The 135,689-nt window shown below is 42.0% G+C and overlaps 2 protein-coding genes and 1 pseudogene across 2 annotated transcripts in view; 1 reads left to right on the plus strand and 2 right to left on the minus strand.

Annotated features, from left to right (window-relative positions):
- RPIA (ribose 5-phosphate isomerase A) overlaps positions 1–11,904 on the minus strand; it is a 42,097-nt gene extending 30,193 nt beyond the window's left edge. The window contains exons 1-3 of the mRNA XM_059405641.1: positions 11,571–11,904; positions 4,419–4,479; positions 2,764–2,819 (exon numbers count right to left, since the gene is read on the minus strand). Of these exons, the coding sequence (XP_059261624.1) occupies positions 2,764–2,819; positions 4,419–4,479; positions 11,571–11,855 (402 nt within the window). The 5' untranslated portion in view covers positions 11,856–11,904. The remainder of the gene's footprint in view (positions 1–2,763; positions 2,820–4,418; positions 4,480–11,570) is intronic.
- Positions 11,905–43,059: 31,155 nt separating this feature from the next.
- On the minus strand, positions 43,060–44,854 carry LOC132022332 (eukaryotic translation initiation factor 4B-like; annotated as a pseudogene).
- Positions 44,855–53,960: 9,106 nt separating this feature from the next.
- Positions 53,961–119,954, plus strand: EIF2AK3 (eukaryotic translation initiation factor 2 alpha kinase 3). The gene is made up of 17 exons (XM_059405642.1): positions 53,961–54,489; positions 65,741–65,870; positions 87,246–87,440; positions 88,870–89,000; positions 90,797–91,031; positions 92,403–92,565; positions 93,554–93,694; positions 94,906–95,028; positions 96,390–96,610; positions 96,951–97,063; positions 100,293–100,415; positions 102,506–102,655; positions 103,776–104,553; positions 108,103–108,270; positions 114,459–114,560; positions 117,171–117,233; positions 118,732–119,954. Exons 1-17 carry the CDS (start codon positions 54,176–54,178, stop codon positions 118,909–118,911), a joined length of 3,330 nt encoding a protein of 1,109 aa, XP_059261625.1. The 5' UTR covers positions 53,961–54,175; the 3' UTR covers positions 118,912–119,954.
- Positions 119,955–135,689: the final 15,735 nt, after the last annotated feature.

Genomic DNA, 135,689 nt, shown 5'->3' on the forward strand with positions numbered 1-135,689 from the left:
GCACTGGGAACTTCAGGAAGCAGACGTGACAGTACAAGTAAAGGAGGGCACACTGGTTGAAAGGGTACTGAGGAACCTGCTCTCCATCTTTCTCCACTACTCCTAAAGCAGCACACTGATTCTCTGGAGAAGGTAGGGGATTAACATGCACTTATAGTTATGAGCAATAAATAATACAGAGAATTGATCAATCACTATAATGTACACCTGAAAGTAATATAAAACTGTTATATTAACTGGAATTAAATTTTATAAAAAATAATTTTTAATTATTTAAAAAAAGAGAGAGCAACTATGTATTAATTGTCATGATTCTATGGACTGACTGGGAAATCTCTGGAGTGGGCTGGCAGGTGGAGAATGACTTGCCTCACATGCCTGGAGCTGCTTGACCTCTCATCCTCCAGGACAGCAGCCTGGGTGTGTTCACATGGTGGAGTAATGGTTTCAGCAGCAAGATGGGCCAACCCCACCACAAAAGCACTTTTCAATTCTCTGTTGGCATTCCATCTGGTCACATCCCATTGATAAAACAAGTCAAAATCAAGACCAGAGCCAAAGAGATTTTACAAAATGTCAGATACTTCTTCCCCAACACTCACAGGTATTTCACTGAAAACTCAGATCCAGCATAACAACAGATACCTTCTAGCCCTTTTTGCCTACTTGGATCCCAGGACACAGGCAGTCATATACACCCCTCCCAAAGGGACACTGCCACACTTCTCTGAGAAATCCGAGCAGCCAGAAGACAGACAAATAATCTGACATCAGAAGTTCCCCAACAAGAGGGCTTGGCAGACAAGCCTGGAGCAAAGACCATCTTCATCCTATGAGCTAGTCTCCAATCAGCTTCTCAGCCTACCAATTTTCAAAATGAGCAGAGAGTAAAGGAAGGCCAGAATAAGAGATGACTGAAGCAATCTAACAATACTGGACAGTGTTGGTTGGCTGATCAAAACTATGAATTATGTGCAAAAAAGAGCAAAATTTACTGTACATAAATTATAATTCCAACAAACTGTAAAGAAAAAAAACTTTGAGGAAACATATTTAAGGAGAAAAAAATCTTAAAACAAAAACAAGTTTATCATTAACAACTTCACAGAGACAAGGGAAGAAATCAAAAAGTTGAACCCATTAAACAAAAGAAGTCTCAGAAAACAAAAGGACCTTATTTGAAATTAAACATGAGAGTAAAATAAGCTCAATAGAAGGGTTAGAAAAGACAAAGCTAAGAAGATAATGGGACAAAACAGGCCACAAGCACCAAGTATGCAACAAGCATCCTAAAATGAAAGGCCAGAGAAAACAAGGGCAAGAAAATTAAAGGAATAATGGAAAAACACTCCCCACATCAGAGTGTGAGTTTCCAGGATGAAATGTCCCAGAAAGTGCCCAGAAGAATGGACGAAAACAAACGCACATTAGACACAGCATGATGACATTTCAGAACACTGGATATGAAGAAAAGATAACATAAACATATAAAGGTTCAAAGAGGGAAAAAACAGGTTTTAGGGGCGCCTGGATGGCTCAGTCAGTTAGGTGTCCCTCCCACTCAATCTCAGCTCAGGTCTTGACCTCAGCGTTGCTGAGTTGAAGCCCCATATTAGGGCTTTAAAAACAAATAAAATTTTAAAAATAGGTTTCATACAAAAGATCAAGAATCAGAATGGCATCAAGCTCCTCAACAGCAAAGTGAAAATTAGAAGACAACAGTGACAATAGAGAAATGCCTTCAGAATTCCACAGAAATGATTTTACATATAATTCTCTAAGTCAAAGAGCCAACTTAAAGAAAGGCTAGAATAAAGACATTTTCAGATATCCAAAGTGTCCACAAATTTGCATTCCAGGCACTTGAATAGCATATGTTTCACCAAAACTGAAGGAAACAAAACAAAAGGGGTTGGGGGTGAGGAAAAACAGACCAAAAAAACAGGACGATCCAAAAGAGAAAAGAAGGAAAGTTCTTAACCACAAAAGGAGACCCCAAGACAACAGCCAAGTGCACCTGCCACAGCATTCTAAACCCCAACAACCCAGACAGACTTGGCCAAGATGAAAAGGGTGGCGCGGAATAGCCAGAAAGAAGCGTCAAAAGGAAGTGAGATTTCCCATCTGGGTAGAGTCTGGGGTTGAATTAGTAAGGAGTACACAGACAACCAAGCAAATGAAAAAAAACAAAGGCAACATTTACTGAACTTTCAGGAAACAGAAGTAACAGGCAGGTAAGGAAGTGTAATCACAGCACACGATATAGCTGGGCCCGAGTTTGGCTGATCACAATTCAGTAGGCACTGAGTAACGCCCCCGCAAAATTTAACTGTATAGAAAGTGGGAGAGAAGGCTGTATGTGAACTGGGAGAGTAAGGAGGTAAAAACTAAGCAAACACCCATCTTCCATTCATCCATTCAGTGGAGAATTATATATACCAAGTTGAAAAGAATATTTAAGTAGCAAGAAAAGTATGTATTTCCAGATACTAGAGCAATGAATGTCTAACCAGTTAAGTTAAAACTCCCCATACACTACACTGCACCTAGCACAGAACACAATTAATAGTCACCGAGGGAATAAATGAATGCATCTAAAGCCACACTTCTGAGGGGCAATCCTCCGTAAATAAACTGCTCTGCTGCTCCTGGCTCTCTCACCTAGAGCAACACTGGTGCACAACCCAAAGCCACGCCTCGTCCTCAGGGACCTAGGAGATTCTGCAGCAAGTGCCAAGATGCAGAATGGAAAGCAGGACATACCTGGAAGGACGTGGGGATGCAGACAAGGTTCAGATTCTCTTGTTTCACTCTTTCAGCTGTGGAGACAAAAGCCGTGTTGGTGGTTTTTCCGCTCTCCTCACTTTATTTCTTGTCGCATGCACATGTGCTAAAATCCAACAGGAAAGGAAAGGCTATCCCCCGCTGACAGCTGCCTTCCATTCTGTGTCCTCAACCTCTGTGAAAACACTCATGAACGGGGGCGCATGGGTGGCTCAGTGGGTTAAACCTCTGCCTTCAGCTCAGGTCATGATCTCAGGGTCCTGGGATCAAGTCCCTCATTGGGCTCTCTGCTCAGCAGGGAGCCTGCTTCCTTTCCTCTCTCTCTTCCTGCCTCTCTGCCTGCTTGTGATCTCTGTCAAATAAATAAATAAAATCTTAAAAAAAAAAAAAAAGCTCATGAACATACATCGCAGACAGGGATACTAGAAAGCTCAAGGAATAAACACTAACTACAAAAAAGAGCAATGTCACGTCTTTGCTACTATTACGTGCCTGGCAGTGTTCAAAGACCTCTGTACATGCCAACTGTTTTAACTGTAACAATTAGAATTAAAAGGTGAGTTGCAATTATTATTCCCATTTTACAGATGAGGAAACTGAGGCACAGGCAGGTTAAAATCACCATGTAGTTGTATCGCTAACAGGAGGCAGAGTGAGCTATGATCCCACCCTGTCTAGCTCCAGTCTTAAAACTACTTCCTTATACTGCCTTTCACAGAAAAAATAGAACTTTACTTTTGCATTTAGTAAAAAAATATCATTTGTAGGCCCCAGAGGGTGGTTAAAGAAGGTTTACTTACTCATCTTGGATTTGTACCTTTCTTGAGGGAAAAAAGTCTTAAGGAAACAACTATCGTATTAAAATTTCAAGTCTTTTTAATCATTGGGTCTGCACATGGGAGGTTCAAAAGGCACTATTCTGAACCCCACAGTAATCCCTGTACCCTAAAATCCTCCACACACTCAATGCTAAGGGAGAAAAGTATGTAATACTAAAGCCTGGGTTAAGCCAATGAGAAGGATTCCAGAAATGCTCAGGCCAGCACCACAACCACTCTTGTAAAGAGATAGTGTTCCTGGACTTTGACTCCTGAGCACTGCCCCCTGGCACCTAGAAGCAATAAGCAGTCAGGCAAGCCTCTCCTCTGAGCTTTGTTTTAACAAACAAAAGTAGGGCAGTAAAACCTGTTGAACAGCCACAGGGGCTGATAATTCCTGTGCCTTTCCTAAACTCGGAGACACCCTAATCAGAACAAAGTCCGCACCTGCAGGAACCAGCCACCAACTTCAGGGGCCTCAAATCCACTCCAGGGTCATGGACAGGGCAAGCCTGCTCTGAGCTCAGCATATCTGTCTGAGATTGCCTGAGGAACCCAGGGCCCCTGGAGCCACACACAGGACCACTGATGATAACTACAATTCTGCTGAGACCTCATCTTAAACCAGCTCCTCCCCTCAAGACGAGCAGAGTAAACAAAGCCAGGCATCCCCCAGAGTTGTTTGAAGAGGCCCAAAAATACCTCTCAGAGAAGAGCAGAGTGACAGGTGACAAACCTGTGCCCCACCCCCTCCCCATCCCCCCCAACCACCACCCCACACAGAGCATCCAGGAGCCAGCCCAAGAACATACATACCTATTCGCTGCACAGCATGAACAATCGTAGAGCCACTTCCAATTCCTAGCACTTGATTATTCTGAAAAAAAAAAAAAAAAAGAAAGAAAAAGAAAAGGGGGGGACAAAACTCATTAATATATTTTACTCCCTCTTTAGCCCGCTCTCTAGATCAATTCACCAACATGAGTGCAAGGCAGGTCCTGTGCCCATTTTATAGACACGTCAGCCTGGGCAGAACCCATCAGAGCTGTACATTATCCTCGTGCCCATAGCCATTTATCAGCAGCACCCTCCTCCCTTCATGTCCGACCCTAACGTCACCACTTCCTCCTGTTACAAAGATAAACTGAGGCACATTAATAATTTTAAGAGTTTATTTGAGCAAGTCAGGCAGCAGCTAATCTCACAGACAGAAAGGAGCTCTAAGGAGCTATATTGAAAGGAAAGACTTTTAGAGCCAGAGGAAGTGTGAACAAGAAGTCCTAGCAGGCAAAACGGCAGGCTGGTTATTGCCAGGTTCCTTTTCTTTAGGGGATGGCAGGGGTCTCTGAGGCAGATTACCTAACTACTGCCCATCAGACCATTCCTGACTGACTAATTTAACATTCCATTTCTGGGAGAGTTGAAACAGTAATTAAGTCTCCTTTTTGGTGACATGAGCTTAACACAAGTTACTCAATTTGGGTGGGGCCTGTTGTCTTGTTCATAACAAAAGAAAATCTCACTATGGGCTTTCCCTTGCCAAATGATTGGTTAACCAGTTGCTGGAACTCTAAGAAATTTGACATGAACTATTTCAGCATGCTGAACTTCCTAATGTTGCTTATTCAAAGGGAGGTTCTGTAGGGGGGCAAATGATACTGTTAAATGAGGATTTTTAAAAAAAAAGAAAGAAAAAGTAAAATCACAAAACTGCTACAACCTGTCCACAGGAAAAAACCCAAGAACCATAAATTCATATGCAGTCAAGAAATGTTCAGATCTTAAGGGCAATAATCAGTTAAATCTCATAAAACAATTAATGTGCATTTCTATGGACAGACGCTATTTGCATTGCTAAGAGTGTTCTACAAGGGGCGCCTGGGTGGCTCAGTCTTTCAGGCTGCCTTCACCTCAGGTCAGGATCTCAGGGTCCTGCTCAGCAGGGAGTCCACTTCTCCTCCTCCTTCTTCCCCTTTCCCTTCCCTCCCCTCCCCACTCTCTTACCCCCAGCTTGGGCACAGACACGTGTGCGTGCTCTCTCTGTCTCTAATAAATAAAATCTTTAAAGTGGGGATAATTGGTCTTGAGGTCACAATGGGCTGTCGTGAGATCTGACTGAAATTATCATTTATAAATCTTCTTGGTAGGTGCTGAATAAATGGTAGCTGCTGCTTTGGTTTCTACATCTTTTGCCTTAGACTGGCAGGAAGTTGCTTAGGAACTGAGTGAGCTCCACATTAGTTCCTAATGCAGCGCCCTCACCCTGTTCTGCTGTTTGTGGTCTAACTGACCTCGGCTGGGTCCTTAGTGGGCCCTTAGGGACTTTTCCCCCTTTCTTAAAATGGCAGGCTCAGTAGGGTGAGGCCTGGTTCCTGTGCTTTATACTCACAAGTACTCTATCTCTTACACCTTGTCCCTACTGCAGATAAAGACTCTCTCTCAGAATTCTAACTAAGCCTCACCCTCTTCCCATATTGTGAGGCAGGCTTGTGCAAAACAGGGACCTCCTGTCATTAAATGGTCAGTTGTTGATGTGATTTGGTATTTCAAAACCTCTGCCATCCCCTTTGAGACAGGGAAACTGAAGAGACCCCATGAAAAGAAAACTGCTTTTTTTGCCCCTCTTCCTGCATCTATGCTAAAGGACCTGCACCCCCACCCTAAACACACCCTATGGAACAATTAAGTATGACCTTCTTGTAAAGGTTAAGGAGTTAATGATATCTTTACAATCTTGCAGCACAACAGATAACATCTAAGGAGTGACTAGGTGGGGTCATTCCCAAAGTGTTTTCCAAGACCACTAACTGGACTCCTTGATGCCAGTGCCCCTGGCTCTAGGGCCTAAGTGACTTACCGACAAGCCCTGAGCATTCGACGTAGTTTTGACCAGTTCCTGGATACTGAACATACATACAGGCACATATACCAGGCCACCGTCCTCAATTTAAAACCCCAGCCCACAAGCAAAGACAAGACTCTCCTTTCCTTCCTGAGTCTCCAGACACTCCGTCTGCTAAACTCTATCACTCCCGCTATTCAAAAAACTCTGCTCTCACTTCCTACCAGCTCGAGTGATTTCGATCCTGTGTGAAGCCAAGGGCCCGCAGAGGCCTGGTACTATGGGACCCCCTCTGGTTCCTTGGACCTGGCCGGCCTACATCACCCTAAAGAAAAGGTAACTTTCAAGGCTACTTCAGGCTCTCCCCCTTATGCGGACTTCAGGGAGGCTGTAGATGGTGGGGCTTGATGTCTCCCCAGAGGTTTCCCTGTGATGCCACCAGCCTGAAGGTGCCTGTGGCCAGTCCCCTGCATTCTAGATATTAAGCTTAGATAAAAAGTCACTGAAGCTAGAAAACTCTGCTTTCACTCTTAGGCTATACCCAGGCTCTGTATTTATCGTGGGGTTTTTCCTTTCTGACTGTCCCTGGGGTTGGCGAGGAATCTTTTAGTACTCACCTACAGATCATTTTTGTAACGCCAACTTAAACTACACATTGTAGGTAAACCAAATCTTTTGCCTGATATGAAGCAGGAAGTGCTTAAAAAACAAAACAAAAAGCCCCAGATGGAGTTACTTATGTTCAGTCTCAGGTCACCAAACCAAGACTTGACTTAATTACAGTTTTGGCTCCCCCAAAAAATGGAATCTTAAGCCAGTCAATCAGGAATTGTCTGATCAACACTAGCCAGGTGAAGTGCCTGAGAGACCCCTGACATCCCCTATAAGGGAAGTGACCTTGTAACAGCCAACCTGCTCTTATGCCTAGTACAACTTCTTAGTTCCTGTCCCCTCTGGCTATAAAAGTCTTTCATTTTGTATGGCTCTTTGAAGCTCCTTTCTCTGTGTTAGGCTGGATGCTGCCTGATTCATGTATCATTGCCAACAGAACTTTAAAATTTACTCAGTTGAATTTTGTTTTTTAATGTTTTGTAGGAGGAAGAAAAATCCGGGGACAACTCAGAACTATAGCCAACACCCCTCACTACACACAGGACAGAGGCACAAGAATACCTAATACCACCCCCTAGGCCCCTATCTGGTATCAACCTTCTTTTAAGATGACATCTCAAACTATAAAGATTAGAAAGAATGACCAACAAGCAGAGGGAGCTACAAAAAAGAAATCAAATGCTAATACTCCAGCAACTAACACACTTCTAGCTGGGCCTCCCCCACCTCCAGAGGGCTTTCACCCATCAGCCTGTGTGTGAAAGCTTTGGAAATCACTTTGACTAGCTCATAGTTCCCAAGTCACCAAACAGTCCTAAGGGCCCTAGAGCAGCCTGTGTTCTAGGTCAGAATACCACCTTGCAGTCAATCGATGCCCTCAAGCAGCCAATGCATCCAATAGTCATTTAGCTACGTAGGCAAACCTTAACAGCAAGATCTTCCACATAAGTGAATGGCATATCAAAACGTTCAAAATAGCTGAATATCTGAATATGTAAAAATCTTCATGTAATGAGAAAAGTACTTCATTTACTAATGGTTAGGTAGTCTCAACCTCACTCTCACACCTGACCTGAAGCCCACAGCTCTAGCTATATGATAAGCTAACTGCCAGAATCCTCATTACCACACCCCCATGTCACTCTCATGCTTCCAGCAGGCAAGAGACACACAGATGAACTTTGGTGAGTCAGACAAGCTCTATGCAAGACTCTTCCCTTGACTTCTGGGGGAGGCCAGGAAATTGCAGGGACCTGCCAGGCCCACAGCTCTTCAACCACATAGTCCTCCTACCTTGGGATCAAATGACTGGCCCAGGAATCAGGTGTCCTAGCCAAAGCAAATCAGAGCTAGCCAAAGGCTGCCTGTGAGGTGTCCCAATAGCAGACCCTGCCAAGCAAGCTCTGCTGGGGAAGCAGGCCCCTTCTGGTGGGCAACCCTAAATCACATGTCACACATGGAACGTCAGAACTTCCCTCACTCTGTTGAGTAGGTTAACTTGGAAATACTTCTGCTGACCAACTGGAGTCACTACACACCAACTTCTTCAAGCTAAGCCAATCAAAAAACAAAAGTAGGCTCCAAAGAGAAAAAAGGGAGCTACAGACCTTCAGGAGAACACAGCCCTGCATGGTAGCCCATCCTGGGTGGCTCTACTCCCAGAAACAGATCTGAGTTCAGAGTGGCTCCCCAAGGGACTCCACTGCAAACTCACCAAGTTTTCCATCCATCCAGATGTGGAAGTGATCATTACAATGGAACAGTAACAGGCTAGGCAACTGGAAACCCTACAGTACAGGGAGCCTAAGCAAAGGGCTACCAATAACTTTACAACCTCCATATTTGTGTCCACACAAAATACAACTCAAACATTTACCAGGCAGGCTCCACTGTGACTGAGTGAAGATAAAGTTAACTATCCACTAGGACTTTACTCTTTAGGGGGATAGGAGAGATAAACATAAAAATGATAAGAACAAAAGACACCATAAAGTACCTAAGAAGTGTGAAGTGCTACAAAATCAAGAAATCTCCCCCAACTTAGGAGGCTAAGGAAAAACTGAAAGGAGAAAAGAGTCTTTGAACTAAACCCTAAAAGACACATATGATTTTAACTGGCAGGGTCAGAGGACAAGAAAGAACATTTAAAGTAGAGTATAGTGATCTTAAAATGCAAACTATATATGCCAGTATATATCTTCCAATGTTCTGGTACATGAAGGACAGAATAATGTGGGCTTCAGGAGGAGAACCACAGCCTCTCATCTATGTATCCTCTCCATCTGGCCCAGTACCTGGCTTTCAACAGATACTTCAGATATTCTATGTGGACATTAGCATGAGGGCACCTGAAGGCCACTGTGGCAAGAACAGATGAGAGTTTCAAAAGATAAGGGCAACTGTAGCCCTCTGCCCACACAGAGAGCCTCAATAGGAAAGGTGACAGGTCAAAGGGAAGGTCAGGTCTAACAACATTCCAAAGGTGGAACCAAGAAAACCTTGCTCATGACCATCTCAATAAACTTACACAAGTGAGTAAACAATTTCAAGACACAAAGTGCTAGATGAAAACATGGTTTAGATGGGGAAAGGACACCGCCCTGGAGAGGGAAGCTAGCTAGCAAAGCCTTAACAATTAGGTACATGACTTTGTTCAATAAATGTATAGATTTGAAATAATTATCCCATTTGCAGAGTTATCCAGGACCTGATTTTTCCCTCTCCCTGCGGCCACATTTCTCACCACCACACTAACTCCCTAACACATATTAGGCCCTCAAATATTGGTAAACAAATGAAATGAATAAACCAATGTTTAAGAGTAGCGAACACAAAATTCAGGTAATGTTAACATCTTAGGAAGAAGTCCAGTAAGGAAAGCAAGTGCAACTGCGAGTGGGGAGAGGTGCCCCCAAAAGGCCGATGAAGATCTCCCCATGACTGCCTGGTAATTTCATAGAATGATGTAGCTGGAATCCAGTGTTTTGTAACTCTAGCCTGAGGTGGGGGCTTTTTTTTTTTTTTAATTTGACAGACAGGGAGCAAAAGCAAGGGGAGTGGCAGGCAGAGGGAGAAGCGGACTCCATGCATAGCAGGGAGTCTGATGCAGGGCGCCATCCCATGTGATCTGAGCCTAAGGCAGATGCTTAACCGACTGAGCCACCCAGGTGCCCCAGGGTTGAAGACTTTTCTGTAAGCAAATACTTACGACAAAGGTCAGAAAGACTTATGCCACCAAATATGAATAGGTTAATAGGAATACTAAGATATGGGGCTTCTCTAATTGTACAGATTTTATTCACTCAGCTACTTTATATAGGCATTTTAAAATTTCAGCTTACTGTCCCAATTTTGTAGCTCAGGCACTGAATCCTAAAAGTAGAATCAGCACTGTCTCTGCGAATTCCCATAGAAAACCACTGCTAACCAGACCTAAACCCAAACTACACTGGAACAGAACGGCTATGGAACTGGTGAAAGGGCACTGGAACAGGAGTCACTCAGTCTGGGTTCTGGAGGATCCTCGGCATTCCTGCTACAGATCATGCTGATCCACAGGTTACCACACTGGTCCCTCCCGCTTAGTCAAGCTATTTGAGGATCAAACACCATGGCAGCAAAGTACTCTATACATCCAAGCATTAACAAATGTAAAGAACTATTCAAGAGAGAAGAAAGGGAATCTGAAACCACTTTCGAAGAAACAGACAAAAGGCCAACAAAGTCAAGGAAACGCCACCAAAGTTCAGAAATACTCCACTGGACTCGGAGGAAGCACCGTAATTAACTCTATAATTAACTTGACTGATGTTAATTAATTCGACTGACGACATCAAATCCACTCAGGTTAAGAGACTCCACTGAACAGCACCACACCCGCCTCTTAACTGGGGCCACGACCTCACCCGTAACAGCTAAACCTTATCTCTGCGCCCCAACCTTAAAGAAGAGCTTCCTTCAGAATCCAAGTATCCACCCAGCCCTGTCAAAGGCAAGAGTTACTAAAAACCCTCCCTGGACTGTCTCTCTTTCACTAGCGAGGATACTCGGGACCAGACGCGCGCCCAGCGGAGAACCTCCTTGGAGTGACATTTCACAGCGATTTTCAGACCAGCTCTCCACCCGCGCGTCCCAGCATAGTAAAGAGAAGTGAAGATTTCTTGGCAGCCCCAGAACTCACCATTTTCCACTTGTTAATAAGACGCACGCCAAGTCCCTTGCAGCGCCACTCAAAACACCTCAGACACCATCACCACCGCACACTACTTTTACTCTACTGTTACTCGGCCGAACAAGGAGCGTTTAGAAAGCTCAACTTTTAGGAAACTCGCCCCCAACCGATCCCACATCTAAAAGACCTTTAAGAAGCAAGGAAAGGGGGAGATCTAAACCCGGATACAGTGTACACGCTCTTCCCGCTCACGCGGCCCCCGCCCCGGCTCCGGCAGTACCCGGAACACGCAACAGGAGCCCATCACGCGGACGACCGGAGCCCCACGCCCGGAGCTGCTCACCCTCACGTGGTTCTCCACGGCCGCGCGGCCCGCTAGTTTCTTGGCCTCCTCGGCCTTGGACATCGTGGAGGGGGCCGGGCAGGCGCTGCTGGCCTCCCCGCCGTAGGTACCTGTGCTGCCGACGCCGGCGCGGGTCCCGGACTGCGTGCGGCCCGGAGGCTGCACGTGGGAACCCAGGACTCCCCAGCTGTTCCCGCCTCCGCCAGAGGCCGCGCCCCCGGCCCGCCCGGGCAGCGGGGCCAGGACCCGCCCGTAGAGGGTGCTGAAGGGCCCGGGGCGCTGCATCCCGACGCCAAGCTCCAGCCTCCGCCACGGTCCCGCCCCCGGCTTGTCCGGAAGTCTGGTGGCTGACGCAAACTGCCCTCGCCGGCGGCTGCGGAGGTCTTTGCTGGGAAGTGTAGTTCTACGGCTTTGGCAGCCTGAACCCATGGACGAGCCGGGACTACCAGTCCCACAATCCTGAGCGACTGTCTCGCAAATAGCCCGCGACGGCCTTGGGCGCGCCTTCCCGGGAGGACTGAGCCAAGAACCGAACCTGATAGTGACGCCCAGCAGGGGTGTTTACGGTGCCCTTGGCTGGGTTCCGTGGTTACTTCTGTCTGCCCTCGCAAGCGGGAAGGGGATGGTAGAGCTGAACCTGTCGTTTTTCCCAGAAGTAAGAACATGGCCGTGGACGAGTCCTTAGGCCAGTCGCTCTTCTGGAGACGTCGCCCCCTTTTGAGAATGACTTCTGTAGACACTGCCCAGCGAAATGCACATGCAGTTTGGCGGGCTTGTTATTGGACAGAAGACGGGTTCTGAACTTAAGTTCAGCTGCTCCCCGCTGGAAAAGCAACATTCAGAAGACGAGTCATGGTGGGAAAAGAAAGCTTACTTTATTGAGGATGCTGGCAACCTGGGAAGATGGTAGACTAATGTCTCAAAGACCATCTTCCGCGATCAGGCGAAGCCAGAGTTTTAAAGGGGAAGGCATTGAAAAAGCAAAGGGGGCTGCTGCGTGCAGAGAAGCCGGTGCCCAGGCAGCTAGTCGTATGTGGATACCACCATAAACAGACTCGCTGGCGTCAGTGGCAGCTGTTTTCGAATGCAGTCAGGCCTTGTCTTCTGGGCCTTCATTCCTCAAGGCCAGTGGTCTGCAAAGGAAAGCAGGCTGGTTCTGCTATAGATCTAACGACTTAGATTAGCAAGCAAATAGTGCATAAGCATGAAGCAAATTAAACCTAGACAGCTGGAGTGCTGTTATACGCTGAAATCTTATCATTAGAGCTGAAGGCCCAGGACTAAAGTTTTAAACTCCCAGACTTAGACGTTCTTCTGCACCAGTTTTGGATGGCTTACCATCCCTCGATGGAGCCTGGCCCCACCTAAAAAGTAAGTCTGTGGAGACCTGGCAATCCTTGCTGACTAATGAAGGAATTCAGAATAGGTGTCTCCAAAATGTGCCACTTTGTCAGGTGGACGTTTTGACCCGAAAGCAATCCAGACCCTGAAGACTCAAAAGAAACTGCTCCCCGCTTAACTGCCTATAAGTATCTAAATTGGGTGTCTTTCCTAGAATAAGAGTTACTCAATGATAAATTTTATCTGACACACCTGTATAGCAGAGCAAACATCTAAGTACCCATCATCTGATCCCTTATTGCCTATAAATTGCCTATCCCATTCCTGAGCTCAGAATGGCATATATATATACATATATATATGCCAAGAATTTGTCTCTCTGAAGCCTTGAGCAGAGCAAGTCTGGTCTACCAAGTACCCAGCCCCAAAGAAGGGATGGACTTGTGTCTCACTTTAAGGAAGAAAGGAAGAAAACAATCTGTTCTGCCACTTTAATATATAAATGAGTTCTACAGAAAGGGCAGAGGGGCCCTTTGTAAGGCTGGACTGCACCTTTTAGCCAGGGACCCTCACAGCTGGCTTCCTCACCTCATCTAGGTCCCTGCCTGCTCAGTCATCTTCCCTGCTCACTTAATAAAGTACCCCTGCCCAATCCTCAGCCCCCCAGTCCCCACCTCAGGCCCATCACATCATCCTATTCTGCTCAAACATCATCCTGTTAAGTAATCTGGTTTTTTGTTTGTTTATTGCCTGTATTTCCCCCTTCTAGAATAGAAGCAGAAAACGTAACTTTTTTCACTAATGGATGCCCAAATTTACCGAATGAATGAATACGGGGAACCAGCTCCTCCTTTCCCTCATCCTCCAACTGCCCACAGTCAACTCTATGCCACCTCAGGCATTGTACAGAAAAATTCCCCTCATTATTAGCTTATAAGCAGTTTGGAGAGTTTAAGAAATAATTTTGCTAAGAAACAGTGATAAAACAACAGACCAAACGAATTCCATTAAGTGTTTTTCCTGTAACTCTGAGGCTGTTGGCTAAGTCTGAAGCACGTCGCAGGCATCAAATCTTGACTTTACACTGTTTCCTTGCTGAGTTCCTAGATTCAAGGTTCAACCAGCGCTTAGAGAGGAAAGACTTCTGGCAGAGGCTGCTGGGTGTGGTGTCACCACCTGGGCAGCGTGGAAGCAGGAGAGGAAAAGACCTGAGGTCAGCTACATTTGCTCCCCGCCACCACTAGGGAAGCAGGATATATCTTGGCTACCATTTAAGTGACCTGACATAAAGTTCTACTAATGGAAAAAGCTGCAGGAAATAAACATTGCTTTTATTATTACAGAGAGGATAAAAGCAAAACAAGTTGCTAACGTTCTCAGCATGTTTTTCTTTTTCTTTTTTTTTTTTTTTAAGATTTTATCCATTTATTTGACAGAGAGAGATCACAGGTAGGTAGAGAGACAGGCAGAGAGAAAGAGAGGGAAGCAGGCTCCCCGCCGAGCAGAGAGCCCCATGTGGGACTCGATCCCAGGACCCGGAGATCATGACCTGAGCCGAAGGCAGCGGCTTAACCCACTGAGCCACCCAGGCGCCCGAAAACACTGATTTTTTACTGTCTCCATAGTTTTGCCTTTTTCAGAATATCAGATGGTTGCAATTTTATACATGTAGACTTTTCAGATTGGCTTCTTTCATTTACCAGTATGCATTTAAATTTCCTCCATGTCTTTTCATGGTTTGACAGCTCATTTCTTTTGAACACTGAATAATATTCCAGTATCTAGATGTACCACAGTTTATTTATCCATTCACCTACCGAAGGACATCTTATTTGCTTCCAGGTTTTGACAATTATGAATAAAACTGCCATAAGCACTGTGCAGGGTTCTTCTGTGGACACATTTTCAGCTCCTTTTTGTATACCAAGGAGTATAATTGCTGGATCATATGATAAGAGGAGGTTTAATTTTGTAAGAAACTGCCAAACTGTCTTCCAAAGTAGCTGTACCATTTTGCATTCCTGTCAACAATGAGTGATAATTTCTTGTTGCTCCACATCCTCACCAGCATTTGGTGTTATTAGTGTTCTGGATTTCGACCATTCTCATCAGTATGTAGTGTTAAGTAAAGGTTGTTTTTTTATTTTGTTTTCTAAAAGATTTTATTTATTTATTTGATAGACAGAGACCACAAGTAGGCAGAGAGGCAGGCAGAGAGAGAGAAGGAGGAAGCAGGATCCCTGCTGAGCAGAGAGCCCGATGCGGGGCTCGATCCCAGGACCCTGGGATCATGACCTGAGCTGAATGCAGAGGCTTTTACCCACTGAGCCCCCCATGTGCCCCTCTCATGGTTGTTTTAATTTGCATTTCCCTATTGACATATGACGTGGAATATCTTTTCATATGCTTATTTGCCATGTGTAGCTTTTCTTTGGTGAGGTGTCTCTTACGGTATTTGGCCCATTTTTTTAATTGGATTGTTTGTGTTCTTATTGTTGAGTTTTAAGAGTTCTTTGTATGTTTAATCAATGATCCTGTATGTGACATGTCTTTTGCAAATATGTTTTCCCAGTCTGTGGCTTGTCTCCTAAGTCTCTTGACAGTGTCTTTCATAGAGCAGAACATTTTAATTTTAATGAAATCCAGCTTATCAATTCTTTCTTTCATGGATCTTGCTCTTGGTATTGCATTTAAAGAATCACTACCAGGGGGCCTGGGTGGCTCAGTGGGTTAAGCCTCTGCGTTCGGCTCAGGCCATGATCCCAGGGTCCTGGGATCGAGCCCCGCATCGGGCTCTCTGCTCAGCGGGGAGCCTGCTTCTCCCTCTCTCTCTGCCTACTTGTGATCTGTCTGTCAAGTAAATAAATAAAATCTTAAAAAAAAAAAAAAGAATCACTACCAAAGCCACAGCCCTCCAGATTTTCTCCTATATTATCTCCTAGTTTTATAGTTTTGCATTTTACATTTAGGTCTATGGTCCATTTTGATTTAATTTTTGTGAAGGGTATAAGTTCTTTGTCTAGGTTAATTTTTGCATGTTCCAGAACCATTTGTAACAACTTCCCTTAGAACTCAGTTCCCAAGAAATCTTTGTGTACGTCTCCTGGTTAACAGGAGAACTTCCTGCTACTAGACGGTAAGAGCTATGATCAGATTACTCAGAAGCTCAGACCTTTCACTTTTCAGTAGTGGAACACAGCTAGTAAATTTAAATAAGGGTTTCCTACTTTATGTATGTTTCCTATTGTCACTAGTATGTTTGAGGTTACCTTGTACTGTTCCCTTATATATTCACCTGGGATCAAAAATATAGGAAGTGCTGCACCTTACGTATCTTATGAATGCCTATAATTTTTACCACAAGAAGCTTTTGAAATAAATATACTTATCCCCAAAGCCACACTATCCAGTAAGGAGAGAAGTCACCGCCTGTTCTTGGAAATTATGCTCAACTACCTAGATTGGATCATGAATTATGCACCAAACAAAACAGCCACCAGCAATGTAAAGGGTCCCAAATTTGTTAGCACCCTAAGAAATTTAACACAAACATCTTCCCGTTATTAGTTTTCCCCTCTCCTTAAAGAAATCTCCCCTTCTTTGTTCCCACAGAGAACATGTCTTCTCTCTCCCTTTTTCTTCTCACTCTACTCAGCCTAAGCAGAAGGTGTCCCTTCAGTTTTGGACAAGCCATTTATGGAGCATTACCAAATGCTGGGGGCTGCTCTAGGCACCAGGAATACAGCAATGGGCCACACAGACAAGCACCTGTTGTTCTGAAGCTCCCATGGGAATCCAGGTTCCTGCCTCCATTGCTGAGACCAGAGCATCTTCCAATGGAAGTGCTTTCATTCCCTTAATTCCTCAAAGGCCTATGATGCCATTAAGAGAATTCTTTAAAAAAAAAAAAAAAAAGGTAAAGTAGGGGTGCCTGGGTGGCTCAGTGGTTTAAGCCTCTGCCTTTGGCTCAGGTCATGATCTCAGGGTCCGGGATCAAGCCCCGCATCGGGCTCTCTGCTCCACAAGGAGCCTACTTCCCTCTCTCTCTCTTCCTGCCTCTCTACCTACTTGTGATCTCTCTCTGTGAAATAAATAAATAACACCTTTAAAAAAAGGTAATGGGGACGCCTGGGTGGCTCAGTTGGTTGGGCAGCTGCCTTCGGCTCAGGTCATGATCCCAGAACCCTGGGATCGAGTCCCACATCGGGCTCCTTGCTCAGCAGGGAGCCTGCTTCTCCCTCTGCCTCTGCCTGCCTCTCTGTCTGCCTGTGCTCACTCACTCTCTCTCCCTCTATCTCTGACAAGTAAATAAATAAAATCTTTAAAAAAAAAAATAAAAAAAAATAAAAATAAAAATAAAAAAAGGTAATGTATGACTCTTATACAGGTTAAAAATTAATGCATTGTTCTACTGTCATGAAGGAGGAAACTGGTGAGGTGTTACAACCAGTTTAAAAGAAAAGTAAACCGTCCAAATTACAAATTTACATGGATTTGGGATGTTGAACTGAATATGCCAATGGGGACAAAATAAACTTGTTCCACTGTGGGACAGGGACATCAGTTGAACTCCTGCTGGGCAGAGCAGACTTTGCATGTCTATAGAGAAGAATGACTGTAGACAAGAATGACTTTGAATTGCTGTTGGTTTACCTATAGTTTACAGACCTGGATCAGATAACCTGGAGGATTGTCCTCTACAGTCTAGACAATGCAGTTTTCCACCGAAGCACAGAATTTTCCCTGCAATGCCAACTTCAAAGCTCCCACAGATGCTATCTCTCTCAAGCTCCAGGGAATTGGCACAGGATTTCTCAGACTCAGCACTAGGACATTTTGAAGCACACAATTCTTTGTTGTAAGGAACAGTAGCATCCTCGGCCTTTGTTCACGAGATGCCAGTAGCATTCCCACACCCTGAAGTTGTGACCAACAGTGTCTCCAGACTCTCCTACCCTCTAAGCAAAAGCCCTCAGCTTTACTTTAATTAGACTGATTTAGGGAATATGCCCACTCAGAACCAACAGGGGCAGATGTGGGAAGTGGGGAGGGTTTGTTTAGCTTGAGTCCCAAATTCTTTAGAAGAGCTAGAGTCACCTTGGCCCAGGGACTAGGGGAAGGAGGGGTGGAAAAAAATTAGGGTACTGGGGGCGCCTGGGTGGCTCAGTGGGTTAAGCCGCTGCCTTCGGCTCAGGTCATGATCTCGGGGTCCTGGGATCGAGCCCCGCATCGGGCTCTCTGCTCCACAGGGAACCTGCTTCCCTCTCTCTCTCTCTCTGCCTGCCTCTCTGCCTACTTGTGATCTCTGTCTGTCAAATAAATAAATAATATCTTTAAAAAAAAATTAGGGTACTGTTCCTGGGTAGGAAAAAAAAAAATGGACACTAGGAAGTTAAAAAGGGACATGGCCACTTGTGCATGGGAGTACCAAGACTATCAATCTTTTGCTTTGTATCTATTGTGTTCACCCTTATTGTGTTTGTGATTCAAATTAGACTGTTCCAAATTCTTTCTGGAAACACACAGAGTTATAAATACATTAATCAATACAGTATTAAGATGAGTTGTCATCTACCCTATGCAACCACTCTCTGCTAATGTCAGGGACACAGTCTATGAATGAGCAATGTGGTAAAGGAAAAAAAGAGCTGGAATTAAAATATTTTTGTCAGCAATTTCCACTCTAGATATTTTACACACAACAAGGGAAGGTTGATTTACAATGCTATTCTACTGAATTACTGTCATAACCAACACCAGATCATTGGAAATGTCTCTTTCCCTGCAGATGATATATTTAGGCCACCAACAAACAATAACCATTGTAATGAATGAATAAGCAAATTCCATGCCAGGATTTTCTACCTATATGTCCTACCTCCCTTGTAACCGTTGACCCCAACCCTGTCTTTATGTCCAACAGTCGTGCCCCCGTTCAGGCACTTGTCAAGTCTAGAGTACCACAGCAACCTCATAACCTCTCTCCCTTTACCCGTTTTCAACTCTCTTCCACAAACATCAGAGCAATTTTTTTAAAAAACCAAATCTGATTGCACTACCTCTGCCTAAATCTCACAACGGCCCCTCATTGTGTTCAGAATAAGTCCCAAATCTCCTCACAAGATATGCAGGGGCTTTCCGTGAGCGGACCCCTGCCTTTTCCTTCAGGGTTCGTCTCCCTCTCTAAAACCTTCAGAGATCAAGCACCAATGATAGCCAGCGGGCAAGGCTTCCCCAGCGCACCATGTTCTGCCTTCACACCTCTACAGGAGCCTGTGCTGCTGCCTACGGTGTCCCCTCCACAACCCTGCCATCCCCCACAGCCTTCACTGTCATCTGACTCACTCCTACCTCATCCTCTAAGACCCAGCTCAGGCCTCGCTCACTCACTGAACAAACCGCCCATTTTCGCACTGATACACACTGTATGCCTATGCCTACTTTTGCCCACTAGAGGGCAAGCTCTCTGATTCAGAGCCTGGAGCCTACCTTTCTTGTGTTCATATCCTCAGGGCTTTCTTTACCCAGGCCCCAGAGACACACTCAGTATGTGGTTTTTGGATGGGTGAATGGATGAATGGGTGGATGACGAATGGACAAAATCAGCATGTTAAAATTTCAGTACAACCAAGAAACTGTGTAATTGCTTATAGTTTATCAAAATATGATTTAACATATATAATGTATACGATTAACATATAAAATCACACCCAACTATATGCTGTAATGGAAAGAAAAAAAGAAATGAGTTAGAAGAACTAATATTTTGTCCTGCCTTTGTTCTCACTGGCAAAGACTGCCTGCATATCCTGGCTTATGATTCCTTCCTACACCACTCCAACATCTTGGTCCACTGTCACGTCTCCTACTGCTCACTCTGATCTTCTGCTTCCCTTTTGTTAGAAGCCTTGTGTATACACCTGGCCTACATGGATAATCCAGGATAATCACCCCCTCTCAAGAACCTTAACTTAATCACGTCTACAAAATCCCTCTTGCCATAGAAGGTAACATCACAGGTTCCAGTTATTAGGATTTGGACTGCCTTCAGGAGCCACTATTCAGCCTACCACAAATAACACTAAGCAAACAAACAATCAGCAACAACAAAAAAGACAAAAACAAAAACAAAAAACTATCCACCTAACCCTCATACTTTGTTGTTGTGGGTTTTTTTTAATTTAATTTTTATTTATTTGAGAGAGAGAGAGTACAAGCACCAGTGGTGCAGAGGGACAGAGGGAGAGGGAGAAACAGACTCTCCACTGAGCAGGGAGCCTGATGTTGGACTCAGTCCCAGGAACCTGAGATCATGGCCTGAGCCAAAGGCAGATACTTAACCAACTGAGCCACCCAGATGCCACTAACCCTCATACTTTGTACGAAAAATTAATTCACAATAGTTCATAAATTTAAATGTAAAATATACAACTAAAATTTTTCAGAAGATCACTACAAGGAAAATTCCTTCCTCCTCTCTGCTCTACTGCTGCTCTCAATACTTTTGACACCAGATGTATGGGTGTTTCTCCACTCTGACCAGTTCTCTGACTTATGTAGACACCAACTGGGTGTCCTATAATACAGCTCAGCTCCAACTCAATCTACCTGGAGTAAGCACATATTCCAAAAATGAAGGGCACAGTCCCACAAGACAGCCCTCACTTCAAGGCCAATCACAAGACCCAGTCTCTCACCTGGGCTTCTTACTCACTGGCTATATGTTAGAGGTTCCCACAACCCCCCTCTTTAGGTTCAGAAATATGCTAGAACAGCTCACAGAACTCATGGCAACAGTTTACTAAGTAGATTATCAGTTTTTATAAAAGGATACAATTTCAGAAGAGCAGAAGGAAGAGATGTATAGGGCAAGGTATGTGGGAAAAGGCTCAGAGCTTCCATGCCCTCTCTAGGGGCACCCCTCTCCCAGCACCTGCACCTGTTCACCAACCTGGAAGTTCTCCAAATCCCTTATTTTAGGGATTTTTTTATGGCACCTTCATCACGTAGGCATGATTCATTGAATCATTGGCCACTGGTAATCAAACTCAAGTCTCCAGCCCCTCTCCTCTCCCTTGAGGTGAGTCGGGCTGAAAGTTCCAATGCTCTAATCACATGATTGGTTCTCTTAGCAACCAGCTTCTTCCCTCCCTCCTTAGCAACTCCCCTCCCCCACATTTTTAGGGACTTTCTAAAAGTCACCTTATTAACTTGACCTCATGTATGGATGAAAGGGGATTGTAATGAATAACAAAATATTCCTCTCACCTTTACATTCTCCAGCTATCTCAGGAGCTGGGAACAAAAACTAAATACTGTAACAAAAGATGCTCTAATTGTTCTTTATTGCTGAGGAAACTTCAAGGGTTTTAGGAGTTTATCCCAATGCATAAGGTATAGTTCCTATCATATCACAATGCCACCATTACATAGGGGAACGTTTTCAGGACCCAAGACTTGGTAAAGAGTTCTTAAACATGACATCACAAATATGATCCACAAACAGTGGGTGCCTCCTAAATGGCTTCTCCATTTCCCCTCCCTCAACCCCAATAAAGGGTTGTACCCTAGCATACTTGTGGTGAGCATAGGGTAACATAGAAGTTGAATTATACTGTAACATTGTGTCAACTGAAACAAAAAAAATGTTTAAATCTTTGTCAGGTTTCTCTATTTTACTTGTTAGAAATATAGTCATAAATAGGGACTCTCCCGGCTCTTACCGTCCATGATTCTGTGCCCAAGTCATTAAGTCAACACGGAAATTCATGGTTTACCAGGGCGCACTGCTAAGAATCACCGCAAGGTGGCAGACCATCCTCTCTATTGAAGGACCCATTGGGTGACGGGAGGCGATGGTAACCAGCTATATTTAGATTATGAAGTCTTTCTCTGTTTCCTGCTGTGAAGAATTTCTGAAACAGCCCAATTTCCCCAGATTTTCGGGCCCTGGGGCTTTGAATGTGATACAATAACGTACTCAGTTAAACTTGGCCCAATGGTTTATCAAATATTTATCCAGGCTCATATGACAGATATGAGCAAAGGGCTGGTGACCAGAGCCATATTAAGTGTTCAGGCTATATGGCTAGATTGTGTGTGTATACTTACTGCAGGATGTTTTCCGATTAAATCCTTCTATAAAGTCGTACAACGTGGCCTGCTGACCAGGGCACCACGTCTAGCTATTTGGTAGACCTAAAGCTACACTTTGAATCCTTGGGACAGAGTCCACAAGAAAATCTGAGACAGCAAAGCCTAGGTAAATGCAGTAAGGCCAGAAGAAGGCCAATCTGAGGAAGGAGCATTTGGGCTGAGCCCTGAATGAAGAGAAGGAGACGCTACCTGAAGTCATTCGGAGGGACACCTGGTTGGATCTGTTGTTGAAGCTTCTGCCTTTGGCTCAAGTCATGATTCCAGAGGTCTGGGATCCTTGTAGAGCAGGGAACCTGCTTCTCCCTCTGCCTGCTGCCGCCTGCTTGTGCACTTGTTCCCTCTCTCTCTCTCTCTCTCTCAAATAAATAAATAAAATCATTAAAGTCCTGGAGAAAAGCATTACAGACACTGGGTGTCAAGTGTCTGGGGTCAAGACTCTGAGTGCCAAAGGCCCTGAGAAAGGGAGAAATTTAAAGTATTGGTGCAGCCAAAATCCTCTCAGTGTGGCTGGAGCAGAGTGAAAGGGGAGGGGAATAAGAAGCGAGGTTGTCACGGTAGGCAGGGGCTAGTTCGGGCATGGTCTTGTGGACCTTGGGAAGGAGTTTGTATTTTGTTCTTGGTAAAGTGAAATCATTGGAGAGTCTTGACAGGAGGAAGGACATGACGCAATTTGTGTTGTAAAAGACCATCCTGGCTACTGTGGGAAGGCTGGACAGTGAGGGTAGCTGGAGGGGAAATGGAGAAACCATTCAGGAGGCACACACTGTTTAAATCAAACTCACATTGTCAGACTGGGAAGAACCCCCTTGTCACCATCTGAGGCACAGAGTATGATGCAAGGACAGAGGACCACCACCAAGAACAGCTCCTGACCCAGAATCTTACCTGGAGTCCCACAGCCTACTTTTTGGCTTAAAAGCAGCTGAGTCACCCAGCCTGAGATCTCACAAAGAGTCTGTAGACCCAGGATGACTTCCCCCAAAATAGATGCCTAGCACATAGAACATTACTTTCCACACTATCTCACCTGAAAGCAGGAAGAAAAGAGGTGAGTGAGGAGATTTGGTAGAAAAATGAAAGAAACAGGAAAGCAACGAGCGCTTTTAGTGTTCTTAATCCTGAATGCACATTTGCTGCCCAACCGCAGCAGCTTGTCTCCTTCCATCCAGCCTGATGCAGAACCTGAGCAGAAAACCATTGGAAGATTCTAGCAGAATCTCAGGATGCAACTGTTATAGCCTTTAAATGAATGGGGGTGGGCAGTCAAGAACAGACAGCCTTCCCCAGCATGGTGGATGCACATCCCCAAAGTCCCAAGTCATTGGGAGTGGTCCGGGTCTAGAGAGGAATGGAGCCAATGGTGCATCCCCAGCTCCAGGATAGTGGTAAGAATTTTGATAGCTAAGGCAAGAGCTCTGAGAGAGAGTCAACTTTAGTAGTCCCCCACCCACCCAAAATGACCATGCTGTCTGCTTTTCCAAAAACCCCATTTCACATTTGGACTGGGTGTAGGCATACAGACAGCAATTCAGAAATGAATCAGAGGCAATGAACCAGTCAGCCTGTGCTAATGAAAACACCCAACTATACATCATCAGTCTTCAGCAATACCCCCAGCTCCCACCCCTCTGAGGCCAAGGAGCATGTGAATTACACACCTCTGCATTTTTTTTAATGTTTACTGTATTAAACTGGATATACTATTTATTATATCTACTTATTTCTTAGAGAGAGAGCAAGTAAGAGGGGCAGAAGGAGAGGAGAGAGAGAAAAATATCCCAAGCAGGCTCCACACCCAGCCCAGAGCCCAATCCAGGGCTTCATCCCATAACCCTGAGACCAAGACCTCATTCAGATGCTTAATGACTAAGCTGCCTATGCACCCCCAGCTCTATATTCTGCTATGAAGAACATTTGGTTTAGTATGGCTAAGGAGGGCTAAGAGCAGCCATCAAATAAATGTTTAAAATAAGTTAGGAGGATTGTACAAGGGTATCACCTGGGCTAAGAAAGCTGTCACCTGGATAAGCACTGCTGGGAACAAAGAGGGACAGTGGGGCCGAGGAGTAGGGACCCAGCACGGAGCCCAGCCAGTTGGTACATAGCCTATAAATCAATAATGGATATGCTGTACTGACTGTGCCAAGTTTTCAAGGTCAGCAAGGCTCAGGGCCCCATGGCTAATTGCCTCCGTGGCCAGTATGTTTGATCTGGCAAGACCAAGGTAGGAGCAGAGACAAACATCCCGTGATAATGACTCATAGCTATGCTAGTGACAGTGCCTGAGAATGAGGCCACCTGGGAATGGCAGCAGTCGGGAGGGCAGGTGAGCTTGGGGGACACGTCAACCTAGTCTGGGCTAATCACAAGGCATTGTTGGCTAGTATGGTTTTCTTCCAACCTCAGTGGGGGTAGAGTTAGGCTCTGAGAGAACAGATAGATGTCTATAAAGATAAGCTTTCACTTGTTTACTCTTGGGCTAGTCTGAGATGAAGTTTGCATAAAATGAAGGATAAAGGAGTGAATCTTTCTCTGTGTTTCTAGGCCACTATCACTTTCAGCATGGTCCTGACTGAAAACACCCCATTCTGCTGCTTCTACCATTATATTTGGTTGCCCATATATTTGCATGCCTCCCTCACTCAGCTGTGAGCTTCCTAAGGGTAGGGCTAGAATCAAACATCCCCAGAGCCTAGTGCTTTACTTGGCATATAGCAGATAATCAAGATTATTGAATGAGTGAATAACTGGATTCTGGTCCAGAATTTTCTGGGTTCTTTCACCTTTATGCTGCTACCACGGACTGCTTCCAAGTGGGATTTCTCTCTCACCTTGACCCTGAATCAAAGACTGGGCTCTTCTTAAGAAGAACAAAACTGAGAGCCTCCAGAAGACCAAGAATCTCTACATAAGGTGCAGGAAGCTGGGCTATGACATTGTACCTTTGTTCAGACCCTTCGATCTTTCTCCTTTGCTTGCTCAGCTGTGAACAAACTCTTCATATTATATCTGTATCACAGCTGCAACATCCAATCTCCGCTTCATTAAGGACTGGCAATGAAACCCACCTTTTGAGTATGAGTACTCTCTATTTCACTTATGTAAGAAAACATCCTGTAGACCTTTACCAGTTAGTAGTTGTTATTCTAGTATTTGTTGACCTAACAAAACTCATAATTAAAAATCTACTGTAAATTCCCCAACTATTTTTAAATATATCTCTATTTTATTAATCATGTCATTTCTATATTTCTTAGATTGTCATATACCTGTGTGTGACATTGTTTATTCAGCCTATGGCCAAAGACTTAGTGATTGTGTGGGTTTTCAGAAGCCTTGCAATCATTCCTTGGTCCCTAAGGTTAGGACTCAACACACTACAAAAGAGAAGGTAGCTTGGCCACGAGGTACAGCTTGACCCCAAACTCAGGAGACTCCCATTCTATAGGCTCCTAGGAAAACAAGGGAGCTTCTCTTTCTTAACCTCTCAACTCTTCCTTCAATGTCAGCTCTGAGTCCCCCAAACCTTCTAGAAAGACATTCTTTCAAAATCCCCCAAATAAACATTTAATAATTCTAGTAGTACTTAGGGGTTGGATGCCAGTTCAAAGGTCTTTGGCTTTGACTACCAAAAAACAAAACAAAACATGGGGGACTTTCACATAAAGGAAATTTCGTGTCCTTAAAAGAATCCTGGTTGCCATCAGACATGTCCATGAGAATTTTTTGCCTCTCTCCCCCTTCTCCCCTTGTAAGCTGCATCTGTTTTGACCCCAGCTTTTTAAAATTATTATTATAGACGTTACTGTTAGTCCATTCAATGTTACTCATTTGCTATCTCTTAATCTAAATACTTGGTATGTTGGCCAAGTTTTAGTTCCAAAGAATTCATCCTAGCTAACTTACGCAGAAGGGATCTAATTCAGAATATTTAAAAATTTACAGCCTTGTGGGATGGCTTGAAGACACAGAATCTGGAAGATTGATCATTGAGGAACAATTCCCAGGTCCACGTGGAGGAAATGGGCCACCAGGGGCTCTGCTGCCCTGGGAGGCTGCCACCCCACCCCAGCTCTAGAATGTTTGCTACAATCCACAGAGCAAGATGGGGACCTCTTATCCTGCCACCTTCCCCACTGAGTTCTGAATTCACGTATCACCTGAGTGTTTCCGATTGGTGGAATGGGACTCAGATTCATAGCCCTAGATCAATGGGAAATGAGGTGTTTAGATTTCTTGCCTCTACAGTGCAGGAAGGCACATTAGAAGAGGCTGGAACAGATAGGGAGGGACACAGTCCTCAGCACCCATTGCATCTGCTCTCACTTCCTCTTGACTCTACCCCTAGTGGAAATCTTAGCATCCTACCCAGATTTTCTGGTACCTTGATAATCCAATGAGCTGTGGACCAAGAGCAACAGCACCACTTGGGAGCTTTTAGAAATGCAGAATCTCACATCTTATTCCTATTTAATGAGAACCTGACTTTTAACAAAATCCCTAGGTAATTTTTATGAATATTAAAGCTTGAGAAGTACTGGCGAGACCCTGGCTCTCAAACTTGGCTGCACAGTGGAATCACTGGGTGGGATTTAAAAATCATTGATGCCAGCTTCCCACTCCCCATGGTTCTGATTTTGTTGGTCTGGGATATAGCCTGAGCATCAGAACTTTAAAAATCTAATATGTGGTGAAGTCAGAAAACTACTAACCTGGGAAAAGAGAAACACTTTGTGTTTTGGCCACAGTGCTGAGCATTTGCACTGGTCTCACAGATTAGATGCTAACACCCCCTCTCTAAGCCCTGCTAAGGGTCTCAAGCAATCCACAGAGCTATGTTACTATTCCAAGGACTCACTATTAATTTAGAGAGGCCATGAAAATCACAATGGTACTGAATACTAAAGTACCCACGTTATCAGGAGAAGTACAATCCAAGACAAGGTGCAGATTGGACTACACCTTCTCCTTAGAGTCTCCTGCTTAGATACTTAGCACAATTGCCACCACATTACACATGTCCCTAAAGTAGCCTCGGCAGTGAATTGGATATTGATGACATGCTGTTTCCTCATGACTACAGATGATTTCAGACTGGTCATGTTCCTAAGAATATGCATTGTACATGTAATTGTACACTTGGATTAGAACAATTTTCATTATGATGATGACTCTTGGGCTCCATGTCTTGGGGCCCAGTGTGGTCCACTATATTCCACAGCATTCAACCCCTTGGTTTAGCTCCAAGATAGACCCATGCTTTAACAAAAAGTGTTAAACATTATGGCACTCAAAAACATGTGGTGTTATGTTTTACAGGATATAAATATCAATACATTTGCTCAAAGATATTTTCTGGCTTCGGGTGCATTTGCTTTTTTCATTCAAAGATAGTTACATCCCACCTACAAAGACTGGAAGTAGAGCTACAGAGGTGAACAGTGCTGTTCACTTCCCAAAGTCTGTATGCAATCTCCCTTCATCTTTCTGGCATTCACATTGCCATGGCCTCTATAGTCCATAATGAGGCCAGTTTGGATTAGATAAACCTTTTGATTTTTTTTTTAAAGATTTTATTTATTTATTTCACAAACAGAGATCACAAGTAGGCAGAGAGGCAGGCAGAGAGAGAGAGAGAGAGAGAGGGAAGCAGGCTTCCTGCGGAGCAGGGAGCCTGATGCGGGGCTCGATCCCAGGACCCTGAGATCATGACCCGAGCCAAAGGCAGCAACCCAAACCACTGAGCCACCCAGGCGCCCCCTTTTGATTTTTTTTTAAAGATTTTATTTATTTATTTGACAGACAGGGATCACAAGTAAGCAGAGAGGCAGGCAGAGAGAGGAGGAAGCAGGCTCCCCGCTGAGCAGAGAGCCCGATGCGGGGCTGGATCCCAGGACCCTGGGCAGAGGCTTTAACCCACTGAGCCACCCAGGCACCCCGAAGCTTTTGATTTTTGACAAGACATAAGTACCCCCAACCCCCTCTTATACATTGTTAATAGCCAGAATTAGAAAAGTTAACATTTCACCATGGACTGTGATGCTGGGGCTAGTTTATTGTGTCAAATGAACAAATAGTATCAAAATGCATTTGGATGACTAGACATCGGGTACTATTTAGTAACAGAGGCCTGGTTTCCAAAAGTTCTAGCACTGGCATCTCTAAAGAGGAAAGATGGAAAAAAAAAAAAAAAAAAAAGGCAAGGGTGAGATTTCAGAATGGGAAGAGAGAAGTGAAATTTAGAGGATCTTTAGTAGGTAAAACCATAAAATAGCAGAAGAAGGAGGAGGAGGAGGGAAGGAAAAGGAGAAGCTGAAGAGGAGGAGGGAGGAGGAGAAGGAGAAGAAAGAAAGGAAAAGAAGAAAAGAAAGGAAAGGGAAAAAGGGAAAGAAAATTCTTAATGAATCTGAGGCTGAGAGTCCAGGCAGGCCTAACCAAATCACTACGGCTACAGATATTTCCTGCCCTTCTCTGGACCCAAAGAGCATGACACAGATTCCCTGACTGTGTACAACCCATCCTGCCCCATGGCACACCGACATCTGCAAATCTCCTCCTGTGCTCTGAATTCAGTCTTCTGAACATCAGAGTATTGGATGGTGTGGTTGCCTTTGCTGTTGTCTGGTAGCTAGCTGCTCACTTTCCAGTTCCACATTGTCATTCTATTTAGTGTTTAGATAACTGAACTTAGAGCTTTTAGTGTTTGAAGAATGAAGAAGGCTCTTTGGAAGAGGGACTTTAATGACCAAACTACAGAATGCCATGCAAACTAAAGCTGGTTTGATGCACTTAAGAGAAGGGCTCTGTCCACTTGACACATCACCATGCCTGTAGTGTGGACCCAGATTACAGAGAGGACAAGAAATCTAAAAGGAAAGTCACTGCAAGTGACCCAGGAGCCTGGCAGAGTGGGCCTAAATTTATAGCACACCTGGGTGTGATGGTTAATTTCATGTGTCAACATGACTATACCATTGTACACACTTTTTTGTCAAACACCAGTCTATATATCATGGGGAGATAAATTTTAGATGAGATTAATATCTGAAGCAATAGACTTTGAGTAAAGTAGATTATCCTTCATGGTGTGGGTGGGCTTTCGTCCAATCAGTTGAAGGCCACCTGAGAAAAGACTGAGTGAGGTGGTCTCTCCAGGAAGAAGGAATTCTGCCTCTAAACTGTCTTGTGACCGCAACATCAACTCTTCCCTGAGTCTCCCACCTGCCAGCCTACCCTAAAAATTTCAGACTGGCCAGGCCCTACAACACATGAGCCAGTTTCTTAAAATAGGTTTCTCTCTCTCTGTGTGTCTCTATACACACACACTCACATCCTATTGGTTCTCTGGAAAACACTGGCTAATACAGAAAGTGACTTTTCCACCAGGTCAGACTTTGCCCATCACACACATCCAGCATGCTAGTGGGTTTTATATTGTGAGAAAAGGAGAAGTGTGGCATTAAGGGGAAAAGTGTGATCCAGAGGCCCTGCAACTCTCCTAGGAGCAATCCCACTGAAATGAGTTTTCTTGCTGGCCAGAGAGGAGGCAAACATGATGAAGAGTCTTGTGGAAGGTCTCCACGAATGTGAGCAGGCAATGAGTGGGCCATGGGGAGAAGCAGGAGCTGGTGGAGAAGACCATGAGAACAGGGGGAGGGTCTGAACGAGGCAGGGAATGTCCCTCTAGCCCTTTAGTTCTTCATACCAGAGAGGAAAAGAAACTTAACTAGAACTATGAACTGGCCAAGCCCAGGGGGCATTGGGACTACACTTATGAGATACCAGGAATATTTGAATAAGACTTTGTATTAGAAGCACTGAGCATTGAGTCTTGTAACATTACCATCACTGGAACTCTGAGGTCATTTGCTAGTGGGGTTTCAACATGCAAGTTATATTTGCCTGGTACTAAGTTGATTGACAGTATCCTGGTACAAAGAAGCTGCTTACAAATTCTTTGTTGTGAGATTGGCTAGAAAAATGGAACCAGGTTCTCTGCAATACACTCTTCCCCTGAGTCAAGTCAGTCTCTTGTGACTTCTCAGAGACTTTAAGACAATGTGCTTTATGGGCCTTCAGGAGATTCCAGGCCTAGAGTGGATCGACTTTCCTAAACCCCTTTGTTCCCATTTTCAGAAGCATTGTTTGGGATTAGTGTTTCATAGATCCCATGAAATAATTGTCAAGATATCTCCTTTTGAAGATGCTTTTCCTGTTACTCCCCAGCTTTCTGCTTCTTTTGCTTACAGAACAAATCCCTCAGTCTGATGTGAAAAGCTCTATTCTTTGTGATCTAGCCCCTTCCTCTCTAGACACGTTTCCCATACTTGCTGTGCAGTGATGGGCTTCTGTAGCCAAACTCACCATTGCTGGAACGCATCAAGGTGCAGCCCGTCTTTCAGTCACTAAAGAAGACTTCATTTGGTTGTTGGGACAATAAAGACCAATGCTAGGTCCTGTCCTAGCAGGTGTGTGCAAAGGGCCTTCTGGATTTAAATAAGAAATATGGAGAACTACTAGGTTCTTTGAAGCCCTTACATCTCTGAGAAACTTAATCTGAACTAAGAACTAGTTGTAAGAGCTGGAATTTATATGGAAAGGATTTTTCTGAACGTTTCCCTCTTTGTTATTTTTGGTTATTTCTATGCTTTGGTTATACAGAGGACCAATTATAGTTTCCTCCTTCAGCCACATAGCAAAGCAAAGCAAAGCAAAACAAAACGATAAAGGAGAGTCTGGTATCTTCCTAGACTGAGAAATACACCCAAAGGCCTGTGCAGAACAGTACCATGTTGGTACGACAGTACTACGGTTCAAAAGTTTCCTTTCAGAGAGAGCATTCTCTCTGCCATCCTCTAGGAACCCTTAGTTGGGGGTTGTCTCTGCTCCTCCCTGCTGAGTTAAGCTGAGCTGCTTAAGGCTACCAGTTACATTTTCAAGTTCATGGTGTGCTTGGCCTTTAAGATTTCTTTTTCACTTACTTATTTGACAGAGAGAGACAGTGAGAGCAGGAACACAAGCAGGGGGAGTGGGAGAGGGAGAAGCAGGCTTCCCACAGAATAGGAAGCCCCATGCAGGGCTCTATCCCAGGACCCTGGGATCATGACCTGAGTCGAAGGCAGACACTTAACTGCTGAACCACCCAGGCACCCTGTGCTTGGCCTTTAAACTTAAAAAAAAAGTTCAGAGGAATGTGGGAGGCCAGAGTCATGTATCAAAACTGCCCTTCCTTGTACCTTCTTTCAGAACGAGGATCAAGGTTTTTTTCTATTTTTTTTTTTAAAGATTTTATTTATTTATTTGACAGAGAGAGGTCACAAGTAGGCAGAGAGGCAGGCAGAGAGAGAGGACGGGAAGCAGGCCCCCTGCTGAGCAGAGAGCCCGATGCGGGACTCAATCCCAGGACCCTGAGATCATGACCTGAGCCGAAGGCAGCAGCCTAACCCACTGAGCCACCCAAGCGCCCAAGGTTTTTTCTATTAACCAACACCTCCGCTCTAATTTAGCCAAGAGGGAGATGGGCATCAGGGAGGTGGCCAAAGGCACACTGCTTCACCACACAGTCTGGCTTTGCCAGGCCCTGCCAGTTCGCCCAGAATAAACTGGGAAAGAAAGGCCCAGTTCCTCCAGGCCCCACCCCCCAGCGGCCAGGCCACAGCCACGTCTGCCTTCAGCAAAGCAGATACAGATCAGAGTCACTCTTGGCCTCTCCGAGTACAGCCCGGGCTGGACTCTGGGGTCAGGTGATTGTCACCCTACTGAAAACACAATCACCAAGCCAACAGGAAGAGTTTATTAAAGCACACACTACCTGCTTCTGGAATTCAGGCCCTGCAAGAAGCTGCTTTCAAAGCAAAAGGAGGAAGCTACAGAGTGTTGGCAAAGGGCGAGTATGGAAACACCTTTTTACCTTAAAGTGCAGCCAAAGAAGAGGAAGCCTATGTTCCTATAATAGAACAGAGGGCCGACTTGGCAGGCTGATAGCAATCCACGTCAGAATCCATGTGGTTGTCGGAGAAAGGGTGAGGTGTGGGATGGCGCTGGCCTTTTTTCTGTGTCTCTTTTCCCTCGAAGTCCTCCAAACTCCACGCTCAGAGGAGGGCAGAGGTCCCCATGGTCTCAGCTGGAGAACAAGTCCAGGCAAACGCTGCTCCTTCAAGTCACCACTTGTCCCTTATCCAGAGCCTACCATGCGCCTGGCGAGGCACAGGTGCTGAGGAGACGGCAGTTGGCCAGAGGGCCCACACCCCGGCTGGGACAGCGTCACCCACTGAGCTATAGGAGACCGGACAGGATGTTGCCAAGAGTCAACATGCAAGAAGAGTTAGCCACCCAAAGAGATGAAAATGGAGAGCCAAATGACCTTTGGGTGGGAAGGGACTGTCAAGATTATCTCTGGACTTGTTCATTTTCTGACTACCTGTGCTCTTTCTATTATACCCAGGGAAATGGCACTGACTGGCTCATGATGGAGAGTGTGAACACTGAATTGTTTTTCTAGTTCTGGCTCAGTACTGATTCAGATCCTTTTTATCAGCCAAATCTATGGCTGACTGCATTCATTTTAAAGAAAATTAATGCAAATTATTCTATAACCATAAAAAAGAGGCAGGGAGGATAAGAGTCTCTTCTTCCTGCTGTGCACCTTCAAAGATAACCAAAAATTGAATAATGTCCCTGATACCACTAGTGCCTTGGCTGGAACAAAGGAATTGTACAAGTGATAGGAAGAGAAAGGGTAATGAAGAAGAAGAAAAAGAAATGGAGCTTCCTAAGAAAGAAGTCAGGAGCTAGCCGGAGTGATTCAGTGAGACTGTGGATAAAGCCGGATTAGAATTTATTAATGCTGTCTCTTGAGCCTCTCATAACCACTGTGCCAAAGGTTATATATCTTTCTGAAAACTGATGAGTAAAGATAACAGTCACTTGTTCTCCAAATCTAAGCAACCAAGCTTCAGAATGTGGAAGCTAGGAATTATATAACATGCCCAAAGAGGCATCAAACTTACAATGGAAAGACACATTATATTTTCTATTTTTATATTTTGGCTCTTAAGGAAATAAAAAGCCTTAGAATTGTTGATGCCCAGAACAGCCATCTTGAAATTGACATTTAGCTAGAAATTTATTTTATTGTGTATTTCAAGATATCCTAGGAAGGAAATTCCACAGATTCCTGCATAAATCACTTCACTGTTCAATAACCTCCTTAACTTTCCCTAAGTCCGCTCTCCTGACTTTATTTATATGCTCTGGTTTTGTGACCAGGAGCACTACATTCTCTATGATCACAATTCAGCATCATGGTGCGACATCCCTCAGCGTCAGCCCAGGCCTCTCAAGCAGTAGGATTTGCCAGAGTAGGTGCTGTGGGGGAACTGGGAAGGGACTGAACACTATGATGGTTAACTGGGCCAATGAATAGAACCGTCTTTGTCAACAGCACGTAGCAGATCTCTTGCCTTGAGCTACAACAAGCCCTCTTGTTCAAGAATCTTTTGCGTTCTTTCTCCTCTCTCATTCGCTGGCACTATATATATATTTTTAATATTTTATTTATTTATTTGAGAGAGAGAGAGCATGAGCAAGGGGAGAGGGAAAAGGGAGAGGGCGAAGCTGACTCCCCACTGAGCAGGGATCTGACACAGGGCTCCATCCCAGGACCCTGAGATCATGACCTGAGCTGAAGGCAATTACTTAATCCACTGAGCCACCCAGGCGCCCCTGCAGCATATTTTTTTTTAATGTTCAGAATGTTTTAAAATCTCTGTTGAACAGGAAAGGGCAGGACAGTCATAGGTCATCTGTTTCTCTAGTGCAGCCCTTTGGCCTCAGGCTACACCAGCAAAAAGAAAATCAATGGCCCAGGTTATAGCCAAAGAAATGGACCTGCTAAAGCCCACCCAATCTTCCTGGAGCTCCAGCCCCACAACTGGCCATGCTAACGCCCTGCCCCAGAGTTCCTCCTCTCCTCAGTATTACACATTTCTTGTTTTGTTTGCCCAGGATCCATCCCCCATCAGCTATAGAGGAACTCTGATTTCCCATAGGAATGCACTCCTCCCCGACCCACTGAATGCTGTCTTGAGAGGTCTCTTGACCAGGGGGGCCTTGCCCTTCTCTAGCTGAGAATGGACTGATAATGCAAGCTAGGTCAAAGATCCCTCTCTCCAGAGAAAATAAAATTTGATGGTGTGACACCAGGAAAAAACAATGATAGAGGTGGTTCTGTCCTGATGACTTATCTCTAAGAGATTATCCATGGGGACAGCTTTCTAGATTCCCCCAAAGCTGCTGCAGTTCCTGTACTTTCAGAGACTGGCTGCTCAGCCTTTTCCTTTAATTCTGTGAGCTATCCAATATCCAACATCCTTCCAACAACAATATACCTTTTAGGAATCTCTCCTAAAGTGGTTAGAGTTGGTTTCTGTGGCTTGCCACAGAAGAATCCTGATTAATATATTCTCCCAAAGCCTTGGATCAGTTACCCTAAGACAGCACACACCATGGAATCTGGAGACCGTGGAGAGACAGACCTGTTGTCCTCTGGCCATACGATTCCCCTCTAGTTTCTCAAAGACCTGGAGACCCTGCCAGGATAGTGTTACAGACTCACATTTGCCCCACTCCAGATTCTTGATAGTTCTGGATGTTTCTAAGCCCTGAGTCACCTGTGGGAACAACAACCATTCTCTACCACACTGCTTGTCTTTGTTCACGTTGCCTCCCATAGGATGTCCTCTAAGAATCCTGCATTTTTTCACCTGGTATGGAATGTCCGACACTACAGTTCTTTCAGGTTAATGGTTATGTCTTTTGGGGGATTTGGGACAAGCCTCTATGAGCTCAGCTGAGAAGCAGTTGTAAGAGACCTTGCATGTGACATGAGGGTCATGTCCTAAAGCCAGTGGCAAGGCAAATCACATAGAACTGGGACCACTCTATATAGTGGGATATTCTGCATCAGTGGGGGGGGGGGGGGGTAAAAAAAAAAAAAAAAAAAAAAAAAAAAAAGAAATTTTAAAAAAAAAAGTAAAAAAAAAAAAAAAAGGGGGGGGAGAAAAAAAAAAAAAAAAAAAAACCACACACAAAGAAGTTATCTTCAAGCTGAAATTTTAAAAACTCTAAAATATATTTTTAAATAACTTTTTATGCACAAAATTTCAAACATATACAAAGGCAGACAAAATAGCACAATGAAGTCCCAGAGACACACATTCCAGCTTCAACAGCCTTTAATTCATGGCCAATCTTTTTACATCTGTACCTCTACCCTTTTCCAAGCCTTCCTTCCAGATTATTTTGAAGCAAAACTCATACTTCATATTATTCCATCCACAAATATTTCAATATATGTGCATATCTCTTAAACAGAGCTATGACACTATTATTGCATCTAAAAACTAATTCCTCAGGATCATTATATTGGGTCCAAATTTCCCTGATTTCTCATCCCCCTCCCTTTTGTTTGTATGTTTTATCAAGATCCAAAGAAGGTATGGTGTCTAGCGTCCCCAAGACAACTCCTGGGTTCAGTGATTCATTAGGAGGACTCACAGGACTCAGCATATGGTCATACTCATAGCTATGATTTATTACAAAGAAAGGACAGAAAGCAAAATCAGCAAGGGGAAAAGGCTCATGGAGGGAAGTCTAGAGGAAATAAGAAGGGAGCTTCCAAAAATCCTTTCCCAAAGGAGTCACACACAACACACTTCATTTAGCATCAAATTATGACAATACATGTGAAATGCTGTCTGCCAGGGAAACTCACTAGAGACTCCATGTCCATGGTTTTTACTCAGGACTGATCATATAGGCACCTAGTGCCTAGCATATACCAAAATTCCAGACTCCCAGTAAGAAAGCAGGTATTGGCATAGATTACATTGTTTTTATAGTTTATGCACAGTGAGCCATTCTTATTAGTTAGGGAATGGTGAGAACCCTCCCCAATCTTACCCTCCCCAGATGCCAGTCAAGGGCCATCCTTCTAGGCAGGCCTTTGTAAGGGTAGCACGCTTGGGCCTGCTGAGTTAACTTTTTCCTCCACAGTTGCATACATTGTGACTGGTTGATATCTCTGAAATCTCTTTTAATCTATAGGATCCCCTCCACCTCTTTTTACCCCCTTGTAATTTATTTGTTTTTCCCATCATCTGGATTTTGCTACTTGCAACCCTGTGGAGTTATTCAAAATAGTCCTCTGTCCCTTGTCTTTCCCACAAACTGGTAGTTATAGCTATAGGTTTGATCCAATTTAGTTTGATTTTTAACATTTCTTTGGTAGCAGGGTGACTTGATAAGTAGTCCTGTGTACTTTTATCAGGTGGTATATTATATCTGGATGTTTATCTATTGTGATGTCATTGCCTTGGCTCTAGGCTCTATACCCATTAATTGATCACAGGTACAAAATGTTGCAGAGTTTGAATTCTACCATTACTTCCTCATTAGCAGACTACTTCTATAAAGAGAAGCCTCCCTCATCATGTTTGTACTGAAATGGTATAGTTTACTGAAATGCTTGACTCACTCTCTCACTTTTTGCAGTTTTAAAGTAAGGTTCTCTAAAATCCTCCAACAGTGACACATTTTTGGAATATCTTTCGCAATTATGGGTTTAAATACGTTTGATTATTTTATTTTATTTTATTTTAAAGATTTTATTTATTTATTTGACAGGGAGAGATCACAAGTAGGCAGAGAGGCAGGCAGAGAGAGAGGAGGAAGCAGGCTTCCTGCTGAGCAGAGAGCCCGATGTGGGACTCGATCCCAGGACCCTGAGATGACCTGAGCGGAAGGCAGTGGCTTAACCCACTGAGCCACCCAGGCTCCCACGTTTGATGACTTTAATCCTGTTGATGTTCTTCTTGTACCATCTTTTCCCAGAGGTAACCTCTGTAGCCTCGACCGGTCTTTGAGAGCTATCTTATTTTCTTATAAAACAAATTATTTTAAAATCATCTTGCACATATCTTACCCAAATCTGGAATGAGTTGTTTCTTCAAGAATGCCTGATTCCTTTAAGTGAAAATTGATATTTAAAGATGTAGGTGCCAGGAAACCAAAATATTATTTTTCTTTGAAAAAAGTTTTTAATTTATTTGACATAGTGAGACAAGGCAAGAGACAGATCACAAGCAGAGGAGTGGGAGAGGGAGAAGGGCTCCCACTGAGCAGGGAGCCTGATGCAGGGCTCGATCCCAGGGCTCTGGGATCTTGACCTGAGCAGAAGGAAGACTCTTAATGACTGAGCCACCCAGGCATCCTATCAAAATATTCTTAAATTTAAAATAAAGATGCAGGGGCACCTGGGTGACTTAATCCATTAAGCGTCTGATTCTTGGGTCATGATCTCGGAGGGTCCTGGATAAAGCCCCACATCCAGCTCCATGCTTTGTGGGGAGTCTGCTTGAAGATTCTCTCCCTGCCCCTTTACCTCCCCCCCCAACTTGCTCTCTCTCCCTTTCTCTAGAAAATGAATAAATAAATCTTTTTTTAAAAATTGCAGGGGTGCCTGAATGGCTCAGTTGGTTAAGTGTCTGCCTTCAGCTCAGGTCATGATCCCAAGGTCCTAAGATCAAGCCCTGCAGCAGGCTCCCTAAACAGCAAGAAGTCGGCTTCTCCCTCTCCCTCCACTCCCGCCCATGCTCACTCTCTCTAAAATAAATAAAATCTTTTTTTTTAAGGTGCAAAATAAAGAGACCATGGTATTTTTTAAAAGCAGGGAAAATAATAAACACTTGCATTAGCTGACTTTTCATAACCAAGTTCAGAAGAATTCATAAGGAACTAATAAAAGTGGTACCTTTGAGGCATTAAAGGAGGGGGTAATGGGCAATTTTTTAAAAATCACACTTGAAACCCTTTAAATACCCCAAAGAAGAGAATACAGATGTATAAACTCTAATAAGTCAGACATAGTCAACACTAGAATAGGTTAATTTTTCCTCTGGAAAACACCAGCTGAAATTATAGGCTTGAATTGGGGGAGGCCATTTTGAGTGACAAATACATGTCTTTAAATACTAAATCACACTCAACACACCATGAAGTCCCAGCTAAGAGCAGTAATTAGAAATCAAGACCAACCCCAGAGATTCTCAATGCTGGCTGCACAGTAAAATCACTTGAGGAAGTAGTAAAATGATCTCTGTTTGCAGATGATATGATCTTATAAGGAGAAAACCTTTAAGATTATACACACACATACACACACAAATCTGTTAGAACTACATAAATTAAAGTAGCAAAATATAAGGTCAACACACAAAAATCTGTCACATTTCTATAGACTCACAATAAACAATCTGAAAAGAAAATTCAAAAAAAAGTTCCATTTATGGGGCACCTGGGTGGCTCAGTTGGTTGAGCACCTAACTTTGGCTCAGGTCATGATTCCTGGGTCCTGAGACATACAGCCCAATGTCCGGCTTCCTACTCAGCAGGGAGTCTGCCTATCCCTCTCCTTCTGCCTGCCACTCCCCTGCTTGTGCTCTCTCCCTTTCTCCCAAATAAGTTAAAAAAAAAAAAAAGTTCCACTTACAATAGCATAAAAAGAATACAATATTTAGGAATTGAGTAAAAACTTGTATAAAAAACTATAAAACATTACAGAAAGAAAGAAGACAGAAACACACCTGTGTTCATGGGTTGAAAGACTTAAAATGTTAAGACATCAATACTACCGAAAGTGACCCACAAATTCAATGTAATCTCTAACAAAATTCCAGTGACATTTTGTGCAGGAAAAAAAACCATCCTCAAATTCATATGGAATCTCAAGCAACAATGAAGAGTCAGAAGGGTCTTGAGAAAGAAGTCCAAAGCTGGATTACTCACTCTTCTTGATTTCAAAATTTACTACAAAGCTACAGTAATCAAAAACAATGTGGTACTAGAATAAAGACAGACATATAGACCAATGGAATAGAAAAGGCAACCCAGAAATAAACTCTCACATATATGGTTAAATGGTTTCTGGCAAGGGTGCCAGGACCATTCAGCAGGGAAAGGACAATCTTTTCAGCAAATGGTGCTGGGAAAACTGGATATCTGCATGCAAAAGAATGAAGTTGGACCCTTACCTAACACCACCTACAACATTTAACTCACAATGGATCAAAGACCTAGACATAAGACCTAAAACAATAGAACTCTTAAGAGAAAGCATAAGGCAGACGCTTCATGATGTTCAACTTAGCAATGATTTCTTAAATAGGACCTCAAAGGTGCAGGCAACAAAAGAAAAGATAGACAAATTGGACTTCATGAAAAAAATTTTAAATTTATGCATCAAAACATACCAACAACAGAATAAAAAGATAACCAACAGGGTGGGAGAAACTATGGGTAAATCCCGTATCTGATAAAGGGTTAATATCCAGAACATATTGAGATGTTCTAAGACTCAAGGGCCAAAAAATAAACAACCTGATTCAAAATGAATAAAGGACTTGAATAGATATTTTTCCTAAAACAATACATTAATGCCCAATAAGCACATCAAAAGATGCTTGACATGACTATCATTAGAAATGCAAACCAAAACTGTAACAGGATATTACCTCATGCCCATTAGTATGGCTACTACCAAAAACCCAGAAAATGACATGTGTCAATAAGGATGGAGAGAAATTAGAACCCTTATGCACTGTTAGTGGAAAAATACATTGGTGCAGTCATTATGGAAAGCAGTTTGGAATTCCTCCAAAAATTAAAATAGAATTACCATATGATCCAGCAATTCCACTTCTGGCTATCTTCATGGAAGAACTGAAATCAGGATCTCAAAGAGATATTTGTGTACCCATGTTCATAGAAGTGTTATTCACAATGGCTAAAATATGAAAGCAACCCAAGTGTCCAATGACAGATGAATGGATAAGCAAAATATGTTATATATATACAATGGAGCATTATTCAGACTTAAGAAGAAAGAGGATTCTGACACATGCTAATGACATGGATGAACCATGAGGATATTATGGTAATTGAAATAATCCAGACCAAAAAGTCAAGTACTGCATGATTCTACTTATATGATGTAGTTGGAAAAAAAAATAATAGAGACAGAAAGTAAGATAATGGCTTCCTGGGGCTGGGGTGAGAGGTGGGAGTTGTTATTTCATGGGTATAGAGTTTGGGTTTTATAGATGAAAAGAGTTCTGGAGATGGATGGTTGTCATGGTTGTACAGCATTATGAATATATTTACTATCACTGAACTTAAAATGGTTAAGATGATAAATTTTATGTCATATGTATTTTACCGCAATTTTTTAAGTTGGGAAAAAAATCACTGTGGAGCTCTTAAGCCTGAAGCTGTGAAGCTCTGAAGCCCAGGCTGTGCCTCTGACTAATTAATTACATCAGGCATCTATATATGTTTTTTTAAGCTCCCCTGGTAATCCAAGGGGTCGAGCTAAATCCCTGCTCACTAAACGTAAAATAGATGTCACTTCTCCCTTCTCAAGCTCCTCAGGAACAACACTATGTGAAAAGTTCTGTAGGACCACCTATACATTAAAAAAATTAAAAACCTGTATTATTGGGACACTTGGGTGGTTCAGTGGGTTAAGTGTCCAACTCTTGATTTTTGGCTCAGGTCATGATCTCTAGGGTCCTGGGATCAGGCCTCATGTTGGGCTCTGTGCTTAGTGGGGAATCAGCTTTAGTATTTCTCTCCCTCTCCCTCTACTCCCCCCACTCCCCTGCACTCACTCTCTCTCAAATAAATAAATAAATCTTTTTTAAAAACCTGTATTATTTAAATGATTATTTCTCTTGTATCTTTTTCTTCCCACCCTCCCCCATTTTGTACTTTCCCTCTTCCTCCCTTCCTTTCTGCCAAGTATACCTGATTGAATCTATGCAAGTTCAGTATTTGTTTGATGCTCCGCTTGTCCTCCATAAGTTTGTCTTCCAAAGCAGAGATTCACGCCTTCCTGGCCTTTCCAGCTCCAAATCTGTATCCTGTCTCAAGATCTAGTTCCAGGGGCATCTGGCTGGCTCAGTCCTCAAGCCAGGTTTGCCTTTGGCTCAGGTCATGATCCTGGAATCCCAGGATTGAGCCCCACATAGAGCCTGCTTTTCCTTCTTCCTCTCCCATTGCTTGTGTTCCCTCTCTTGCTGTGTCTCTGTCAAATACATAAAATCTTTAAAAAAAAAAATCAAGATCTAGTCCTAGTCCATAACTCACCATCCCCTTTCCTTTCTTTACCTTTCATTCCATTAGGTATGAACATAAGAATGGATATAGCGCTCACCTAAATCACATGCCTGAGTTGCTGCCTTTAACTTCTAGCATTCCTGAGATAGTGTGCCCATCAAGTCTGTCTGGAATCCTCATTTTCTCCTATTCATTGCACATTGTTGGGTACTCAGGGCTTAGTAAGACATGTTAGCCAATTGAAGAGGAGAAGTCTTTGGGCTCTTTGAGATTAGGTGTGGGGTTGTTGATTGAGTTGGGTGTGAAAAGCAGGACACTTAGGGGAGGTAGAAATATGAAAGCTTTTGTGCACCGGTCTCCATGCAAAACCCCAGAGATCCAGTTATGAAAGGCACAGCATCTGCCCTGAGGAAATCACTGTCTAAAGGGGACCTAGGTGATTAAACAGGTGATTAAAATACCTTATAGTAAATGCTGCACTAGAGGTGAGTATAGGCTCCATGGAAACTAAAGGAACCAAAACTACCATGGGAAGGTGAAGGAGGAGTCAAGGAAGGATTCTTGTAGGAGACCTTAAGTTCTAACTTATCTTTAACTTAAAAAATACACAGGTAGGGGCCTCTGGGTGGCCCAGTTGGTTAAGTGTCCGATTCTTGATTTCGACTCAGGTCATGATCTCAGGGTTATGAGATCAAGCCCCAAGTTGGGCCCTGTGCTGGGAGTGGAGTCTATGTGAGATTCTCCCTCTCTCTCCCTTTCCCTCTGCCCCCCACCCAACCTCTCTCTCTCTAGAAAAACAAAAAACAAAAACAAACATACAACAACAGCAACAAAAACCCATAGGTAACATAGATTCACTATAGCAAATTAGAGTGAAGTAAGAAAGAACATTGAAGATGAACATAAACACCTTTTTGAAAACTCTCTGACTTGTGCCAAGTTGGAGGGAGTTAAGAGACCAAATGTATGACCACTCGTTGCACATGGTGCTATCCATGCTTGGTGACAAGTACCTGAAAATGCTGACAGAGTGCTATCTGAAATCAATGCTCTGTGAGAGGTAGGTCCCTGGAGATGCAAGAGAGGGTAAACATGGAACCCAGAGAGCTTCCGTCCATTCTCTGATTGCTGGAACAAAAGTTATCCAACCACTCTTTTCATTAAAACATTGAAGGGTCCTTCCATTTGGGGTATTCCTTGCGCTCTATTTTATTTTTTCATTGCATGGATCCCATAAGCACCAAATGTGTGTCCCCAACTACTGAGGGCTGCAAAATGCAAAAGGGGATACATATAGTTGGAGTTCCTCCAACTCCATAGGGATACCAATTTTCCTAGGAACATATAAAATGAACACTGTATGCTTCTGAGGACAAGATTATTTTCTGAGTATGCAGTCTCAGTGCTTATGGGGCTGGTGACAGCCTAAGAATTTAAATTACGTGGGGTGCCTGGGTGGCTCAGTGGGTTAAAGCCTCTGCCTTCGGCTCAGGTCGTGATCCCAGGGTCCTGGGATCGAGCTCTGCTTAGTTTGACACCCAGACTCCCTGGTCTTTTATGACTGTAAATGGTGGCAAACATATCCCAGTGTGCACAGGACTTCCTGTTTTAAAACAAAAGTTCCAGAAAATCTCCCAGTCTCAGAACTATTAAATCATCCTAATAGATTGATAGCCTTTATTTCTTTTTTTCTCCCCAGGAAATGGTAAGTTTTATTTTATCTTTTCTAGACAGAAGTTTGATTTGCTCTTGAATGTTCCAGGGTGGTGAGAGACTAGGAGGAAGCACAGGATGTAGAGACCTATTCCATGTAACCTTCTCACTCATTTCTATCTCCACTATCAACTGAGAGAGCGGCATGCCTGCTTGCAGACCTGGACTTGGAACTGACCTTGGAGGCCATATTTTCTTCAGATTCTTCGTCTCAGGTTCAGATTGGAGGACTTGACCTCTTTTGCCATATTTCCTATGTGACTCTTTCCAGTGGTCCTTCTTCCCTCATATCCTGAACCACAGCTGGAGTTCCCACTTTGACCTTTTGTATATTCATCCCACATACTTAATTTTCATTTTTCCATGCTGGTCCTTTCTCAGATGGTTGAGCAGGAACTACCTCACCCTTGCAGGGGGTTGCTGCTCTGTGTCTGAGCTCTGAGATCCAACGGATGACTATAACTTCACTGTACCCAAGTATTCTACTTTGGTGGAGGGGCTGGCATTACCTTTAGAGGCTGTTTGGGTTTGGGAGATTTAAAAGTTGGAGAGTGACAGTCTTCTTCTTAATTGAGTGTTTGCTTTTTAGAGACATCTCACACTGTCTCCTTGGTGCACTTCTGCCAGCTGGGGCTGAGGTCCCAGCCTCTGATGATTCACTTCCTGTCCTCAACCATTCCCTTACTTGAGTTTCTTTACCTTGCCAGCTTGGAATCTCTCCCGAGGCTGACATTCTAGCTTTGCTTCATCCAGCTGACACCCCCCTGTCCCTTCTGTAGCTACTCTTCTACTTCTCCTTCTCTAGCACCTGTGTCAAATAGCTTTGCCTCTCCATAGACAGGCTACTTGAATGGGTTGTGAGGTGCTAGCAGAAGAACCATCCTCCTTGGAAGTACTCCAAGGCTTTAGACTCAGTTTGTTGGGGGCACCTTTATCATCATGCCTATAATCATCTTGAGAATATCATCTCTAGAGTTCCATGACCTATCATTTCTTCTGTCATATCTGTTTTCATCTGTTTTACTCTATAGACATTATCCTTACGGTACCTGCTACCAAATGCTCTCTGTCACTGCATATCCTGGAATCATAGCCTCTGTGGTAGTCTCCACTGCTTCAGTCATCACAGTGATCCCAGCTCCCATACCAATCCATATTCTGGTGTGGGCCATCATGGTACCACATCTCAGTGCCCATCAGGATATTGGCCAGAATCACAATCTTGAACATGTCTCCAAAGCTATCATTGCCTCTTCTAGGAAGGCAGTCATCAAAGCTGTCTGTAGCAGGATGGGCCCTCCAGTGTGTATCTGTTTTGTCAGAATCCTGATTTCTATCTCCACCAGAAGAATGATCATTCCTGCTTTCAGCCTCTGTCTGAGGAGCAAGATCCACTCAGATTCTCCTGTTACCTAGAAACTCTTCATTTGAGGCTCAGGGCACTTAGCAAGGAAATCCAACTCAGGTCCTCAAACTTAGCATAACCCAAATCTTTCAGCCTCTCTGGGTTGCTGGGTTCACATGGCAAATGTATTGCACTGATATATAACCTTCCAAAGAATTCCTTAACAGAGTCTTCTGTCACAGCACAAGGCACATTTCCTAGAAAAGCAGTGAGGGTGGATATTTGGGAAGATAGGTGTGCTTGACAATGGGTTCCTGAGCAGCCCATGGAACAGTGGGCAGGATAGAATGGTCAATTGGAAGAATCCTACACCCATGGTCATTGGTACTATGCCAAGTGGCTGAAATATCTCCGTCCAGGTTATATGTTTCATCAACCCAGTCTACTGGTTTAGAGACCTAGGTTCTTCCTCCACCAGTTCCGCATTCTCAACCAGAAAGTCTGTTAGGTAGACAGTCTTCCCATTCTTATTCTTGTTTTTCACTGGGGCTGCCATGTTGGGAGAGAGAGAGTGCACTTTGATCTATGTATGATTATAAAATGTCCCCCTGTATTTCTAGAAATCTTTCTTACCTTAAAGTTGACTTTACCACAGACTGGGAGAAAATAGTTGCAAAAGACATATCTGATAAAGGACTGTTATCCAAAATATACAAAGAAGTTTTAAAACTCAACAATTAAAATAAAGAACAACTTAATAAAAAAATAAAAAACAGGCAAAAGACCTGAACAAACACCCATTTGCTATATATAGAAAGCAAACAAGCAAAGAAAAACATGCTCAAATTATGTGTCCTTAGGCAAATTATGTCCTAATGCAAATTAAAATGAGATACCATTACACATCTATTACAGCAGCTAAAGTCCAAAGCATTGACAATACCAAAGTCTGGTAAGGATGTGGAACAGCAGAAACTCTGGGTCATTGCTGGTGGGAATGCAAAATGATACAGCCTCTTAGGAAGACAGTTTGCTGGTTTCTTGCAAAACTAAATAAACTCTTACCTTTTCCCCAATGGAGTTCAAAACCTGTGTCTACTCAAGAACTTGCACATGGGTATTAATAGCAGCTGTATTCATGATTGCCAAAACCAGGAAGCAACCAAGATGTCCTGCAGTGGTTGAATGGCTAAACAAACTGGGGTCCATCCAGACATTTGGAATATTAGCCAGTGCTAAAAAAGAAATGAACTATTTACAACCACAAAATTACATGGAAGAAGCCATGCACTTAGGATATTAATTATTTTATAGCCTGTGTCTGATATCATCAATATCTCAGTTTCCTGTGGATCTGATCTATTTCTGTGTTTTTCTTCTGAATATCTGTCACTTGGTTCTATTTACTGACATAACTTGTAGATTTTTGTTCAAATGCTAAACACTGTGTATGACTAATTGTAGCAGCTCTATATAATGTTTTCTTTCTCCAGAGATAATTACACTTTCTTCTGGCAGAAGAGTAGGGGCAGATCACCCTCATCCAATTAGGGAATACAGTATTTGAAGGCTGGTTTTTTTAAGGCAAATTTATTTCTACTTTGTCCTCATTTCCCTTCATAGTGTGTCTAGAGACTCACCTGGAAATGTTTTTCAGAGCTCCAACTCCCTGCTGGGTCTTGACTTCTACTTTTTGACTCTCCAGCCCAATGAGATTGTTTCATTTATCAGCCTGTTATCTGCTTTTTTCTGCTTGGACTCCTGATCTCTTCCCTGCATGGTGCACGGCTAAGGAATCAGCAAATTCCTTGGTGGGGAAAGGAGTTGGAACATCAGCTCACTTTTCAATATTTCTCTTTTCTCCGGGATGGGAACATTTCCAATCCTGGCTCTCTTGCTAGCCTTGAACTCCACATTTTGTTCTGGTAGCCCAGAGACTCCTCAAAGCTCCCTGAGAAGCACCTCTCTGCTTGGGTTTTAGGCCCTGCACTTTTTGCTTATAATTCAGCAAATGTCTCAGGCAGGGAATGATAGAGAATGTTATCCCGATCTCATTACATTTTCTTTCTTTCCTATTCTTAGCCCTTTGGATCCTAAATGCCTTGGTTGCTTTCCGATACCTTCAAAGTTGTTTTTTTTTTTTTTAATCGAATTTACCATCATTCTCAGTGAGATATTTGGTCTAAAAGCAGCTCTTACATCAGAGCTGGAAGCAGTTACTCAAATATTGTCAGCTAAGATACAGTTTTCAGTCTGGTTGCCTCATAAAATTATGTGTAGTGTGAGGATCTGACTCTCCCACCACTTTTCTTTATTTGAGCCATGTAGAACACTTGTTCTCAGAGGAACCATGGCTTTTGTTTTTTGATATGAATGAATCTTTCATATATAAAATGCAGCTTATTTTTTTTTCTGTTGCTTATGAGAATTAAAATTCATGCTAATTCAATAAACACAGATGCAAACTTGGGCCTGAAATGTCAAAGAGGTTTAGCCAGATGAGGCAATAATTATATTTAATTTTTATTTAAAAAATTATCATCCAGGGGCACGTGGGTGACACGGTCGGTTAAACATCCAGCTCTTGGTTTCAGCTCAGGTTATGATCTCCCGGTCTTGAGATTGCCTGTCTCCATCTGTCCTTCCCCACACCCCAAAATAAATAAAATAAATCTTTAAAAAAAATTATCACTCAAATAGAAACACAAAATTTAAAATATTTTATTCTGTACTTGCTGACCATTAAGAATATATTGATGGGCCCATGAGAGAAATAATTTTAGCTATGACTAGGGATATAAAGAGATACTTGCATTTGTCTTTACTTATTGTTACCCGGTTGTTTAGATATTTTTAAAGATTTCTTTATTTGAGAGAGAGAGAGAGAGAATAAGCAGGGGGAGCAGGAGAGGAAGAAGACACCCCACTTAGCAAGGAGCCCAATGTGGGGCTAGGTCCCAGGATCCCGGGATCATGACCTGAGCCGAAGGCAGATATTTAACGACTGAGCCACTCGGGCGTCCCTATATATATATATTTTCCATGTAATGTTATATAAATATTCTCTATAGAAAAAAGAGGCATAACATCATAGGAAAATGAAACCAAGTGACCAAAGAGAGTCCCTGGTATAAGGGACCAAAGAAAGCCCCTGGGGCAATTAACAGAAGAGCGTCTGGGACAAATGACCGCAGAAGACACTGAGATTCGGGAAGAAGCAGATTGTCCCAGAGAACACAGCAAGTTACTTGGCATTCCAAAATTAGTGCTGATTAATGTCTCTATTTTGTCTTAAATTGAAAGAATTACATACAACTGGGAGACTAAAACTACCTTCTTCCTTTCCTTCAGATAGAAAATAAAGGCAATGAAGCCCTTGAGTAAGAATGTTCCAGTGCAGCGGTCTTCATGCATTTAAGGAAATGCTGGCTGCTTTCCTGTTCTTGCAGACCCACCGGGATTTGATCATGAAAAGGTAAGACTGAAGAAAAGGCACTGATATTACTCAGCATAATGTAAAATCTTAATATCATCATGAAATAGGATTCTTTGCAATTTATGGAACAGTTAGGAAAAAATCCATTTTCTACTTAAGAGTTTAGCCTCTGAAAATCTCTGAGATTCAGCTTCTTTTGAAGGAAAGCCACATATAACTGGACATGTACACACACACACGTAGCACATGTGTGGGTATATATGTAGGGATTTGTTCCTACATTTATGCATACACGCCTGTAGATCCCACTTTTAGAGAGATCTCCAGGGGCACCAGAAAGGATTATCTATATCCATCCAAGACTAGACCCAACTGTGTAAATTCACCATCCTGGTGAAGCCTTAAGGCACTTCTGTAGACTCAGTCACCCAGAAAAGGGAACAAGTAACGCATCATAGGTGTGGTCGACTGAAGTCTGGTCTTCTCTCTCCTGTGGTAGTAATACCCATGCCCACTATAGCCGTGGTCTCTTACTGTGATGGCTCTGCTTCCTGCCCTTCCACTTTGGACGTGGTTGTGTGGCATACTTTGGCTACAGGGATATTATCAGACATATGAAAGCAGGGGTTTGAAATATGCATGTGTGATGCTCTTCTTTATTGCTAAGTAGTGTTCCATCACAAGGCTGTCCATCCATTTGCTTCTCCATTCACTAGTTGACATCAGTGTTTCCAGTCTGGGCAATTACGGGGAAAGCTGTTATACACATTCTCATATAGGTCTTTGTGGGAACATATGCTTTCCTTTCTCTTGGGTAAAAACCTAGGAATGGGGCTGTGAGGTCATATGGTAAGTGTATGTCTAATTGTGTAAAAAGCAGCCAAAGTGTTTCCAAAACAATTTTATCATTTTACATCCAGGCCAGCAATGTATGAGAGTTCCAACTGCTCTATGTCCTCACCAGCCCTTGCTCCTTTCTTCTCCAAGAGCTGTTCTAAAAGCCATGGAGTGATCCCATTGTATATACTGCTTTGAAGTGAATTATTCATGCTAGGCTCAGGCACAGATATAATTGATTACTCTCATAGCACTTGGGCTAGATTGAAATTTTGCTCTCTGAAATCCTATACCCATGACCTTTGTCATGTGATTTTGCACTTTCTCTCACTAGTGGCAAGACATATTTTCCTGCTTCGTTGATATTGGGCCTGGTCATATGCTCACCTTGGAATCTGAGCCCATGGAATCTGAGCAGAAGTGGCAATACTGCAGTTCGGACTCCAGTTTTCAGAGGCCCTATAAACTTCCAATCATCTTTCTTGTGTTTCTGCCATTGCCATATGAAAGATGTGTTCTGTGGGTCTGGGTAGCTCAGGTGGTTAAGTGTCCAATTCTTGGTTTTGGCTCAGGTCATCTCAGGGTCATGGGATTGAGCCCCCAGTCAGGCTCTGCTCTGAGTGTAGAGCCTGCTTGAGACTCTCTCTCCCTCTTTTCCTGGCCCCTCCTCTGCTTGCTCTCTAAATAATAATGAAATAAAATCTTAAAAAAAAATTCTTTCTCTCTCCCTTTGCCCGCCGCCCATGCTCTCTCTCTCTCTCTCTTAAAAAAAAAGACGTGTTCTGGCTAGACCGACCCCCACCCCCCAGGTGAAGGGTATGAGTTCCATATAAGTATAAATGTTACACAAGCACATCAAAGGAAGGTCAAAATCATTAGTCATCACGGAAATACAAACCAAAACCACAGTGAAATACCTCCACATACTTACTAGAAAAGCAAAAATTAAAAGACTAACAATATTAAATTTGCGTTGAGGATATGAAACAACTTGAACTTTCAGACACCACTGGCAGGGGTATGAAATGAAATCACTTTAGAACACAGTTTGCCTTATTGGAGAGTTACATCTCTTTTTTAGGTATGATTGCAATTCAAAGCTTTTACAAAGGAAAGAATTTATATGGGTAGGCACCCAACAGTTTGGCACACAGTGAAACATACCACTGTATGACAATTGACTATTGTCTTAATAATGCTGTGTAAGAAAGCATCCCCAGGGCGCTTGGGTGGCTCAGTGGGTTAAGCCTCTGCCTTCGGCTCAGGTCATGTCTCATGGTCCTGGGATCGAGCCCTGGGCTCTCTGCTTAGCAGGGAGCCTGCTCCTCGCCCCACCCCCAGGCCCACCTGCCTCTCTGCCTACTTGTGAACTCTCTCTCTCTGTCAAATAAGTAAATAAAATCTTTTTAAAAAAAGAAAGAAAGAAAGAAAGAAAGAAAGAAAGAAAGAAAGAAACCATCCCCAAATGCAAGGCTTAAAACAACAGAAATTTATACTCTCACACTCTTCATGTGGGGATTGATTGATCTAGGCAGAGCACAAATACTGCTTGACGGATTCAGATAAAGTTAACATACATCAACCAAATGAGCCAATAATTCCACTTTACTCAAAAGAAATAAAAACCTATACCTACATAGAGACTTGAATATGCAGGTTCATAGAAGCTTTACCCTCGACAGTCCCAAATTGGAAATATCCCAATGTATACCAACCGGCAATGGAATACAATTCAGCAATAAAAATGAAGAAAGTGTTGATACATATAAGAACATGAACGATTTTTAAAACATTATATGAAGTGAAAGAAACCAGACACAGTGTCTAACTGTACAATTACATTAAAAATTCTAGAAAATCTATTATGACAAAAGACAGATCAGTGACTACCCAGGGCCTGGAGTGGAAGAAGGACCTGTGAGGAGATACAAGGAAGCTCTCAAGCATGGTGGGAATGTTCCGTTACCTTGTCTGATATGTACCTCTGCTGAAACTTATTCAGGCAGGCACTTTCTACAAGTACATGTATTAAACTGCAATAGTGTGGATTACAAATTCTTTCCCTCATCCTCACCAGCAGAGCCCTAGTTTTGTTCAGAGTGGCAGTATGCCTCCTTTTTAGCTCCAGATGACTATTTGACATGGTCTTGGCCTGTGAAAGTTAAGCAGAAGTCCCTTACTGGGGCTTTGAGGAAAACTCTTGACAGAGAGCAAATTCAGACAGCACCAGGTATAGACTTTCTCTGCTAATAGACTGTCTTGTGATTTGAAATCACTGACCTCTTTTGCTTACTTCCGGACCATGCTCAGTTTTAGAATCTCAATTCTAACCATGGCAACACTGGCTCAGATACCTAAGCACCAATTTCTTTTCCCGGCTCAGGCTCATTGATCAGCTATCTTACCTGGTTCCAACTACTCCTAAATTTCCCTGAGGAACTCACACTCATAGTCCATGGCTCCCATGCAGCCACCATGACTCTCCATGTTGTCCCCAAACTGGCAGGTTCTCTCTTCCCCCCTTCAAGTTATTTTTCCTAGTCAGCTGACCATGACTCATGATTATGACTCTTCTTTTTCCAAAATGGAAATATTCGCATGTTTTTTTCAGAGTATAAACCTTGATTGTCCTTACTGGCATTTTCCACCACCGAACTCTTCTGCCTGTGCCTTTTCCTCATGGCATTTATTTTGTTTTCAAAATATAAATATATATGTAATTATTAAAACAGTGTCAGTCTCCTTAACTAGAGAAAATGTTAAGCTCCAGAAAGGCAGGGACCATGCCTCTTTTGTTAACATCCTTATTCATATGGTACTTGCTAAGTGGTAATGAATAAATAAATGAACACAACTTTGACATCGATTGCAGGTGACAAGCAGACTCCTAACTCATTAGCTCAGATTACTGTTCATGCCATGATCATTTTTTTAAAAAAGTTAAAAAAACATGAAGACTACGTTCACTAACATATATACACTAGCTAATTTCAAATGGATCATTACAAATAGTCAATAATCGTTTTTCAGCTCCTGTTAATTTTTTTGACACCTTTCTTATATTATCCATTAAATATCACTTTGGCAGGAAATCTTGTTTTCTGTTTTATTGAGTAAATCATGATCAGCTAGTTTGAACTCTCTCACCTATATTTTCTTTCAAAGTAAGTTGTTCTTGGGACGCCTGGGTGGCTCAGTTGGCTGGGCATTTGCCTTCGGGTCCTGGAGTCCCCCATCTGGCTCGTCGCTCAGCGGGGAGCCTGCTTCTCCCTCTGCTTGCCTCTCCCTCTGCCTGTTGCTCCCCTCTACTTGTGCTCTTTCTCTCCCTGACAAATAAGTAAATAAAATCTTTAAAAAAAAAAAAAAGGTAAGCTATTCTGTAGGGGTACTTCTTCAACTTTCAACATGAAAGACATGCCTCTGTTTCCCCTGATACTCTGGAATCTTGCTTCCTTAGTCATCTCCTTCGATCTACAGCAACTGCAATCTTCCCTTCCATTTGTCTCTTTCCCCTCTGTCCTGTTGAATGAACTAAGAAGTGACATGTAGGACATGTTTCAGTTTTAAAAAGGGTAGTCAGGGGGCACCTGGGTGGCTCAGTGGGTTAAAGCCTTTGTCTTCGGCTCAGGTCATGATCTCAGGGTCCTGGGATCAAGCCCCACATCCCGCTCTCTGCTCAGCAGAGAGCTTCCCCTTCTCTCTCTGCCTGCCTCTCTACCTACTTGTGATCTCTGTCAAATAAGTAAAATCTTAAAAAAAAAAAAAAAAAAAAAAAAAAAAGGTAGTCAGGAGAGGCTTCACTGGGAATGTAACAGAACCTTGACAGAAGTGAAGATATCTGGTTGTTAGAGGCGGAACTGAGTACCCTCCCCCATTTCCAAATTCCTATGAAGTCCTTAACCCCCCCCCCCCCCCAGTACCTCTGGATGTAACTGTATTTGTAGATAACCTTTAAGGTAATTCAGTTAAAATGATGCCTAAGGAAGGTTATGACCTGGCCCATGGGGCAGGAAAACCAGGGAAATATATTTTCGCAGGGAAGACTGAGTTACTGGGGTAAATATAGCTGAAAAGATGACAACAGAATTGTCTTTTCAGCAATGGTGGCCTCAGTGAGAGCAGTTTTGGTGGAATTGTGAACTTGAAAGCCCGACTGTAGTGTGCTCGGGAGGGAGAGACGAGGGATCGACGACAGTGACACTAGAACACCGGAGAGTTTTGCTGTTCTGACGAGAAGGGAGATGTGGTAGGATGTGCAGGAGGAAGTGGGGCTTTTGTTTGTTTTGCTTTCGGAGGAGGAGATCAGAGCCTGTTTGTACGTCAGTGACTTCTAAAAAAAAATCTCCAGTTTTGATGAGGCAATGCTCTCCCAGCTAGCTTCCTCATCTTTGGTGTTATTCTTCTGAACGCATTGCCGAAGGACGCATTTTGCTGTTTCATTCATCTCAAAAATTTTCAGGGTCTCTAACTGCTGTATGAAGAGTCCCAATGCCTTAGTTGAACATTCAAATTTTCTGCAGTTTGGCCTTTTGCAGTTTGATCTCGCCTTCGTCAGAGCCCTATGGTGAGGCGCAAAGCCAGACCAGGGTCGGAAGGCTTGGATCAAGTCGGGGAGCCAGGAGCACGAGGCGTGTGACTTCGGACAAGGGAGGGCAAGGCACTGGGCCCGGGCTCCTTCCCCTTGGTAACGAGGAAGGGGGCGTGTCAGGTACAGGCATCCTCCGTGGGTCCCCGACATCTCCAGCAGGCTGCAATTTCAGCCCCAGCGTGGCCACACGCACGATACTCTCCTGGGCCCGCCCTGTCTCTTCCACTTCTGGGGACCACACCTCCCGGACCGTCACTTATGTTTCCTGCTTCGCTTTTGCCTTTCCAAACAGAGCTGGCTTTAGAAGAACCACAGTGGCAGCTCCTTTAAGGTCGGCCGCCTCCCGGCCACCAGGGACTCGCCTCCTACTCCCGCTTTCATCTGGGATCATCCACTTCCACAGTCAGATTCGGCCACGTATTAAGTGCCGCTTCCAACCAATCAAGAAGAAGTTACCTCAGACCTTTGGAGGGGCATCCACTTCTACCAATGATCTTCGAGTCTTCTCTAGCGCCTCATTTTTTAGGGGCGAGGCCAACCGCAGCGATGACCAGTCTGCTCCAGGGAAATGTAATTCGGGCAGCGGAGCCTACCAATCAGGAGAGGGGATTGAGGGGAGGGGCGATTCTCATTGGTAAGCGCGTCCGGAAGAGGGCCGAGCCTCGGGAGACGGCAATACGATTTGATTGGCAGGCGTGATGTTGACATCCGGGGAAAGCCCACCTTCTCCAAGAGGACTAGCCTAGGAATCCAGAGTGACGGTGGCCGCGGCCAATCACGGGGGAGACGCGCGGAAAGTTTGTTCAATGGGAGATGACTGAGGGAGGCTGTCACTCAGGTGGCGGTGGCGGAGGCCGGGCTAAGACGTGGCCGGTGGAGCTCCGCTAAGCTGTCCAGGCCGTCGGGGCGGCGGCAGGGTGCCCAGCGCGTCCTCGTCCTGGTCAGGCGCTTCCAGCAGCGAGAGGGGCAGGCGCGGGCGGCTGCACCTCCATGCTCACACGCGGGGCGGGACGCTGATGGAGCGCGCCACCCGCCCGGGGACGCTCGCGCGGGCGCTGTTGCTGCTGCTGCTGCTGCTGCTGCTGGGACTGGCTGCGGGCGCCGTGGCCGCGGGGCGCGCCTCCGACCTACCCGCGACGAAGGCAGAGACGGCGTTCGGCCTGGGGGCAGCGGCCGCTCCCACTTCTGCAGCGCGGGTGCCGGCGGCCGGGGCCGTGACTACGGCCGAAGTGACGGTGGAGGACGCGGAAGCTGTGCCGGCGGCCGCGGTGGAGCAGGAGCCGCGGGACCCCGAACCCGACGACGAGGCCGAGCTACGACCGCGCGGCAGGTGAGCCACTTGTTTACGGCACGTGTGCCGCGGAGGACCTGGGGTTCGGGGTCCTCCCCCTCTGCTGTGGTCTCTCTCAGAGGATGGACAGCTGGTGACCCGGGAGCAAGCGCGGGGCCGCGTTCCCATCCCCCGGGCCAGCGATGGGCCTTTTCTCCGGTCCTTGCTCGCAGGCAAAAGCAGCATATTCAAATGTGTCCGGAGGGTGGATGCTCAGAGAATGGAGCGCAAAGGCGGGAAAGAAACGTCACTTTCCCTCTTTTTTTGGTTTTCGAACTTTATTCGTGTTGCAAGGACTCCCTCCCATTTTCCTTCTTCCATGAGTCATTCGTATCTCTGCTGGGTTGACATCAGTTTGGGAAAGGGACTTTACTGTGACATTTCTACATTTCCATTTCAACCTTTCAACCCTGTAGTGGCCCCTGGACCGGGGGTGAGGTCAGTATTTCTCGAACGGAGATCTGCAGAACATCTCCATCAGAATCGCCTTGGGGTGCTGGTTAACTGTACAGTGTTTTAGGCCCCACCCCAGTGGTACTGAATTAGACTTTCTTGGGGCAAGAACCTGAAATCTGCAAGTTTAACAAGCACCCCAGGCAGTTCTTGAACGCACTGAAGTTTAAGAGCTGCTAGTAGGTCTTGAATTTTGGCAGTTCTTTGATATTTAGAGGGCTTAAGGTACCTAGACATTTAAAATAGGGTTGTCTTGGTTAGTTTGCTTAGCCTCCTTAAAATGTTACTGCAAGGTACGTGTTTTTAAACACTTTTCAAAATCTGGACACAAATGCAAGGTATTTTTAATGCTAAAGTATTTTGCAGGCAGTTAATCTCAGCACAACTGGAGAGAAAGTGATGTCCCATCTAACAAATGGGGGGATAGAAGGAGCATTCGGTAAATTAAACCAGAGTGGGCTAGAATCTGGATTAGAACGTATTGTAAGTTTATAATGTAGCAATTGCTAGATCCCAACAAGTTAGATTTGATTTTCAGTTAAATATCAGAACCTTGATCTATATACCTGGTGACTACTAAAATTGGACAAGTACCAAAATTTTCTAGGCACTGTATGAATGCTTATGTGTAGATTTTTTTTTCCTTTAAGTAGCACATATTTGACAATATTTTCATAGATTTTGCTAAGGGATTAACATTCCTGGAAGAGTGTTTTTGTTTATCTTAAGTGTCTGAAGCCCCTGCTGGAAGTATGTTACATGAAGTAAAGTGAGATGTTTCATTTTTCTTGGAGTACAGACCCACCCGCCACAGGAGCTTACTGGCACAGACAACCCACAAGATGCCCCAGGGTTAACAAAGGTTAGGCAGACGTCCCTGCCTTCCAGGAGGAGGGTGTTCCCTAGCAGTGAGGATTGACTGAAGAGACCCATAAGGACAGGACAGAGCAGAAGTAATGCAAATGAAGTGCCCTGACTGTCCCAAGTTTTTTGTGGTGTTCCATGGGTGGGGTCTGCGGTAAAGTAGGTAAAAAAGGGAAGAGAAGGCTGTGGCAGAGCGAGTTGGTTTGTGAAATGTGAGTAGGATCATAATGAGCAGACACTGGATTTGAAGAAACAGCAAGAGAGGCACAGAAGCTAGAAAGTATGTTTAGGGAACATTTTTGTTTGTATTCCTCTGTGTGAGTGTGCATGTGTGTGCATGTGTGTGCTCTGTGTATGTGAGGGAGATACAGACATGCACATGTGTGTTGGGCAGGGAGTTGTGGAAGATGAAACTAGAACAATAGGTTAGGACCAGATCGAATGTGTCGAGTCTTCACACCAGTAGCATCGTCATCACCTGGGACGTGTTAGAAATCAGAAGCCAGCGAGCCCCAGACCCACTGAAGGAGTATATGCATTTTGACAGGATTACCAGATGATTCCCAGGCACGTGACAGTTTGAGAGTTATTGTTTGAGAAGTGTTGTGTAGGGTATTTTGAATGCAAGGTGCAAGGTCTGATTACAGTTTGTTGTTAAGTGGGTCTAGAACAGACAGGAGAGATTTGAAAGATTTGAGGCAGAATCTTGGTTCTTAGCAAATGAACTGATTCCTCCTCAGTGACGCCCCCATCCACAGATTGAGCTGGGATGGTCAGAAGATGGGAGCACACATGGGAAAGCAGGGAGATTGAGGAGAGCAGGAAAGAAAAGGTCATGGGCTCCTTGTTGGACACGTGACTTGAAGGTACAGGCAGGCCATCCAGAGGGAGAAATTTGGGAGGCAGGTAGAAGAGACCGACTGTAGTTGGAGGGGGGTCAGGGTAAGGAGGTGAACGTGTGAGAAAGAGAAGGCTCATGATGAGACCTTAATGAATGCCTTAAATTTTAGAGAAGATGAGCCAGCAGAGGAGACAGAAATCCAGCTGGCGGGATTGGAGGTGTTGGGTGAGGGCTGAGAAGAACGAGGAGGGATTTGGAGGTGAGCATACGTAAGAATTCAAGTCAAGCAGCAGAGAGCCCTCAGATTGTAAGATGGTAAGGATTCTTCCTTCTAAAGCCCCACTTCCTCCTTCGGCCCTATTCAGCCTGACAGCAGACAGGTGTATACATTCAGAGGAAGGAGCCTGCATAGACACGTTGAAAAAGAAAGGAATGGAGGAGGGAGTGGAGGTAGTTGAAGAGGATCTCCTTGGCAAGCAGGAGGACTACTTCCTCTTCAGAAATGAGAGTGAAAATAGAAGAGTTGGGCCTGGCAGAGCGTAAATGATCTTCTGCTAACAGAATTCTCTAAGAAGAGATAGGCCCGTGTTTAGGGGTGTGCCTGGTAGCTTGAGATAGTGTGGAAAGTTTGAGAAGCCTTGGATAAGTAAATTGATAGTATCAACAAAAGATCAATATGCAAAGTTTATAAAACTTCTTCCTAAGTGCTCTTTAAAAAAGTGAAAAACCAGAAACTGTCAGTGTTCCATAATAACAGACCAGTATCCTGTTTGTTTAAAGGAAGAGGATTAGGGGAACAGACATGAATTAACCAAGCATTTCTCACAAACAGCTGTGAAGAACTATGGTACTTGCAAAACTGTTTTAAAAAGAGGGAGGTGGGGAATTAAGGTCGCTCTTTTTGCATGTTGTCTTTTGATGCCCAGGAAGCAATATAGACTTTCTGATTCATTTTTCTTCCCTTGATGGAGTTTTCATTGGTTTTATCCTAACTTCTTTTCTCTACATATCAAGAGCATGGGAATGAGTGAATAAACATTTTTTTCTTTAAAAAGTAGCTAAAATAAACTTGTTTTTTCTGATAGCGGCCTTGTCAGTGCTTCTGTTGAACTTTACATTTAGTTGAAATTTAAATGGGATGCTCCCTAAGGAAAGCTGGGAAGAAAGTTGCAATCTCGCCTCACTGCTAGATTTGTGCACATTGGCATAGTTAAGAATTCCCTGTTTCCTGACTCCAACGCAGACTGGCAAATTGCTAAGTGTTACTTGGGGTTATGGGGTGGGCATCTTCATAGTGACTGCCTCTGATGACCTCAGGAGTAGTAAAGAACTAATTTTATCTTAACTGTCACACTAATTTGTAACCTATTTCTACCTCCCCCTGCCCTCCTTCTAATTTCCCTCTAACAACAGTGTTACTAAATTTAATGTTAATCTGTGCTGTTTCTTTAATTTGTCATCTGTGAACTGAATTCTTTGTATTTAATGAGATAACATGAAAATGTTTTGCAAATGTAAGATGATTTCATTTATTTCTCTCTCCTGTCTATCCTTTCACAAACTGATTGGCTGTGAGTCGTGGTATGGAATCTGGTCACCCTCAGATTCTCAGATTCGTAATTAGGCTTTTTTTGTTTGTTTGTTTAAGCTAATATACCCATTGAATAATAGAATTTCAGCATACAGTGTTGAAAGAGAACTCAGTCATCTGGTCCCAGTACTGCTCACTTTTCTGACCCCGACTTTTAAAGTTAACTAGAAATCACATTTAAAGAAGAATCAGGGGGCTCCTGGGTGACTCGGTGGGTTAAGCTTCTGCCTTTGGCTCAGGTCATGATCAGGGTCCTGGGATCAAGCCCCACATCAGCATCATTGGGCTCTCTGCTCAGCAGGGAGCTTGCTTCCCCCACCCACCCCCACCCCACCTGCCTCTCTGCCTACTTGTGATCTCTGTCAAATAAATAAGTAAAATCTTTCAAAAAATTAATTTAAAAAAAAGAAGAACTTATGGATAACTTTCAAGGCAATTTGTAAGCCAAAATAAACCTTGAGGCAAGTAATGAATTATCCTTCCTGTCTACAGTTGTCTTTTTAGCTTTATTGACACCTGGGCTCTAGATATGATATGTGAGAGGACTGAGGAGACTCCTTTCTTTATTCCAACTCTGAAGCCTTTACACACCTAGGCATTTTGCAGAAAGGGACTTGGTCTTCATCAGCTGCTGTGAGCTGTAGCTCCAACACACCTCTTCACTTCTTAAATACTGCCTGAGAACTTTCATCTGATTTTTTCCTCTTTTTGTGAGAGAAAAGCTACTGAACATTTTTGCAACAAATTATTTTAAAATACAGGGAGGAGAACTTGTAAGTTACAGAACTAAATGTGTGTGTGGGGGGTTAACTTTGTTTTTTATTTTTTCACACTGTTCTGTTTGCAAATGACCATTTTGATTAAAAATCTTTCCTAGAACAAAGTTGAAAATGTGTGTCCAAAATTGTTTTAATCTGATAGAGAAAGAATATATGTTGCTCAGGTTGTCTATAACATTGAAAACTTAAATGGTATTTCTTTAAGGTATAGCTGATATGTCAAAGTTACACAGTCTATTTGGTAGTATTTGACATGTTTGTTTTGATTTGGGGCAGGGCTAGTCTTGTGATATGTTTAAATAAAGGAAGTTTGATTTGAAGATTTACTTAGTAGGTGAGGACTGAGAAGTACAGTCCAATTAGTACTAGTTGGTTTTTGAACAAGAACATATGCTTTCTTGACTAACAGCATGTGTTTAGATGGAGGATTCTTGGCTACATCAATCAAAAAGCGGGTTTAACTAAATCACATTTTTAATTTTCTAGAGCTTTTTTCCCTCTCCACCTCTCTCCAAAGAACGAAAATGAGAAATTTAAAAATAAGCAGTTATTAATGTAGAAACTATTCACTCACTGTAATGTTCTCCTGTCACCTGCTTCTCTTTCACATGGGAAATTTTTACAAGTAGTAAGCCTCCTTTAGAATTATTGTATCAAAGAATTCAGCATCTACTTCTCAGACTCTTGATAAACTTAATTGTAAATAAGCAGGTATTCTGGGTGACTTAAGTCAGAGTGAACAATTTTTTAAAAATAGGATCTTCATTGGCATAAGGTCATTTCTGTTCGGTTGAGGGTAAATCAGAGCAGTAACAGGATAAATGGCTTCTTGATGAGAATGAACAAAAGCTGCACATTATAGTAATATAGTAGTCACTACTTAACTTACTGTTAACAGAATGATAGAGGTTTAAAAACCTAAATTCATGCTTCTGTCTAAAACCTCTTATTTGGTGCATGACTTGAGCAAGTCACATCTTTTCACATCTTTCTCAGCTTCTGTTTTGTTTTTGTTTTATATGTATCATAGTGTCTGCCCTACTAAGATGTTTCATTTTCATTCAACAAACATTTATTGCACTTCGTTTAGGGACTAGGCACTGTTTGGTGCCTTAAGTAGATAAATGGGCCGCTGAGCTAGCCCTTGAGCCCTAAGTCTGACAGGGAGATCATTGTGTTAAAGAATTAACTACACGAGAATGGATAGTGAGTGACATAGGAGTAGTTTGAGAGTAAAGACAATGGAAGTATCAAGTGAGTGAGTCCTTAAATGTCAAGTGTCAAGGCCAGTCTAGGCAGCAGAGCCCAGAGCAGTGATTTCTAAGCCAGGGCTCCTGGACATCTGTGGATCTGCAAAGGTACAATTGGGGATCCATGAGATTGTTAGTATTTTTAAATAACTGAACGAATTGGATATCCAGTGAGGAGAAGGCTAATAAAACAGTCAAGTTTCTTGGCTTTGAACTAGAATTATATCGAACTTAATATAGTAATCTTAGCTATGTCTTCTCAGAAATCTTCAGTATTTTGATTGGTACATAAATATTTTCTCTAGAAATGGGGGAGTTCATTAGAAATAATGTTTATTGGTCAAAATGAAATTGTTTAAGATGTGAGATAAAGGATAAATTAAAAAGGAACTTTGTTGAAAATTTAAGAAATGTGTGTGTGTGTGTGTGTGTGTGTGTGTGTATGTATGGCAGTAGGGTAGGGGATTTTGCCTGATTATGAAAGGCTCTATGTGGTATACCAAGCAGTGTGGCCTTTATTCTGTGAGCACAGGAAGCTTCAGAAGTTTATAGAATTTCTGTTATAGAAACAAAACTGTTGGACTTGCAGAGGGGACAGAGACCTGAGGCAGGAAAAGATGCCAGAAAGGCTTTTGAAGGTATTCTGATGAGAAGTGAGAATCAATTCTAGGGCAAAGGCAGTAGTAATGAAGAAGGACAAGATTCAAAAGCCTCAGAAATAGAATCAATAGTAGCTGACTGTTGTTTAAATGTAGAGTGTGAGGGAGAAGGTAGACTTGTTGTCTGATGTAAATGTTAAGTGACAGAGTACATGGAGAACTATGTAGGAGAGGAGATTTATCTGAACACATTGTCGGGTAACAAGCATGCCCTGCTGAAAATGCAGAACTAGAGCGGGGAGAGAGTCAGTGGACTGTAAACACCATATAGGTTTGGGAGCTGTCATGTTACAGGTGAAGCTGTGGGCAATGGCTAAAGCCAGAATTCCATGGCCTGCTTCCTGGAGTTTGAGAGCGCTAGGAATGATGGGATGAAGGGAAGTGGCCTTGTAGAAGCTGGAGTAAGGAGAAGGTCTAGAATAAGGAGCCCAGCACTTTTTCAGCTGCTGCTGCAGACAGATTTGATGAGGAGAATGGATCTGGCAGGAGGAGTTTGTTGAAAACCTTGAGAATAGCTTTGAAGAATTGGGTCATGCGTAAGAGAACAGTGCTTACTGTTGAATCATCCAAACAAATGCCTTTGTAAAGTAGAGCAAGGTGTAAGGAAGAGATAGAAGTTTCTAAAGAGTTTATTGGCAGAGTTGGCCAATAGGCCTTCTTCATCCAGGTAATAGATTATTCTTTTACTCAAGGAAACAGTCCTTTGAGGTAAGTCAGTATCGGCCAGCCTGGTCTTATTGCAAGACAGCTTGGATACTTGTCAAGCTCTGGCTCCCAAGCCCCATCTGGGGATGGGACCCAGGAATGTTTACTGGCTTTTAACAAGCACCCCAGATAATTTTTATGATCAGGCCAGTTTGAGTTCTACTGACCCAGGGAAGTAGTCAGATCTTACCTGTGAGAAAGCAGGTGGAATGAAGCGGTGAGCAGAACAAGTGCATAGTCATGGGGATGTGAGCGCTGGTAGGATTTCAGAGCTATAGTTCTCTCCACAGGAAATGCTGCCTCTGCAGTCCCGCCAATTCTTGAATATGTTAAGGGTTTTTATCTTGTTCATAGAAACCTGAAAATGGAGCAAATGGATTGTGGGGATATAAAATGGCCTTATAGTCTCCCTATTTGGGGAGGGGGGTTCATTTTTCTTCTCTGATTGATGTTTGTTTTGAACATCCACTGCTATCCTCTGTTTATCCCTGCATTCAGCATTGTCTGTCTACTTGATGCTTTTCTCAGTTGGTAGTATGTCCGTGAGCATCTCTCTCTTAGAATGTGATTAGATGTAATAGTCTAAATCGTAGCATCTTTTACGCCCTGTCATGCTGCTCAATTTCAGCCACAGCAGAAGGGGTACTTCCTTCCAGAGACATGCTTGGGAAGGTGCCCACAGTGAATATTATGGCTAGCTTGTAGCAGACGAGAAAGTGAAGGGGTTTTTGTTTGTTTGTTTGTTTGTTTTAATGCCTGATGGAGTTGTAGGGTATTTACTCTTATTCCCATTAAGAGAGTTAAAAGAATTAAGGGTACCCCATTCAAATCTAAGAACCAGATTACATTAAGTATCAAAAGCAGTTAAGAGAATAATATACTTAATTGTTCCTGCCCCTATGTTTGTATTTCGTTTGTTACTCAAATTTACACTTATTCTCTAGATATAGTACAAAATCTAAAACTATCTTGTTTAAAAAAACAGAACTCTTGACTCAAATGCAGTAAGTTGTCCGTGAAAGAATCGTTAGATGTTAAACTCCAAGTGACTTATTAAAATGTAGTTTTTATATACACAGACACATATGCGTATTTTATTGTTGGATTTTTCTTTCTTTTGAAGATGAGACCTAGAATTTTACCATTCTCTGCTCAGAAAAATTACATACTCAGAAAAATTACAGGGTTTTGTTTTTCTTGTTGTTGTTGTTATAAGTAGAATGGCTAGGGTGATAAACAATGTTCATTCTGAATTTAAAACAAAAAATAGTATCTGAAGTGTTGCAGTGATCTAAATTTTTCATGGGTTAACACTGCTTATACTAAGTTTTATTTCAATTAAAGTGGTTTTCATTAAGCCATTTATTTGTGGTTAATGGTTACTGAACAGAATAATTAGACATTTCTACAGTGGTACTAGGAAAGAGTTAACTTGGCTCGGAATCTTGGATCATTAACTTAATTAGATTCTGTTGCATTTATTTGTAAATTGGCACATCTAAGGTATGAATTTTTTATGCTCTTCATTATAAAATAATTTTCTTCCTCATAGTATCCATCTTCCCGCCTAGTTCCTGCTCTCTCTCTTTAGAAAGCAGGGTAATGTGTGGGGAGGGTAGTTGAGTTGTTCCTTTTATTTTGGTTAGTTATCTAAAATTACTAGAATTTGTAATGTGTCAAAAATCTTTATTTTCACAAATTAGACTTAGAGTTACCATTTGAAAAATTCAGAATGAGAATTAGTCTATAGTTGGGGAAGTAAATTAACAATTTTATTTATTTACTTGATAAATTTATTCATTTAATAAACAAGTTCTTTGAAAGGTTTCAAATGAGTTTATTGAACTGTTTTGTCTTGGTCAACTTATAGCTTCACTTTGAATTTGTTTACATTGTATTTCAAGTGAAATAGAAAAGATGAAAGTTGTATTTTTAATCTTAAAGTGAAACATAAATGTGTGTATTTGGAATTTGCACAGCCTTTGAAGCAGACAAATATACCTAACAAATTCCTAGAACAACTGTATAACACATTCTTTCATTCAACAGATATTTTGGGTGGGCCTGTTATATATCTAGGAGAATATGTTCCAGACAGAAGGAATTGTACCTGCAAAGGCCTTGAGGGAAAATCACAATGTGTTTGAGGAATTAGAGAAGTCATTCTGGAGAAGCCATTCTACCCTATAAGTCTGGTAGGCAGTTGGGTATGTAAGTCCAGAGTTAGGGAGAGATACAAATTTGAGAGTTGCCAGCATATAGATGGTATTTTAAGCTATGAGACTGGATGAGGCCATCAAAAAAAGTACATGTGGGTAGAGAACACTTTGAGAGACAGAAGCAGTGAGGAAGAACCAGAAAATAAAACTGACAAAGAGTAGCCTACAACTAAGAAACAAAAATCAGGATAGTACAGTGTCCTGGAAGCCACACAAAGAGTATGTCACATGAAAGGCAGGAGATGTTGCTGGTCAGGTGCTGCTAAAACAGGTTAAGTGAACTGAGACCTTACCTTGGGATTTTTCAAGATGAAGGTCATCTCAATGACCCCAACAGGAACCTTTCAAGTGAAGTGGCAGAAGCACAATCTTGATTAGAAATAGTTCAAGACAGAAGAAGGGGAGAGGATTTGGAGACAGAAAGTCTATGAACTCTTTTAAGGAGTTTTGTTCCAGAGGCGAAATGGAGTGGTTTGGAAGCTTAGAGGGGGTTTTTAGGTTGGGGAAAATAATAGCAGGTGTGAACATTGAGAGGAATGCTCTGGTAGAGGGGAAATAATTGATATAAGAGCACGAGGAGAGATGTGAAGACTGGCAAATAGGGATCTGCTGTCTGGGCAGAAAAGTGTGGGTAGTACATGGGACCATGAACAAGTCACCCGCAGTAATTGGAGGAAAGGTAGAATGCATGGGTCCAGGTAGTATAAAGAAAGACTTGGAAGTGACGTTCTTTTGATTATTGCTGAGATGAATGAGCTTGGAAGAGCTAGTGTTGGAAATTCAGGAGAAAGGAGAAATAACATAGTTTAACCTAGGCCTTTGGTTGAGTAGATAGACCAAGGTAGTATGCTGTGATGGTGGGGCAGCATTAATAGCCCTTTTCACATTGGTGGCCATGATTAAAGTGAGTCCAGTCAGCATGTTTGTGTTTTCCTTTGGCCACATTCAACTGCACGGAAGCAAGAGTGAGAAAATGCAGATCATTGAATTTAACCAGGGTTGGAGTTCTGCTAAGTGTGATGAGTGAGGGGCCAGGAAGTGGTCAAAATGAAGGACTGTGGGATTTAAACTCAGTAAAAAAAAGAAGTGAGGGCCTAATGATGGTGCATCTTAGGGTGAAAGTGTCAGATTGATGGCTTGTATGCTCTGGGGCGGTCAGAGATTAGTGGGAAGCAGAGGAAATGAGCTGGAAAGGCATTGGTGGCAGGGGCTGGAATGCTTGAAATTTCAGTGGGGCAGGGGAGTTGTGGCAATTGGTAATGCCAAGGGCTAGGACCTTGCCATGGCAGTGGATGAGGCAGGGTTAACAGATAATGAAAACTCAAAGGCTGTGTTAATAGTTACAGTTAAAACTGGGAGTTGAAATCCTCAAGGAGTGAGGCTAGTGACCCAAGGATCAGTAGACAGTTACTGGGAGGGGTAGTGGCTGGAGCAATCTGATCCTGAGGATTTGTAGAGAGGAGAGAAAGAAGGTGGTCTGAAAAGTGGTCTCTTTGCTTTGGAAGTGACGTTCTCAGGAAGATCCAGGTTTCTACTCAAGCAAGAAGGCAAGTGAATGGTTTCTGGTTTCAGGGATTGGGGAAAGGAAGAAGAGGACAGCACTGGGAATATTGAATTCCATGTGGGAATTACAGTATGAGAACGGGTGGTGACGCAGGAGTCTGGGGCTTTTTATAAGTGACATAAACAGATAAAGTCCGTATTACAGTGGTCTTGGTGGGCTTTAGACCAACAGCGATAGCAAGACTGCAAGTGTTGTGAGGAGGTGGCGCTTCTCCTCCAGCAGCCAGAGGTCTGAGGACGGCCTGGTTTTCTTTCCAGTGTATACTGTAAGTGCTTGATACCATTAATACCTTTTAAACTTTGTCTTATTGATTTTTAAATTTATAGATCATTAGTGATTATCAGCACTTTAGATGGGCGAATTGCTGCCTTGGATCCTGAGAATCATGGTAAAAAACAGTGGGATTTGGACGTGGGATCCGGTTCCTTGGTTTCATCCAGCCTCAGCAAACCAGAGGTAAGAATTTTCTATTAAACTTTGGTTCAAAAACCTACAATGAGCAGTTGCTCATACTCGTAGTATGTATTTGCTGGTACAGCTGGGGCTCAGGGCCTGATGGCCTAAGTGTGAGGCCAGTCTGCCTTTTATGAACTTGATCACCTTCTGGCAACTACTTAACTTTTCTGTTCCTCAGTTCCCTTCTTTAAAATGAGCGGCTGATATCATCTACTTCTTAGGATGGTTTTGAATATTAAATGAGTTAATCATATACATGAGTGACTGAGAATGCTACCTGTTATATCAATCAGTTTGGCTCATTATCTGAGCTGTAATTTGATCATCATTTCTTCCCCCTTATTATCACAAGGTGCCTAGGAATAACAAAACAAATATAAGTAAATATAAGTAACTTATTAACTGCATCTTAATAGTTAGAAATACATACTGCAAAATCTCATAAATTATTCCCTGCTTTTTGCCTTAAGCATACATCCTAATTGTAAGCATGAAATTTTCTAAGAATGTTATTTTAGATGAATTTGATTATTTGCAAAAACAAAAGGAGAGCTGGTGCATCTAAAAACTCAACTGACACATGACTTCAAGACTTGGGCAGCAACTTAGCTCCTCAGAACTTTAGTGTCCTCATCAGTAAGTAAGGACACTGCCTACTCTGTTGAGGTTCAGGGTGGGTTAAATGAGTGTTTATTTTTCTCACCTTTTATCTGGACTCTGATAGATGAAGTTTCTATCCTCTTCTAGAGCCTTATTCTCTAGTTTAAATCATTAAACTAAGTAAGTCCCTCTTTTGGGTTATAACTGCTAACATAGAAGCTGTCACCTCTGTTTTCCAGAATACCCTCAGCCTTCTATCTAACCAGTCTGTTCCTCTGGGACACTCTCTCTGGGTGTTGTTGTTGTTGTTGTTTTTCTCTCATCATCAGTTGTTCCCTTTCAGAAAGCTTTCTAGGGGCCCCTGGGTGGCTTAGTCAGAGAAGCATCCAACTCTTTATCTCAGCTCAGGTCTTGATCTCAGGGTCATGAGTTCAAGCCCTGCATTGGGCTCCATGCTGGGTATGGAGCCTACTTACTTAAAAACAAAACAAAACTAAAAGCTTTCCAGCTGGTATCAACTTTGAAAAAGACAAAACCTAACATGAGGGACTTAAGAATGACCTGATTAGTGGTGATGGAATTTTCTGATGGGAATACTGCTACCAGTACCCCATCTGCTCTTCTGTAAACTCAGCCGGGATGCTTTCCTTGAGCACCCAAGCAGGTTCTTAGGGAAACAGCACTGCCCACCTCTGTGTATGCTAAGCCCTGACAAGGCTTTCAGAGTACTTACTATTTATCAAACCATACAGTTTGCTGAAAATATCTGTGAAGAATACTGAACTTCTGTTGTATTGTGAATTATTAATATAAATTAATATAAATAGCAATTTTATTATAAATTACATTATTAAATTTGAATCAGGTATAATATTCAGATGAATTGCCATTTAAGCTAAACATTCATTGATTTGTGTTCTGCTGGGATTATGCTTGGGTATGCATGTTTTGCTTTATTTTTTAAACTAGATAAAGATGATCAACAAAATCAGAAGATTATAAGCTGTTTACATCTGAGGTAATATTATGGTGTGTCTTAGTGGTACAAAGCATGTGTGTGTTTGCAAAGTAAAATAGACACATGGACAAAAGATAAATTGCATGGTTTGACAAAGTAGATGCAAATAGTTGTAATATCTTGAGTGCTATTGAGTGTGTTTAAAATATGTTAGCCATTTTATTAAGTACAGTTCAACTTTCTCATTGTTCCTAGTCCATACCATTTTCTGTGGTTTATTAGGGCTCTCTTGTTTTAAGTGCCCTCCTTTCCACACACTGCAAACCCCAGAGCCTTTGGCTAGAACACTTGTGAAATGTTGAATCTCAAGCATATTTGTGAAGTTTCATTGTGTCACTCTTACACAATAAATGAAAAGCTCACTGGCCGCCTTCCATGCAGGAGAAGAATCCTGAGGCCTCTTTGCATTATCCAGATTTTCATTTTCTATTTTATGGGAAAAAAACAGAAAATCTAAAGATACTGACCCTCTGGGGTAACATGACAGGTTTACTAGACTTTATTGCTACGCCAGGTTCTTAAGACCATTTCTTGAAACAACACTGTTTTCGGAGTTGTAATATATACCTTATGTACTTTACACACAGTATAATCCTCATAAAGATCCTCCTGAGGTTGATGTGTTAGTATCATTTTGTAGAAGAGGAAACGGAAGCTCAGAGAAGTTATCTGCTTGAAATTGCAGACTGGCTGGATGATAAAGCTGCAGTTGAACCCGGGCTTGCCTGACTGTGCTCCATTCTGCCTGCTCTGGGGCCATCTCCCCGTTGTGGGTACACCTCCGCATCACAAACTCAGACTGCTCATCTAGTAGAGCAGGGCTCCGACTGTTATGTCCCAGGACCCTTAACATTCTTAAAAATTGTGGAGAGTTCCAAAGAGCTTTTTCCATAGGTTATGTCTATCTAGACTTAAATCATGTTGGAGATTAAAAAAGAAATTTTAAAGACTTGTTATTAAATCATTTAAAAAAATGAACCCATTGATGATAGCATAAAAACATATTTTTATGAAGAATTGTTTCTTGTTTAAAAATATTTTAGTGAGAAGAGTGGTGGCATTGTTTTATACTTTTATAAAGCTCTTTAGTTTCTAGTTTAATAGAAGAAAACGGTTTTCATATCTGCTTCAGCACATTCAATGCATTGTGTTGTTGTTTTGGTTGAACTATATGAAGAAGAAAATCCAGGCACATGCATATATGTAGTTAGAGAAGGAAGATGTATTTTAGAAGCCTTTTTAGAATAATTGGATCATTCTTTTTTGATACTATACCAAAACAAGTGGAAATTTCTTAAAGGTTAGTTGCACTGTTGGATCTGAAACCATATCAATGAACATTCTGTACTGGGTTACATCAACATCCATATGTCTGTCTTGCCTTTTACTCATGCATGATGTTCTAACATCTTTGATAAATGTTGATTCAACAAGTTATACAGATCTTCCAGATGTTGACCTATTTCTTGGTAGATAGAATATTTTAAAAATCAAATTTGTTATTATTACCACTAATCTCATCAGAAAAGTCTCTAAGTCCTGGAAAACTGTTGAGCTCATGCTGGTAGGGAGAGGTTTTCCCAAATTCTAATTTTCACTTGAAAACTTGAATTTTATCACAAATATAATCTGTTATTTTCCTTCAAGTGAGAGGGTGACTTTGTATATTTTTGAAAAAAATACCGGACAGATACCCAAGTCTCATGAACATCTTTTTCCCCTCAGTTTTTTAAGTAGAAACAGAGCTCTGTGAACAGACAGTTCACAACTCGACCACACAAGATGTGTTTCATTCGGTATGTGGCAGGGTGCTCTTGCGTACTTCCTCTGGGGGCATGCCAGAAGAGTAAAAAGATGTGTGCTCAGGTCCTGAAAGAATGAAATTAATACTTTCTATTGCTTCATCAGAACATTCTTAAGGGAAACTTTTCTCTTTCCCTTTTTTTTTTTTTTTTTTTTTTTTCTTCTTGCTCTGAGTATATACCAGTGAAAAGTACAATGACTGCTAGTTTGGTGCTTGATTCTCTTGATTTTCGTGCTAGGGCACCAGCAGTTTTAGTCACCATTGCTTTTTCTTTTTCTTTCCTCTTCTTTTTTTTTTTTTTTAAGTACGGCATGGAGCCCAGCATTGGGGCTTTAACTCATGACCCTGAGATCAAGACCTGAGCTGAGATCAGGAGTCAGACACTTAACCGCCTGAGCCACCCAGGCGCCCCTAGTCACCATTGCTTTTATATCCTCAGTGCAAATATCACTGCAGTAAGGAAGCAAATAACACCTGAGTAGCAAAGCTTCTTAACTCTGTGCACCTCTAAAAGCATATGCAGACCACAGTTTGAGAATTGCTGATCTAGTATGGGATAGAAATATTATAAGAATATTTGTGTAAGATGAATAGGAAAGTATTGTGAGCTTGAGTCATCTGTTCCTCAGCAAGGTATGCGTTGCTCAGCATCTACAAGTTGTGTTCAGAAGTTGGACAAAATACCGCAAAAAGGACACGTGGGTGGCTCAGTCGGTTATGTGTCTGCCTTCAGCTCAGGTCACGATCCCAGGGTCCCGGGATGGAGCACCAAGTTGGGCTCCCTGCTCAGCAGGGAGTTTGTTTCTCCCTTTCCCTCTGCCCCTCCTCCCCACTCATTCTCTCACTCACTTTCTCTCACTCTCTCAAATAAATAAATAAAATCTTAAAATACCACAGAAAGAAGATAAAAAATTGCTATTTGAAATGCCTTGAATATGATGCATAGAGCTATGTTACCTTTTTAAATGCACCTGATCCGGTATTTTATGAAGGGCCCTAAATTTTTGTGAGAAATAGTTAATTTTAATTTTCTCTGTCTGAAGCCCAGTGTTTGGTACAGAGATAAAGGCAAAACCATCCAGATGACAGGAGGTAGATCCATGGCTCCACGTGGGGACCTCTGTATTAGAATGTTGTTCTTTCCATGCTTTCATCAAGAATGCTATGAAGAGGAAACAGATAAAACCTAGAAGATCAGGGAAGATATATTCCCTGTGGAGCAATTAGTAAAGCCACTTATTAATCTAATGAAAAGGATTTGATAGACTGTGTAATAATTTTTTAAACTTTTATTTATTGAGCAATCTCCACCACCCCCATGGGGTTTGAATCACAACCCCAAGATCAAGAGTTGCATGCTCTTCCAACTGATCCAGCCAGGTGCCCCAACTGTATAAAAATTTTTAAGTTACTGGGGCACTTGGGTTGCTCAGTTAATTGGGCATCTGCCTTTGGCTTAGGTCATGATCCCAGGGTCCTGGGGTCCAGTCCTGGTTTAGGCTCCCTGCTCAGTGGGGAGCCTGCTTTTCCCTCTCCCTTTCCCCTGCCCCTGCTCATGCTTTCTCTTGCTATCTTTCTTTTTCTCTCAAATAAATAAATAAATTTTAAAAAAATTTAAGTTATTAATGATAGAGCAATTGCTGATGAATCACATGTACTTTTGCTGAAATAATAAAATAAAGCCACACAGGAACTTCTTACACTGTGTAGGATTATGGAGGAGGAGCTTGGATTCAGGATCTTGAGTTCTGGAATGTCAGGGTTCTTCAATTAACTGACTAGATGGCCCAGCTAAATCCTTCAGTTCAACAGAGCTTTAATTTCCTTCTCTGTAAAATTATGGGATTGTACTAACTCTTAAAGATTGCTGCAGCTTCAGGGATCAAGTACCATCAGAGACATGATACATGTAAGTAAATTATCTAGAGGGAGTTTTCAACTCCCCGCCCCTTTTTTTTAAAAAAATATTTTATTTATTTATTTGACAGACAGAGATCACAAGTAGTCAGAGAGGCAGGCAGAGAGAGAGGAGGAAGCAGGCTCTCTGCCTAGCAGAGAGCCCAATGTGGGGTTCTGTCCCAGGACCCTGGGATCATGACCTGAGCCGAAGCAGAGGCATTAACCCGCCCCTTCCTTTTTTTTTAAACTACATTTAAGGATTCTTTTAAAAAATAAATCACTTGGGGCGCCTGAGTGGCTCAGTGGATTAAAGCCTCTGCCTGGGAGCAAGCCCCACATCAGGCTCTCTGCTCGGCAGGGAGCCTGCTTCCCCCCTCTCTGACTGCCTCTCTGCCTACTTGTGATCTCTCCCTATGTGTCAAGTAAATAAGTAAAATCTTTAAAATAAATAAATAAATAAAGCACTCAATTCATTCATTAGAAATTACCATTAGGTGCATATGTTATTGCCTCCTGGCCTGTTCTGATATGATCTTTAACCTTCTCTGATCCAAAAGGCATATAAAATAGTGTATTATGTTGCTTTAGTGGGGTTTTGATTATGTCAGTGAAAAAATAAATTCCTAGAGGATAAGAGAGATTGATGGTTTCATTAAACAAGCATTTTACATTATATTTAGAACAGTCTGATGTTGGAAGGTTGAGGTGTCTTGGGACACAGATCTGATTTGCCACTCTTTCCTCTTGATTAGGTATTTACAAACTTCCTCAAAAGAATAATGATAATAAACCAAGCTAAAACTGTGTGTGTGTGTGTGTGTGTGTGTGTGTGTGTGTATAAGTTTACTCCATTAGCTATAACAGATGTGCCCTAGGTTTTAAGCCTAATACTTACATAATAGTAGCTGAGTATTTTGTTTTTAATTTTTGAGAAGACCACCTGAGGTGAAATCTGATTTGCTTTCCTCTGGTAATTTATATGCAAATTAAACCTAGAAAAAGCAACGAGGAGGTTTGGCTGTGGTTCTTAATTGGTTGTCTTATTTTCTTTTTAAAGGTTTTGTTTATTTATTTGAGAGAGAGGGAGAGAGAGATTTTACTTATTTATTTGCTGGAAAGAGAGAGAGCGAGTCTGTGTGTGTGTTTGTACCAGCAGGGGGAGGGGCAGAGGGAGAAGCAGACTCCCCTTTGAGCAGGAAGCCTGGTGTGGGGCTTGAGGCCAGGACCCCAGAATTGCAACCTGAGACAAAGGCAGACACTTAACCAACTGAGCTACCCTGGTGCCTCTCCTTGGTTGTCTTAAAATTTTGTTCTGTAAATTATTGGCATAGTTTTTCTTTGGGGTCTGTGGGTGACACTTGGATCACACTTCAAATCTAAGTAGATATAATATTCTTGAACTATCCACTTTCTGTGTTTGGAGCACATTCATAAAAACACTGAGACCTTCCTTATCTTTATTTAGAATGCATGTTATAATTATATACATGTGAATAGTTTGTCCTTAGATAATACCTATACCTTTAGAGATACCATATTTGTTCTTTTGTTTCAGTTTTCTGTTAAAATGCCTTTTTCTTCCCCCTCTTAAAAAGAACAAACAACTCTATTATAAGTCTATAGTTAGAATTTGGGGTTTTGTTTTATTTTCGGCATGTTTCTCCCCTAGGGACACCGCCTTTCTGTTTCAGACAGGTGCAGAAACAGACAACTATGATGCTAGAGCTTTCCAGCTTCTTCCTCACCCCTCATCAGACTGCATTCATTGAAAAGGGCCTTCATAGGTGGGGGTGAGGAGAGCCTTTGAAAAGGGTATACTCTTAATGGTTAACTTGATTTGCTCACAAAGAATTCATTAGTTGACGGTGAGGATAGTGCTTTTATTAAGAGAAGATCCGTAATCTGTTTTAAAGATTCTCCAATTTACACTGAAAGGTGTCTGGTCATTTTAGTTTTTTCATTTGTGCATAAACCAGCACATTTTGGGCTTGGATCTATCCTTGAAGATTGCAATATATTTGGAAAAGTCACTTTCAATTCAGTCATGTAGCAATGCAATATGTAAATAATTGCTTAGGTTAATTGCTTTTCTTTTAATTATAGAAATGAAACAGTGCTTTGATTTAATTTTGTTTTATTAATCCCTTAGCATGGGTGAAAGCATTGCTGTGAACTAAACCAGTTTACTCTAGCATGCATGTTGCTAAATGAGAAATTGATTTGACCTTATTTTTTAGGAAATTGACTTCGCATGCATATTACCTACTTCATGAATGTATAATGATCTAAATGAAGGGAGAGGAAGTTACTAAAATCGGTGTTTTTCATCGTGAATGTGAAAAGTATGTCTAAAACTAACTTTTACCTCAGTACTTTTTGAGGTATTTTGTTCTATAGGTTGAATGTAGTTTGAGGAAAGAAAGAATGAAATAGGGGCACCTGGGTGGCTCAGGGGTGCCTGGGTGGCTCAGTCGTTAATCATCTGCCCATGGGCTCAGGTCATGATCCCAGGGTCCTGGGATCGGGCTCCCTACTCTGCAGGAAGCCTGCTTCTGTCTCTCCCACTCCCCCTGCTCGCTCTCTCTCTCTCTCAAATAAATAAATAAATAAATAAGATCTTTGATTAAAAAAAAAAAAAAAAGAATGAATGAAATAGTCATTATCTCCTTGGCATCTCACTGCTCTGGGTGTTAATTCACAATCTTTGATGACAAGAAATAACCAAAAGGCTTCAGGATTTGTTTTTTCTTCAGCATTTCCTTTTTAAGAAAAAAAAAGTCTACATTTCCTCTTAAGCACATCACGTGGGATGCCTTCTCTAATACCCAGATCTACCTAAGGACCTCATAATCCCTCACGTTAGATCATCTAGTAGTTGATAACCGTGCCCTCTTCCTTAGTTTGTGAAGTATGATTCCCAGGAACACTTTACTTTCAGCAGAAAAGCTTTCTTTATTCTCCCTATCATGATAATTTCAAGGTTTTCTGGGAAATAAAAAAAGTATTTCCTTAGTACAGTGCTAGAACATTTTTTTTTCTTTGAAAGTCACAGAAGTCGGGTGCCTGGGTGGCTCAGTGGGTTAAGCCGCTGCCTTCGGCTCAGGTCATGATCCCGGGGTCCTGGGATCGAGTCCCGCATCGGGCTCTCTGCTCAGCAGGGAGCCTGCTTCCCTCTCTCTCTCTCTGCCTGCCTCTCTGTCTACGTGTAATCTCTGTCTGTCAAATAAACAAATAAAATCTTTAAAAAAAAAAAGAAAGTCACAGAAGTCAATTCTGGCATCTAGTCATCTAGTTACTTACTGGTTTTTGTTTATTAAAAGTTAACCATTTTATGTTGAATACACAGTGTATCATTTTTAAGGAAACAACATATACAAAAATATGCCTGTTAACTTTAATATTGTTCATCTTTGTGATAAATAAAGTAGTTTACAATCCTTTAGAACTTCTACGTGATAAAGGAGCATTTTAGGATTGATAGAGATTTCTGGTAAATCAAGACTGGTACAGTTTGGTGTATTTAATCCTTACATTGAATTCCTCTTTATTTACCTTTGAGGCTTTGTTTTTTTTTAAAAGGGGTGTTGTAAATCCAGGGTTGGGAAAGAAATAATTGATATGGCATAGTTAAGCTTTCTGCTTTCTCCTTGAGTTTACTTTTGGAGAAGCTATTTAAATGCTAAAAGCTTTTTTGCAATTTTTGAAATTTGGTGATCATGAACCATAGTTACTTTCTGAAGTTACCTTGTAGAGAATAAAGGAAGGTTCATGATGAATTCATAACTACTCAAATGAAGAGTTTATATTTTGTTTCAAACATTTTTTTCTTTAATAAGTATACATATATATGCATATACACATGAATTATGTTAGAGATTCAGAGTAGCATTACATATACATAACAACTTTTTTTATTATTATTTTATAGTGTATAAAGTGATACCAAAGCCATTCTTATTTAATCTTTACATAACCTTGTAAAATATTCTTTTTAAATGTTATTTTAGAGAGAGCGTGCATGTGAAGGGGGGTTGCGGATCCTAAGCAAGCTTCACGCCCTGCGTGGAGCCCAACTCAGTGCTTAATCTCAAGACTCAGATCATGACCTGAGTTGAAATCAAAAGTCAGTCACTTAATCTACTGAGCCACCCAGGTGCCCCATAAAATAAATATTCTTATTAGCTCCTGTTTTTCAGATGATAAAATTAGAGCTCAAAATGGGTCAGAGATCTGTCCAATATGATAAAGCCAAGACTCAAACCTAGATCTTTGGACAAGTCCCTGTCCTCTTTCTGATGCTTCATGCTTTTTTTTTTTTGCATAGTCTTAAAAAATCTCCCATCATTCAAATATTTATTCTTTACAAGGGAAAAAAAGGAATTGTACAGTGGGGAAACCCAGCAGATACCAGACATCTCCTTAACGAAGTGATGAAGGTTAACATCAACGAAAAGAAGACTTACCATCCTTAGGAGCCTCCTAATGCAGTGAGAAGGAGCCTCCTAATGCAGTGAGAAGGGTACAACATCACTCCTATAGTTTTCTTGCCAAAAATGCATAACTTCAATCTAATCACGAAAAACCATTGGGCAAAATCACATTTAGAGACATTCTACAAAACACCTGACTGGTGCTCTTCAAAAGCCTTAAGGTCTAAGGCTTTGAACAACAGCAGGACTAAGGAACTGTTACAGATTGTAGGAAACAGAAAAATATGAAAATACAGTATGTAACCCTAGACTGGATCCTGGACCAGAAAAAGGACATTAGTGAAAATACTCGTGAAATTTAAATACAGTCTATAATTTATTAATGACATTCTTCCAATTTCTAAGTTTCAAGATGGTAACATTAGGGGAAGCTAGATGAAAGGTTTATAGAAACTCTTTGTACTAATTTGCAACTTTTCTCTCAATCTAAAATTATTTCAAATTACAATTAAAAAGAAATCCATACATTGGGGGAAAATTCCCAGGAGTTCCTTTTCTGGCAGTCTTTCCTAAAGAAGAACCTGGAATATAAAAGATGTTCATCATAGAGTATTCATAATTTTAAAATTTAGAAACAACTTGTATGTTCCTTAAAATGTTGTTGGTTGTAGGTTGTTTCTAAATTTTAAAATCATGAATAACACTATTTTATGAACATTTTTTGTATTTCAAAAGGATACTGGTTAATAAATTATGATCTCTGGGCTCTTGGAATTAAACAGAACCTGTGTGCTGTTGATACCCCAGATACATCTCTGCTGATAGAGCTGATGGCTGACTTTACATCTCTATGTAGAGGAAGGTTTAAAAGTCACATCAAATCAGTATTTGCAACCTCAACCTCAGTCTTCCCTGTGGCTTAGGTGAAACCTACAAGTCATCCTTGAGTTCCTTTCATTTCATTGTCTTCCAGACTTGCTCCATTAACAAGTCCCTTTGCTCTCCCTCCAAAACATTCCATTGACCCATTTACTCTCTTCAGCACCATGGCTCCTCATGATGCAAGCCCCCACCACCTCCCTTGGACCACTGCACAGGCCTCCCAATTGCTCCCCTGTTTCCTCTGTTGTCTGCTCTCAGCAGTCTCCATGCTGCCATCTGAATGCCGTTAAAAGACTACATCAACCTGTTTCTCCTCTGCCTGAAGCCTCCCTATTACATTTAAAATAAGGTTCAACTTGCTTACCATTCCCTGCTGGGTCCTTCTGGAGCTGGCCAGACTTTGAGCTTTGGGCCTGTCCCTTGTCCTCTATTCTCCTCTCTTATGTGTTCTGCCCAGAGTGGCTTCATTCAGTATCTTGAACAACAGTGCTTCATGCTTTTTGAAATACTTCAGTACTTACGTATTTGCATTTTCTATAATAATAGTTATAATTCTTAATGTGCTTTACCCAGATTTGCTGAAAGACATCATGTATATAGCAGACTTCGCATGCTGCTTAGCATATCATGAGCACTTAATGCCTCTTAGACATCCCTAGTGGGATGTCCCAAACGGAACCCCTTTTTAGTGGGGTGGGAGTCTGGCAGGACTGTGCACTGTACAGCAGCGCCCAGGACACATGGCGATCCTTGCCCTCGTGGAACTTATGAAGCATCATGTGGAGCCAGCTGGAATAATTACAGTGTAAATAATGTAGTTGTGGAAACGGCCACATGCGTGGGTGGATTGAAGAGACTTAGCAAGGAGGCCTGGCCTATGTAGATAGGAGGCCAGAGAAGCCTTCTCAGAAGAGACAGTGTTTACAACCAAGATCCCATGAGGAGAAGGAGCTGCCCAGGCAAGAGGTGGGCAGAGCAGCAGGGAAAGACTGCTCCAGGAGAGGAAATGGCCTGCGTGGAGGCCTTGGCGGTGAGAATTACCGGAGGATGGCAACAAGCGTGCAGGCTGGGGGGTTGTAGGAGAGATGAGCCTGTTGAGGGAGGCCAGGGCCAGCTAATAACAGGGCCTAGGAAGCTGTGTTGAGTATTTGGGATTTTATCCTGAGCCATTGGAAACCAATGAAAGATTTTAAGTGGGAAAGATTCCTCCACATTCAAAATGGAAAGGGTTTCTTGACATTCTTTACTGCTTTGAGACTTTCCATGAGACTGTGATGAAGCAGATGGTTTCCTTGTGAGGCATTTGTATTACAAGCCAGTTATCTCTAACTATGGAAGTATTTATATTTATAAATCTTTGCAAAGTATTCACACCAACTAGCAGTTGGGGCAACCTGGAAGAAAATAGGAAAGTTCCTAAAATTCTGCTAAAACCGATCACTTGAAGCACTTTTTTCTCTGACTCATTGTTCTGCCAGAATTTTTAAATTTTAGAATTCTAGAAGTTTGGGTATAGGTCACCTTCTCACCCTATTCTCTTTCAAGGAGATTGTGTCTCTGTTCCTATGACAGCAGCAATTCTTATTTTTCTCTCCAGCCCAGACCTTTCCTCTTAGCTGCAGACCTGTGCAGGCAAATGCCTCCTTAACGTCTCTGCCTGGAGAGCTCTCTCAGGCACTCAGAACTCACCTTATGTAAACATACTCCTGTTCTTCCTTTCTGTACCTGTTCTTAAGTCACTCCTAAATCCTCCTTTGGTCTTAATTTAATTCCAGAGAATGTCAAAATCCCTTTCTGTTCTGACCTTGGAGGAATTGGGACAACAGGGATAGGAGTGGAGAAAAGCAGGAGGCCTGTGGATCCCCAGAGAGGAAGAAACATCAGCTGTCTGGGGACCAAAAGACACACCTTTGAAAATAGCCATGGAGGGGCAGCTGGATGGCTTAGTCCCCTAAGTGTCTGACTTTGGGTCAGGTCCTGATCTCAAGGTCCTGGGATTGAGCCCCGTGTCAGGCTCCATGCTTAGCAGGGAGTCGGCTTCTCCCTCTCCCTCTGCCCCTTCCCTCCCCTTGTGCTCGCTCGCTCTCTCTGTTTCAAATAAATAAATAAAATCTTTAAAAAAATAGCCACGGAGACTGAATTTGAGGATCAAGTACAGTAAGTTAATGTGGGGAGGTTTTTTATTTTTAAGATTTTATTTATTTACTTGACAGAGATCACAAGTAGGCAGAGATACAGGCAGAGAGAGAGAATGGAGGAAGCAAGCTTCCTGCTGAGCAGAGAGCCTGATGCGGGGCTCAATCCCAGGGTCCTGGGATCACGACCTGAGCCGAAGGCAGAGGCTTTAACCCACTGAGCCACCCAGGCGCCCCAGTGTGGGGAGTTTTATAAAATAGTGTAGTGTTGGTTTTGTCCAAGGTCACACAGCAAGTGACATGTAGAGTCAGGGACCCAGAAATGAAGCTGGGTGAGGTGCACTCATTACCGTGTGCACACAGCTCCATTTCATTTGTTGGATGCCTGCTGTAGCCCCATGTTAGCAAAACAGCTAGCATGGCCAGCAAAGTAATTGTTCAGAGAAAAGGGGATTTCCATCTAATAAAAGTCAACAATTTAACACTGCCAGTGGAATGCTTTTCTTGTACTTGACATCTTCCCAGTCTTCGTGAATTTTATCTTTTTATTCCTTGAGATCATCATTGGAAGCATCAACTCTTGTGTTATTCTAGAGATGCTTAGAGTTCTTGAGGTGGGACAAGTTCTTGAGATGTGCCCCTTTAGTGAATATTCCAGAATAGCTTTTTCCTGTCCTTTCTCATAGCCTTTGTTCCTTCTTCCTTATCTGTACTCTTGACAGGTCTGAGTCTTACCATATGCTGTTTATGACCCCTTTTGTTCACCTTCTCTTCCCTTTTAACTTTATTGCTTTTTAGCTTGTACTTGGGACTTGGCTTTTGTATCTCTCAGGACCAGCGTACTCTTTTTCCCTCTCTCCTGGTCAGGGAACACTGGATGCAACTCTTTAGATTTGAAAGGATTTAACGTCTGAATCACCCCTTGAGAAAATAATAGTGTATGTAAATCTAGCTTCCAAGGCTACAGGAGAGAAACTTCTTATATATAGAAAAACTCTCATTAATAAATGCAGGAAGATACAGGATTAGATGTCATGATTTTGTTCCTTTACTGAAATAGTAGGTCATCAATTGATAGTCAGATGGCGAAAAGGTGATGGAACACTTTAAAATGGAGAGATCAGGCTGACTTCCCCAAATCTACTGATTAATAGTAACAAATATGACATAGCACAGGGGTTGGCAAATTTTTTCTATAAAGGGCTAGACAGTGAGTATCTTGGGCTTTGTGGGCCTGATGGTCTATGTAGTTGTGGGGGAAAGCAGTCAGATAATACATAAATAAATGGGTATGACCGTGACCCTATAAGGCTTTACTTACAAAAACGGGCAGTGGGTCAGGTTTGGAGTCTAAGCTGTAGCTTGCTGGCCTTTGATGTAACAGAAGGTGTATAGTGCTACCTATGAAGTAGTCTTTTTTTTGGGGGGGGGGGGGGGGCAGAGAGAGAGCACAAGCAGGGGGAATGGCAGGCAGAGCAGGCAGAGGGAGAAGCAGCCTCCTGGCTGAGCAAGGAGCTTGATGTGGGACTCAATCCCAGTACCCTGGGATCATGACCTGAGCTGAAGGCAGACGCTCAACTGACTGAACCACCCAGGTGTCCCACCTATGCAGTAATCTTATAAGAAAACCAAACCTGCATCAGACCAAAGTTCCAGGTTTAAAAACACACTTTCAAGAAAATACAGAGGATAAAGGAACAAGTTAAATGACATGCAAAAGCCAAACTCTGGGACAGTCTGCAGATAAATAATATTCTGGTTTCTCAAGCAAATCAGTGCGTAAAAGAGGGAGTTAGAGGGGCTCCTACAAGGGCAGAAAAGAATCAAATTTAATACATAGAGTTTGAATTCCTTGTTGGAGAAAACCAATTGTATATGTTTGAGACAATCAGGGAAATATAAATATTAGATGATTTTAAGGAATTACTCTCGGTTCTTTTAGATGTGATATTGACATGGTAGTTACTTCTCAGCAATGAATCCCTGAAGTATTTATAGGTGAAACGGCATGATGTCTGGGATTTACTTTAAAACATTCTAGTAAACAAATATATGTCCTGGGTGGATGGAGAACAGATGAAACAATTGGCAAAATTTGCTACTTGTTGAAACTGAGTGATAGATGCGTGAGGGATTGTCTCTTTATACTTTGTATGTTTGAGAATGTCCAGAATAAGTTAAAATAAAGTTGGATATACCCCCAAAAGTATATGTGCCCATGATGAGGGGTGAGGGTACATAGAAAAAGAAGGAAGAACCAAATTTTAAAAATGTATTTTATACAGTTACAAGAATTTGTGTATTTATTGCTGATTATATTCATTTTAGTAGTAGCACATCCTACATTTTTCTCAGTTGAAGTTCCTTCTGTCACTTAGCAATAGGATTTTTATTTTCACACTCTAATTTCAAATAGTGCTCCCTGATTACATGTGCCACTGGTATTCATTATGCTATTTAGGTTTTGTTCAGAAATAGAAATTGAATTATTTTACCAGACTGCTTTGCGATTGCAGAGATAAAGATCTTGATTGGCTCTTTGGCATGAGTTTGCCAACGAATGCGATAACCTTTTATTTTAAAATTATGAACAGGAAAAAACAAATGGAAGAGGGGGGAAAAAAAGCCCATAAAATAACAAGAATTTATATTTTTAAAAAATGACTGCTAGAGGAAGCAAGTCATGCAATTAGCCTGAGAGGCAGAGCAGTGAATCTGAGCAAACAGCTGCTCACGGAGACGAATCAGTGGAATGTGAAAATGCATCACTTCACCGTAACCTACATTTTTTTCTACCAAGAGATTTGCAGCTGACTCTGAGTGACTCATTCCTGTGCTGGGAGGGTGAGGTAATGCTCTGGTGAGGGCTGATGTCATCTCACTACCTGAACGGAGTGCATATAGCATTTCTTGAGGCTGTCAAGGAAAAGCGCCATCTGCTTTCACATATGCAGCCTGAAAGACTTCACCAGGATTGGTGCAAAGGTTAGCAGCCCTGGGGATGACTCATCAGCAGCCAATTAGCAAAGAGCAGCAATTTCAAAGTGAGCTTTTAAAATCATCCTCCAGAAATATGACATGATAATTAAGTATTAAATCAGAAGGCTTTTTTATTGCTTTGGGTTTTGCACTTTTCTCACCGAGTTGATGCTGCTGAAGGTTTCACTTTTATAAACAAGGCAGCTTTTCTCAGTATGGTCCATCATGTCAAATCTTCTTGCTTGTTTAAACCACGTATCTGTATGTATGTATGTACGTATGTGTCTAATTTTTTTTTTTAGTATATGTGTGGCCAAAGTGAGCACTAAACCCTACTTTTAACTGTGCAAAAGTTTGTTTTCTTTTACATTTGGAGGCATGTAAATCCATCTTATAGCAGAGATGAATTGTAGTCCATATTAGTTTGACAGCTTTTTGTTTGTTTTTTAGTTTTGGGGGTTTTTGCAGCACTTAATTATGTTTCTTAAGGATCTGTTTGTTACTGCTTTAGGAGAAAAGAGGTGGTTAATGGAAGAGGAAACAAGTAAAAATAAATGTTATCTGTTTCCTACAGACCCTCTGACTCCTCTTCCTCTTTCTTTTAGTGATGCACACCTGCTTTTCTTGTTTGTACTTAACTAGAACTATTGTTGATATGACCAGATGACTGAAATACCTATTTTTTAACTTTATCATAATTTGAATTTACTGTTCTAGTGAATAAAATAAAGAATACCTAACATAAGATGAAGGGTAGGAAGCAGTAAATACTTGATTTTCTCACTGATAGGTAACTCAAAATGGGAGATCATATTAGCTACATACTGTTTTCATAGGGTATGTATACTAATGACCTAACTCGGTTCTTAATGACAGCTTCAAGATGGACGTTCTACAAAAGATTAAAAGAAAAGTTTTAATTTTTAAAAAACAAAATAAGAAAGCAAAGAATAAGATAGTAATGTGAAAACTGTATGAGGCAGTATATTGATCCCATTTAGAGTTTATTAAAAATTTTTAAAGATTTTTATTTTATTTAATTGACAGACAGAGATCACAAGTAGGCAGAAAGGCAGGCAGAGAGAGAGGAAGGGAAGCAGGCTCCCTGCCAAGCAGAGAGCCTGATGTGGGGCTCGATCCTAGGACCCTGGGATCATGAACTGAGCCAAAGGCAGAGGCTTTAACCCACTGAGCCACCCAGATGCCCCCGATGTTTTTTTCAGTAAAGAGCAATAGTGATCTTCAAATACCCAGAATTATGATGAACGTTTGTTTTCATAATATAGCCTTCTGAGTTTAATTACAGAGCTCTTGTATGGCTCTTGAGTACCATCCTTTTCTTTTCAACCTTTTATTTGGAAATAATTTCAAACTACAAAAAGTTACACAAGTAAAAATGATACCCCCCCCAAAAAAGGGATCAATCATTTTATACTGAGGTTTACCTACCCCAAACCTTGTTTGCTTTATCTTTTGAGTTGTCTCTCTTTCTTACTTTTTCTTTCCCATAGCCTCTCCTACGCAATTTTTTCCCCTAAAACATTTGGAGATAAATCAGCTATCCATCCATTGGGGTCCTTTACTCTCAAATACTTCAGTATCTATTCCTAACAGAGATATTCTCTTAACATAATCACAGCATAGTTGTCAACTTCATAAATTTATATTGGTACTTTAATCTGCCATCCATTTTGCATTTTGTGAGTTTATCTCGTACAAGATATATTTTGCAGATACTGCATTTTTACAGATTGAGGGTTTGTGACAACCCTGCATCAAGCAAGTCTGTCAGCACCATTTTTCCAACAGCATTTGCTCACTTCACGTCTGTGTGTCACCACCAGTAATTCTCACAGTATTTCAGACTTTTTCATTATATTTGTTATGGTGATCTGTGATCAGTGATTGTGACTAACTGAAAGCTCAGATGATGGTTGGCATTTTTTTTAACAAAAAAGTATTTTTTAATTTACATGATTTGTTAGACAGAATTTGGTAGACAGAATGCTAGCACACGTTTAATAGACTAAAAAAAGTATTTTTTAATTCAGCTGTGTACATGATTTGGTAGACAGAATTTGGTAGACAGAATGCTAGCACACATTTAATAGACTACAGTATAGCATAAACATAACTTTTACAGGCACTGAGAAACCAAAAATTCATTTGACTCATTTTATTGAGGTGGAACCAAACCCACAATATCCCTAAAGGACACCGTAATATCTTTTGTAGTGTCCTTAACGTCCAGTACACCTTCTGGTCTGGAGTCAGGTAGTATATTTATTTGTCTTGTTAGACTCTTTTAATCTAGATTTACCCACAGACTTTTTCTTTCATGATATTGACATTCTGAAGAATACAGTCTCTCTACTCTTTTGTTAAAAAGAAAAGGAAATTTCTTCATTTCGGTGACTCAGTAGATTAAATGTCCAACTCTTGCTTTCAGCTCAGGTCGTGATCTCAGAGTCGTGAATTCAAGCCCCATGATAGGCTCAGAGCTGGGCATGGAGTCTACTGAAGATTCTCTCCCTTTCCCTCTGCCCACGGCCCCCCCCCCCCCCCCCCACATGTATGCATGCACATTCCCACATGCACTCCCTCTCACAAAAAAAAAAAGAAAAAGGAAAAAGAAATTTCATTGTGTGCTTATCCAGTGTTCCCTGGTGATTAGATCTAGATTGTTAATTCTTAGCATAGAATCCTACACAGGGGAAGTACCCTCTGTCAGGGTATCACATCTGTCACTCTTTGATGATGTTGATTTTGAGCATCTGGTCAGGGTATTATCTAAATTCTCCACTGTATAATTACTAGGTTTTTTTGTTGTTTGTTTCTGTTTTTAGTTTCGTCTAACTAATAAGCAGTCCATGGGCAGATGCTTTAAGACCGTGTAGTTATCCTACTCCTCATCAAATTTTCCACCTTCCTAGATTTAACACCATTGCTGATTTTTGCTTGCAGTGTTTACTACAATGTTTGCAAATTTTTTATTTTTCCAACTTCGTCCCTCCCTTCATATTTAAAGGCATTTAATTGCAGTTAAGAGCCCTCCCTTCTCCGCCATGTTTTGTTTATCAATTTATTATAAGTAGGCCCTTAGTACTTTATAATTCAGTAATTTATTATTTTGGTACTTAAGTTGTTCCAGATTTGGTCAGTGGTGCACTTCTATCTTTTTTTTTTTTTTTGTAAGATTTTATATTTTCTTTTCCTTTTTCCTTTTTTTTTTTTTTTATTTTTTAAAGATTTTATTTATTTATTTGACAGAGAGAACTCACAAGTAGGCAGAGAGTCCGGCAGAGAGAAAGGGGGAAGCATGCTCCCTGCTGAGCAGAAAGCCTGATGTTGGCTCAATCCCAGAACTGAGATCATGACCTGAGCCAAAGGCAGAGGCTTAACCCACTGAGCCACCCAGTCGCCCCTATTTATTTATTTTTCAGAGAGAGCACAAGCTGGGGTAGTGGCAGGCAGAGGATGAAGCAGTCTCTCTGCTGAGCAAGGAACCTGATGTGGGACTCTGTCCCAGGATCCTGAGATCCTGACCTGAGCTAAAGACAGACATTTAACCAACTGAGCCACCCAGGTGTCCCTTTGCTTCTTTATTGTGCACATCCTTAATCTCTAGAATAATAAGATGTTGAAGTCTCATCTTTTCCCTCTCATGCCCCAGCCCTGGAATCAGACATTTCTGTGAGGAGCCTTGTTTCCTTCAGTGGGCAGTGGAATTGGAAAACAAAATGTGGGCACTAAGTTTGGGTGCATTGCTTTTATAGCCATGGTATAAAAACTGTAGAAAGGCACTGTAGAGGCACAGTAAACAATTTTTGAGAACGTAATGCTATCTCAGTTTATAGTTACAGCAGTAAGTACAGTGTTAAGGAACTGGAAGATCTTTGTCAGCAACCTTATGCTGCTAAAAATTTTCTTAGACTTGAAAGCAAAAGTGTAAGTGAAGCTAACTTGAAGGCCAGCTGGGATTTCAGTGGGCAGTGTTGGTACCAGAGGGTGTTCCAGGGAGAAGAGGTGACATTGACAATGACATCAATGAACAATAATAGTAATATTATATTAAATATCACGCCTAAGAGGTGAGACCTGATTTCTGCCCATTTGGGGAAAAGTGGAAGACAAGGAAGAAAAGGTTGTTTGAGGTCATGTTTAGAGGACTTTGAAAATATCAGACTTGGGATTTGGGGTCTTTAATAAGAAGATAATGGAGAACTGTTGAAGTCTTTTGAATAATGTCATAACAAGCTTAACTCTGACTCAGAGATTAATCTAGAAGATACCGTAGAGTTTAGATTGAGGAAACTGCCAGTTTAGAACTGTAAAGAGGCTATTATAATATTTCAGGCAGGAGGTACAGGGATTTGAACTAGAAGATGAAAGAAGTGGATGAGAGGAGTGGTTTTTTGCCAGCCAGTGAGAATCCCGAGGTGTGGGGCCAAGCTAGAGGGAAGGGAGGATGTGTAAGCACTTGTAGTGACTATATGGGCATTTTCAGGTAAGTATCCCTTTGAAGATAGGATTCTACTTGAGAAACAAAGAAGTACATAGAGAAATTTTACTGTAAAAAAAAGTTAAGATCATTTTTGGACTTTTTCTTTTTAACATTTATTTATTTTGAGGGGGGCAGAAAGTGAGGGAGAGAACCTCAAGCAGACTCCCTGCTGAGCCCAGAGCTGGACATAGGGCTCAATCTCACAACCCTGACATCATGACCTGAGCCGAAATCAAGAGTCAGACATTTAACTGACTGAGCACCCAGGTGCCCCTTGTTTTGGGGGGGTTTTTTGTTTGTTTGTTTGTTTATTAAACTCATACTTCTTTATATTTCTTTTTTCCAAAGTTCTGAGCCTGGTCAGGGAAATAGTTGTGTCATTAGCTGAAGTAAATCAAGATGTATGTATTTTTAAATGCCAAAAGGTCAATGTTACAAAGCCATGTACTAATAACTCTTTCTCAAGAAACAAGATGTTCAGGGCCAAAAACTTTTTAGAGTTTTCCTGAACTCTGTGCTTTTGCTTATACTATACAGGGACTCCTCCATGAAATCCTGTTGGCTTTGCCTTCCTGTTATATCCCAAATCTGACTGCCTGCAACAGCTATTGCCTGAATTGGAGCAATCATCATCTCTTGCTCTCCATGCCTCCACCCTTGCCCCATAGCCTTGTTCCCTCTCCTTGTGCTTCCTCCAATGTGAAGAACTGTCTTGCACCTTAAAGTCTTCACAGAGGCTCTTTCCCAGATATGGTTAACTCCCCCAAGTTAAGGGTTTGCTCAGATGTTACTTTCTCCGCAGGACCTAACCAACTGAGCCACTCAGGTGCCCCATACGTTAGCATCTTAACTGCTACAAGAACTCCTGTAATAACCCCTTCTTGAACTCACTTGATCACAAAACTTCCTTTTGGCAGCTCGCTTACCATTATGGGACACCCATAGCAAGCAGAGTTTGAGAATACTAGAGTATTCTAGTATTCTAGTAGGTCCCAGGAGAGACTGGCTATTGTTTCAAATTGTATTTTAGTTGATGAACCACCCCAACTCCCATACTGTTGAAGGAGACCAGAGAAAGTCAGGCTCAAAGTTATTATGCCTTTAAAAGTTAGATTTTGTTTTAGGTATTTGGGAATAAGATGATCATTCCTTCTCTGGATGGAGACCTCTTCCAATGGGACCGGGACCGTGAGAGCATGGAAACAGTTCCTTTTACAGTTGAATCACTTCTTGAATCTTCTTATAAATTTGGAGATGATGTTGTTTTGGTTGGAGGAAAGTCTCTCACGACATATGGACTCAGCGCATACAGTGGAAAGGTGAGTGAAAATGTTGAATTATTTGAGGAGAAATCAGATAAATAGGGATAGAAGAAATAATGTATTAAGCTATACTATTACTGGTTGAGGTTAATAATTATTTGTTCCCCAAGGATATCATTTGTTTTAATAAAAACACTGCAAAGTAGAAAGAGCAAAATATTATTAAGGAAGCTAAATGTATCCAAGACAACAGAATGAACAGGAATAGCAGGAGGAAGAGAATTAATAAATAATGTCTAGTGTGTGTCAGTTGCATTTTACATACATTATTTTGAAATCTTTACAATATTCTTAAAGGTCATACATTTTTGTCTCCATTTGGACAGATGAGGACTCCTCCAAATATTAATGATCCTGATAAGAATAATAGCTACCAATTTATCTAGTTTGATCTTCTAATCCAAGAGGAAAGTTGTACTCATTTTACAGATGAGAAAACTGAGACTAAAAAGTTCAGAAATGTCTGAGGTTAAATTTGACTTAGGTCTGTCTGATGATAAAGTTATACTATCAAGACCTAGATTTTCTCTAACGTTAGTTTTTAGGATACAATCATAATCTGCTTCTAAGATTGGGTCTTATACTATAGATCTCTTATTAGGAATAACTAAAAACATCCTTTGAAGAAAAGTAAAAATCTTTTTTAATCCCTTAACTTTGATATGTGAATATTTTATATATAGACAAGACTAAAGCAGGGAAGAGTAGAAAAATGACTTTTGACCCTTGAGTTTTTCGAACATTAGTGATTCCTTATCTAAGTGTTAGGCCCATAGCCCCTCCTTGCTCTTGCTGACACTTTTCTGCCTTCCCCACTCCCCACATCAGCGTTGTACTGAGGAGGCCTTGGGATCCTCTGTTGCCTTCAGTATTCTCATTTGTAAAACAGTGGGATTGAACCCAATCATCTGGTTCTCTGATTTGATGTGCTGCTACAAATTTCTGGTAGTCTAGCAGGTGTGCTGTTTTCTGGGAGGATTTTAGTTCAGATCATGTGAAGATTCCTTTTTCTCTCTAATGAAGATTTGAAGTAGGCACTTTTAAATACAATATCTGTTTGGTAAAGTTTAAGTCTTTAAACAACCTAATACTTCCATCAAATGAAAACTCTGAGGCTGATTTTTTTTAACTCACCTGGAGTTTTATTAATGATATTATTGCTAGGAGATCACAACTGGTTCTGTTCTTTTCATGTATTCCATAGAAATGCCCCAAATAAAACTAAAATTATCTAAATCCTTAAAGTCATTCTCTGAACTAAATATTTCTTGTTTCCTTTATGGTTCTAAGTAACTCATTTTAGGAGTTGGTAGTCTAACTGATGCTTCTTAATACTTGGGTATTTCTTAGAGATTCTTGATTCTTTTAATGTCTCTGATCTCCTGTAACTTATATTTTTCACAAAATTTATTTCTGTCTTTTTCAGGTGAGGTACATCTGTTCAGCTTTGGGTTGTCGCCAATGGGATAATGATGATATGGAACAAGAAGACATCCTTCTTCTGCAACGCTCCCAGAAAACTGTCAGAGCTGTCGGACCTCGCAGTGGCAACGAGAAGTATGTGTTCAGAGAACGTTCCTGTTGATAATTACAAGTTAAGCAAGCCCCAGATTTATCCGATTTTTCTTTATGGAGATTTCCTGAACTCTGTTCATGTCCTTAAAACATACTCTTTTAAGAGAAATGTAGGCCTTAAATTAAAAATGGTCTCATGATTATTAACATATTCCGAGTTGAAACTCTCACTCTAAGCTCTGGAGGCAGTAACCAGGTGAGGCCCATACAGTGACAGCTTCACTGATCAAAGTTCTTTGAATGCAGAGCACTCTTAAGACAAAGTTAATGTGCTTTATTTCAACGTGGGTCTCTAACTCTGTAGTTCCGTCTAGTAAGTAGTTTCACAGTGTGTTTGACAACCCCATTTTTAGAACGCATTTCAGTTTGGTCAAGTACCTTTTTGTTTCCCTTTTCAAATAATGAATTCTTTATGTAATTTTTACATTTAAATATGTGATTAAAAAGCAATATGATTAGATAACAAGTGCTGGTCGTAAATCACATGCTGGATTTTTTTTTTAACTTTTTTAAATTTTAACTTGCTGTAGTAAAAATCATTTGAGATCTCATCTTTCTATCTTTTGAAAGTGAACCAAACTTTCAGATTTTTGTCTAGTCTGATGCAATATAATTCAGTTTCCTTTCCTGTTTTCTCAAACTCAGTTAAGAAAATATTTCTATGTTCACTGGACTGTGAATAGGGCTTTGCATCTGCTGGCAACCTGACCTTCTTTATCCTGATTGGGTTTTGTTTCCTTAAGTATTTGAGTGCCTGCTAGGTGTCCAGCCACCAATAGAAACACATGTCCAGCTTAACAGAATTTTGAATCACCAGAATGGGAAGAGTCTAGGGTCTAAGATCAGTGTTCCTTAAGTATATTTTTTAAATAGATGTCAGGATTATTAAGCCATTTTATATCTAAATGACAGGTTATTATATTGTCATTGGTTAAGAGATTTTTCTGTATATTGATTATAGTGGAAACCTTATTACTGCCACTTTATGAATGAGGACACTGAAACACAAGAAAGGTTCGATGACTTGCCAGATCTCAGGAGAGATCTCAGATTGAAACTGAGGTGGTATGACCTTCAGGCTTGGTGCACTGGGTAATATTGCCTTTCAGGGCTATGTTTTCATATAAATACAAAATCGATGCATTCAACTTGCTGTGTATTTGGTTTATTGGAATGTATTAATTTCTTTGCACTTGAATGAAATGTGCACAACTTTAGTAAAGAAAGCAGACTGCTGGGCGCCTGGGTGGCTCAGTGGGTTGGGCCGCTGCCTTCGGCTCAGGTCATGATCTCAGGGTCCTGGGATCGAGTCCCGCATCGGGCTCTCTGCTCAGCAGGGAGCCTGCTCCCTCCTCTCTCTCTCTCTCTCTGCCTGCCTCTCTGCCTGCTTGTGATCTCTTTCTGTAAAAAAAAAAAAAAAAACTTAAAAAAAAAAAAAAAAAAAAAAAAAGAAAGCAGACTGCTGCTACCCTCATTTTAAGGTGACTTTGGTGTGTCTGGAAAAAATCATTCTGATTTGGAAATGTGATTTGTTAATTTTTGAGGTGTCCCACAGCCATTTTTGGTTTGTAACTTAGAAACATTGTTTCTAAAGGATCAGAACGAAGTGATGCCCTCTTGTGGCAAAAACCAGCAGAACAATTCAGAAAATGCTGTTGAGTTTTTCTTTTTCTCATGGCAACGTTTTAGTGTTCGCTTCTTGAATGTAGAACTGTTCTGTATTATTTGGTCCATTTACTTAAGTGTAAATTTCTAAAATAAACTTTTGTAAATTTAAGGTGGAATTTCAGTGTTGGCCACTTTGAACTTCGGTATATTCCAGACATGGAAACTAGAGCCGGATTTATTGAAAGTACCCTAAAGCCCAGTGGGAACAAAGAAGGGTCTAAAATTATTTCAGATGTGGAAGACCAGGAAGCCGCCATGATGGACACAGTGATAAAGGTCTCAGTTGCTGACTGGAAGGTTATGGCATTTAACAAGAAGGGAGGACATCTGGAATGGGAATACCAGGTACTAGAGACCACTGAACATCTGTAAATACATTTTTTCCTTTCCCAATTTGACCAGACTTTTTGGGTAGAGGGAAAAAACTGTCATTTTGGATTCTTAGCCCATTCTCTATGCTTTAAGAAGCACTTTAAAGAAGTCACATGTATTAGAATGACTCTTCTGAAAAAGACCACAGAAGACAAGTGCTGGTGAGGATGTTTGTATCTCTGTGCCCTGCTGTTGGGGGTGTGAAGTGGTGCAGCCACTGGGGTGAAGAGTGCTTTCAAAAAATTGAAAAGAGAGCTACCCTATGATCCAGCCATCCTGTTTCTGGGAAGATAGTCAAAGGGAGTCAGATCGGTATCTTAAGGAGATATCTGTACTGCCATGTTCAGTGCTTTGCTGTTCACAGTAGCCAAGATATAGAAGGAGCCCAGGTGTCCATCAGTAAATGAATGGATAAAGAAAATGGGGTGTGTATATGTACACAGTAGAATATTATCCAGCCTGGAAGAGGGAAATGCTGTCATTTGCAAAACATGGATGAACCTGGAGAATGTTATGCTAAGTGAAAATAAGCCAGGCATAGAAGGATAAATAGTGCATGATCTTACTTACTCATGGAATTTTAAAAAGTTGAACTCACAGAACAGAGAGTAGAATGGTAGTTGCCAAGGGCTGGAGGGGGTGGTGATAGGAGAAATGGAGAGATATTGGTCAAAGGGTACAAGATTTCAGTTATGCATGATGAATAAGTTCTGGAGATGTAATGTACAGTGTGGTGACTATAGTTAATAATACTATATTATATATTTGAAATTTGCTTAGAGTAGATCTCAATGCAGGGCTTGAACTCACGATTCCAATATCAGGACCTAAGCTGAGATCAAGAGTTGGACAGACACTTAGACCAGCTGAGGTGTATAGATGAGAATTTGATATGCATATACATTGTGAAATGAAGAGGGTAGATTTGTTTTTTAAGATTTTATTTGACAGAGAGAGAGAGAGAGAGAGCACAAGTAGAGAGAGAGAGAGAGCACAAGTAGGCAGAGAGGCAGGCAGAGGGAGAGGGAGAAGCAGGCTCCCTGCTGAGCAAGAAGCCCAGTGCAAGGCTCGATCCCAGGGCCCTGGGATTATGATGTGAGCCAAAGGCAGATACTTAACTGACTGAGCCACCTAGGTGCTTGATTGTGCTAATCATTTCATAATGTATACATATGTCAAAATGTGGCATTGTATACTGTAAATATATACATTTTTATTTATTAGTTATACATGGGAAATCTGGAAAAAATTTTAAAATTTGTGGTTTTTAAATGCCATTTTAGGAGTTGAACTACATAAATACTGCTTGAAATAATGTAAAATTTCTTTTCTATTTTTGTTTAGTTTTGTACTCCCATTGCATCTGCTTGGTTGGTTAAGGATGGAAAAGTCATTCCCATCAGTCTTTTTGATGATACAAGTTATGCATCTAACAATGAAGTTTTAGAAGATGAAGAAGACATTGTAGAAGCTGCTCGAGGAGCCACAGAAAACAGCGTTTACCTGGGTGAGTAGATGTCTCTTATGTAGTGATAGGACTTAATGACACTTAATTTTACTCCTGCGTTGTTCTTTTCTACCTCAAGTATGCCTATAGCAGTTTAAATTCCTAAATACATTCCCTGGCTTAGATTGCCCTTAAGATTTATACTTTGATTTCCATACCTACTGGGTTTTTTCCATTTATCCAATTCTGAAACTTTGAATTACTCTGGTATATTCTTGTCCTCTAAGACCCTATTAGAAAGTCTTAGAAATGTTTCCATGATACAACATGCTGTGAATTACTCATATATCCTCATATTCTAAAACTTTCTACGTTTGTATTTGCATCTACATCAATTTGCCCCCGCTTAAAGATTATGGGGTTTTTTTTTCCTGTGTGTCTTTACAACTTATCTGAAAAATAGTAACAAACTTCTTGTGTGCTTGGGCAATTGGAGGCCTTTACAAAATAAAATTTGCAAAACTTTTGAGTCTCATTATTTGCACTAGTGTTGGTGGTCAGATACTCATAAAATTCTTTTAAGCTCTGTCAGTGTGCTACCCACTCCTCAATCTCAATGAAATGCAAGCATTTGGAAGAATAACATGTCACACATGTATCGTGATAGTATTTAACTGATGTGTTAGCAGTACCTCTGGAATTACAGGTGTTTTGGTTTCCTTAAAAAGAAAGTTACTTCATCTAAGCTGTTAGTTTTATAAGTGTCCAATGATTTATTTGAACTTCCTTACTGGAAGTTCCAGTAACTATTGACAATTACTATTTAGTGAGAAACATTGTAACTTATGTATAACTTTCCTTTCCTATTTTTGTTAAATAACCTTTGAGTTGCATTCGAGTATTTGAGCCTTGATTCTTCTTTGAAAAGTCTTATGAAGCACATGAAGAAATAATGAATGAATCTAACTGTACTAAATGAAAATGAACCTTTTTGAAAAAAATTGGTGCTTGATTCTAAATATAATTGACAATGTTCTCATTGATTCAGGAATGTTCCGAGGTCAGTTGTATCTGCAGTCATCAGTCAGAATTTCAGAAAAGTTTCCTACAAGTCCCAAGGCCTTGGAATCTGTCAATAATGAGTATGCAATTATGCCTTTGCCAACAATCAAGTGGAAACCCTTAATTCGTAAGTGAATTATGAACTTTTGTAGTATTATTGACTGTCTTTGTCCTAGTATTGAATACCACAGAGATTACAACTTCTCTATACTCTTTATTTTCTGACACACTAGGTAGGTATTTCAGATGTTGGAGAATTTGAATGATCTTTTACAGATTGATTTCATTAAAACAGCAGCTGCTTCTAAAGAAATCAGTGTTAATAAAGTATTTCTCTAGACAACATAGAAACACTCTTAGCCATTCGCTGACTATGACTATGTATCATTTAGCTCTTAACATATTAAGAATTTATGGGTCTCAGGGTCCTGGGATCAATCCCCGCATAGGGTTCTCTGCTCAGCAGGGAGCCTGCTTCCTCCTCTCTCTCTCTCTCTGCCTGCCTCTCTGCCTACTTATGAGCTCTCTCTCTCTGTCAAATAAATAAATAAAATCTTTAAAAAAATATATTTATGAAACAGGGGTACCTGTTTCATGTTTATGAAACAAAGGCACTAGGGGCTCAGTTGGTTGAGTTTCCAACTCTTGATTTTGGCTTGGGTCATGATCTCAGAGTTCTGGGATTGAGCCCACTTTGGGCTCTGTGCTGGGCATGGAGCCTGCCTGAGATTCTCTCACTCCCTCTCCCTCTCCCCACCCCCTGTACTCGCTCACATGCTCTCTCTCTTTGTTATTCAATAAAAAAAATTTTAAGAATATTTATGAAACATTATCTGGTTATTACATCATATGCTTTGAGACATTTAAATGAGTTGAAGTAAACAGTAAGCTACCATTTCCTTCAGTTATCTTTCCATAGCTTGCATATGGTTTTGATCGCATATGTCACATCCTATTTTAATTACTTATTTAAATGACTCATCTTCTCTAAAAGACTGCCTTTTTTTTTTTTTTTAAGATTTTATTTATTTATTTATTTGACAGACAGAGATCACAAGTAGGCAGAGAGACAGGCAGAGAGAGAGGAGGAAGCAGGCTCTCTGCTCAGCAGGGAGCCTGATGCAGGGCTCCAATCCAGAACCCTGGGATCATGACCTGAGCCAAAGGCAGAGGCTTTAACCCACTAAAAGATTGCTTTTCAAGGGGAAGGAACCTTGAGCCATTTACTTAACATATTTGAACAGAACTGTGATTGAAAACCTGTTTTTTTGAATGAATTATAAGTACCTACATTTTCACTGAAGTTTTAACAGTTAAGATTTTACCATTTTCTTTTAGATTCTCCTTCCAGAACTCCTGTCTTGGTAGGGTCTGATGAATTTGACAAATGTCTTAGTAACGATAAGTTTTCTCATGAAGAGTACAGTAATGGCGCACTTTCAATCTTGCAGTACCCATATGGTAAGTGTGATGAAGCTTGCATTGAAAATGCTGAGTTTCATTTTTCCTCTTAGTTTATTTATTAATTTGAAATTAATTAGTAGAATTCAAATGAACGGTAGTCATTTGGAAGGTCGAAAATATCCTCGGAGGAATGGTATGAATGGTGGCCAAAGGTATAAGTTCCAGAGTTAGAGTGCCAGGGTTCAAGTCCCAGTTTTGCCACATACTAGGTTGGGCACACTAACTTACTGCCTCGTGGTTCCTTCATCTGTAAAGCAAGGATAGTAATCCTGATATTTACTTATTCGATTGCTATAACTTCTAAATGAGATAATGTACGTATAATCTGTGTCTGGCAAATAGTAAGTGTTCAGTAAGCATTAATTCTTGTGATTAGCTTTCATTTAGTTATCAGCCTGTCTTATGTAATCTGTATAATATCAGCCTGAGTAATGAAGAAAATAGGTGTTTCCTATAATGCTAAATGAAAACACTATAAAATGAGGGGGTTTTAATTTTGTCCTCCAACAAGAGAAATTAGTGCAAAAGTCAAGAGTAGGTGAAATTTGACCGGAAATACATTCCAGGGTATTTAAGGTTAGGATGCATTCAGCCATGGAAGGACTTTGAATAGTTAGATATAAAAAAAAATTATCAGTCTGCATTAGACAAAAAGAGACTCCTTAAGAGTTCACGTTAGATGCCAGTAATGGGAAGTTATTGTAAAATTTTTAAATTGACAGAAACACAGGATTCTGACCTAGAAGCAACAGTCTTTATCTGATGCTGATCCAAATACACGACAAGAGAGAATTATGTAGTCTGTCCAGGTACTACAAAATAGAAGCCAAACAGTCAGGCTGCTTTCTAGGACAGCCTCCTTTTGACAGCTTAAAATGAGCCAAGGAGACTGTTAGAGCAGTTTTCTTCTGAGTTTGCAAAGAATAATTTATGGTAAAATTTGTATATCATTAATGCCTAATGAGAGTAAAGCTTAAAAACCTTGAAGAAAGATTGAGTACTAATTCTTTCTTGCATTTAAAGAACTGGATTATTAATGAGGTAACAAATAAGGTGGCCCTTAAGGTTTTTTGCTAGTCTTATTAATTAGTACAAAAAAAAATTTATGATGCTATGGGATAAAGGAAAATATGTTTGTGTAGGAAAAAAGAAAAAGTAGGGTAATGAGGCTATTGAAAAGTGCTAAGGAAGAGATGAAACTTTAATAAAAGGAATTAGTAATAGAAGTGACGGGAAAACAGATAATTTTTAACAACCAAAGGAGACTGTGTATTGGTTTATCTTTTTTAAAAAATAATCTTTTATGTTTTTGTGTTTGTTTTTTGTTTTTATATGTATTTTTATGTTTGTTTTTGAAGATAATGGTTATTATCTACCATATTACAAGAGGGAGAGGAGCAAACGGAGCACACAGATCACAGTCCGATTCCTCGATAACCCAAATTACAGCAAGAACATTCGCAAAAAGGATCCTGTCCTCCTCTTACACTGGTGGAAAGAAATAGTTGGAACTATTCTGTTTTGTATCATAGCAACAACTTTTATTGTGCGTAGACTTTTCCATCCTCATCCTCACAGAGTAAGACATTTTTCAGAATCTAATGTATTTCAGAGTGTTGGGAGAATAGTGTGTGTGGTGGGGGCTAAGGGGACGTTTACTTAAGTTTCACCATGAAGTCAGTGTTACCCATCCTCTCATCTCTCCCGACTTACCACCCTCTCTTCTCAACCTCTTCCCGTCTGGCCTTTACCCTCCCATTTCACTTCTCACTGACAAGGGAAATGCTGTATTCTGTGTGCTTATAATACTTTTCTTTTTGTCCCTGTTATTTATTTTTTAAATGTTATTTTATAGCTTAAGATTGTTAGCTAACTGCAGTTCAGTTTTGATAGTGATTTTTTTTCCCCCACCTTGTTAGCAAAGGAAGGAATCTGAAACTCAGTGCCAAACTGAAAGTAAATATGATTCTGTCAATGGAGAAGCTAAGGACAGTAGCTGGAATGACATAAAAAATTCTGGATATGTATCACGGTAAGAGTCTTGTCATATATAAAGTATGTACGTGTTTGCTACAGCTTCGGGTGACAGCTGCTTGAATCAAGGAAGAAATGACCTCTTGATCATCAAGATCTTGTTTAACTTTTCCTTTAATGTGTCAATATCCAGGGAAGTAAAACAAAGACTTAGCCCTGAAGTAACTTAAATTTATTCACAGTGATATGTATCCTAAGAGGTATAAAAATAGTGTTATAGAAGTTCAAAATTAAGTTCTTATTCAGATAACTTTATTATCAAAAGTGTATTGTGTACTGGGCTTGGTATGAACAGAACCAAATTATTATTGTGTTATTAGAGTGTGATTAAATCTCTATATGTTACTTAATCTTCAATTATTTATTTAGTCTTTATTCTGTCTAGATAAGAAGTAGAAAAATGGGGGGAAATACACCAGTAGGTCATTTTTAAATTAGAAGAGGGAGGTGAGTCACATAAAAAGTAGGCAATTCAAATAATTTGAAGGTAAAATAAAAGTAGAGAATCTATTAGCATTGGTCAGGTTTTCATGCTTTGTGGTACAGGAAGTGGAGCTGTGTTTCCCTTTTCATATTACATGGTTTACTCCTACATTTTCCCTTTGTTTTTATATATTTTCCCTTTGTTTTGATATCATACTTAGTCCTTGGTGATATGGGGACAAGGAAGAGATACAGAACCTTACTGCTTAATATCTAGGGTAATGGTTTTATGACAGAAAAGATTGAAAATTACAGTGAAAAAATGTGTGATACTTAGATGATGTGTAGACATAATTTATCTAAGCTGCATTCATACTGTATTATCACAAGCTGAGAATTGACTGTAATCCATTTGTTTTGGCTACAAGTTTCCCAGAGCAGAATTTACCAGGTGACTAAGAAATGGCAAAGGATTTAGTACCCTTTCTGATAAAGATGCTGTGACTAATTATTATGTCAGTGGCCGGCAACAGCAGCAGGCAGAGAGAGGGAGAAACTAGGGACCTGACAGCTCTCACGCGGTAATCCGCCACGGAAGCCATTCACGGGTCATTCAGCATTTTATTCAGCATTTACTCTGAACATCCGAGTGCAGCACTTTCATTTCTGGCTTTGGGAGAAATAAAAAGAGGGGCTTAAAGTCTATGAGGGAAGATAATACTGGACTAAACAAACAGCTAAAAAAAGCGGCAAACTAAGTGACTTAGGCACTGGTTGTAATGATTCAAGAGGGCATCGTACGTGAGGTCACATTTTCATTGAACCTTAAATTGTGAGTTAAGGAAGAGTTAGGGAAAGACAGGGAGGAGTAGGTGGAGTGAATAAACTTACATCTGTAAGGCTCTTGTGAGGAGAACTGGAATAATGTACTCTGCAATTGAATTCAATTTAGTTTTCCTTTCACTTTATTCAGTGTGGCGAGTACAGCTGATTGTTTTTCAAATCCAGGTGGCTCTATGCTAATGCCTAATGTTTATTGAATGCCTGCTATATGGTGGGCATCATAAAGAACCTGAGCTCTGGGTTCAGTCATGAATTCAAGTCTGAACTTGGTCATTGTGAGTTGGGACCTTCGACAAGATGATACTTCATTTTATAGAGTCTATAATCATATATAAGATATCTCTCTTTTTAGAAGACGTATTCATTTTCTTTAATATAGGACAATAATGCAATTGGCCCTGCAGGAGTAGGATGTGAATTTCATGAGCTATGTAGTTGGGGAGATGGATCTATACCGAAGTGCCTTGACTAGCTATTTTTAGGGACGCAGATTATCGTTCTTCATTCTCTGTGAAGGTAATTGGCCCACAGAGGATTGGGATCGATTGCCTCTCCTCAGCTCTGTGCTGTAACCAGCTGAGCCAACTACTAAATGAATGAGTGTGCAAATCCTAAAGTAATAAACTTAGCCTTTTGAGAGACAATAAAGATAATCGAATTCAACTCTCCCCCATATGGCTGGAAGAACAACTTCTAGAGCATGCATGCGTTCATTTATTTTTTCATATATTATCTGACTGAGATTTGTTAGACCTTCCACTTGACAGGTAAGGCCAAGTTCTGGAAGTACAAAAAGAAGTATGAATGCCTTCCTGCACTCAAGGCCCCCACAATACAGAGGCAGCAGGGAGAGCGAGCTTTCCACAAATAGCTGTAAGCTATTGAGATTATGTTTAAATAGTTCAAAAAACTATGTGCAAAGTGCTATGAGAACATTGAGACAGGTCTAGGAAGGTTCCAGAATAAAGGGAAAACAGAGGTTCATTAAGTACTAAGAAATAGGCCATCTCAGTAGAGCATCTCAGAAGCAAAAGCCCCAAAGCTGGGAGAGAGCCTGGTACAATCGGCTGGAATCTGGAGCGCCGAGTGAAGAAGTCAGGTGCGGAAGGGAGATGCGGCTACAATGTGTGTGTCAGCCTGTAAGTCACAGATGCGGAGTTAGCTTCTGTCTGAATTCCTCTGGTGGTGAGCACACTGACTCTTGAAGCCACCCAGCTGATTCCACACAGCTTTGGTTACTAGAAAGATTTCTGGCTAAAAGAAAAAAACAATACTTAATAGGATTGATTACATTTTTTTAATAGAATTTATAGAGACTGACATAAAATTAAACTGTGCTTTTTCTTTTTTTTTTTTTAAGATTTATTTATTTATTTGAGAAAGAGTGTGCACGCAACAGAAGGCAGTGAGGAGTGGGGGGACAGACAGAGGGAGAGAAAGAGAGAGAGAGAGTCCTCAAGCAGATTCCCCACTGAATGCAAAGCCTGACATGAGCTTGATCCCAGGACCCTGAGATCAGCACCTGAGCCAAAGCCAGGAGCAGGATGCTTAACTGACTGAGCCATCCAGATGCCCCTAAGCTGTGTTTTTCTAATTGAGTGCAGAATGCGACAGAAGGCAGAAGTTTAGAGAAGGAAGGGTAGAATATTTTGGTAGGTGATGGAAAGTGCTGGACAGGTTAGAACAGTAGTACAGTTGCTGTAAAAACAAGTGATTAATAAGCAATTCCCAATAAACAGTAGCTTTTTTATTTTTTATAAATTTCCTAGAAAGAAGTTAGAATAGGTTTGCTTCATTTATTTAAACAGAAGAGCAAAGAATGCTAGTAGTCGAATTTAAACTACAATCTATTAAAATAAGCTTTATGAGACTTACTGAGTCTATGTACTCTTTATATAGCTATCATAAAGTAAGATTGAACTATTACCTTATGAAATTTCCTTTTTTTTTTTCTTTTTAAGCTATCTAACAGATTTTGAACCAGTTCAGTGCTTGGGTCGTGGTGGATTTGGAGTCGTCTTTGAAGCCAGAAACAAAGTAGATGACTGCAATTATGCTATCAAGAGAATCCGCCTCCCCAACAGGTAAGGGAGGGTGTTGTCAGTGGACTTGCAACTTGCGCCATATTGCTCATCTCATAGGCAATATGTCCTTCTTGCTATAGTCTGTACATATAGAAAACATTGTTTCTGACCTTCTGAACCTTAGCTTCTAAGCGCCACCAAGTAACCAGCCGTCGAAAAGGGGTGATGTATTTAGATTGCTTTGCCTTGACTTAAAAAAATATGCCCTTGTTTTTGATTCTTAAACACTCAGGACTTTTCCAAAGTGGATTATGATGACTCTCATATTTACTATGTAGCACCATTTAAAAATAACCCATGTATTGTGGAAAATAGGGAAAAATATTAAAAATCTTCTGTGTCTTCTCTTCCTAGTAATGCTCACTATTACCATTTTTGGGTATTTCCTTTTATTTTTTTCTGATCATAAATTTACCTAGTTAGTAGCATAGTTAACAATACAGTACAGCTTAATCTGTTGCTTCCTTTATTGTATCCTTGGCAATTTCCATGCCAGCAATAGGCTAAGAGTATACATGCTGAAATAAACTGAAAGTATTTTATGGCTGGATAATAGTACAGTTGATATATGGGAAATATTTTGTTTAGCTGTTTCTTATTGTTAAATATTTGTGTTTCAAATTTGTTGCAGTTAAAAACAACTTTGTAGTGTCCATCTTTTATATAAATTTTTGACCACATCTGTTTTCATAGGATAGATTCCTAGAAGTAGCATTTCTAACTCAGAACTGTTTCATGCTTAAGATGATGGGCTTTGAGTAATCCATTCTCCATCTATTTTAGAAAGCTCCTGTTGATTTTTTTAAAAGATTTTTTATTTATTTATTTGAGAGAGAGGGAGGGAGAGAGAACAAGAGCAGGGGGAAGGGGCAGAGGGAGAGGTAGAAGCATACTCCCCACTAAGCAGGGAACCTGATATGGGGCTCAGTCTCAGGACCCTGATCATGACCTGAGCCGAAGGCAAACACTTAACTGACTGAGCCACCCAGGCGCCCATAAGTTCCTATTGATTCTTGATTAAATGTGCACTGATTGCTTTGTTGTCTTTGTAACTGGTAATCAGTCTGTCCAACAGGGACACAAGCCTGGGAGGATTTTATGTACTAATTCTCCTTGGGACTAATTCTTTTCCTTGGTATATAATTTTTGAGTACTTTAAGTATCCATATATGCAGGCACCACGTAGGATATGAAATTAAGCAAAGTTTTTGCCTCCAAGAACGAATGACTCTTTGAGGCTTTTGAATATATATGCAAACAACTGCAGTGCAACAATGGTTGTGACCTGGGGGCTTAGGATAGTAAATAGCTTCTCTTGAAAAAGTGCAGATGTAACTGAAATTGAAGGAGGCACGCTTTTTGGAGGTAATGACATTTGTGCTGGGTATTGAAGAGTAGGCTGTCACTCACACGACAGAGTGTAGCAGAGGGATGGCACTACACAAAATGACCTAACAAAGGCTCAAGGAAAAGCACTTGAAGGTGATATAGAGAAGAGTTAGTGGGATCCCTAGAAATGTGAGATTAGATCTACCAGAAAAATTATCAAAGCAGAAAATCAAATCTGGGTGCTTTTCTAACTAGACTTCATTGCCTGTGATATTCAGTATTTGAGGCTTGCTTTGAACAAATAAACATGCTAGTACAGGTTTTTTGGATGGCAATATGCACCAGTTACATATGTACCAAGTAGGGTTATTCTCCATCCTCCTGAGCTGTCCTCCTGAGCTCTCTTTTCTGAATAGTTCACTTATACCTATTCATCCCCCTATTGAATTGACAAACATTAAGAAGTGGTCTTTATATCTTTAATGGTCTGTAGTCATTCATTTTCAGTCATCCAGGAAAGTTTTTTTGAATGAAGCAATGTGTTCATAGCACTTATATCTATAAAAAGAAAAAAAAATCCTAAAATACATGTTTTTAAAACTTAACTGTATGGCTTTTTAGAATTGTGCCACTAGGGCTAAGTCATCTGTTTCTAGTTTTAGATTCAAGAGAGAATTTTATTTTCTTATCTCTCACCAAAAATATGATTACTTTTTCCAGTAAGAGTGACCTTCGGTGTTGTCTTTTTCTCTGTATTTCAGGGAGTTGGCTCGGGAAAAGGTAATGCGGGAAGTTAAAGCCTTAGCCAAGCTTGACCATCCAGGGATTGTTAGGTATTTCAATGCTTGGTTGGAAGCCCCACCAGAAAAGTGGCAAGAAAAAATGGATGAAATTTGGCTGAAAGATGAAAGGTAACTTGGTTAGACATAGACTTAAAATCTAGTACTTTTTTTGAAGCTAGTTTTTTTGCTTATGTGAACAAAATTCATCTCTATAACTAGAGAAGAGTTTAGCTTATTTGTTTTAAGAAAAAAATGCTGTTCTCTGTCATGTTTTGGAACATTCTAGAGGCACTTGTTAATTGAAAAGTTTACTTAAAATGAAGAAAAGTTTATATTTTAGACTATGAATTTTAAAAATTATTTGTAGATAGGGCTGTATGAATTGTAATTTGCTAAGGGATTTACAGTGGCTTTTCTCTTTAAGAGGTTCTGTCTGCTTTTGTCACCATTTTTTTATTTTCGATTTTCAGTTTCTCAGTAGTTAACAGTGTACAACTCCTTTAAAACTATTAAACTAATTTAAAGCAAACAGTCTTGAAACACTGCATCAAAAACTAATGATATATTTTATGGTGACTACCTTGACACAATTAAAAAAAAAAAAACTAGTTTAAAGCTATTTGCAGTTAAAAATACTTAAAGATAATGCCCATATTAAGTATGCTCTGCTATAGGAAGGAAGGCTCTTTTAAAAATGAGTAAATGAGAACAGAGAGGAAGCAGGCTGCATATAGGCTGTTTACCAAATAATTGGCAGTAAAATTCCTGCCTAAAATACGGAACACAGCCCTAGACCCACATGTAGTAACTTGTCCAGATGAAATTTACAGACTCAGTCAGTAACCAAACCATGGAAGATCCAAGTGAGGTGGCCCAATGGCTGAGGGCCCTGGTCACTACTGCCCTAATTCAGACAAGGGCTTCGGAACTGTGGCCCCTGAGGAGTCCTTTCCTTGGCTGTCTCTCAGGGCTTTGTGTTTTGCATAAATGCTCTGGCTGCTCTGGCATGACAGTCCCACGTAACTGTTTCAAGTCTAAAATTAAGCTTTCCAGTTGAAATTTTTTAGAAGCAATGAAAGGCATATAATGTTCTTTGTCTCCCATAGTATGTTTTTTATTTCTTCTGTGTGTGGTATGTCATTTGGTACTGGCTTTCATATAGATAAAGCTTTTGGAATAAAGATTGTGGTTCAGATCATTTAATCAGCACATATGTCCTCTCTTCCCTTTGTGTCTGTCCCACCTTCAGCACAGACTGGCCACTCAGCTCTCCTAGTCCAATGGATGCCCCATCAGTTAAGATACGCCGAATGGATCCTTTCTCTACAAAGGAACATATTGAAATCATAGCTCCTTCTTCACAAAGGAGGTCTTTTTCAGTAGGGATTTCCTGTGGCCAGACGAGTTCTTCCGAGAGCCAGTTCTCTCCGCTGGAATTTTTAGGAACGGACCACGGGGACAGCAGTGAGTCCGCGGATGCCGCGTGCAACCTCCGGGACAGCTGCCTTACGGACTGCGACACGGGAGATGGTACTCTGGATGGCCATGACGAGGGTCACTCCTTCGAACTGTGTCCTTCTGGAACTTCTCCTTATGAAAGGTCAGGGGAAAGAACATCCTCTTCTATAGTATTTGAAGATTCTGGCTGTGATAACGCGTCCAGTAAAGAAGAACTCAGAACGAAGCGACTGCATCTGAGCAACCACTGCACTAATAAACTAACTGCCCTCCAGCCTTCCAGTAGCCAGTCTTCTTCTGAACCTGCGTTCTCTGTTTCTCCTCCCAGACCCACCACTTTAAGTTTAGATCTCACTAAAAACACCGCAGAAAAACTCCAGCCCAGTTCCCCGAAGGTGTATCTTTACATTCAGATGCAGCTCTGCAGAAAGGAAAACCTCAAAGACTGGCTGAACAGCCGGTGCACCCTAGAGGAGAGGGAAAGAAGCGTGTGTCTGCTCATCTTCCTGCAGATCGCGGAGGCGGTGGAGTTTCTGCACAGTAAAGGGCTCATGCACAGGGACCTCAAGGTCTGTACTCGTGGAACATCACCCAAGGGGTTCGCTCTGACCCTCTGTGATTGAGAGCAGTACTTTCGGTAGTTGTCAGATTTTAACCGAAGGGCCCTGAAGAGCAGAGGAGAGGAAGGGTATCAGAGAGGGGAGCAGAGGCCCCGGGGAACCTGCTGCAGAAGGAAGTCTTGTGGTTTGAAACCTTCAGGCAGAGCATGTCTTCTCTCCTGTGATGGGTTCCCCGTCCTCCAGCTAAAAAAGACAAAGCCACCATGAACAGCAGATAGACTGTTTTTCCTAAGACTTTGGGTAACCCTGACTTAAGTTCCCGAGGGCGCCAAGGTAGCGTGGTGAAGGGGACCCAAGTGGAAGGAGACACATAGTTTCCTTCAATAGCCAGCTCTGAACTGGAGCAAATCGCCAGGCTTTTTGCCCCTATTCTTGAACTATTTAGGCCCTGGGGAAGGGCATGCGAAGCTGGATGGAGAAAGAAAGCAAATAGCCAGGTTACTGTTTGCAGCTCTAAAGCCTTTTATTCTATTTTCAGTATATACAATATTGAATATTGTGGCAATGTGATATGCTAAATTATATAAGATTCTTACTAAAATACTCAGTATTTCCTGGGTATGTGTTTCTGAAACAATTATATGGAACTCTGACTTGACTAATTTCTGCCGTATTTCATATGCTCATAGTGATCATCAGTAAATGTACAGTGAATATATAAGTACTTTTCCGATGGAAGCAGCTTAAATTATTGAAGTATTTTCAATTTTGTTTCATGTAACCAAAAACTTTGTTTCAGGCACCAAAGTAGCTACTTGGACATTGATTTCTCATATCAGCTGTACATCTTCTAACCCTTGAGTTTGGAATAAGGGGGACAAGAATTAGAATTAGTTCCTATTTTCCAGAGTAACTGTTATTGAATTATTATATAATTACTGTGCTTCTGTGATTTTGATGTGGACCTAAACTGACTGACAGGTATTATTCTGCACTGAAGGAAAGGTTCAGAGATGATTTCTTTTGGTTGGAAAAGAGAACACAACTGACTTCCAGAAAGCCAGATACTAACATGAGAGGGTGCTAGCTATATGACTATAGTAAACATTTATCATTTGGTGAGAAACTATTAACTGATTTACACATTCATTTTGCGCTTAGCCCTTACTATACATACAAAATGCCAAGTTGAAAGACAATGGAATTATGTTTTCACTGATAATGAGTATCCTTCTGCTGATTTTATAAAGTTAATGAGCTATTAGTGAATATTTGTCAAATGCTACAACATTGTCTATACAGATTTTTTTCTGTGTTTGTCTCTGCACCAAAAAAATTCTAGGAAGAAAATTAATTTTCCCCTAGTTTTTCTAGGAACCAAAAAGTCTGATTTTTTTTAAAGATACATTATTTTTAACAATTTCTGGGGTACCAGAAAAATTACCTCCAAGATTTCTGTTCCCAGTTTGAATAGCTCTGCATTCTGTTCACTCTGACCCAAGTCTCCGAGCTCCATGTAAAACCTTCTGGCCCTCCCCCGTTTTGTACCTTGTTGATCGTTGTCATTGGCACTTTCCCGCCTCTGATTCTCCAGGTCCTTCCAGTCTCTTCCCTTCACTCTAGCTGGGCTTCACGCTGGGCTTTTCACAGTTCCTTAAGTACGTTGAGTCCTCATAGAGCCTGGTATTTCTTATTTAAATTCTCATCACACTTGTATTATTTATCCTTCAGTTCTGTGTTTCTGTGTTTATTTTGTTCCCCTGTTACATTCCTGTCAAAATGCCTGACATAGTCTATATACTCATATCATTTTATTTGAATAAAATGCAGCCCAAAGGAAATTTATTGGTCCATATAACTCAGCTGTCCAGGATCCTTTATCTAGGATCAGGTGATGAAGCCGGAAGCTGTCCCCTGTCCCATCACTGTCTCTTGTTTCCATTTTCAGGCATGCTCTCCCTTCACTGGCCTAGGATAGCTGCCAGCATTCTCAGGACTACACATTACAAGTCTCTAGAGGTGGTTGGGTAGATAGGTATGGAGAGAAAAGGGAATGGGAAAAAAGTATCTCTCTCCCCCAGTATCAATCAGAAGTCCTGGGTTTCCTTCTAATTGCTAAGCCAAGGATACATACCCACCTCTAAATCAGTCTCCTGGCCAGGGGATGGAATCGTGCTGATTGACTTCTCTAACCTCTGGATGTAACCTCGGGATAACGTCCAGCTGAAGCATGAGGTTGCTGCACAGTTGGGGAAAAGGGAGTTCTCAAAGTCAAGTCAGGGTATTTCTGGTGGAAGCACAGGGGGTAGATGCTGGAGAACCTCCCCACACCCAAAAATATCTATTACGGTGTTTAGTAACTAACAACTGACACCAGAAGGTAGGGGAGAGGAGGGAATGTGAAATTTAAGGCATCACAGTCTGTGTTTTCTCTCACATAAGATCATCTGTGGGAGAGCAGGAGGTTATTACTATAGATTTTGGTTATATGCAATAACTTAATTGCTTCAAAGCCAGCACTATAGAATTGTATTTTGGAGTTCGGGAATAAAATGGTTTTTGTCTGGCAGTATTTGAAGCCAGATGAAATTCAGTTTCATGAGCTGAATGGCTCTCTTTTTTCTTTATTTTAAGAGCTCTGAATGGTGTTTATGTTAACCACAGTTAGAGTAGGTGCTGAAGGAAAGATGATCTATTTCACGCAGGGAGGTTTGAGGGCCCATGAGAAATCTGGCTGGATATGTCATATAAACAGTTACATATGAGAGTGTAGAACTCTGGACAGGTCTGGGAGTGTAGGTAAGCATACGGGTATAAAAGAGGCAGCACAAGGTTGTAGTGAGGAGCTCTTATTCCCCTTGGTAGCCTACTTCCCACCCTCAGACACAAACAAAAGGCCAGTTTGTTTCATTCATTCATCAAATAGAAGTGATGGCTACCGTAGGGCAAGGACTTCACTGAGTGCTCGTTCTGTGGCAGTGAACCAGAAGTCTTTTTCTTCTGGAGCCAGACCACTTGGGTTCGAATCCTGCTCTACCACTTGCTAGGTGGATACCCTTGGACACTTTAACTTCTCTGGGCCTCAGTTTTCACAGCTGTAAAATGAGGGTCTAAGAGACTAATAGGGTTGTAAGTATTACATGAATTAAACTAGTAAACTGCTTAAAACAGCTCATGGCACATTACAAGTGCTCTGTATGCATTTACTATTATTACTACTATTATATCATGGTTTCGGTTATAGACATAAAGAGCTTGCCAAAGGAGAGTGTAAAGAATACTGAGATTGATGACTGGGCCCCAGAGAATGTGAATCTGTAAGAGTTTAAATAGATGTTCAATAAATGTGCATTTCCTCTGCTACCCTTCCCTTTTCCTTACTCTAACAATACTTACTCAGCATTGAAGGATTGCTTTTATTTTCTAATTAGTCTGTTTAATGCTTGAGAACATCTGGTTTCTTGTTTTTCTCTTCTGTAGTTATTTCAGTTCTCTTTTTACTTTCTCTCCTTCTCCATGCACACCTATCATGCTTTTGTCTGTCTTATTTTTTTCCAGCCTTCCAATATATTCTTTACAGTGGACAATGTGGTCAAGGTTGGAGACTTTGGATTAGTGACCGAAATGGACCAGGACGAGGAAGAGCAGATGGTTCTGACCCCGATGCCAGCATATGCCAGACACACAGGACAAGTGGGGACCAAGCTGTATATGAGCCCAGAGCAGGCAAGTTTTTTTCTTTTCCTTCTGAATTAACAATGGATCTTTGGTAAGCATGGCTCCAAGCTAGATGTGCCCCATAAATCTCCATCCACATTCTTCTTAAAATACCCAGTAAGATAAAATCTGAAAATTATGAAAATTGGTAGTAGGGTTCATAGGTAGCACAGCTAGGGTGCAATTTCTAGAGCCTGAACTGGGGATGGATTAAGAAAAACACAGTGCATAAAACATGCACTCACCCCTGAACCAGAACCTGACAGCAACCCGAATTCCGAAAAAGACTTTGAATGCCTCTCTCCCAAATTTAACACCAATTCTTCTTGTAAACTATGTAGAAAAGAGCCAGCTAAAGCCAGAGGTCCTATACTGAGCTGCTCATTCCAATAATCACAAGCAACTTCTAGAATGTACCATGGCAGGAAATAGAGGTAGATGAGTTGGGATATGTTGCCTTGTGGGGACGCTTAGTCTCCAAAGGAAAAGTGCTGTGAACAGGACAGAGCCTGGAAGAGTGGTGGGAGCAGGGCATCCTGGGAGCATCAGAGAAGCATGCCCAGCCAGCTAATGATGTTCACAAGCTTATATATGTTTCTATGTTAGCGGTTCTCAAAACTTTTTGGTCTCCATACCTGTTTATACTTGTAAACATGATTGGGAATCCAAGAGTTTTTCATATGGGATTTCATCTATTGATATTTGCTTTAGGGGCACCTGGGTGACTCTGTGGGTTAAAGCCTCTGCCTTCGGCTCAGGTCATTATCCCAGGGTCCTGGGATCGAACCCTACATTGGGCTCTCTGCTCAGTGGGGAGCCTGCTTCCTCCTCTCTCTCTTCCTGTCTCTCCACCTACTTATGATCTCTATCTGTCAAACAAATAAATAAAATCTTTTTTTAAAAAAATTTGCTGTATTAGAGGATAAAATTGAGAATTTCATAAAAATTTTATTTATTAAAAATAATATTAAACCTATCACATCTTAAAGGTATTTTTATGAAAAATATTCTACAATATAAAAACAAATTAGCAAGAAGAGTGACATTTGTTTACGTTTTTTTAAAAAGATTTTATTTATTTATTTGACAGAGAGAGAGATCACAAGCAGGCAGAGAGACAGGCAGAGAGAGAGAAGGGGAAGCAGGCTCCCTGCCAAGCAGAGAGCCTGATCCGGGACTTGATCCCAGGACCCTGAGATCATGACCTGAGCCGAAGGCAGTGGCTTAACCCACTGAGCCACACAGGTGCCCACATTTGTTTACATTTTTATAAATCTCTTTAATCTCTCACTTAAAAGAGCTAATTCTCTGGGAGCCTAGGTGGTTCAGTCGGTTAAGCATCTACCTCTCATCTCAGCTCTGGTGTTGATCTCAGGGTCGAGTTCAAGCACCTCATTGGGCTCCACACTGGGCATGGACCCTACTTACAACAAGAACAGCAAAAAGAGCTAGATTCTCATATCGGCTTTTACATTTAATCTGTTGGTGTGTTATATTGGCTAAAGTAAATGAAGAAAAGCTGACCTCACACAGATAGATAGTTGGAAAGGGAGGAATATTTAATAGCATGTTCAGGTAATTTGGGTTGTCTTTGATAGTGCATCAAGACTCAGTAAGTGATAGTTTCTTAAAAGTTATTTGCCCAGGGAGCCTGGGTCGCTCAGTCAGTTAAGCATCTGCCTGCCTTCAGCTCAGGTCATGATCCCAGGGTCTTGGGATCAAGCCCCACATCTGGCTCCCTGCTTAGCAAGGAGTCTTCTTTTCCCTCTGCCTGCCACCGCCCCCTCACTTCTGCTCTCTTTCTCCATCAAATAAATAAATAAATAAATAAATAAATAAAAGCTTCAAAAAAAAAAAAGTGATTTGCCGTGTGGAATCCAAAACACTATCACTATATTCTGTTACTTTAACATCCTTTGGTCTTTTTTGCATTGTGAATGGATCTCTCACCCTTGCACAATTTTGTAACATCGTGCATCGGTAACTTGAGAACTCTTGGTTCCCTAAGTTATGCAACTTTTCCAAAAATTGTCACAATTCATTATACAGTATTTAAAAAAAAAAAGTCACTTTGATTAATATCACCACCAATCTCACCAGAAAGGCTTTAGGTATTAAGAAGCGGTCCGGTTCCCCATGACTTTTCCAAAATTCTGATTTCATGTCAAAGCTCAATTTTTATCATTGGCTACAAATACCGTTCAGTTTTCCTTGAAATACCATTCTCACTTTGTTCATCTTTAAGAAAATGTCTGCAGAGTATCCAAGTCAGAATAACCATAGTTCATCACCAATTGTTGCTTCAAGTCAAAATGGTGAACGAATGAGAAAAGTGACTGATTTAAATTGTAATTCCAACAATTGCACAGTTGCTTTGTTTTGAGACAAGCACTATGCTTGGATATGGAGCAGAAGAAATGCTTTATGAACACCTGCCATTTTGTCATGCAGAATATTATAAAGATGTATATCTAAGGGTCGAGATGTAATCAGATTAAGGATTTTTACTGCTTCAGCAAAGACATTTTGATTGAAACTGTCTTTTTTGTTGTTAACTGTCAGTATATAGCGTTGAAGCACCCTTACTAGTACTACAGTTTGGTGTTGCTGCCTTGCTTCCCGCTAAGGTTCCAGCAGCACCCATGTTAGCACACAGAAAGGATAAATCCTGCCTTGTATTATTATGAAATAGCCTTGACCCTGCAGACCTCCCGAAAAGATGTTAGGATTTTCAGGAATCTGTAGACCAAACTTTGAGAATCTATGGGTTAGATTATCTTTGGAAGGTTCTATCACAGACCAGTCATAGGAATTGCCTTTGAAAAGAAGGATTTTATTTTACTGTTATGCAATATCCTTTTTTACTCTTTGAGTTTTTACATTATCCAAGTGTTTATTCTTTCTGTTTAATGTTTTTTTAATTAAAAAAATTTTAGATGCACTTACCAGATTTGTGAGACTCAAAACATGATGTTTGTGGGAGCACATTTTCAAAATGAAAGTTCTGTTTACAAATGTGTTCTTTGAGAAATAGGGTTTGTAGTGGAAATTTCAAAATTAATAATAAATGGATATTGTTCATATGTCAAGAGTCTTTACATACAAAATGAGGTTCTTTTGTGATAGATTTACTATTAAAATACAAAAACAAAAAGAATATAAAGAGCCCCATAGTTAGACATCTTGAATTGCAAAGCTAAAAGACAAATGATATAAGTATTGAGGTAGGAAAAGAAGGTTTTTTAGCTTTTTCCTATAGCACTCAGCGCTAGAAGACAATAAAGCAACATGTGTAATTTTGAAGAAAAAAATTCCTGCATGAATCTGGCCACAAAGCTACTCACGTCTGAAGAAATCAAGCATTATTAAATAGATAAGAGTTAAAAAGAATCTTTTAAGTAAAAAAAGCAGGTTCAGGAATAATGTGCATAGTATGCAACCTTTTGTGTAAAAGAGGAAAAGATAAATGTGTATTTTGCTTATGTTTATATAAAGGAACTCTGGGAGGATGTGCAAGTAACATGGTTTTGTGCAGAGGGGAAGTATCTGGTGGGGGTGGGAACTGGGCATTTGAGGCACAGGTGGGAGGGAAAAATACATGCTGCTTTGTGAACCAGGTGAATGTGTTACCTATTGAAAGTGAGTATAAGGGGCAGTTGGGTGGCTCAGTCAGTTGGGCATCTGCCTTCGGCTCAGGTCATGATCCCAGGGTCCTGGGATTGAGCCCCTCATCGGGCTCCCTGCTCAATGGAGAGCCTGGTTCTCCCTCTCCCTCTGCCTGCTTCTTTGCCTACCTGTGCTCTCTCTGTCTATCTCTCTGTCAAATAAATAAAATCTTTTTAAAAAGAAAGAACTGATACCAGTGGAATGATAAAGCCACATGATGGTAGATTTTAAGTGTCCTAAGTCAAAAAAGATACCCTCTGTAGCAAATCTACTTAAAGGGAAAAACCACAAGTAAATTTAGAAGTTAGCAAGGATACATGTAGCAGAGATTTCAATTTATGAGACTGTTATTAAACATAGTTGATCATTCACAACCAAAGGTATCCAGACTGGCTTAAGGAGGAAGAGAAAGCTGTTGGCCCCATAACTGAATCATCCCGGTCAAATGGTGTGACCAGGACTTGGTGAAAGGAGAAATTAAAACTGTATGAAATGTGAAAATACTATAAATATATGTTTCTGTGCATAGGAAGAAAAGATCAGAATGAAGAGCCAGAAAATGTCAGCAGCCACTGCTTCTGTGTAGGAGGCTTTGAAAGATATTTTGGACTTGTCTGTATTTTCCAATTTTTCTACATAGGCACAGATCAGAATTAACACTAATATGCTTTTAATAGTATGATTTTATTTTTTCCTAATTATTCAAGAGGCTGGAAGTACACCTTTACACTCTTAAGTATTATGAAAATGGGAATGACTAAATAAAAGGCCTCTTGAGTGCCTGGGTGGCTCAGTGGGTTAGGCCGCTGCCTTCGGCTCGGGTCATGATCTGAGGGTCCTGGGATGGAGTCCTCATTGCATCATCGGGCTCTCTGCTCAGCGGGGAGCCTGCTTCCCCCATCTCCTCTCTGCCTCCCTCTCTGCCTACTTGTGATCTCTCTCTGTCAAATAAATAAATAAAATTTTATAAAATAAAATACTTCTCATTATGTATAATCTATTCTCTATGTAAGAAATATAGAAATGTGTAAAGAAAAAAATAAAAATCCCTTACTTAAAAACATCTCTAAAACATTACCAGTCATCATTAGTTCTTTCTAGTATACGTATACACATCTTACAACATGTGTTTACACATACCTTATTTTGGAAAACAAAATTGGGATTCTAGTCCAGAAAACTTTGGATATTAAAATCAAGCCTTTCCTATCATGTTTTTAGAGAATAGTTTTTGGTGTGCAGTATTCTCTCTTTTGAGGAATGTATTCAACATTTGATTTGGACATTTTTAGTTACTTACAAACTTTGCCCTTAAGAGCGTCACCTAAATAACTCTCCCTATGTACTAATCTCTCTCCACTTTTCCACTACCTTTGGGCAGACGAGATTAAATAGGACTATTAAATGGAAGTCAGCGTTTATTGCCAAGTTGCTTTTCAGGAAGGTGTGTTAGTTTAGATTTTCCAAATACTGTATGAGGGTGTGCTTCTCACCATACCTCTGTAAGCTCTGTCTTTGAGCATATTTTTTAGAGGGGAAGGTCATGCCATTGATGTGCTCATTGAAACTTTGGATCTGATACTCTGTGCACACAGAGGTGGGCTGGCCGGCAGAAGGAGCCAGGGAGACAGGTGTCAACTACCCTTTAGACAGGAGGTGGCAGAGGTAGGAGGTGGAGGAGGGCTTGGAGTCCCCCCATTAAGAAATGCCTCTTTGGAGTGGTTTCAAAGTGATGCCCTTCTCTAACGTTTGCCAAATATGAAGTTCTGTGCCTAGGGTAATTTTCACAAATAAAAGAGTTCTTCTAAGTCCCAGGAGGTCACTTTTAATTTGAATGAGGCTTTGTTTAATAGAGTAGTTGGGCTGTAATTCTTCTGTTCATTTTAACAAGTAAGTTTTTATTGAGGTCTTTCTCTATACTTAGCCCAGTGCAGGATGATGGGAACACAAAAGAGGCAGTTCCTTCCCTCCAGGACTTTATAATCTGGTTGTGAACAATAAGAAATAGACACATGTAAAATACAACTAAGAATGCAAAGTAGTCCATAATTAAGTGCGTTAATGAGGGCTAACCACAGTTGATGAGTGGTTTGGAGTAATGAAGATTTTCTCATAAAAATGGGTGAGGTCTAAGATGATTAGAAATGAGAGATCTGCTTTAGATAGTGTTGGCTTTGAAAATCTTCACCTCGGGGGCAGTGGAGCAGCTTTTACTGGCTCCCACAAACTTTTTTTAGCATTGCAAGGCTCCAGGTTTCTGCGGGGCCTATTTTACTGATGCATATCTCTGAGCAGTACCTGGGCTTTCCTTCTGTAATGCTGAGTAGTTTAATTACTCTTGCTGTAGTGAGTTAAAGAAAAGAGGCTGCAGAGATCATTAACTCTTTGCTAACGTTTTTTTTACCTGAACAGTTACATCTAAACCCAGGAAGTAACTAGGTCAAACTTTGGGTTTCACTAATGCAGTGTTACCAATTTGTATGATCTGTCTTAATTTTTTTCTAATATTTCTTCTTTATGTGGTATTTCAGATTCATGGAAACAACTACTCTCATAAAGTGGACATCTTTTCTTTAGGCCTCATTCTGTTTGAATTGCTGTACCCATTCGGCACTCAGATGGAGAGAGTCAGGGTAAGTTCCGTCCCCCCATTCAAAACAGGTAGAAAAAGAAAATATTCTTAAATTTACAAAAGAAAGCGTTTTAAAAGAAGAGTTAGTCATTCTTAATACCAGCAGAGTAGTTCACTGCAAGTGGAAGAGTTCATGTGAGCATTATAGGGAGGGTTTGTAGACTGTTTGCTTCCATTTCAAGCTCAGTCTTCAAAAATCACTTGTTTGTTCCTTGTTGTCACTTCATACAAAATCCTGCACTCGGTAAATTTGTAATAAGTGCAAAGCGAGGGGAACCTCAGGGTAATGGGGCTGGAGAGGAAGTGACATGGTAGTCATTGGTCAGAAAAGAATTTTCTAGAAGGCAAGTGACCATACACTCATACACTTAAAAACTGACAAAATAAACATAATTAGTTGGGTTTTTTTTTTTTCTCTCAAAATAAACCATGACCATGGCTTTTGAGGAAGACTCCTGAAAGTCTTTTAAAAGGAGGCCAGTCACATTTACCCCATTGTTCACAGGTCACTCTCAACAGTTCTAACCTTTGTCCCAGGTATATATCTCCAATATTTTCAAAGTTTATGCGCTTATCACCCTTTCTGTATCAATTTTACTTCTTATTTGACTCCTGTCCATAGCAGAAGAGGATGTAGTTTTCATATAGAACTGAAGGGCTCATATGTTCTAACCAAAGGGATCTACCAGGTGCTCCATCCAATAAATGGGGAAAAAAAGAAGAAAATTTAAAAACCAGAATGACTAAATATCAAAACATTCTAAAAGCTTCTAGAAGGATATGAAATGGGCCCAATATATGTAAAATATCAGAATCATACAGCATCAAAATTTATGTAGTTATAAGTGCATCAAAGAACCCTATCAAGAAAATAAAAATACAACATACAGAATGGGAAAAACATTCATGAACCACATATCTGATAAAGCCTAGTAACCCAGAACATAAAAAGAACTATTATGACTCAACAAAAAGACAAACAACCCAATTAAAAAATGATCAAAGGACTTAACTAGACATTTCTCCCAAGAAGATACACAAATGGCCAGTAAGCACATCATTATTCATTAGGGAAATACAAATCAAAACCACAATGAGATGCTACTTCACAGCGTTTAGGACAGCTGTAACGAAACAAAACAGAAAAGAAGTAGTGTTGGCAAGGACGCAGAAAATTGGAAGCCCCATATATTGCCGGTACGAATGTAAAATGGTACAGCTGCTATGGAAGCAGTTCGACTGTTACTTAGAAAATCAAACATGGAGGGCCCCTGGGTGGCTCAGTCAGTTAAGCGTCTGCCTTCAACTCACGCCATGATCTCAGGGCCCTGGGATCGAGCTCCGCATTGGGTTCCCTGCCCAGCGGGGGAGTCTGATTCTCCCTCTGCCTCTGCCCCTCCCCAAAACTCATGCTGTTGAAGAGCTGGTGCCTCATTCTTTGACATGAGATCTTTGGAACTGTTTTGTTTTCCCTTCTGGAAGCTCTTAAGCTCTTAGGGCTCTCCCTTTATCAGCGCTGTTATGACATTTAGTCCTTTCATTGGTCTCCCCCTCCCCATTTATTGTACTTAAACAGGTAGGTCCCTTCAGTTAGAAGATGTGACTCTCCGCTTTAATAAATTTCTTGTGTTAGTTTTTGATAAATTCTTCTCCACTTTTTCTGTTTTATTTTTCTGGAACCCTGACTTAATCCTATAAATGCCTAATCTTTTTTTCTCCTACTTCCCATTTGTTTGTCTCTCTATGTACTGTTCTTTGCAAGAGTTCCTTAATTTATTCCAATTTCCTAATTTTGTATTTTAACAATCCAGTTTTAATGTCCAAGATTGTTCCTTTTTATAACATTTCATTCTTTTTACATGGATTCAGTATTTTCTCTGAGAATCTCAGTTATGTGTATTTATATGCTTTAAGTATTGTCTCTTTCTTCTGGAACATAAAGAGAATGATAATATGTATGAAGATTTCCTAATGAACTTTCAAAAGCTTAGTTTTATACTCAGTAATTAGCACAATTGATTTGAGGTGTGTGTCTGTGTCTGTGTCTATGTCTGTGTCTATGTGTGTGTGTGTTTAACTCAAAAAAGAAGAAGAAGAAGAAAAAGAGGGGTACCTGGCTGGTTCAGTTAGAAGAACATGTGAGTCTTGATCTTAGGATCATGAGTTTGAGTTCCATGTTGGGGAGAGAGATTATTTAAAAAAGAGAGAGAGAGAGAAAGAGGAAGAAAGCATATACTCTTTCATATACAATACAAAGAGGCTAGATACTAATAGAAAAAATTACTCACTTAAGGGCACAAATTGTATACTCATGAATAAGTTTTTTTTTTTACACAAATCAGTCCATTCTCAGTTAAAATCCAGGCATCAGTATAATATGTACAATTCAAGCATAATTATATATGAAGTATTTTCTGGATTTTGATGATTTGGTGGCATGTAGATCTGTGCTCAGGATTATGAGGTCAGGAAAAGCTGTTGGTAAGTTTTCCATCTGTTTAATATTCAACCTTTCTTCTTCATCATTCCATTAGAGTATCAAAAAATAATTTTAAATAAATGGATCTACATACCAAAACATTTAAAAGTTAACACTTTTCTTTCTTTGTAGATCTTAACTGATGTAAGAAATCTCAAATTTCCACCACTGTTTACTCAGAAATATCCTCGTGAGGTTTGTATGATTCTAATCTTTCATTTTCTTGAGAATCAAATTTAGAACTTCAAGGATTCTTAGCAGTTAATTCATCAGTTTCCCATTTTACAAATGAGGAAGCCGGAGGCGTAGGGAGGAGAAGGACCTGATCCCAAGAGCACGCAACTTGCTAAAATCACAGATGGGAACCCGGGCCCAGGGTCCTCGGCGGAGTCCTTGTCCTGGTGCTCTGTGGTCCCCGCTGGGTGATGTGTAGATTGTAGTATCCTTTTGCTTCAGTAAGGTTGAACTCCTAGCACATTCAGGGGAATTGAGCCGCTGCTGTGGCTATGCCACTGATTTCTCTATTTTAGTGAATTTGGGAAGGATCTTAAAAACAGGCTTCTTTCTTTACAAAGGAGGGGTTTTCACTACTGTCCATTGACTGGAGTTAAAGCGCTTGGAACAACGCAGTAAAATGGCTCAGAAGAGTAAATTAAACTGGTCTTGATGGCAAAAATTGTGTATAATGAGCCTTTGAAGTTTGTTTTTGTTACTTTTGTCATTTTTATTCTATAATATATTTGGTCCACAAACACATCATTTTAAAATTTACACATAGATCCATCCTGAATTTTTGTAAATAATTAAACTGAAGCAAGTTAGACTGCCTGTTAATTATCAAGTTGGGAACAGTCTAAATTTATCTTTCAGGATTATAAGTATAATAAAGGATTGCATTAGAAAAATGAACTTTATAGGGGCTCTCGGTTGGCTCAGTCAGTAGAGTGAGCGACTCTTGATCTCAGGGTTGTGAGTTTAAGTCCTCACTGGGTGTTGAGCCTACTTAAAAGAAAATAAAATATTTTTTAAGAAGTACTTTATAATACAGAGGTATACTAAGCTAAGATGAAATATATTTTATTAAAAATTACTTTGTTACATATTTTGCAAAACTGATGACTCAGTTTCCAAGGAGGCTTATAAGAATATATGTTACATTAAGAAGGGCTCAAAAAAAAAAACCCCCAAAAAATCAAGGAAAGAGGTTAAGTACTGATCTCTGTCTGGCATGATTATTTTTAATTAAAATTTTTATTGAGATAATTGTACATTCACATGATTATAGATTTGTTGTAAGTTATATAACACAGTTATAAGATAGAATTATTTTTAAAATCAGATTATGTCTGTGTTAAAAGGATATGATTTAAAACCGTTATATGTTAGAAAAAACAACCAATTACCACAAAATGGTCTATGTTTATTTGGAGCGGGGGTTGACAAACTATGTCCCACAGGCCAAATGCAGCCTGTTGTCTAATTTTATAAAGTTTCATTGGGACACAGCCGTACCCATTTGTTTACTTATTTTCTATGGCTGCTTTTGTACTTTAATGGCAAAGTTGAGAAGCTGCATCAGAAACTGGCCTGCAACTTAACACATTTAGAGAAAAACTGTTCTGACTCCTAATTTAGCAGACTATTTCATGGTCTAAACCTGGCCCTTCATTTCAATACGCTTATTATATTTCAGTATGTGATGGTTCAAGACATGCTCTCTCCATCCCCCATGGAACGGCCAGAAGCTACCACCATCATTGAAAATGCTGTATTTGAAGACTTGGAGCTTCCAGGAAAAACAGTACTCAGACAGAGGTCTCGCTCCATGAGTTCATCAGGAACAAAACATTCAAGACAGTCCAGCAGCTCCTAGAGCCCTTTGCCCAGCAATTAGCCTTAACTTACGCTCGCACCCCTAGCAGGTGACACAGAATACTGTCCGGGGAATGTGGCTCTCCAAAATTGTGAACTTGAAAATTTTGTTCTTTGCTCAATTTTATTTTGGACTACTTTTTCTAAGTCATATTTAAACTGGATTTGGGGGCATGACCTAATTTGAGCCAACTCTGAACTGCTGAACTCCAAGGGAGGGCTATCCATAAATCATATGTGGTCCTTTTTCTTCAGTGGTCTCTTGAAACTGGCTGGCCAAGCTTGATAGCCCTGACCTTTGCCTGGGGAGGTAGAAACAATCCCTGAAACAAAAAAAGAGAATTAAAAGGGAAATATTTTTATAGCACAGAAGAAAGTTCCTACATGTGGTAACTACATTGTTCTAGAAATACGCTTTCTAGAGGCAAGATGATGATTTTGAAATCATCTTTTTGAAATTATGATTTTGAAACTAATTTCCAAAAAAGCTGACTCCATGTTTGTCCTGGTATGTAAAGGAAGAAAGAATCTGCACTATTTTGGAGGACGAGAAACAAATTGTATAATGGTTTATGTCCATAGCTAGTTTTATAGTGATATTTGCAGCATTAAATAACTTTATTCCTTAGATGGTTCTAGGGAGAATTGAAGACCTTTTTTGTACTTTTACCTCCAATAAAGGGAAAATGAAGCTTTTTGTGTAAATTGGCCAAAAGTTTGGTTTGGGGAAGTAAAAAGCCGTAGTAAGACATGAATCATATATTACAACTAACTTCTTCAATTATGAACTTTTTAAACCTAATGAAATCTTAAATGTTTATGTGTAATCCTGTAGGTACTTTCCCAAAACTGATCATAGATAACAGTTTCATCCTCTAACTTGCTAACATGTTTTTATTTTTCACTGTAAATATGTTTATTTTTTATTTATAAAAATTTTGAACTCAATCCATTTGGGTTGGTGGTGTACAGAGCACACATAAGTGCATTAAGTATTGTGACTTCTTTCAAGTCTAAATGATTTAATAAAACTTTAAAAAAATATTTATAGTTGATGCTTATTTTGGGGGAATTAGCCCCAAGTGGTAGTTTTTCAAATTTACAAAACGGGATCACGGGTCTCGGAAGGGTCATAACCCTACTTTCAAGAAAACTTTTCCTCACCTATTCCAAGCAGATGTGCCTTCTCTGTTCTTTCCCCAAGACTTAACAAAACCCAGTCTTTTTCAAAAGTCACTGGATTCATAACCAGGAGATGTTTGCTTGGTGCCTATTCTATGCCCCGAACTGGGGACAGAAAGAGGACCCCGCCCCGAAGGGAGACCTTGCAGAAACCAAGGCTGGGACAATGCCAGCTGTGCTGACGTCACAGCATGTCTGGCACATCCCCCGTGGAGGCATGTGGCCTAATGGGCCGGCGAGGCACTCACCAGCCCGACACAACTTTTCGAGACGAAAATGCACGATGACTACCATTTTACACACAAGTCACGCCTGCCCTGCAACAGTCATGAGCAGTGTGTAAGCTGGAAAAATACGTCACAGGTGTCTGTGCCTTCTACTCAGAACCTGCTTTGCAGGTACAGATTGGACGTGGTCTTCCCGCCGGTGTTCCACTTGGCTCCTGGCCAGCCCATCTCCCTCTCTCTTCATCTCATGGTCAGCCTCAGGTCCCATTACCCCTTTCCTCTTGACTCTGGGAAGGGACCAATCACTCTCTTCCCAGCCTGCCCCTCTCGGTCCCAGCTGCAGGCTCTCTCAGTCACAACCCTGAAGCTGGCTGTGGCAGGTGTCATTATTACCCTTCTGGTGAAACTCGGGTCCCAGAAAGGATGCTACGATGCGCCCAGGACCACAAAGCCAGAGCAGAACTGGGACCCAAACACAGATATTCCAGTTTCCAGTCAGGGTTTTGCCTACTCTCTTGCACCAAGCTATCTAAGGATTTGCAAATTTCTTCTATGACAAAATCTGCCTCCCCCTTTTTTAAGATTTATTTATTTTATTTTCTAGAGAATGTGAGCAGGGGGAGGGGCAGAGGGAGAAGGAGAGAGAGAATGTCAAGCCAACCCCCGCTGAGCCTGAAGCCCAAGGCAGGACGCCATTTCACGACCTGAGCCAAAACCTACTAAAGTCAGCCGCTTCACCTCAACTTGACAGAGCCACCCAGGCATCCCAGGCCTACTTTCATTTTAATTCTGTGTGCACCTTTGCTGGCTACCAGCAGGAAAGCAGGCATGGGAAATGGAGGGGCTGGGCCAACGGGCCCTAGCAGGTCCTCAGCGTAGCTAGGACAGAGTCCCCTGCATTCTCCCCCAGAACCCTGTCTCCTGACTCCACACCTTTCGGGTTGTTGCTTTTTAGGTACTTTTCCGAGCCCCCTTGCCTCCACATTTGCCTCTTCTTCTAGCACATTGTGCTTAATAACACTTACCATCAGTCGGCTGCAGATGAGCCTGTCCTCTGGTGCAGATCAGCCTTCTTACTAGCAAAGGCCCTGGAGGGTAGGGGCGCACCTTCTGTCACCCCGACATGTAGCCTAAAGCTTCGTTGCCTGATGATAAAGCCCAGGGGGTGAATTCAGAGAACATCTAGCTGCAGCCCTCGGAAAGTGATCAGATGAGGAAGGAAAGAAATGTACCAGTTACTGCAATAAAAATTTGGCAAAAATGCGGGAAAAGAGAGTTGAACAATCCTAATGCTAAAAACACAAGTCTCACACCCTGGAAGTCTCCTAAAGGAATGAAGCCTTAGGCTTTAATTTAAATGAGAGGAACAATAATAGCCTGGGACACTTGGCACAATGGGGCTCTGCCTGATAGGGGGCCCCCTTTGGCTCCTTCCTCAGCTGTCACTGTGGGGCTTGGCATCCAGCACCTCCAGCCAGGTCCACAGGGGGTGGAATGCGGTGGGAGAGCCCCGCAGGCCTACTGACAGGCTGCCAGGAGAAAGCACCCGCACAGCTTCCAGCTTCCAGGCTCCACCTTCGTGGAAGGAGACAGTACTGAAGAGAGTGCTGGTCCCAAGGTCGGGAGGACCGTGAGAACTTTGAAAGTCAGCTACCCACTCTGCCCTCTGCCTCCCAGAGGTAGGCTGAGAAGCAGACATTAATGATACTGGGGGTGGTTTTCTTTTTTCATATTGTTTCTCACACGTAACTTTTCTCTGGATGCGTTTGCACCAAAAGTAATTCTATTTCTATAAGAACGTGGACATGGAACAAGTTTCCAATCTAACCACGAGCCATAGAGGGACTTGGTCCTTCTCCTGGAAAAGTCAAGGACTAAGCAGAAAATGCTGGATATTTTCTGGTCCATCTCTGAGGACAGTTTGCTCCTTCCATAGCTAAATTTATGAGGCACTGCTTAAGGACACTTCCTTATCCAGATTCTACTCATGCAACTAAGGTAGCTGCCCCCAGGGGGCTCCTCTTCTCACACACACACACACACACACACACACACACACACACCCCAAATAGGTGAGGTCTGAGATAAAACAAACATTCTCTCACCTGTAAAGGCATTCCCCTCCTCCAAACAGACAACACATTATGAAAACAACACAACGTGGATCCACAGGTGACTGACAAAAACCTACCAAATACGATAAAATTCAACCACATTATGTCTCATGATGCTTTTGCCATAAGCGGGTTTTAAATTCAAGTGACAAGCGACTTAAAACAATAAACATGGGGCAATATGTGCCCGACTGCTTCCAACAAGTCTTGGCATCCCTAAGCCCTCCCTGAGCACCCCCCCTTTTGGGGAGCCGCAGAGGCTCACTAAGAAAAGATGGAGGAAGGCAGCAGGAACAGCCCAGAGGAAAAGGCTTGTGAGGAAGGGGAGGAAGAAGAGAGCTCTCTGTGGTGGGAGTGGAGAGAATAGATGATTTTGAGGATCATTTTTGAGACAGAAAAGCCAAGACCCTGGCAGTAACTGAACACAGGTCAAGGAGAAGCTGGCTCCCCGATTTAGGGTGCAAGACCTTGGATAGAATCCAGAAGAACGAGGGTGGGCACAGAGGTGCACTTTGAAATATGACGAGTTTCCCAGGACTCCGCGGTAAAAACCTGGGGCTTTATTCTGGAGGAAACCAGAAGTCATCGCAAGTTGCTGAGCTGAAAAAGGACATCATGATATCAGAAGATTGCCAGAATTACTGTGGCAATGAGGAAGCGGATTGACTGGAGGGAGAATTAGCTGGAGTCGGTGAACCAGCGAGATAAGAGGCCCCGGAGCCAGGTCAGTGGGAGCGGAGAGATGTCCTTTGTCCAGCCATACCGGTGGCGCTGGCCCCCAACAGCCCAGAGGAGGATCCTTTGCCACTGCTCTGAAATATTGCATCCTGAAGGATTTCTCCAAAGGGGGTGCTTCAGGGCATGGCTCGCCATCTGCCTCCATCTGAAAGGACATGTGCTTTTAAAGAGCACCCAGAGAACATTGTCAGGTTGGCAGCAACTTTGGGATTGGTTCCTGTCCTGCTAGGAGCAAGAATGCGGGCGGGAAGAGGAGAAAGAACAGTGTCATTTGCTGGCACAGGGCTCAGGGGCCCCCAGGAGGACTCTGGGAAAATGTTCACTATCCAGAAAGGTCACACATCTGCCCAGAGGCAGGAAGAGCGTTTGATACTGAGAAGGAATGAAGCGGAAAAGATGTTCTCTGTCTCCATTTAAAGAAATACTCAGGATCATGGCCACATAAGTAAGGATACGATACATTCATACTATGGATGTATACAGACGAGTCAGCAGCGTAAGTGGAATTATGAACATTCTATTAAGCAGATGAATGACAAATCTGCAGGTGGCAGAGAGGTGGGAGTGGCAGGAGTGCTACCAAATCTAACAGCCTCTGTATCAGAGTAAAGGAAGTATTTCCATAGGCATAAACTTTAGAAGTATGCGCACCTTCCGCAATGCCACCCTGGTTAACTTCAGGGCGTGGGGGTTGGAGGAGGGGGGAGGGGAGATTATTCACTTCAATTAACTTTATAACAGTATTGTTTTTCTTCCAACAGATGCACTACTTTCAGGTTTAATGATATCAAATGAACAAGACAAGAAAAAGGAAACCAATAGGCAGCATTTACAGTATGTTCATTGATCTCATCGTTGTACCCGCTCTATAATCTACAAGGATTTAACATGGTCTCACTTAATTCTGCTAGGACCTCTGCAACTCAGATCTTTATGTTGCTGTTTTGCAGGTGAGGAAGGAACACAATTATCAAAATAACTAGAGTAACAGCGGGGAGCACGTAATAAGGCACTCATCATCCCACCACCTTCTTAGCATAACAATTCCACCTCCCCGGGTTCCCTTCAATCCAGAGCGCATTTGGAGGAGTGACAGGTGACAAGACCTCACCCGGTTTGGCATCGCTGATGGCCACATGCCTATTTACTTGTTTACAATTTTCCTTGCACTGTTTCACAGCAAATAACAAGTGGTGAAGATTCTGGTAAGAGATATAATAAGGTTTAGCACAGAACCTGGGAAGTAGTAAGCACTCAGTTAATAGATAAATCACGACCTCCGTGTCCTGAACTCCAAAATGGGCATAATTGGGCAAGACTTACGGTGAGGACCGGATCACGCAGATACGTGCCTATATGCAATTCGATGATTTTAAGACCCGAGGGAAAGATACAGAGAGAAACAGCGGCTAATTACTGTTGGGTACTCAGGGAGCAGAAAGGAAGGAAACAGGAGGTCAAGAAAGAAAGATAAACCGTTGCACAGAAATGCAGATACTGAATATGCTGGAACAAGGACTAGAGAGGCTGGCATTTGATCACGTGGGGATACCGTGTCATGCAGATGTGAAAGTCTGGTTATTACTAAAGCAACCAAGGAGCGTCCTTTGTTATCCTGAGGAGTTCGGGGCTGCCTGTGGAGCCGGGCGAGGGGCTAGGGTTTGCTAATTCCTGCCTTCTTCAGGACTTTGACCCCAAGGAGCGGATCAACCGGGCAGCCTGCGAGTCTACCCTCGATTGCCTCCGCGGGGAGCCGGGGCGTAGTGTGGCCAGAGGGTCTGGAGATCAAAGACATGTGGACGCGCCCGGGATTCTCCGGGCTGGGCCCGGGACGTCTGGCTCGCGCGCAGCCGGGAGCGGCGCCAGGAAATGTCGGGCGGAACGGGCCCCGGGAGGAAGAGGCGCTCATACTGGCCACGCGGGGGCGACAAGACATCGAGGGAAGGCTGGGGCTCCCGGTTCCCCTGCGAGGGCTCGGGGTTTGGGGTCCCTTCGTGCGGCCGCGGCCAGAGCGCGGACTGGGCAGCGAGCGCGGTGGGGAGGCGGCGTGCGGCGGGGGAAGGGGCCGCGCGGGAGCCCGAGGAGGTGGCGGGAGCCGCGGGTCTCCCGATCGGGGACCTCTGCCCGCCGCCGCCCCCCAGCGGAGCAGCTGCGCCCGGGGACTGCGGCCACCGGCGCGGCGGGAGCACCGGTCCCTGCTGGCTTTCCAAGGCACGCGGTTCTGGGCCGCCTGCCGCATACCCAGTTCTGTAGCGGGCACTGCGCATTCATGAAATCGCACCTAAGCCTCACAGCGACCTTGGGAGATGTGACCGCCCCTGTTTTATACGGGAGGAAACTGGGAGTTAGTCTAAGGAGTTACCCCCGTTGAGGTTAATCAGGCAAATCAGAGGTGAGTCGGAAATAGGTTTGAATGAATGAATGAATGAATGAATGAAAAGAATTCAACCTCGCTACTCATCAGCGAAATACAAATGAAAACCACAACGGGATCTCGTTTTCTCCAACACTAGATGGAAAAAAGATTTACCTGAGATGCATTTCAATGACTTTTTTGGTCGGTGTCTACCTTCATCTGAGAGCTGGTTCTTCTTCATGCAGCAATTTTACTTCTGGGATCTGTTTACAGAAATAATCACACCGATCTGTTAACCTTAGGGGGAAAGGCAACTAAGGGGATTATTACTTTAAATGTGATTTACTCCTTGTTGCCCTGCGGCAGTAGGAGCCTGGGGTCCAATGGGGCGCTTGCTAATTTTGAGAATCAGCACCCCCACACCTTTTCTTGGGAATCACTGCCATCAGGCATCTTCATGGGTGGGGGGGGCGAGCGGGGAGCAGGGAAAGGGGGTGGGTGCTGGGAGCTTCCAAGTGTAAGTATCATTCACCTGCGAGGGGTATCTCCAGGAGCCCTTACCCTAAAATCTACATTTTTAAAAAGCTCCCTAGGTGATTCTAAAGCACCTCTTCTCTATCTTGATAGCAATTTTAAAAAACTGGATCCTCTTTAAAAAATGCCAACAGCCAGGTTACACTCCAGCCCTAGAACTCAACCACTGGGTGAGGGGCCCAGGTACTGGGAGTTGTTAAAGCTCCCAGGTGGCTCCCCTGTGTAGTCAAGGCCGAGAAGAGCAGGCCTTGTGTGGTACTGGGCTGGGAGCATCAGCAGAAATGCAGAGTCTCAGGTTCCGCCCCAGACCTGCTGGGTCAGAATCCATATTCCAGAATCCAGGAGCCCCAAGTCGTCCATATGCATATTAATATGTGCAAATCTCATATTTGCAATAGAGATTTGCGTGGTTTTAGATATAGTTCAACTTTCTTCCTGTAGCCTACAGCTCAAGCCTGACTGCTGAGAGAACATGATGGAACTCTGGGCTGTACCAACAGGACAAAATGCAGTAGGGCCATTCTGCTAGTATCTCTAGAGCAACTCCTGAGGGAAATGGGCTATTCTAGAGGAAACTATAACCCTCCTCCAGATCCCTAAAATCTGGGCCAGTGCAGGTTGGGGGAGAACCAAGCTGGAAACAGTATAAGGGCATTCACTCAGAACTCTAGGATGATGAAAGCTTAAAGTAAATTGACAATGTGAGGCCTCTGGCAAAACTTCAGACTCAAGTAGGCTGCATTCTCCCTTCACTATATATCTCCTTTCACTGGACCTCAGAACTGCTCCCACCTCCAATTTTCACACTGATGGGACAGAATGTTTTATAGCACAAATCTGGCCATGCGATTTATTTCCTGCTTACTCTCCTCTGAAGGTTCCTGGTCATCCTTAGTTTAAAATTGGAATTCATGAGCTTGGCATACAAGGCCCTCCACCAGCTGACCAGCCAAGCCTCAACCCTGAATAACCACCCTGTGATCACCCTGCTCGGGAATAATGTTGGGTCCCCTCGCCTTCCCTCAAGCTGCCCAGCTCCCCAGCTTCTCTGATCATCACCTCTTCTCTCCTCCCTCTGTGCACACGAAACTTCCCCTCTTCCAAAACTCCAGCTTCCTAGATTAGATCTCAGGATTACCGTCTCTGACTCTCCTCCTGATCAGCCCTCAGCCCAGTGAAGGGTGAACAAGATGACTTTAGGGGGAGGCGTGTCACCTGACGTCAGATTTCAAGACCATCCAGCAAAAGCAATGTGACTGTCCCCTGGGCACAGGTTTGGTTTTTTTTTTTAAAGATTTATTTATTTATTTATTTATTTGACAAAGAGAGAGAGCGCGAAAGATCACAAGTAGGCAGAGAGGCAGGCAGAGAGAGAGGACGAAGCAGGCTCCCCGCTGAGCAGGCAGCCCGATGCAGGGCTCTATTCCAGGACCCTGAGACTGTGAACTGAGCCCAAGGCAGAGGCTTAACTCACTGAGCCACCCAGGTGTCCCTGGGCACAGCTGTTTAAGAGCCCAAACCCATCCAAGAGGCACCTGGGTGGCTCAGTCATTGAGTGTCGGCTTTCGGCTCACGTCATGATCCCAGGGTCCTGGGGTCAAGCCCCACATCGGGCTCCCTGCTCAGCAGGAAGCCTGCTTCTCTCTCCCATTCCCCCAGCTTGTGCTCCCTCTCTTGCTGTCTCTCTTCTTTGGCAAATAAATAAAATCTTTAAAAAAAAAAAAAAAAAAAAAAAAGAGCCCAAACCCATCTGAGCTGGGACTAGTTCAGATACAGGTTTAGGTGTTATAAACCATCGGTTCTGAACCGTGGCTGGGAACTTTTAAAAATATCTAATGCTCAAGCCATACTTCAGGCTGATTAAATCAGGAGTTGAGGAAGAGGGAACAGGCAATATTTTTTTAAAGCTCCCCTAGGTGAGTCTAATGTTCAGTCAGGGTTGACTGGTGGTTTGTTTTTCTCCCATGAGACCTTCCAGAGCTGATGGAGCTGCCGTGTACCACAGGCATCCAAACTCCTTCTCTCTTGTCTTCCCACCCACAAGGTTCATCTGGCTCGAGATCTGCCTAAGCTCCAGGATAGAGGAGGGGAAGATGCACACATCACTTCTGCTTAGGGCCCCTTGGCTGAAACTTAGGTGGCTTCATTTCCCAGTGGGGAAACCAGCCCCCAGAGAAGCCACGGAAGCTGGGAAATGCAGTCTTTAGCCCAGGTGGCCATGGCCCCGCTGAAAAGACTTAGGGGTTCTCTTAATACAGAAGAGAAAATGGCTGTTGGGGGAAATCAGCGAAGCTCAGCCCAAGGAAGAATTTCCTAAAGAACAGCACTGCCACCTCAAGAGTGCTCACACCAGGAGAGGAATGCTGCTTTAAAGTGATCAGATGTTCCCTCAGTCTGTCCTTCTCGCTGGGCCCTGGCCTGTTTCTGTCCCGTGAGCGCACCCAGCCATCTTCTCCATCAGACAGCCTCGTGTTTGCCACTGAGTCTCTCAAGCCGCAGAGCTTCTCCTGTCTATCAGGTCGTGGGGAGGTCTGCGTCAACCACCATGCCAGACATGCTCTTCCACGCTGGCTGAATCCTTTTCTTTTTTCTTTTCATCATGTTTATAACCTTGAGAGCTAGACTGTTGGGTTCCAAATCCGAGCTTAGCCATTCACTTGCTTGTGACTTTTCTGTGCCTCTGTTTTCTCATCTGTAAAACGGGGATAGGAATAGTGCCTGCCCTCCTAGGGTTGTTAAGGGCTTTAGTTATCTTCTGTAAGATAGTTCGTGCAAGCTGTTACATTGTTTTGTCAAGGGTCTCTTCTTATTGATAGGGATGCTTCCCAGGATCCTCTTGCCTGACTATTCCCAGTGGGGAAACCAGCCCCCAGAGCAGCGGTTGACCCTTGTAGGCCCTCGATTTCTCTGGGGAACTGTACACGGCAGTGAGCACAGTGCCCACAGCATGCCTGTGTTTCAGAATGGCCTCAGGAGCTATTTTCCGTGTCACCAGACGGGGCCACGATATGCGACTCCGCACATCTCCTCTGCATCTTCACAGCGCTGAGGTGATTCTGATGTTAGCTGACCATGGACTTGGGCTGTGGGAACCACTGGGTTAGGTCACCTGAAAGTCCCCTCTGATTCTGCACGATATGACCTCAATGTAGAAGTTTTTATTTTAAAGTGAATTCTTTTTTTAAAATATTTTATTTATTTATTTGACGGGGAGAGAGATCACAAGTAGGCAGAGAGGCAGGCAGAGAGAGAGGAGGAACCAGTCTCCCCGCTGAGCAAAGAGCCTGATGCGAGGTTCCATCCCAGGACCCTGGGATCATAACCTGAGCCAAAGGCAGAGGCTTTAACCCACTGAGCCACCCAGGCTCCCCCATAAATACATTTTTGCCAACCAGTAAGGCTGTGCCAATTTCAAGTCCTAAAACAGGGGATGATGGTTGGCTTCTCTGCCCTTCCAACAATATAGTATCAACTTTTAACTTCCCCTAATCTAGTAAGTATAAAGTATAGTAAGTATAAAGTATAAAATGACATCTCTCTGGTTATTTGATTATGAAGTACAGCATCCTTCTATGTGCTTAGAAGCCACATGTATTTCTTTGTCTTTGAACTTTCCATGTCTTTGCCCATTTTTCTTCTCCCCTCCCCCCACCACCCTTTACCGCAAGGCTTTTCAACAGTTCTCTATACTCAGTTCTTCCATTTCTTCTGTCTCATTCTCTCTTGCCAGCCTTCTTCCCTCACCCAGGGTCCTTGCCAGTTCATCCATACCCTCACAGCATCCAGCAGGAATCCTCGGAGGTCTTGCCTCCTGGCCTTGGGGCAGCAGCTGACCCCATGGATCCTATGATGTCTCCCTCCCTCCCTGACACGTCTCTTCACTTGGTTTCCAGAACACCACATTGCTCTGGACTTCCTCCCTCCTCGAAGCTCTTCCCCACCCCCCTGACTTCTCCATCCTGACCTGCTCCAGACCTTGGTCCTTGGACTACGTCCACACCTTGGCAATGATGTCAGGTCTCCTGGTTTTCAATACCACCCATAAGCTCTTAACTGCCAAGTTTCTATCTCCAGCTGGTCCTGACCTCTTCCATGTAGCAAACTGCCTCCTCAAATCTACACTTGGATGTCCTAGAGGCATTTCTAACTTAATGTGGCGGAATCCAAACTGATCTTACCCCAAAACTCATTTCAACTATTATCATCTCCAGTTCAAAGAAAAGCAGCTCACCTTTCCACTTTGCCCAAGTCCAAAACACAGAGTCCTCTTGAGGCTTCTCTTTCTTTCATGTGCCCCCCAGCCAATCTGTTAATAAATTCCGTTGGCTGTCCCTTCAAAGGCATCCCAAAACCAACCACTTATTACCTCCACAGCTGATGCTCTGGTCCCAATGACCAGCACCTCCTGCCTCAATTACCCTAATCCATTTCTCTGCCTCTGCCTTTGTCTCTCTCAGTCTTTCAGTAATCCAGTGGCCAAAGTCTCTCTTTAAACCTAAAAACTGGGGGGCAGGGGGAGGAGGCTGGGTGGGTCAGTTGGTTAAGTGCCTTTGGCTCAGGTCTTGATCTCGGGGTCCTGATGGGAGCCCCACGAGGGGACTCCCTGCTAAGCGGGGAGTCTGTGTCTTCCTCTTTCTCTGAATCTCTCCCCAACTCCCCCTTCTCAAATTTGGAAAAAAAAAACGACAATGACTAAAAATGGGGTTATGTCATCCCTTTCCTCATTACCTCCTCGTGGCTCCCATCCCACGTGAGAGAAGAGACTCAGAGCCTTTGCACCCACTCCCCCATCTGCAGACAATTGTGCGGGAGCCTTTGACTTCCCAGACCTCATTCTGCTGCCCTGACGGCCTCCCAGGTCTGACCCTTCGGGGTCTTTCCTGGTCATTTGGCCCCACTCATCACCGTGAGAAGATTCCTCTCCCCCTCGGGGCTTTGCTCAAATATCACCTTCACAGTGAGACCCGCTCTGACGGGCCACTTAACTTATGCCCTACGGCACAGCTCTCTTGCCCTCCACGCCCCGCCTGCTCTCCTTTTCTCTGTATCACTCATTCTTTTCCAACATATTACATACTTTCCTGGGTTAGTTGATTGTCATTTCCCCCAACTGGTATTGAATCTCCTCATCTTAATATTATGTATGTATGTTTGTTTGTTTGTTGCTACATTCCCATCACTTAGAATTGTGTAGGGCGCATATGTGTTAAACAAATATTTACTGAAAGAGCAAATGATTGAATTAAAAAGTATTTTTTTTTTCTTCTGCATGGTTGGTCTTTTTCTTCTTGGTAGACAAGGAATTCAGATGCTTTTGTCATTTGTATTGCAAATATTTCCCCAGTTTGTTCTTTGCCTTTTGATTTTGTGTATGATAATTTTTCCATGCAGAAATTCTGATTATTATGTAGGCAATGCATTGATTTCTTTAAGTTTATAGTTTCCAGGTTTGGGGTCATACTTAGAGAAGCTCCCTTTTGTACATGTATATATATTTATTGTGATAAATTATACACATAACATAAAATTGACCACTTCACCCATTTTTTAAAGATTTTATTTATTTATTGGACAGAAAGCGAGAACACAAGCAGGGGTTGGCAGAGAGAGGGAGAGGGAGAAGCAGGTTCCCCACTGAGCAGGGAGCCCAATGGCAGGACTCGATCTCAGGACCCTGGGATCAGGACCTGAGCCACCTATGTGTCCCTGTTCCACCCATCTTTTAAAAGATTTTATTTATTTATTTGACAGACAGAGAGATAACAAGTAAGCGGAGAGGTAGACAGAGAGAGAGAGAGAAGGAAGCGGGCTCCTAGCCAGCAGGGAGCCTGATTCGAGGCTAGATCCCAGGACCCTGGGATCATGACGTGAGCCAAAGGCAGAGGCTTTAACCCACTGAGCCATCCAGACGCCCCTCTTTCACCCATTTTTAAGTGTATAATCCAGTAGCAGTAAGTACATTCACTTTGTTGTGCCTCCCACTCCCTCTCCAGCCGTGGGCACCCTTCTACTCTCTGTCTCTGTTTTGAGTACTTGAGGTACTTCACATAAGTAGAATATATATTTATATATTTTAATGTTTGGAAATTAATAAACACATTCTGGCATGGTACTTGGCCCAGACATTCTGGAGATATTTTAACCTGCGCACCTGCTCTGATCTACCCTGGCCCCACACACCCACCCCTCCCACACCCACTCCTAGTTCTGTTGATCGCCTGCAGCAATTTACTGGTGTCTGCCCGAAGACTCGCAAGAATTCCACATCCTCTTCTGCCGCTTCTCAAAGTGTGATCCACGGAGCACCAGCGACCCAACCTCCACGTGAACTGGGTAAAAATACAGATTCTTGGATTTTGCGCCAGACCCTGTGAGCCCCCAACCCCGGCCCCATCCAAACCTGGCGGAGACAAGGAATCAGCATTTTGCCAAGGCGCTCGGATGCAAGGCAGTCTTTCAGAGCTAGTGATCCGTGGTGCATGGCTGCCTGATCTAGAAAAGGCACCGTGCAGTGCGAGCCTGGGGTCCGCCTCCCCACTCAGCCTTAGCTACTTGTCCCCTCTGCGAAATGGGGGTAAGATTTCCTGTGTCACGAGATGAAATGAGATTGCTGGGAGATACCATCTATGGCTGTGTTTTGTCAACTCTGAAGAATATACACATGTGAGGGCTGCCAGCATTATCTTGGAGCCTCCCAATCCTGTTTCTGCAGCCTCAGAATCAGGAATCAGGGCTCCTCCCCAGGCCAAGGAATGACAAAAACATCCCTTCAGGTTGACTTCAGGCTGGGGTGGGGCACGGTGCTGGGGGTGGGGGGGGAGTGGGGGCAAATCCACTAGCAAGTGCTGCAAAACAGGTGTCAACTCCTTGTCTTTTATGTGAATAATTAAAAGGTGCACTTTGTTAACCTTAAAGCAATTTTTTTTAATCTACTCATGCACATTCTAGTTTGTACTGTGTGAGATGATCATAATTACCCTGTTTTTACAGATGATAAAATGCAAGGTCTTTATGGAAGTGAGATTTCATGAATGGAAGAAGCCTAGCTCCAAATCCTGTGACATTCAGGAGAATCACCTGAGCCCTCATTCTCTTCAGCTATAAAATGGGGTCAACAGCTGTGTTAACTCCATGTTTGTGGTAGGTTTTTAGTAAGAAAAGGTCTGTGCTGAGCCGGACGCAGGTTGGGACGCCCCATGGGACCAGGAGTCCACACCACAGCCCTTGCTCCAAAGTCTGTGCTTTCTCCCTCATGTTGAGATGTTTCAGGTACCCTAAGAAATGCAAGAGGAGGGGCGCCCGGGTGGCTCAGTTGGTTAAGCAACTACCTTCGACTCAGGTCATGATCCCAGGATCCTGGGATCAAGCCCCACATTGGGTTCCCTGCTCAGTGGGGAGCCTGCTTCTCCCTCTCCCTCCGCTGCTCTGCCTAGTTGTGTCTCTTGTTCTTTCTGCCAAATAAATAAAATCTTTTTAAAAAATTGCAAGAGGAGTGAAGATAGATGGCGTGGCTCCTGGCATGCAGCCATGTTCTGCCCCAGGAATAAACTGGACAAGGAGCTAGGAATCTTCTTCTGAGACTATTACAATGTCCACTGACCAAAGCAGGCTTCTCCTGAATCCACTGATTAAACACAGTTATTGGGGGCACCTGGGTGGCTTAGTCGGTTAAGCAACTACCTTCAACTCAGATTCTGATCCCAGGGTTCTGGGATCGAGTCCCATATGGGGCTCCCTTAGCCTGCTTTTCCCTCTACCTGCCTCTCCCCCTGCTTGTGTTCCCTTGCACGCGCGCTCTCTCTCTCTCCCTCTTTCTCTCAAATAAATAAATAAAATATCTTAAAAATCTATTTAAATAAATAAATTTAAATTAAATAAATAAACACAGTTATTGCACTAGGCCAGAGTTGGACTGGGAACATACAGGGGGTGGCCCAAACCCAATTTGGAGTTTCCACAGACCGGCAGTCTTCCCAAAGGTGACTCCATCTGGTTAAGAGAAGAATTCAATGGGCAAAGCTGTGGGCCACCTTCAGGAATGTCACTGAGGTAACTTTACCTGACATCACTGGGTACTGAGAGCTTCCCCAGGCGGGCACACACCCTGCAGGGAGCCGGAAGCTGCCTTGGGTAAGAGTGAGGAGAGCTGCTACAGAAAATGCCAGGAGGTCAAGCCTGGGGCCTCCTGATTGCTGGGCTTCCCCTTGGAAAGCCCTTCCTCTGGTACCCCCTTCATTTCTTCAATATTTATTGAGCCTCTACTGTATGCCAGGTTCCAGCAGCAACAAAGATAACTAAGACACACTCTGAGAGAAATAAAACCGGATTCATTTTAAAGAAAATAAAAGTGAAAATGAAAACCTTCTAGCAAGAATTGAGCTTCTCTGCCAGGCCGGAGGTGGAGGGTCCGGTAACCCCTACAGCACCCCTCTGAGAGATGTAGGAATGACAGGACCTGGGACTGCCGGGAATGGCAAATTGAGGGACAGGCTGAAAGTCCGGACAGGCTTTGCCAAGGAAACAGGAATTCCGCTGGGAGAAAGCCGAAGAAAGAGTTTTCTAGCGGACAGGAAGAACCAGCAGGTGCACAGGGGCAGACGCGGGCGATGAGTGTGCGCGGGTAGCCGGCTAGGAAGGCCCCGGCCAGCCTGGAAGGGCCCCAGAGCCCGGTTACGCAGGCCATGAGGAATGATGAATCACGTGCTCTCCAATTCCTCTGGGGAGGCGGGACGGGGCAGATATGGGGAGAACCTGCGGGGGGCGCTCCTGGATGCCAACAGAGGAGGCCAGCTGTGGCAGGGACTGGTGGAGGGCACGGCCCGAGAGAGATTTCGGAGGCGGGCTCTCTGGACCTCAGTGGCTCTAGTCCAGACACAGCTCAGGGTCACCTTGAGCCTTTCTGTGGACAGGGTGGACAGCGTCTGGAGGGCGGCGTGTCGGGGTCTCCACTCATTCTCGTGGCTGGAGCCAGTCCTTCCCTGTGCTCTGTCCCAAGAGGCCCAGATCCCAGCTAGCCTTCCTGCTGCATCCCTTGGCTCCCATGGAGCCATGGGACCTGTGTGCCCCATTTCAGATCTTAACCCAGGCCGGTCGCAACCCTTGTAAGTCTGTGATGGGGTCTGTGACCTCCTGAACACCTCGGATTCAGAATCTAGAGGGAGCTCTGAATCTGCGCATATTCTAGTTTGGGCTATTGTCCCCCCCACCCCCACCCCCCGCCTCCCCCCAAAGGCATGGTTAATCCAGGAAACTTGGACAGGAGGGAGCAAGCCACCTATCATATGAAAGGGCTGTCCATGATTTATGTAGAACAAAAATGGCATGCAACATTCTAAAAATGACTGAGCCATTGGGGCTAGGATCAGATAAATCTAGGATTCACATTCTGGCTTTGCCATGTGTGGCTTTGGGAGGGTACTTAACTTCCCTGACCCTCTGTTTCTTCATCAGTGTGTGAGGACAAAACGATGTGTGTGATGTATGCCGCAGAGCCCGGCCTCGGGTGAGTGCTCTATAAAGAGTGGGTATTGTTAGGAATGTTTTCACCTCAACTAAATCATTTTGTGGAAATAACTATGATCCACATGACCCAGCGCTGCAAAAAAAAAAAAAAAAAAAAAAAAAAAAA

Source organism: Mustela nigripes, chromosome 7 (assembly GCF_022355385.1).
Source record: "Mustela nigripes isolate SB6536 chromosome 7, MUSNIG.SB6536, whole genome shotgun sequence".
Taxonomy (NCBI): domain Eukaryota; kingdom Metazoa; phylum Chordata; class Mammalia; order Carnivora; family Mustelidae; genus Mustela; species Mustela nigripes.

What these genes read in the sequence shown, in the direction of transcription:
- EIF2AK3 (XM_059405642.1), top strand. Translation starts at nt 54,176, where the DNA reads ATGGAGCGCGCCACCCGCCCGGGGACGCTCGCGCGGGCGCTGTTGCTG. An exon ending in CAAGTGGAAACCCTTAATTC is followed by an intron (nt 93,695 to 94,905) that starts GTAAGTGAATTA and finishes ATTTTCTTTTAG; the next exon opens with ATTCTCCTTCCAGAACTCCT. An exon ending in ATTTGGCTGAAAGATGAAAG is followed by an intron (nt 102,656 to 103,775) that starts GTAACTTGGTTA and finishes TCCCACCTTCAG; the next exon opens with CACAGACTGGCCACTCAGCT.